General features: G+C 44.7%; 2 protein-coding genes and 1 pseudogene across 4 annotated transcripts; 2 read left to right on the forward strand and 1 right to left on the reverse strand.

Moving 5' to 3' along the window:
- Nucleotides 1-10984: 10984 nt before the first annotated feature.
- Nucleotides 10985-38098, reverse strand: NTMT2 (N-terminal Xaa-Pro-Lys N-methyltransferase 2). Of its 2 annotated transcripts, none has more exons than XM_048497553.1 (4): nucleotides 37994-38098; nucleotides 19856-20031; nucleotides 13550-13799; nucleotides 10985-11607 (listed from the first exon to the last, which is right to left on the reverse strand). In XM_048497553.1, exons 1-4 carry the CDS (start codon nucleotides 38082-38084, stop codon nucleotides 11246-11248), a joined length of 879 nt encoding a protein of 292 aa, XP_048353510.1. In that variant the 5' UTR covers nucleotides 38085-38098; the 3' UTR covers nucleotides 10985-11245. The 2 variants fall into 2 exon arrangements, with proteins under 2 accessions (XP_048353510.1, XP_048353509.1); XM_048497552.1 differs by lacking the exon at nucleotides 37994-38098 and adding an exon at nucleotides 34602-34764.
- A 3337-nt stretch (nucleotides 38099-41435) lies between these two features.
- KIFAP3 (kinesin associated protein 3) lies at nucleotides 41436-120782 on the forward strand. 2 transcript variants are annotated; one of them, XM_048497544.1, is made up of 20 exons: nucleotides 41436-41557; nucleotides 47341-47472; nucleotides 49581-49735; nucleotides 50561-50616; nucleotides 51746-51887; nucleotides 52688-52787; nucleotides 53701-53825; nucleotides 54072-54170; nucleotides 56006-56184; nucleotides 57654-57816; nucleotides 68719-68819; nucleotides 73596-73704; nucleotides 76894-77006; nucleotides 77743-77908; nucleotides 80792-80917; nucleotides 81724-81822; nucleotides 82003-82088; nucleotides 89816-90005; nucleotides 92619-92718; nucleotides 120189-120782. In XM_048497544.1, exons 1-20 carry the CDS (start codon nucleotides 41448-41450, stop codon nucleotides 120295-120297), a joined length of 2460 nt encoding a protein of 819 aa, XP_048353501.1. In that variant the 5' UTR covers nucleotides 41436-41447; the 3' UTR covers nucleotides 120298-120782. The 2 variants fall into 2 exon arrangements, with proteins under 2 accessions (XP_048353501.1, XP_048353502.1); XM_048497545.1 differs by lacking the exon at nucleotides 41436-41557 and adding an exon at nucleotides 42922-43106.
- On the forward strand, nucleotides 69495-69573 carry LOC125434053 (annotated as a pseudogene).
- Nucleotides 120783-121896: the final 1114 nt, after the last annotated feature.

Here is a 121896-nt window from a genome sequence, read left to right on the forward strand (position 1 = left end):
AAGTGATTTAACTGAACAATGTGGTTTCTGATTGGTATTTGAATTGGTTCCAGAACATTCTTAACAGCAATCATAAAGATCCCAATTATCTGATTTCTTTCCCCCTCAGCATAGTCACAGAGTTGTTTCTCCCAAGGGTCATTTTTCCCCCTTTCCCAGTTTTGCACGTGATCCCTTCACATGCACAAATCTATCCAAATGAGGAGGTCTACTCATAGGCCCAGATTATAGTCATGGCATCTGGTTTCTTTGTGGTCTGTATCCTGAAATAGTGAATAAGGCTACCCGTGATGAGACAGGTTGCTATTCGAAGAGCTGTTCTGGATTTCTGTTTGTTATTATTATTATTATTATTCATAAGAACATAAGAACTAGCCTGCTGGATCAGACCAGAGTCCATCTAGTCCAGCACTCTGCTACTCGCAGTGGCCCACCAGGTGCCTTTGGGAGCTCACATGCAGGAGGTGAAAGCAATGGCCTTCTGCTGCTGCTGCTGCTCCTGAGCACCTGGTCTGCTAAGACCTTTGCAATCTGAGATCAAGGAGGATCAAGATTGGTAGCCATAGATTGACTTCTCCTCCATAAATCTGTCCAAGCCCTTTTTAAAGCTATCCAGGTTAGTGGGCATCACCACCTCCTGTGGCAGCATAATAAAGCAAGACTTGGCATTCAATAAAGCAAGACTTGGCATTCCTAACATAATTATTTGCTAAAACAACCTTGTAACACTCAGTGGTGTAGGACAAGTCTGAATACTGTACCCGATTTGACCCACTGTGTGTTCTGGCACATCGGAAAGCCAGTGAGTACTGTGGTTAGAGTGACAGCCTATGATCTTGAGGACCCCGGTTCAAATCCCTGCTCGGCCATGAAAGCCAGTTAGGGATGCCAGTTATACATTCTCATCCTAACTGACCTTGCAGGATCGTTGTGAGAATAAAACAGAGGAGAGAAACGATGTAAAAAGCTTTGGGAAGAAAAGGCGGTATAAATGAAGGAAATATTTTTCCAGTGATGGTTTCAACCCAAACGTTGCCTGATTTCTTTTATGTATAAAATCCAGAATTCAGAGTTGGCTGTCAAAATTTTTAATGTAAAGCTGAACTATTTTGGTTTACTTTGAGATTTTTTAATGTAAAGCTGAGCTCTTACCCTCTCTTTGCCTGGAACTAGAGCAGTGGTGGCGAACCTATGGCACTCCAGATGTTCATGGACTACAATTCCCATCAGCCAATTGGCCATGCTGGCAGGGGCTGATGGGAATTGTAGTCCATGAACATCTGGAGTGCCATAGGTTCGCCACCACTGAACTAGAGCCTAACAGCAGGTTCTGCCCTAGAGCAGGGTGGCGTAGTAATTAAGAGCAGGCAGACTCTAATCTGGAGAAGCAGGTTTGATTCCCCACTCCTCCACATGAGTGGTGAACTCTTATCTGGTGAGCTGGATTTGTATCCACACTCCTACATTCCTGCTGGGTGACCTTGGACTAGTCACAGTTTATTCAGAACTCTCTCAGCCCCATCTACTTCACAAGGTGTCTGTTGTAGGGAGAGGAAGGGAAAGGAGTTTGTAAGCCACCTTGAGTCTCCTTGCAGGAGAGAAAGGCAAGGTGTAAATCCACTCTCTTCCTCTTCTTCCTCTACTTTTATCCCTGCTGGAGAAGAAAATAAAAGTACTTACAGGCGTACTTCCAACCAGGGGTCAAAATAGCCCAGGAGTGGCTGTTTTAGGCGAGAAAATAAGCACTATGTTTGTAATTTGCTATTATTGCAATAAAGGTATATTAACTTTAGGCATAGATGAATTGCAGTTTGTTGTTTATCTGTGCCAGTACACAGAGTGCATGCTGTTTTTGCTGTGGTGGTTGTAATTTATACTGTGTATCCTTTTGTACAGTGTCCTCAGCGAGAAAATAGCAGGGGGGGAAGGGTTAAAATTGACTCTCCCACCCACCCACCTACCCTGTCCTTCTCCCCATCTTCCCATGCTGCTCTCCTTAATAAAGCAATGCTGAAGCTGAATTTCCAAAAGAAGAAAAAAGGATTTTCAAATCAATGCAGAAGAAACAATAGCATTGTTGTAGAAGAAACAATAAGCCTAATCCTTAGCATGCTTGCATAAATACCGTGACTCATGCATACATACTAAGCTGCTAAGTTTCCAGCTGCTGAGTTCATTCACGGTAAGTTACTCGTATGCTGCATGCTGTGCAGTGCGCAAGAGTCGCTTCCAGCTCCAGGATCCAGAGGGCTTGAGGGATGAAGATGACAGAGCAGTTAAGGAAAATTAGCCTCACTTTGCCTGGAACGAGAGCCCAAGGGCAGGTTCAGTCTGATTGATTTGGCACCCACAGTCACAAGCAGAGTTATGAGCTCTGCTTCCATTGGATTCTAAAAACAAGAAGAAGAAGAAGAAGAAGAAGAAGAAGAAGAAGAAGAAGAAGAAGAAGGAGGAGGAGGAGGAGGAGGAGGAGGAGGAGGAGGAGGAGGAGGAGGAGGAGAAGAAGAAGAAGGAAAAGGAGAAGGAGAAGGAGAAGGAGAAGGAGGGGAGGAGGGGGAGAAGGAAGAGAAGAAGAAGAGGAGGAGGAGGAGGAGAAGAGGAGGAGGAGGAGGAGGAGGAGGAGGAGAGGAGAAGGAGAAGGAGAAGGAGAAGGAGAAGGAGGGGAGGAGGGGGAGAAGGAAGAGAAGAAGAAAAAGAAGAGAAGAAGAAGAAGAGGAGGAGGAGGAGAGGAGGAGGAGGAGGAGAAGAAGGAGAAGGAGAAGGAGGGGAGGAGGGGGAGAAGGAAGAGAAGAAGAAGAGGAGGAGGAGGAGGAGGAGAGGAGAAGGAGAAGGCGAAGGAGGGGAGGAGGGGGAGAAGGAAGAGAAGAAGAAAAAGAAGAAAAAGAAGAGAAGAAGAAGAGGAGGAGGAGGAGGAGAGGAGGAGGAGAAGAAGAAGGAGAAGGAGAAGGAGGGGAGAAGGAAGAGAAGAAGAAAAAGAAGAGGAGGAGGAGGAGGAGAAGAAGGAGGAGGAGGAGGAGGAGGAGGAGGAGGAGGAGGAGGAGGAGGAGGAGAGTTTGGGATTTTTACCCCAACTGTCCCTCCTGTAAGGAGACTCAAGGTGGCTTCCAAGCTCCTTTCCCTTCCTCTTTCCACAAAAGACACCTTGTGAGGTAGGTGGGGCTAAGAGAGCTCCAAAGAACTGTGACTAGCCCAAGGTCACCCAGCAGGAATGTAGGAGTGCGGAAACACATCTGATTCACCAGATAAGCCTCTGCCACTCAGGTGGAGGAGTGGCGAATCTAACCCGAGTCTCCAGATTAGAATCCACCTGCTCTTAACCACTACATCACCCCTGTCACTTTCTGTTCCAGGCCCTGCCTTTGGCCCCATGACTAGAGCTGCCAACTCCAAATATCAGGAGATCGGGGGGGGGGGGGGGGGAACAATGGCTTTTTGTGCACAAGTCCCCTAAAACATTTGCAAAACATTTGCGATTTCCCCTTTATCACAATGTTTGTCTGCATTCACCCACTCAAAACGATTCATGGCTGCTGTAAGGTGTTTTTTGCCTTCTGGTGGGGGACGGGTGTCATTTGTGTAATCGATGCTTCAATGCTTCCTAGCTGCAATTCTCCATAACTATGTGTGTTTGACCCTTTTGAAAATTTAACCTAAAAAGAGAAAAAAACCAGAATTGACAAAAATGAAGAGGCAAGGGAGAACGGAGTGAGCTCAGGGATGCGATAAAATAGCATTGAGGAGGAAGTTTGGAGACAGCACAAGGGTGTGGAAAACAGCAGCAGGGAAGATAAAACGTTTTAAATATGCCCACACAGCAAGGGAAGACGTCTTGAAAACGTTTCAAACCACAACATCGTTTTAAAAGGGGATCAGATAGAACATTTCCTGGCTGGAAATTTAAAAAAATCGCAACCAAAAAGGGGGGGGGGGGACAATACGGAACTCCATGGCGAAAATATTTTATTTCCTGATTGAAAATGTTTTGAAAGGTTTGTGCGGGAAGGGCCATCGTTTCAGAGGGGAGGGAACTCAGCAAGGACGCGATCCTTCAGAATCCATCTCTGAAGCAGCCATTTTCTCTAGGGGAATTGATCTCTGTGGTTTGGAGATGGAGTTGCCAGACTTCAAATGGTGTTGGATATCTCCCAGAATTACAGTTGGTCTTTGGGTTACAGAGATTAGGTCTCCTAGAGAAAATGGATGCTTTGGTAGGTGGACTGTACGGCATTGTACCCCACTAAGGTGCCCCAAACCTTGCCCACCTCAGGCTCCACCCCAAAAGTCTCCAAGAATTTCCTAACCAACTCTCTCTGGAGATCAGTCATGATTCCCAGAGAACTCCAGGTAGTCCTCACCTGGAGGATGGCAAGCTGAAGCCTCACACAGATACCAGGCGTTTGGAAATGAAAGGTTATCTGCCTCCAATATTCAATGTTAAGACGTATCGTTCCCACCCTTGAGTCTGATTCCAAGCCCAAGAACCTCTATAATTTAAAGTTGGTACAATTGCTGGACTGTGGTCATCACGACGACATTGAAAGAATTGCAGTCTTTTTATTGAGAGTGCTTAAGATGCGTGACTCCTCACCTCAGTGAGGTGACAATCTCTGTCTTGGCACAATCTCTATCTCATGTTTGTTCTGTATCTGACTTAAAACTCCTTTTGTACTTCTCTTTTATATTTACTGTAAAGTTTCCCCTTCAGTCGTGTTCGACCCTGGGGTACCACTGCAAGCAGTGATTTCGTAGGCAAGCTGTTTTGGTGGGGTAGTTTGCCATTGCTTTCCCCAGCTATTCTTTACCCCCTAGCTAGGTGCTAGGTATTCATTTACCGACCAAGGAATGGATGGATGGCTGAGTTGACCATGAGCCAGCTGCCAGGATTTCTGACCAGTGGTGGGATCCAAATTTTTTAGTAACAGGTTCCCTCACCAGCCCCCTCTCAGCAAAGGGGGCAGAGGCGTACCTAGGCAAACCTGAGCCCTGGGCAAAACCTGAGTTGGATGCCCCCCCCCCATGGGCAGCCACCCCACCACGACCCCAAAAATTTTTTTGCACCAGGTCATTTCTAAATCATCATCACATTATAGAAAATGCCCCAACTCACAAATCTGAACACAGCAATGATGAAACACACAGGTTCTTTGATAGAGACTGGTGAGATAAAAGGTACGAAAGGCTGAGAATCAATGAATTGCAGTACCTGAAAGGGATTAACCCAGTTCAGGGAGTTACATTATTGGTCACAATTGCTATATGGAACCTTCACGTTCAAAGGCAGTATGCCTCTTGGGGAGGCGAGGGCGTGGAGATGGAAAAGCGGACCCAATTAGTAACCCCCTCTCAGCACACACAAATAATTAGTAACCCACTCTTGGGAACTGGTGAGAACCTGCTGGATCCCACCTCTGTATCTGACCCACAGGGGGCTCGAACTCCTGACCGTGTGAGTGGCAGTGCAAGCACTTAACCACTACGCCACGCGGCTCCTATATTTACTCTACTTAACGCCCAATAAAGGTTTTCTTGTTGTTTGTTTGAAATCAAAGGTTGCCAAGTCTTTTGTGTGTGTCATATGTAGGGTGGCCAGTTCCAGGTTGGGAAATACCTGGAGAACCCATCTCTCCCCAAACCCCACCTTCCCCGTGCTCCGCACCCAAAATCGTCAGGATTTTTCCAACCTGGAGCTGGCATCCCTAGACCATGTGATACAAGGCTGAACTAGATGGCCTGGGCAATGGTGGGATCCAAAATTTTTAGTAACAGGTTCCCATGGTGGTGGGATTCAAACTGTGGCGTAGCGCCAATGGGGCTGGGCGGGGCACACCGGGGGCATGGCCGAGCATTCCAGGGGCGTGGCATTCCTGGGCGGGGCTGTGGCAAGGATGCAGCCACTGCGCCGGTCCTTGGGCGGGAAACGAATGCACGCAGGCGCAGGCTGCCACGCACGCCGGTGCACCTCCTGCTAGACTGCTTCAAATTCTGCGCGCTACTGCTGAGAGGAGGGGCATAACTAAGGCAAAAATCACGTGGCAAAATCACCAATTAGTAACCCCCTTTCGGCACACACAAATAATTAGTAACCTACTCTCGGGAACCTGTGAGAACCTGCTGGATCCCACCTCTGGGCCTGGGGCAACTTTTGCATGTGAGCATTTATCCTAGGCATCCCTCCCTGAAGCGAAGTTCACCCGCTGTGGTGACGTTCAAAACAATTTTTTTTTAAAAGCTTGCGCATGAAGAGGGGCGATCTGCAAAGAAACTCAGACCTCAGCATTGCCTTTGGAAGCTTTGTTTGAGCCTTTGCGCATAATTTATGAGGTGTCACAATGTTCTGACCACAATGGACAGGGCAGGGCCTATTTTAATGCTTCAGTTGTGGTTTCGTTCTCTCTTTGGGCCCGTCTGCCTCCTCAGTCAGCAAAGTTTCACGGCTTCCAGAGATTATTTGTTTAGCGATTGCCAGACTCGTCGGTTCACAGAGTCCTGTTTGATTCCTGCCTTTTGCTTCTTGGGTTTTTCATCCATGCTTAGAGGGGGGGAACTCTTTTCTCTTGGAGTTTTGGCCACGAAAACCTTTGCTTGACAAACCGTTCTCTGTGAGTGGATTAAGGGTTCTCTAATTGACTGAGAACATTGGAAACTCAGACAACCACCACCGACACCCGCAACAAGCGATCCCCGCTCAGATCCTTAGACTTCTATGCTGGGAATTTATGAAGAAAAACAACACAAAATCGAGCCCGCCTCAGATGTCTCCTCCAAATCCTCTGTGTGCCTCTGTCTCTGTAAAAGCGTTCTTGGGACCAGCGCCGTGTTTCCCTTGGCTGGCGTGCCCGGCCTCCTGGCTCTCCTTGACATGCAAAGCCGTAGACATTTTGCTGAGTATCTTGTGGGTCTCCTTGCCAGGAAAACCCAATGTCTCCATGGAGAAATCTCAGCGGAGGCACTTCATATCAGTCATCAGACTGAGTAGAAGGAAGTCCCCCCCCTTCCTTTTTTGGAGACCGAGCATAGGTTTGTTTTTGAAAAAAGCTCAAACCATGCCCGTCTGCTGCAGGAACCACCCAGGGCACTGTGTTGAGAGTGTCATAATATTTGGACAGAGATGCAGCTAGCTCCAGGGAGAAGGATCCAACATTTGCTGGCGTCAACAGGATTTTACCATGCAATAATGTGGATATATTGATGGAGTTGGGGCTCATGCGCTCCCTTTTCATGTGGCAACTAGGGCTGCTAACTCAATCCTGGGAAATTCCTAGAGTTTTAGAGATGAAGTCTGGAAAGAGTGGGTTTTGGGGAGGGGAGGGAGCCCAGCATGGTCTAATGCAGGGGTGTCGAACTTGCGGCCCTCCAGATATTCATGATCTACAATTCCCATCAGTCCCTCCCAACATGAGCATTGGCTATACTGCCAAGGGCTGATGGGAATTGTAGTTCATGAACATCTGGAGGGCCATGAGTTCGACACCTGTGATCTAATCCAAGAGGGCCCACCCTACACAGCAGTGTCCTGCAAGGGAAATGGATCTCTATAGTCTGGAGATCAGTTGTAAATCTGGAAGAATTCCCAAGCCCCAACTGCAGGTTGAACTATTCTTCGCACTTAGCAGGAGTACCCTGGAAAGCCATGCTGCGAGATCATGTTTCAAAGGACATTTGCAAAATCATGACTTGGGGCTACCCCGGACTTTCTGTCTTCCCTCACTACTACAGTTTGCTTGAACAACAAGCTGTTTGTGCCTCCTGCTTGCAATCTGTTTCTCTTTGAGGCTGTCGGTGCAATTTATTGGAAGGAGGAATTACATTAAGAGTTTCAGACTGGGATCTAGGAAACTGGTTGAAATCCTCACTGTGCCATAAAAGCCAACTGAGCCCTTCGAGGGTGGGCGGTTTATCAAGTTTAATAAACAATAATAATAATAATAACTGAGTGCCTGTAGGCCAGCCACCCACTCTCTGCCTCACATCTTACTGGGTTGTTGTGAGGATAAAACAGAGGAGCGGTAGGAATGCTGACCTACAGGTGTGCAGCTGTCATCTATGTATTTAGAATGCTTTCACTATTAATATATTACATGAGATTTAAAACTGCATTAAAATATGTGTGTTAGCCAGTGGTGGGATCCAAATATTTTAGTAACAGGTTCCCATGGTGGTGGGACTCAAACTGTGGCGTAGCCCCAATGGGGCTAAGCGGGGCATGACGGGGGCATGGCCGGGCATTCCGGGGGCGGGGCATTCCTGGGCGGGGCTGTGGCAAGGACGCAGCCGCTGCGCCGGTCCTTGGCCGGGAAACGAATGCACGCAGGCGCAGGCTGCCACGCACGCCGGTGCACCTGCTGCTAGACTGCTTCAAGTTCTGCGTGCTACTGCTGAGAGGAGGGGCAAAAATCACGTGGCAAAATCACCAATTAGTAACCCCCTCTCGGCACCCACAAATAATTAGTAACCTACTCTCAGGAACCTGTGAGAACCTGCTGGATCCCACCTCTGGTGTTAGCCACCCTGAGCTTGGCTCTGGCCAGGGAGGGGAGGACATTAAGTTAAGTAAAACACATGCCAGCTGGGAGATCTTGGACTAGTCACAGTTCTTCAGAGCTCTCTCAGCCCCACCTACCTCACAGGGTGTTTGTTGTCGGAGGGGGAATGGAAAGGAGATTGTAAGCCCCTTTGAGTCTCCTTACAGGAGAGAAAGAGGGGATATAAATCCAAATTAATCATCTTCTTCTTCTTCATGACACTGGAAAATCCGACTAAGATCAGGACGATCAGGTACAAATACATAAATAAGCAAATGTTGTGCGGATATGGTCTAGTGAAATATTTGGCCTGACTGTGAAAGGCAATTCTTTTAAATCTTCTTAGATAAACAGAATTGTTTCAGCAGGAATATTTATTTATTCATTCACCAAGGTTACAACGACCTTAAAAAAAGACACAACTTACAATGTAACAGCTTTTTCCTAGCTTGATTACATATGCATCGTCGGAAGAGAAGAAAAAAGGGTGTTTGGGGGGGGGGGGGATCAACACAACCGGTCTTAATCACAACTCACAGTCAAATGCATTTGGCCATTATCTACCGTCTGACCGTGCTAATCTGAAATGTTTACAAAGGAAACCGAAAAGTTACAATGCTGATATTAGTCAAGATTCAGTACATGATAGATGGTTTTATAATGATGGGTGTCCAACCTGAAGAACTAATTAAGCGTATGAAGACCTTAATTACAATCACATGAATGGCCACTGAATTGGCTGTGGTTGCTTGGGTGTGCTAAAACAAATGTTGCCATGCAGTCTGTCAGAGAGGGCCATAGAATGAGGCAAAGTTGAAACAGCAGTGTGACATATAATTCACACATTATGGAATACGCAGGCTTGGTTTGGGAACTCCGGCCTGGGTGACAGCCAGACTGCTCATTTCCTATAAGTTTGATCCCTGGTTCCCTGTACCTCATCTCTGTTTCACAAGGTGAGCACCCCACCCTGAACCTGTGTTTGCTGTCATGTGTGAATTGATTTTGAGTGCATGAACTTGTGGAACAATTCCTTTGGAAAGTTTCAGAGAATCCTTTAGGATATTTTTAGGAAATCCCTTTGGGAATTCTCTTGCTTGAGATACACTGTCCAAGATATCCATCTAAGTGAAACTTTAGGGATGGATCTTCCCAATGGACTATACCTCTACTGATGATTGGTATGATTATTTTTTTCCCTGAGATACCCAATATTTATTGAGTGGCTTTGAAAGTTGTAAGCAAGCAAGCATTATTTCATTAATTAGAAAACTTAATTGATATTTATTAATTAGAACAGGCGCACGCTCCCATTCACAAGTTTCCTTCTCCCTCCCGTTCTGCCATTTTACATGCCGTTCTCCCAGATGTGAACCAGACGTGTTTCTGCACATCTGCATTCCTGCTGGGTGACCTTGGGCTAGTCACTACAATGGGTCACTTGCTGCTCTTGGGAATAAATGTAGGTCCTAAGTCAGGAAAGTATGAAGACCCCTGGTATATAAACAGCTGAAGCTTCATGAACAGCTACCGAAGATCTTACAGAGCAGACTGTGGCCATAGACTATCAAGCATCTCACTGAAGATGTCTACAAATGTGATTTTACAAAAAGGGGCAGTGTTGAATTCAATGCCCAGTACCAACTGCTTCATTTCCCCTGCCCAGTCATGTTGACGTTCTCCTGTTTTAGATGTCTCAGTTTAGCAACAGCTCAAAGAAGCATGCTCTTCACAAACCAGAAATATCCCACATCCTAGAAGTTCAAACCTTTTAAAGGCAGTTGGCAAAGGGTAGAAATATTTGAAATTATTTATGCTCCACAGAGACCGATGCGTTTACTTTATGTAATGCATTCGGAGGTGGGCTGGAGAAATGCATGACCCATCTCTGCTTGCGTCTCCCACATAATATTCAGGGGAGCTGCACAACTACAACAAGAACGTTCTCTCCATCAACATATCCAGAGACTCTGAGGTCCTTCGTCTGTCAAAAAAACCTTAAGTATGCAATGCTAAGCACGGGCACGGCCACGTCACAGGATCTGTGATTGGCGCCGAAACACAGATCACAATTCATCATGGGCAGGTCTGCAAATGGATGGTGGAATGTTGCAACAGTCCGATGATTGCTTCTTTGCGTGGACAGTAAGAATGGACCCACATTTCAATCATGTGAATTTATATTTAGCAAGCTTTTGTGAAATGAATTGGACTTATTTCCAAACACGCATTTTTTGAAACTGTTTTGTTCATTCAGGTTGACCATGGCCGTTTCCCCACTCACCTTTTGTTGCGCGCCAGCTTACTTCCAAGTAACGGGTTCCAGAAATGCACTCCCAGCACTACTGGGAAAGCCGCGCATGCCAATGCGAGCCAATTCCGGACTTTCTGCGCCAGCCTCGGTGGACCCCCCCCTCAGCTGCTGGGCCATTTCTGTTCCTAGTCTCGAATTAACAGCCTCGTTGGGAAACTCCACGCGTCTACCTGCAGTGGGGAGCATGACTGCGCTCAAAAACACACGAAGCTTACAAAACCGTTTTGCCTCTGCTTTTTTTTTAAAGTGAGGAAACGGCCCATGGAAAAGCTGTTCACGTAGTAAGATCATCCAGATTAAACTGTTTGTAAGGACAGGTAAGGCAGACTGACTTGAAAAACCAACCAAACCAGCGCTCTTCTGAACATTCTGAAACAGTTTCTCGTCGTGACGTGAACAGGGGTGGGGGTTAGCGGGGTTTACCATGGGCCCCTTCATTCCCTCTCTCTCTCGATTCAAAATCCTCGACTTCAAGACCCGTTTCAATCACCCCGTTTCTGGCATGTGTGGGATTCTTCTGCATGGCGATCATCCAGACAGGGACACACGTCTCAGGAAAGCCCTCTTGTCTTTGCTGTTTCAGGATGGTGAGTCCGCTCTTTTCAATAAGGTTACTGAGTATGTTGATATCTCGGATCACACTGCTGTCCATTTGATCCAGGACGCAGCCCTGACGGGCCACATTGTCCTTGAGGATGATGACCCCGTTCTCCTTCAAGCTGTTCTGGCAGCGGACAAGAAACCCTAGCAAATCCTTATCTGTCAGATTTCCTGTGGGGCAAAAAGTAGGTCAGGATTATTTATTTACCTACTGAGAAAATGTATCTGCCACCTTTCTGCCCTCAGCAGGGCCACTGAAGTGGGAAACAGTTTGCAGCATACAGGATAAAATCACATTTTAAAACCATTAATATTAACCTCCCACACGTCATTAAAATACACGCGAAGACATCAAAACAGAAATTAAAAAATTGGTCGGGAAGGAGAGATCACTGAGGGAATTCCAAAAGAAACACAAAAGGCTTCACCCACTGGTGGAAGATGGCAACAGAAGGGAACAGACAAATTTCTCTAGGGGGGAAATTCCAGAGCTTTGTTACCATGTCTGACAAGGCTGTATCCTGGGTTGCCATCCACCTAACCTCAGAAGGTGGGGGCACCTGAAGCATGGAAATGAGCCACCAAGAAGAACTCCCCCTGCCAGGGGACCCCTTCTCTGCATGGCACCAGTACAATGGTCACGTGGCTGTGCACCCGCGTGACTTACAGGGAACGTTGCTCACAGTGAACAAGAACCCTGCACATGCTAAGATGTACTTGATCCATAGGTATTTATGGCTCCTTAGAATTCCTGTACTGTCCTCTGTTGGGTTTGGTCTTGTCTTCTATTCAGAGCATCACTCAAGGGGCAACAGGTCCATGTCACTCCGAACCACTTCATGCATTCTAGTTTTCAAAAACATATACTCAAAATGATATCAATGGAAACTTTAAAAAACGTGAATGGTGCTAACACAGGTATATTTCAGGGAATTGAAATAGGCTTGTGGATCCTCGTAGGGCGTATAAGTGGCAAACCACTTTCACCATCATATAATGCCTGATGTCGTTTGTCCTCCTGATTCTCTTATATCTCCGATGTGGTCCCAGCCTCCTCTGAGCTGGATATTTTAGGTGTAGCTGCTTTTGCAGCTGGATTTACTGGATTCTCTCTTACCAGTCCTTGCATCACCCAGATGACCTGCCTTTTGGATTAATATAACACTGGAAGAGGGTGTCCAAGGCATAAAGGAAAATGGGAAGAGGTAACAGATGACATTTCAGTCTGTATGTCCTTTGGTGATAGGAAGTGCCATCAAGCTGCGACCGATGGTGGCCCTGTGAAGTGTCAAGGCCAGAAATGTTTAGAGGTGGTTTGCCATTGCCTGCCTCAGCATAGCAAGCCTAGACTTCCTTGATAGTCTCCTGTCCAAAACTAAGCAGGGCTGACACTGCTTAGCTTCTGATATATGACAAGATCAGGCTGGCCTGGGTCATCCAGGTAAGGATATATTCCTCACTGGAGGAACCCGGTTTGATTCCCAGCTCTGCCGCCTGAGCTGTGGAGGCTTGTCTGGGGAATTCAGATTAGCCTGTGCACTCCCACACACGCCAGCTGGGTGACCTTGGGCTAGTCACAGCTTCTCGGAGCTCTCTCAGCCCCACCTACCTCACAGGGTGTTTGTTGTGAGGGGGAAGGGCAAGGAGATTGTAAGCTAAGGTGACCAGATGGTCACCTTTGTGAACCGGGACGGGCGGGTAGGCGAGCGGCCGCACGCGCACAGCTGCAGGAGTGCACTGCCTTCTGGGCCGCTCACGGGAGCGCCCCAGAAGGCCATGTGCTCCTGCGGCCGCGAGCGGGGGAGGCTACCGCACTGCCTTGCGCCCCAGAAGGCACTGCGGCAGCCTTCCAAAAATCGGGACACTTGAAAAAACCCACGGGACGTGGGACAAATTGTTTTAAGGCGGGACTGTCCCGCCAAAAGCGGGACATCTGGTCAGCCTACTGTAAGCCCCTTTGAGTCTCCTGCAGGAGAAAAAGGGGGGATATAAATCCAAACTTCTTCACTCGCTACATTTTTTCATTTACCAGCATTAATCACTAAGCAACCTATCGTTTCAGTTTTTCTGACATTTTAACCTGTTGTCAGAAGTACAGAAGTACAGGACTGACCTGAAACCCACTGAATCCAGATGACATCATACTTTCTGGGTGCTGGCGTGAAATCCTGGAGGCCACAGCAATGATACGTGTCAACTTTATTTCTGTAGCTACACAAATAGTTCTGGGCTTCTGCCAGAAAGTTCTCCATCATGTCCACCAACTCGACATGCTTGAAAAAAGGAAGGAGGACATGTTTGCTGACCCGACCAATTCCTGAGCCACAGTCGAGGGCAAAGTCGGTGCTGGCTTTGCCAGGGCCCTGTTGAGAGCATAAAAACAACAATGAGAAAGGTGGAGAGTTCAAAACTCTTTACATCGTCTCAGTATGCTCCAGAACTACCAGGCTAATATTATGCTCCTTATCTTGCAAACTGTAAAAGTCTAAAGATGGTGAACTGCCAACAGGTGAATTTATGGTGCTAAGTTATGCCACCAGTGGAGCACATTATTTTTTTTTTTTTGAACGTCTCATGCCCAGCTTTGGAAGGAAAGACCATTTTCACAAGGACCACTTTACAAAGACTATATTATGGGTAAGTCCTAACAGAAATGCCACCAAAACAAACATTCCCTGCTTTGGAATATCACCTTCAGTGGCTCATAATTCTCAATTCTCCAGCTCAGTTTGTCTGCCCATATTGAAGAAGTTATTGGACTTCGCCCCCCCCCCCCCTTTCCCTCCAATCCAATTGAACTGTTTCAATATAGGAAGGCAGCAGTGGCAGGACCTGGCCAACTAGCCAATAGACAAAACAAGGCAAGGTTGATTCCGCACTTGCGTTATTGACCAAAGTTCGAGCTGCGTTCAACCTAAGTGCTCCACACAACCACTGGGATTGACGTGGTTTTGTACCAGCTTCGCCCCGTGTAACGGTCAAATTTCCAACTCCAATTCGGAACTACTACTTTTTCAGGGAACCACGCTCAAACTCAGCTCAATTCCAGTAAAGTGCGGAATCTCTGGTGCCAGGAGTCCCCCATTCAGCCAATCACAGCTGAGTGTTTCGGGCATGCGTATAATGGCCAATCAAAAAAGCCACCTTCGTCCCTCCACTCATGTGGCAGTTTTTTTTATAACGGTTGTGGGGATAGACGGAACATGGCCGTAGAACAGTAGCCAATTGGAACGGAGCGGCGAAGAGGCACAGGATGATTCCGCCCTCCGAGCTGGGATCAAGCTGGTTGCAGTGGGGAACAACAATGGCTTTGACCTAGGTCAGTACTCTTCTCAGGGAACTTGGTCGAACCTATTTTACTCGTGTGCGGAATCGCCCCAAGAGTGTCACCACCTCTTTTCTCATTTATCCCCCTCAGGCACTTTCTCAACAGCATGTGAGGTGCCAGTAGTGTGCTGGGTGACATAGTTTTCAGAATACCTGAATTCTTACTACAGACTTGACTTGAAAATCTGTCCTGTCAAATCTTTCAGGATCAGGAACCAGAATCATGTCAGTTAACACTGCCAGCTACCTCACTGAATTTAAAAGTGTAGGAACAGCGCAGCTAAATACTTCCTTCTATCCATTTCAGAACTGTATGCCACTCTGAACCAGAAGAGAAAGGTGGGGTATATATATTAATAAATAACAAATATAAATACATTGTAATGCTACTTTTAGTAGAGTTATACCAGTGATGGCGAACCTTTTTGAGACCAAGTGCCCAAATTGCAACCCAAACCCCACTTATTTATCACAAAGTGCCAACCCGGCAATTTAACCTGAATGCTGAGGTTTTAGTTTGGGAAAGGGAAACGGGTGCTGGCTCCTCTTCCTCCTCACCCCACTCCACTTCGAAAAGGGGTCAGCCTGCTCCTAGCTCCTCCTCAAGCAAGTCCCCGCAGACGCACCGGCCCTGTGCCTCTCTCTCTAACATCTCTGCCTCTCCCTCATGTTTCCTTACCCCCCTCAACACCCCCAGGCAGCAGCCACCCGGAGCATAGGCACCAGTCCCACTAGCCGAGTCCTCCCTGCTCACTGCGGTGCACGCACGTCATGCTCAGTGGCCCAGGTCAGCCTAGATGTGTGTGCATGCGGGGGTGTGTGTGTGATTTTCCGCCCCCCACATAATGAACTCTGTGTGTGCGTGCCCACAGAGAGGGCTCCAAGTGCCACCTCTGGCACCTGTGCCATAGGTTCGCCATCACTGAGTTATACCCTTCTAAATCCATTGATTTCAGTGGATTCAGAAAGTAGTAATTCTGGTTAGGATGGCACTGCTAATCTCTTCTAGTGCAGAAGTGTTGTATTCATCTGGAGTTTCAAGAAAGAAAGCCCAAGAAGGTTAGAACATGTTTCAGACGCTATCTTCTTGGAATAGGCAGTTGATAGAGATATGTACAGGGATGGAGGAAAGTGTTTGGATCAGCCTGGGATGCCTCCTTCTGTCTCAAGACTTGGCAAGGAACTCATAGATGTCTTCCTGGGCTGCTAATTTTTCTGAGGTCACCTCCTAAACTGTTGAGAAAAGGGATCAGAGGCTACTTAAATTCAGTAAGAAAACACAGTTTAAAATTGAAACCAGATTTGGAGTTTGGTGATTCTAAAGCACCGTGTATTGCTAAAAACAAAAGGTTGTGTATATGGTAATCAGAAATGCAGGTACTTGTTCCAGGTATCATTCTATATTTAATTAAAAATAACTTTTATTTAAATAACTACATTTAAAAATAACTGTTAAAAATCAATTAAAACACGTAAATTAAAGGATTATAAAGACAGAACCGATCAGACTGTGGTTTTGTTTCCTCTTCATCCATGTAAACTCAGTTTTAAACGATGTCAAAAATCATCGCTTCAAAGGCATCAAGTAATTTTTCTGAATATTTATGTGTTCTGTGCATCCCATAATAATTTCATATCCTAGTAAGCTTGATTCTAATCATGACCACGGTTATGTGTGTGTGTGTGTGTTTCAACTTTTGAGAAGGCATGGGGTGGCAACGAGAAACACTGGGTCTGTTTTGCTCTCCTATGGAGAAACTACAAGACTGCCCACCTGCTGGGAAGGCGGCAAGCAGTGAAACCGAACTCAGCTCAAATGGAAATTCATTCTCTTCTGCTCCCTCCTATCATAGGTGTGATGAAATTAAAGCGACAGTCTAAATCCAGCCGCCACATGGCCCAGCCCTGGCTGTCACAGGAATTACTCCAGATCAGAATTTGGCTCTAAATAGCCTCCTTCTAACATGACCAATAGTAAATCACATGAGACGCCTGAACATCATCTGCTCCTTGGGTCCTGCTTCCATGATTGATTCAGCAGATCGTTGAGGTCAAACCAGGGGCAATCTGGCAGTGTGCATGCTAAAAATATCCCAGGGTGCATCTGATGGCTCGTAGTGGCGATACAAGACACTCTACAGACATGCCCACCTTCGGCACTATGCCTTCTTTATCGTCCCAGCCTCTGTTTAAACACTCCACACAGTTTATTTTATCAAGAGAAGCCTCAATTCTCGTACACAGACTGTTAAGGTGGATATCACATCCAGGGCTGGGGATGTGATACATAACCATAATAGTTTCTCCCTTCATGATCAAAGCAGTAGCCATTTCGAATAGTAACAAGTTCTCAATGCATGATCTCTAAGTGATTCCTAGATGGGTGTGATGTCACTTCCAGGTTTTCCCAGCAGTGAGAGCAGGCTGTTGCTGATGGACATGTACTGAGTCCCCATGTCTCTCACTGGTTATAAGGACATACTTGGCAACTCTACCTTAGACAGAGATAGCTTCCGACCCCTCCTCCCACTACCCAAATCAAGCATCATCATCATAAAATGACAACTTGTTTAGTTCTATGGACTTCCCAACTTCCAAGGGCCCCGGGGTTCCCAATACTGCTTCATCAAATGCTAGAAAATGTTGGGAGTAGTCTCTTGGGAGGGCGGAGTTTGGGAAGGATGTAATGTCACTTCCAGGTGATGGTCTAGTCTGCCTTCCCTTATTTCTATGACCTTTACCAAAAAGACTAAGTGAAATCTCAGAGTGTCCCTGTGGAAATGTTTTTTTCCCCTTCTGGTCCTCAGTTCCTCAAGAGGAGGATATTGGGGCTGGGGGGCTGGTAATTCTCAACCCAGGTAGCTAAATGGGAACCCTAATGGGCCTCAAAGGTCACAAGAACCTCATGAATTTTGTTGTCAATTCGCCATTCATCCACTATGGTGAGAGAACACACATCAGTAGCAGCAAGCAGCAGCAGTTTTCACTCAAAAGGAAGGGGATAATTGACAGCGTCAGCCCCTTTTCACCACCTGGAGATTGCGCCCTTTGTGGGACTAGGTCCATTTAGGGTTGCCAGGCCTATGCCCTCAACCCCCAGGAGCTTTGGAGGTGGGGCACACACAGGAAGGAAATGTTAGTCAATGTTGCAACATCACCAGGAAGTGACATAACAAAACCCTGGAAAACACAAAGGAAATCGATGGAAAACCATTGAGCTTCAGGGCCTTTCTAGAACATTATGACCTCAATCGACCTTACTCCAGCCCCACCCCACCCATTTTCTTTCTACTGCTCATTCAGGCAGTGCCAAGGGCTAGGAGGTGGGGGGAGGGGACACATCCCACTCCAGACCTAGCAATGGTGATAATCCCTCCAATGCCTGTCCCTTAACTGTTGGTGCTTGCCCACACTCCTGCCCAGGTAGGGGGAAAGAAAGAGAACGGATGCTGGAAGCAGCTGGCACTGCTTGAAAGAAAGAAGAAGGGGGAAGTGACTGAGTGTGTAAAGGATAGTGACTAAACATAGAAAAAAGAGGACCACTTGCTGCCACTGCTTGCTCCTCCATCTAGCAGAAGGGCTGGGGGCAGATTATGGGCCATTGCCAATGTCACTATGGGGCTTTCCCCACTGACAGAGTTGGACTGGTTTCTACCTGAGTACAATGACAGTGGTTAGCACAAGTAAATCATAACGTTTCTGGTGATTCCTAGAACTACCCACTGTCACACTTGGGTTGTACAGAGGATGCTGGCAGGCTTTTGAAATACTTTTCTTAGAGCAGCAGCGGGCACTGGGGGCAATCGGCTGGAGACCTCCCACCATAGCAGGGGACCTGGCAAGTCTATTCATGAATGCCTAATCTCCTTTTGGAGCCATCTACACTCGAAGCTATCGCAACATCCACCAGGAGGGAATTCCATATTTTAATCACATGTTGTGTGAAGAAATACTTTTGTCTGTACTGAATCTATAGCCCATCAACTTAATGGGTGTTGCACAAGTTCTTGTTTTATGGGAGAAAGAAAATGTTCTCCCAATCCATATGCACTTTTTAATGAGCTGTCAGTGTCTTATGTGAACTCTGATTCCTATTTTGCATACCTGTTTGGGTCTGAGGTAAGTTTTTGGTCTGTTTTGGTCTGCACACATGTCTGAGGTAGGTTTTTGGTCTGTTTTTGTCTGCACACATGTCTGAGGTAAGTTTTTGGTCTGTTATGGTCTGCACACATGTCTGAGGTAAGTTTTTGGTCTGTTTTGGTCTGCACACATGTCTGAGGTAAGTTTTTGGTCTGTTTTGGTCTGCACACATGTCTGAGGTAAGTTTTTGGTCTGTTTTGGTCTGCACACATGTCTGAGGTAAGTTTTTGGTCTGTTTTGGTCTGCACACATGTCTGAGGTACGTTTTCGGTCTGTTTTGGTCTGCACACATGTCTGAGGTACGTTTTCGGTCTGTTTTGGTCTGCACACATGTCTGAGGTAAGTTTTTGGTCTGTTTTGGTCTGCACACATGTCTGAGGTAAGTTTTTGGTCTGTTTTGGTCTGCACACATGTCTGAGGTAAGTTTTTGGTCTGTTTTGGTCTGCACACATGTCTGAGGTAAGTTTTTGGTCTGTTTTGGTCTGCACACATGTCTGAGGTAAGTTTTGGTCTGTTATGGTCTGCACATGTCTGAGGTAAGTTTTTGGTCTGTTTTGGTCTGCACACATGTCTGAGGTAAGTTTTTGGTCTGTTTTGGTCTGCACACATGTCTGAGGTAAGTTTTTGGTCTGTTTTGGTCTGCACACATGTCTGAGGTACGTTTTCGGTCTGTTTTGGTCTGCACACATGTCTGAGGTAAGTTTTTGGTCTGTTTTGGTCTGCACACATGTCTGAGGTAAGTTTTCGGTCTGTTTTGGTCAGCACACATGTCTAAGTTTTTCTATCACTTCATTCAAGTCCTCCAATCATGGGACAGCAACATTTTTGTGGTGGGAGCAAATTTCCAGTCCAACACAAGGCTACATTCTCTGTGTTTCCCTCATCCAAAATGGAAGCACAATCAAAAATGTAGGCAATACACTGAAACAAGGTGGACAGCTCATCAACTCACCCCTACAAAATCCCTAAGGAATTCCCTGGAAGACTTGAGATCTGTACTGGACAACTCAACGAAATCTCCCATCATGCCTTCTTCCGATGCTGGCACCTCACTGTAGAAATGCTTGGCTCTGGCGTAGAATTGCATTTCGCCGTTGATGACTTCGCTGGTCAGAGCATAAAGTTTGACTGCAAAGAGACAAGAGTCACGATCACCGATCACCAGCCTTGATAGCTACATGAACTCTTTGAGTTATTGAACTGACTCTCAGATCAAGGACCAAATAAGGAAGTAGGATTTTCAACTTCCTGCTGAGGCCTGAAAATCTCCCAGAATTTCAACTGATCTCTAGGCCAAGTAGTCCCCAGGAGACTACTTTGGAGGGTGGACTCTATGGTATCACATCCCTTCTGAGCACCCTCCTATCCCCAAACCCCTTCATCCCCAGGTTCTGAGAGCCAGCGTGGTGTAGTGGTTAAGAGCAGGTACACCCTAATCTGAAGAACTGGGTTTGATTCCCCGCTCTGCCACTTGAGCTGTGAAAGCTTATCTGGTGAACTAGATGAGCTTGTGCACTCCCAACACATGCCAGTTGGGTGACCTTGGGCTAGTCACAGTTCTTTGGTGCTCTCACAGCCCCACCTACCTCACAAGGTGTTTGTCATGGGGGGGAAGTTTGCAAGCCTTTTTGAGTCTCCTTACAGGGAAGAAGTTTGCAAGCTCCTTACAAGCCCCTTACAGGGAAGAAGTTTGCAAGCCCCTTTGAGTCTCCTTACAGGAGAGAAGCGGGGAGGCAGGGGGGAGATACAAATCCAACTCTTCTTCCCAATTGCCTGGAATTTCCCAGGAATTGACCGCCCTATAAAAGAATCATGCTGATCTGACATATGAAAGTTTGAAACTTCTAATGCTTTATTACTAAGTGCTCCATTACTGGCTACCACTGCTTATGGAGAAGTAGTGGGAAGGGATCCTCCCTAAGCTACGCCTGAATTTCAGCTCTCTTGCTTCCCAACAGGAACAAGGACTTTGTGACATAGCTGTTGTTGTTGTGAAGTTGAGTGGTGCATTGATTCTTCCTGCTCACCTGCTGCATACTTGATGGGTGCCATGGGCTCAGGTTCAGCCAGCCAGGAATCCTTGGACGAGGAGTGCTGGCAGAATGACCCTGCCTCACCTGAGCCCCAGCTGATTGAGACGCAAGAGCGGCCAGAAGCTTCTCAGGAGGGAGACGGAGCTGGCCCAGACCCAAGCCAAGAGCAGAAGGTCTGAGTGATTGCTTAAGAACCTCCAGCCATTGAAGCCAGAATTGACAGCCCACCCAGCTCACCTGAACCAGTGAGACAACTTAGGATCCATGGCCGGCAGCCACTGCACTCTAAAAGAGACATCTCAGAGGTCCTGTCATCTCAGGACCAAGACTAAGCAACAGAGCAGACTTATAAGACAACTCTGCAAAGCTGAGTTGCAGGAGCAACTTTGTCAGTGTTCTGCCACATCTGCTGTCAGACTGATATCTCTGAACTCTTGAGACCTGGACCGGACTGACTGACCTGACCCATGTTTGACCTTTGGCTGGTTTTCCTCAGACCTACACTGGACCTGTTTCTCTGGACTGTCGGCAGCCTCTTTCCCTCACCTTCAGCTGTGCCAGCTAGCAGTTGTTACCTGACTCCCTTTGAACTCAGCAGGCCAGGACAATCACTTAGCTCTGCCTACACAACCATCATGTTAAATTGCTCCCACTGTACTCTGCCTCAGCAAATTTCTTTGCAGGGAACCCACTCGCTAGGATCAGTTGCTGTTCTTCCATCTGGCCGCCACATCTCAAAAAGGATATCGAAGAGATAGAAAAAGTGCAAGGAAGGGCAACGAGGATGATTGAAGGATTGGAGCACCTTCCTTATGAGGAGAGGCTGCAGCGTTTGGGACTCTTTAGTTTGGAGAGGAGACGTCTGAGGGGGGATATGATTGAAGCCTATAAAATTATGCATGGGGTAGAAAATGTTGACAGAGAGAAATTTTTCTCTCTTTCTCACAATACTAGAACCAGGGGGCATCCATTGAAAATGCTGGGGGGAAGAATTAGGACTAATAAAAGGAAACACTTCTTCACGCAACGTGTGATCGGTGTTTGGAATATGCTGCCACAGGAGGTGGTGATGGCCACTAACCTGGATAGCTTGAAAGGGGGCTTGGACAGATTTATGGAGGAGAAGTCGATCTATGGCTACCAATCTTGATCCTCCTTGTTCTCAGATTGCAAATGCCTTAGCAGACCAGGTGCTCAGGAGCAGTAGCAGCAGAAGGCCATTGCTTTCACATCCTGCACGTGAGCTCCCAAAGGCACCTGGTGGGCCACTGTGAGTAGCAGAGAGCTGGACTAGATAGACTCTGGTCTGATCCAGCAGGCTAGTTCTTATGTTCTTATCTGAAGAAGAGGACTGCGAGGAAGATGGTCCACGGCATAGCAATTGAGTTGCAGAAGCAGGTGCCTCTTGGCAGGCTACATTCCTGCTGTCGCCGGACCAGCTGCTGCATCCTCCTCTTATTCCACAAGGACTGATAAACGATAAGTGATATTAGCACATGCCAACCACAGAGGAAGATATTGTGATGCCTCACCTACACCGAGCATCTCATGATCGCCTAGGCATCACAACGCCTGCCCCCATATATGAACAATTCTTGCGGCATGGGTAAAATATATGCAACCCAGTTGAGAGCACTTGATTAAATGGAAGGATGTGAATATGTTTGAAGGGGGTCACTGAAATGTGACTCAATTACAGTTTGAATGGCAGGATTGTGGCACAATAGTATTTTGTGATTAAGCTTGTACACGCTCAAGAGAGGTTGCGTTGCAGGAAGTCACTGAAAGAAGTACAGGAAGTTAATGCAACAGAAAAGCAGAAGAAGGTGGAAAAAGACCTCATCATTGGCTGTGTCCTTTCCTACATCATGGCAACAAGATTCAGAAGACAAGGCAATAGCAGCACAACTGTCTATGGATGTAAGAATTGTGCTGCAATCTTGGAGGTTTTTTGCACATTAAAAATGCCCCGCTGTTGGCACGGGGAATGCCCCGGTGCAATGGGGAGTTCCCCACAGCACCCAGCACTGCAGCGTGTCTACCACACTGTTGTCCTGGCACCGCCCTGCAGCAGTGGCTTTGCTATGGGACTTTCCAGAACCGCAAAGGTTGAGGGACCTTTTAGAATGCCCCTCTGTTGCTCCGGTGGCTTCTGCTGCTGTGGAAACTTCTTGGCAGCAGAATCAGGCCATTTTTCCTGCCTCACCAGTCTGGCCCATCCTTCCAATGAACAGCCACCTTCCCCCACCATTTGCAGTGGAGTAAAAATCACGGAGGGAGAAACCTTGCAAAATCATGAGAAACCTTGCAGAAAAGCAGTGTGTGAAGGCGCTGCGAAGTGGAGGTGGCAGTTTCCTTGCACTCGCAAGGAGTTTAGACGGGGGCATGTGTGTTGAAGTACCATGATTCCCTCGCACATGCAGGGATTTCAGATGGGGGGGCAAAGGCACCGATTCCCAGCACCTGTTGTGTGCAGCGTCAACTAAATTGGTGAAAGTGAGTTGGGGGAGTGTGTGTGTGTGTGTGGGGGGGGAGGTTCAGCCAATCAGAACACGGGAAATGGAGGTTGCCCACGCATGCTTAGAAGACATTGCCAATGACCTCAAGGTGCAAATGGAGGAGAGCCGGGGAGCAGTGCGAAGTCAACAGCAGGGTAAAGATTGCCGCAGCAGCTGAGCTCCCGGATATAGCACGGGGCGTTTTGACTGTGCGAAATCAGCTTTGTTTGAAGCTGGGGGGAAATCATTGATAAATTATGACTGAAAGAGGAATGACTACAGGGAAAACATGGAACTGCAAATCTATGGGGACTCACCTACCCCAACTGGCAGCTGTTGTGGGCTGGAGAAGAGTGACTGCCGTGGGCTCAGAATCAGCCAGCCAGGAGACCTCTGAAGAGGAACATTGGCAAGATGACCCCACTGTGCTGGAACCCCAGTCAACTGAACCTCAAGCAGAGCCAGAAACCACACAGGTTGCAGACAGAGCTGGCCCAAGTCAAGAGTTAGAAGCCAGAGTGTTTGCAGAAGCACCTCTCGCCACTGAGGGCCAGCCTAGCAGCCCACCCAGATCACCTGAGCCTGTAAGGCAGCAGAGGATCCACACCCGGCAGGAACTGCACTCTAAAAGGCGCAGTGCACTCTTGCAAGCCCTAAGGCAGCGCAGAGAATGCTGTGTGTCAGCTCAGGATCAAGACTGAGCCACAACTGAAGCTTATTAGAGACTGCTTCAGGAAGTGGAAGTTGCAGGAGCAGCCTTGTTGAAAGCCCGACAGCTTTCTGCCGCACCTGCTTGCAGACTGTTTCTTTGGAAATCTGTCTCAGACCGGATTGCCTGACCTGACCTCTCTTGGACCTTGACTGCCTCTTACCAGACCTGCTTGGCCGCTGGCTCTCTGGACTCAAAGTGAGACTGCTCTCTCCCTCTCTTGCATCTGTGCTTGCTATTAGCTGGAACCTGACTCTCTGGGAGCATGGCAGGCCAGGACAGTGAGAGAGGCTTTGAAGCCTTTATATGTCCCTGGCTGGGTGGTAGTCATGGGGATGGGTGGAGTCATGTGTACAAAGTCTATGAGTGCAGCAGTAAAAATTGTGAGAAAAACCTACATAAACTGGTGCACTCTAGCTGTCACAATTCAATGGAAACACGTTTCAACATTCATGAACATATTTTTAGTCATCCTATATATCTTATTAATCATAATCACAGTGTTATATATGCTGAACTCATATGGATAATTTTCACAATTACATACACATCAAAGAAGAAACTTCTATCAACTTATTATATGGAATTCAATATAGGAAATAAATCTTCAACGTCCAATAGGTAAGTGTCCAATCAGTGAATCCTCAATATCTATACAGGTAAGTATTTAATTCATACTTTTCCATATGTCCAATTACATCAACATCCATGCAGGCAAGTGTCCAACCAATAACTTTTTTCTTAAAGCGAAATCATCAATATCTGCACTGGTAAGTATTCAGTCCATACTAATTCATGAGCCTGATTTAATACATCCATATAGGTAAGTCGAATCAGTAGCCAATAATAAATCCAGAATTATATATAAGGAAAGGAAACGCATTGAGCATAATTCGCGTTTTTCGATAGCTTCCTCAGCCTCACAGTTTGTGGAAATAATTCATACAGGCTTCCTATGGGTACTCTGCAAGGTAAATCCGAAATAAAGTTGTTGTTATCATATGGTCACTTTTTACAATGTAACTAATACAAAAATACAAAGTTCATACTCACACACTCTCCTACGAAGCTGAAATTTCCCATAATGCCATACTACTGTGTCTCAACCAAAGTCTGTAGACTAATTTATATCCCTTCTATGAGTGGATACACATGAGCTCATGAGGGGACTCTTACAAATGACAGGCAAAATCCAACGCCTTATTCAAGCCTAACTCATCAGTATGAAACAAATAAATCAACTTATTCTCGGTCTGTAAAAGCCTTTTCTCTATGTTAATAGATGGGGCTATGTGTGTGAAGTGTTGTAATACACAAAAATGAAGTTCCGCATCTGCATGGTCCACCGCTTTAAAATGTATCTGCATGGTCCATCTCTTTAAAATGTTCAACCAGGACAAGGCACCCCTGGTTGAACATTTTAAAGAGATGGACCGTGCAGATACGGAACTTCGTTTCCCCACGCATGCTTACCAGTGCAGATATTGATGATTTCGCTTTAAGAAAAAAGTTATTGGTTGGACACTTACCTGCATGGATGTTGAAGTAATCGGACATATGGAAAAGTATGAATTAAATACTTACCTGTATAGATATTGAGGATTTTGGATTCACTGATTGGACACTTACCTATTGGATGTTGAAGATTTATTTCCTATACTGAATTCCATATAATAAGTTGATAGAAGTTTCATCTTTGATGTGTATGTAATTGTGAAAATTATCCATACGAGTTCAGCATATGTAACGCTGTGATTATGATTAATAAGATATATATATATGTTCGTGAATGTTGAAACGTGATTCTGTTGTATTGTGACAGCTAGAGTGCACCAGTTTATGTAGTTTTTCTCATGATGGGTGGAGTCATGCCACATCAGGGGAATCTGATGTAATGAGAGAAGAGTGTGTGGGAAGTTAAAAGGTCCAGGGGCTACACAAAGTGTGGATAGCTCTTTATGGTAGGGGGGGGGGGGTGTGAGGTTGTGGAGAAGAAGGGCATTCAGTTTCCTGCTCCTGGCAGCACAAACCTGTAGTCAGGGGAAAGAATAGGGGGTGGAAAGGGCCAGAGACAAACAGCTCTCTCAGCTGGGAAGAAGTGAAAGTGTGATTCCAGGTAACCTGCCCCACCCAGATAATAACTGAGAAAGAGAATGGTGTCAGTAACTAGTGTGAATATACCAAGAGTCTGATGCAGGTAAAAGAATGCTGCTGAGCAGGAAATGAGGGGCAAGAGGAAAAGCAAAAGAGGAAGATGGGAGGGGAAGAAGAAGAGGAAGAAGAGTTTGGATTTATATCACCCCTTTCTCTCCTGCAGGAGACTCAAAGGGGCTTACAATCTCCTTGCCCTTCCCCCTTCGCAACAAACACCCTGAGTAAACCCTCCTAGAGTCGTGATTCACCCATTTGAAGCGTTGTATGGTTGCTTCACCAAGCTTACTCCTGAGTAATGCACACCTTGGAGCCAACCATTTTTTCTAAACTAAAACTTCAGTATTCAGGTTAAATTGCCCTGTTGGTACTTTGCGATAAATAAGTGGGTTTTGAGTTGCAATTTGGGCACTCGGACTCGAAAAGGTTTGCCATCACTGCTCTAGGAAGTGAAAGTGTCATTCTTCCATTTGCCTCCCCCATCATTCTATTACTTATTTTTATAGTTATTTGTAATGTGGAGACCTGAGCAGGCTGAGGAAGAAGCCAGCGTCTTGCTGGGACCTCATTTAGTAGCTACTATGTCACACTTTAGGGGACCTTGGCTGCCGACACTAGACCAAGGGACTAACTTCCCTGCCTTTGAAGAGGCAGTCCAATGGTATTCCCATTGAACCAGAGACAAGGGGCTTCCAGGTGTGAACGATGAAGAACACCAGCCCTAATTGAAACCAAATGATCCCTATTTGGAGGAGCATTACCCTAACACATAGCTCTTTCAGTTCACAGCAGTCAGTAAATGGCGTCTCTGCACAACAGTTGAATGATTACTCTACGTTTGCCAAGATGAGTAGCAGTGGATACTGTTGATCATACAAGCAGGCTCAATTTATTCCTACCTCTGAGCATCCTGGACAGGCAGATGGAGTATGTGGGACACTGCTGGAGCTGATCTCGCCAGCAGCAGTTCAAAGATGGATGACATGTTCCTGGGCTTGTTTTGTCTAGCAGCTGATTCTGATGCAGAATATAAATTTCCTTGAAGATCTAGAAGCTTGAGCAGAGCAGCAATGTGTCTACCAGATAACCTTTCTTATTACATGATGCACACATGCCTCCATAATACATTACAGTCTGGCAATCCATGTTTGTTGCGTGCAAGTGTTCCAGCACAGATGTCTGTTTGTTGTCATTTCCGGAGCCTGGAAACTTTCTGCCATAGCCTGCCTCTGTCCCACTTTTGATGGTGTTTTCAAATGAGATGCAGCTAGTTGAGGCTTGGGAGATCTGCAACTCATCGTCCAATGACCTTATCCAACCAAGAGCTGCTGTAAAGGTACTGATCAACACTTTCATAAGAACATAAGAAAGAGCCTGCTGGATCAGACCAGAGTCCATCTAGTCCAGCACTCTGCTACTCGCAGTGGCCCACCAGATGCCTTTGGGAGTTCACATGCAGGATGTGATAGCAATGGCCTCCTGCTGCTGCTGCTCCCGAGCACCTGGTCTGCTAAGGCATTTGCAATCTCAGATCAAGGAGGATCAAGATTGGTAGCCATACATCGACTTCTCCTCCATAAATCTATCCAATCCTTTCCAGGTTATTGGCTATCACCACTTCCTGTGGCATCATATTGCAAACACCAATCACGCGTTGCATGAAGAAATGTTTCCTTTTATTAGTCCTAATTCTTCCCCCCAGCATTTTCAATGGATGCCCCCTGGTTTTAGTATTGTGAGAAAATTTCCTCCTGCATTCTTTCCTGGATAGGAATGATAGAGCATCATGTTATCTTCCACATTGTCTCCTGCCTTTGCAGCTATCTCCCATGACACAAATATGAGTGAGAGGCTCAAATCCACTTTGAATGTGTGAGAATGCCCTTTGCCAGCAAATGAATTAACTCACATGAGTCAAAGAGGGTATATCAGGGGAGCCTGATCTTATCAGATCTCAGAAGCTAAGCAGGGTTACTACTTGGATGGGAGACCTCCTAGGACATCCAAGGTCGCTATGCAGAGGCAAGCAATGGCAAACCACTTCTGTCTCTTGCCTTGGAAATCCCATGGGTTGCCATGAGTTAGCTGTGGCTTCAGCACACTTTCCCACACCACCATATCAGGGGATCCAAAACTGAATGAGACAATGAGCCGAGTGATAACGGAAGGAAATCCAAATACGAACACACAGCGAGTGCCTGATACCAAGTCAGACCCTTGATTTAGCACAGGGGTCTGCAACCTGCGGCTCTCCAGATGTTCATGGACTACAAATCCCATCAGCCCCTGCCAGCATGGCCAATTGGGAATTGTAGTCCGCCAACATCTGGAGAGCCGCAGGTTGCAGACCCCTGGTTTAGCAAGTTCTCAATTGTTTACTCTGACTGGCAGCAGCTGTCCAAGATCTTAGTCTGAGACCAGTGATGAAGGGAGGGGGAACTGTGCCCAGGGCATGAGCTGCCCGCGCACCCCCTCCTGCTCTGCCCCCAACATGGTCCGCCCCCAACACCCCACCCCGCCTCACCACATGATGGCAATGGTGGTGTCCGGGACAAGCCGCCCCGGATGTCCCCACTGCTGCTACGCATCTGCCTGAGACCTTTTACAGTGCCTACTGCTTGGTCCTTTTAAGTGGAGCTGCCAGGAATTGAACTTGGGACCTTCTCCATGCAAAGCAGATGCTTCGCCACTGAGTCCTTTCCCAGGGCTTGTCTCGATGACGTGGATGGCATCCCTTACAAGCTGCTGGGAAAGGCCGTGGAAATAAGCCTCAGCAAAGCAGACCGAGGGAGTCCGAGTGCTTCGGTTTTGATCTAAACAGTATGGCAGGGTTCTTGCTCCCATCCAACAAAAGCTTCGTTCCCAGCCCTCCTTGTCATCACGTACTTAAGAAAACTGCTGAGCGGATACTATTAAACTTTTAATCTATTACATACTTAGGTTAGGCTGGAGAAATGCATACCGCAAGTGAGCATTGAGCCCTGCAAGGATCAGACCTGAGGGGTTTTACACCCCTTTACTGATTAGCTTTTGCGTACTTGGCGTAAAAAGATCTTGGAGACCAGCAGCAAACGGCAGATGACCGCCAGATTGTGAGGATGCAGCAGTGGTGGGTTTTGTTCATATGTAGCGAAATATCACAACTAGGAAAGGAAGAATATTTCAGATGTTTTTGTTTTGACCCTGGGTATATTCCCAGTAAAATACATTAAGGAGGAGGAGGAGGAGGAGAAGGAGGAGAAAGAGGAGGAGGAGGAGGAGAAAGAGGAGAAGAAGGAGGAGGAGAAGGAGAAGAAGGAGGAGGAGGAGGAGGAGGAGGAGGAGGAGGAGGAGGAGGAGGATTTATATCCCCCCTTTCTCTCCTGTAGGAGACTCAAAGGGGCTTACAATCTCCTTGCCCTTCCCCCCTCACAACAAACACCCTGTGAGGTGGGTGGGGCAGAGAGCTCCGAAGAACTGTGACTAGCCCAAGGTCACCCAGCTGGCGTGTGTGGGAGTGCACAGGCTAATTTGAATTCCCCAGATGAGCCTCCGCAGCTCAGGCGGCAGAGCGGTTAATCAAACCCGGTTCCTCCAGATCAGTGCACCTGCTCTTAGCCACTATGCCACCTGCTCTTAGCCACTACGCCTACCTGCAGTACAAGGCAAAACAAACACAGACGGCTGGAAAAAGATACTATTGGAAGCACGACAGCAGAGGCATCGATACCAGTGATGTACAAGACATTTCTTTTGTCCCACTGTCACTTTAGTCAAACACATTTAGCAGGTTTTTAAACCAAACCCAGCAAAATCCAGTGACTAAAAATGTTACTCAGATGAGTGTTTCATGAGCAGAGGTGTGAAAGCTTACTGGGAAAACCCTCAAAAATTCAGGGGGAAAAAGAAGATTTTAAAGGTTTCTTGTTTAAATGTGAATATTTCTGGCAACAATTAATAATGATAATGAATTTAATTAAAATAAATCACTTAAAAATTCAGTGTTTTTGATGTCACGCAGTTTAACTTGATATCCCAACGTGCTAGCAATCCCACATATCTTGATTATGCACGAGTGTTTCTTTTCAAATAATATATTCTTTTGTTTACTATAGAATTTGTTTCTACCTTCAGTTTTACTTTTTCCTACCTCTCTGATGTCAAAAAGGAAGACGCATGCGTCAACATAGCAAAAGCTGCAGCAGTTTGCTGGGCTGCGTTGGTGTGGTCTGGTAGTTTTTGTTCCTAACGTTTCGCCCACATCTGAGGCTGGAGTCCTTAGAGGAATGTGGCGATAAGATGTGTTTCTCTCCGTGGCACTATGACAGGCCTCTGAAGATGCCAGCCACAGATGCAAGAGAAACGTTATGAACAAAAATTACCAAACTGCCACACAGCTTGGAAAACCCACAACCATAACTTTGAAATATTTTGAATATTTGCAATTTTTCTTATAGAAAACTAAGATTTTTATACTTTTTACATTCCATAAATTTGCCAAATAGTACAATTTTATATGCCAAGTTAATGTAAATGATGCATTAAAACAGTAAAAGAAATAAAGGGCTGGCAGAAAATTTAGTATTGCATATATATCTCTGCACACCCCACCACCCAAATTCTGTTTTTTCTTTCTCCCGTGGTTTCAAGCCTGGCAGAGATGAGCATAACACTAGCAATATCAAGCAACTGAATCTATCAATAATAACATTACACTGGTTCTGGTGGGTTTTCCGGGCTGTGTGGCCATGGTCTGGTGGATCTTGTTCCTAACGTTTCGCCTGCATCTGTGGCTGGCATCTTCAGAGGTGTATCACAGAGAAAAGTCTGTTTCACTGTGTCTAGTGAGAAGGAAAGTTTAGTGTGGTATATTGTCCATGTCCCAGGGTGGAGAACCTATCATTAAGTGTTTGGGTGGAACTTGCTATGCAAAGGTGTGGTTGAGTGCATTGTATTGTGGGTGGGGTTATCAGTCCATTTTTTAAGTATGGGAGCCAATCTTTTCTAATTTTCAGAGTCTCTTCTTCCTTATTGAAGTTGTCTTGGTGTTTGTGAATTTCAATGGCCTCCCGGTGCAGTCTGACATAGCAACCTTCAAAATTGTCCAGAATTTCAGTGTTCTCAAATAAAATGTTATGTTCAGTTTTGTTAACACATGTTCTGCAACTGCAGATTTTTCAGGATGGTTAAGCCGACAGTGTCTTTCATGCTCCTTAATACGAGTCTGAATGCTGCATTTTGTGGTGCCTATGTAGACCTTTCCACAGTTAGGAACAATGTTAGGAACAAGATCCACCATACCACAACATTAGGAACAACGTTAGGAACAACATCCACCAGACCATGGCCACATATCACGGAAAACCCACCAGAACCAGTCGAATCCGGCCGTGAAAGCCTTCGACAATAACATTATAATCAACAAAACTGGACTGTCTTAATGTAATTGAAAGGGGTCATCTAAAAAAAAAGTGTTTTAACAAATTGAAAGGCGGTAAGAGCCAACGCAGGGGTGAAGTTGTGTGGGACAGCTCAACCTAAAAACTGAAAGGGAAAGATTTTCAACTAGCACTGAAAACTAAAGAGGGTCAGCAGAGGATGAGCTGTCTGGAGGGACCACAGCCGGATGAAGGATCTCAGCAGGTCTGCCACACTGGTCCTGTGCTGCACATCATATCTTGTAGCTGATCTTCAGACAGCGTTAATGTTCTTATTTTAATACCTGTCGGAATGTGGGGGCACCTTTATACCTTTTAAAAATGCATCAGACATTTGCAGCGTAACCCCCATGATACTAGATTTTATTCATCTAAGACAGGGGTCTGCAACCTGCGGCTCTCCAGATGTTCATGGATTACAAAACCCATCAGCCCCTGCAGGTTACCTGCAATAGGTTCCATGTGCCTTGTAATTAGTACTGGCCCAGCATGCAGAACTAAGTTGTTGCTTTCAGAAAAAAATGGAGAAAGCCTTGATCATCCAAGCATTTTTAAGAGTAACCTAATCAGCCAGCACCTCCCTTCCTTCCAAATGTTAATGGACATCTTATTTTTCAAGTGGCATATCCACTTTGACCGGAGATAGATGGTACTTTTGTCAGTGTGTAGACCAGGGGTAGGGAACCTGCGGCTCTCCAGATGTTCAGGAACTACAATTCCCATCAGCCTCTGTCAGCATGGCCAATTGGCCATGCTGGTAGGGGCTGATGGGAATTGTAGTTCCTGAACATCTGGAGAGCCGCAGGTTCCCTACCCCTGGTGTAGACAAACTTGACGCTTCAGGAACCACAGAGGTGGCTTGGTAGTGTCGCTACTTCACAAACACACATCCATTTTTTCTGTCTGCATGTGTGTGTTAGGAGTTTTGAGTGAGATGTTTTGAATCGGCACACATCAGCTATTGTGAGCAAACCCACTACGCACCGAAAAGCCCCTGAAGAGCCCCAACATAGGTGTTCTATGCGTAACGGACCATTGACTGATTCATTTGGTACCACCAGAAAAACATCTTGAAGCCTTGCAAACTGAAAGTACTCAGAAATACTGGCCCCTTCCGCACACGCAAAATAATGCATTTTCAAACCACTTTCACAACTGTTTGAAAGTGGATTTTGCCATTCCACACAGCTTCAAAGAGCACTGAAAGCAGTTTGAAAGTGCATTATTCTGCATGTGCGGAATGAGCCACTGTTTCCATTCCAGTGCACCTTTACACAGTTTAGTTACCAAACTTGAGGGAGATTTGCTGATACATCTCAGAGCAACTTGAACTGTCTTTTTTTCCTGCTTCCCTCAAACTAATCTGAGGCCGTTTCTGCACGGCCTTTTTATGGCGCCCTGGGAACGGTAAAAACGCCGTTCCCAGGGAGCCATTCGCACAGGCGGCGCTGCTGCTAAGCAGCAGCGCCGACCTGGCGTCGCTCCCCCTCCCCCAGGGCGGCGTCAAGCTGCTCTGAAAAACAACCCTTTAAAGGGTTGTTTTTCCCTCAACAGCGTGTTCCCGGCGGCGCGGTGCGAACAGCACCGCCAGGAACACGCTGTTTCCCTTCCCCGTTAGACTCACCTTGTCCCTGTCATCGGCCTGCTGGCAGTCGAAGCCCCGCCCACGCTGTCCTCCGACCCCTGGAGGTCGGAGGGCAGCGTATGGGCTTCACGGCAGGCCGCATCGATGGGGACAAGGTGAGTCGAACGGGGAAGGGGGAAGAGGCGGCTCCTGCGGAGCCGCCTGCCGTCTGCCGGCCTCTCCAGAGGCCGTCCGCATGCTTGCATGCGAACAGCCTCCGCCTCCACGCCGGCAGAATTCTTGCCGGCGTGGACGCGCCTGGGGGGCCGTGCAGAAATGGCCTGAGACAGGGCTTATAACAGTCACTCCAGCCTAAGCCCATTGAAATCAACAAGCTTGGACTGGAGTAAATTGGAACAGGATTGCATTTAGGGCACAAGCTTCATTTTATTTCATTTATTAACATGTTTTAGGATTGCATCCTTGGTCCCACAACATTTTTGTAAGCTCCTGTGGTACCCATTTGAAACACTTTTCTTTGAGTACATCTAGAAAGTATATCTTTCACCCCTGCAGTACCAAGCTGTCTTATGACCCTCTACCTACAATAAGGGTGGGTTTTTTGAGGCGTTCAGAACCTCTGTTGCCTTTGGAAGTCAAATATTTTATACACACCCAACAGAACCCATGTGTGTATTTAAATTCTTTCAGCCGTGAAACTCACTGACCAAGAGAATAAGAGGTTAGATTTATACCCTGCTTCTCTCAACCATAAAGAGCCTCGAAGTGGCTTACAAACTATTTCCATTCCTCTCCTCGCAACAGACACATTGTGAGGTAGGTGGAGCTGAGAGAATTCTGAAGAACTGTGACTGGCCCAAGGTCACCCAGAAGGCGTCATGTGGACGAGCGGGGAATCAAACCTGCTTCACCAGATTAGAATCCGATGCTCAGAACTACTGCATCACGCTGGATGACCTTGGGCACACTCTCAGTCTATATTACTGCGCAACATTGTTGTGAGGATTAAATGGAAAAAGGAGAACAATGCATGCTCCCGTTTGGGGAAAGGCAGGATAAAGAGGTGGTAGATCAGCAGTTCTCAACCTGTGGGTCGTGACCCCTTGGGGGGGTCAAATGACCTTTTCACAGGGGTCGCCTAAGACTCTCTGCATCAGTGTTCTCCATCTGTAAAATGGATAAATGTTAGGATTGGGGGTCACCACAACATTAAAGGGTCAGGCATTAGGAAGGTTGAGAACCACTGTACTAGACAGACACACAGACACAGCCTACATGCCCGGCACAGCTTTTCGGCTTACTTACCCAGAGGCAGTTTCTCTAGCAGGTAGAGATAACTCTGGAAAAAATCATTCCGGATGGACTTGTGCAAGATGAAGGACATGCTATGCCGACAGAGCTCCTCATCCGTCTTGTGCCAGCGGGACTTAAAAGCTAAATGGGCACCCAAATACTCCGTGGTCTCCATGGTCTACGGGCGGGAGCTGCCTTCCCGGGACCTGTCTTTCCAAACCAAGGACCGCAGTGGCGTCGCTTAAATCACGACCAACTCTGTCATTCTATACGCGGTGCCTGCCAGCAACCGGCTCCTAACACTTGCTCAGAATAATCTCAGAAGTGTCAGGCTCGTAACCTAGCAGGTGCTGGGAAGTGATAAAAAACCAGATTGCTTAGTCAGGAGAAACTTAAATCTGCTCTCAAAGCAGCCACTGGAATTAGCGTTGAGAATCCCATTCACTTCTTCTGGAAAAGGGCAGCAATTGTGTCCAGGGGTTCGTCTCCTCCCTCGTTCTTTGGCACGGCAGAAAATAATGTGGGTTTTCCAATATGCAGACCACCTCTTCACAGCTGACTCTTGCCCACCTGCCACTGATGGCTTCATCCGCCAGGGCCGTACTGTGATCTTTGTTGTTAGCCAAGAGCACATTCTTGATAAAGCTCTTGTGTATTTTAATCCTTCTCCTCCTTAAGGAGCTAATGATTCTGTTAAAAATTTGGAAACGGTAAGGGATGTAAAATGCAGCAGCTATTGGAGCAGGCAGGAGGAATAAATGGATAGCTCTCATAGTGGAGGGAAACAAAAAGCGGGGTCCTACAGGGACCTGCAGTAAGACCAATTAAATTTAATTTGTTCACAAATGATCTAGAATCGGAGGGGGTGGCCTGTGGAATGGCCAGGATTGGAGGCAACAAATTATTTAGGATGGTGAAATCCAAAGAGAAGACCTTCAAGAGGATCTCTCTGAGTTGAGTGAGTCACAGCTACATGGCTAGTAAGCTCAACTCAAGTAAAAGGAGATGTATATTGAGGCAAGAGAGAGAAATCCCGAACTTTGCTAATAGTGTTTTAACGTTGTTCTGAAGTCTTCCTTATAATAAGGCTCTTCCTTGGCTTGCGCTGTGTCTTGAAGACACTGGCACATGTAAGACATCACTGATTTCCCTTGGATTGAGACAGCTCAACAAAGAAAGTGGGATAAAGACACAAAGGCAGATTCTGCATGGTCCAAAAACAGCCATGTGAAAACGGTGTAAAAGAGTTTAAAACGGTGTAAAAGGGTTTGCACCATTTTCACACTGTTTTCACATGGCTGTTTTTGGCCCATGTGGAATCCACCCAAGATTCTACATCTGGAAGACTCTACCTCTTCCTCTGTTGACCTTGTCATTCTCCTCTTCCTTCCAGCTTTTGTCTTCCTGATCTAGACCACAAACTTTTTTCATCAGACAACTCTTCCTCTGCTGTCCTCTTCTTCACGTTGCCTCAAACAGCAACCACTGAATCCTCTTCTTCATGCTTTGAGTGCCTGCCCCCTGATAGTCTTCTAAGACCACTCCTGACTAGTCTGAGGTTAGTCTTTTATTCTGTCCTTCCAGATCCTTCAACCAATTAGTCCATTGTGTTGCAGGGCCTCATCTTGTTGGTTCTAAGCCAAAGGCCAACAAAAGTGACTACATCATCTGCTAACTGAACAGTCATAACCTTGACCAATCAGGTGTGATATATTTTGAATTCTTCTGTCCAAAAAAGATATGAGACAGGCTTGTTGAAAACTGCAGAGAGGCTTGATGGGGAACAAAGAATATTGACATAGAAGGATCTTTGGTCTAGTCCAGCAAGGGATCTTCTTATAACTGGGTTCATCCCATGCAACAATGAAGAATAAGTCAGGACTGATTTCATGGAAATCATAGAACTTTATGGATTTCATGGAACAGAACTAACATTCATTTCTGGTCTATGGCTGTAATAAATGAATGATGACAAACTCAAATTTCAGGTTCATAAATTTGTATCAGCATCTATATGTTACATTTGATTTCCTTTAAAATGCAAAGTGGAGATTATTGTACTGTGGACCACAAGGAAGCTACAACTTAGGTATAAGCCGTGAACTGGCACAGTTATAAGGACACAAGATGTGAAGTGGCAGTATGTTAACGGCCATGATGCTCTTCATTCAAATCTTATCTCAATCCTTAAATCACTTACCGGTGTCATCTTAAGCAGAGCTGCACCTTTCTAATACCACCAGCATAAATGGACTTAGAAGGGTACAACTCTGTTTGAAATGCACTGTAAATAACTGTAGGCAAGCCACAGATCTCTGAGTTTCAGTTCCCCATCTACAATTTGGAAATAACCATACTGACAAATCCTAAAGGACTCATAACAATTTTGTAGATAACCTACATAAAACGCTCTGGACTCTCCAGCATGCTATAAAGATATCAAATACAATCAGTAGTCATAGAGCACTAAAAATATTACGTTAATAATCAGGGAAGTATTCAAACATTGGATTGTACAAACATTCCTTCTGAAATAAATTGCTTCCATACTATGAGATATAAATACTTCATTTGTACCTAATTAATATGTACATGTTCTGCTCTCTTCCTGTTTGTTAATGCCTACCAAGCAGTAGCAAGCACTGTGGAAACTTAATGGTACATGTTTGAGTGACAGAAAACTAGTTCTCTCAATCTTTCAGACAGTTTTGTAAGGATGTAGAGTTGGGAGGATAGAAAAGTACTCTGGGCTTGTAAGATATATTAAAAATACAGATACATTTCATATGAAAATATAAAAATGTGTTTTCTGGATGGTAAGAATTAGGAACATATGTTTAAAAGATCTCCAAAATGTCTTGAGCAGCATTTTCTGTTCGGATTTATTAATTTCTTGTGGCAAAGTGGTTGAGACTTATACGTAAGGTAACCGAATTCTGGGAGAATATTTTTTAGCCATCATTTTCAAAGGAGAAATAGCAAAAATTATTTTGTGTGGGCATGTTGCCCTCTGTTGGTTGGTTGCTCTTCTAATGAAGGCTGGCTTGATCCTGTAAAGTTCCAGATATGGATGGTACTTTCGAAAAGCTGTTGTGAGATAGGCAAACCATTACCACTGTCACACACGCTCATTTCTTTTGTCATACTGTTTCCTCTAGTCAATTAGGTTTGGCAGGCTTTTGAGAATTAAAACCTAATTCTCCAGAATAAAATCCACCTGCTCTTAACCACCACACCATGCTGTTAACTACTACACGCTATTAAGCACTACACAGTACACCATGCTGGTAGCTTATAAGTTTAAAACATGAAAATAAAACATAAGCCAAACACAATGTAAAGCCTCAGAACAATAAATCAGATATTTAAAAGCAGCAGATCAAACTCCACCCCCCTCCCAATACCTGTTTTCTCTAGTGCTAATGCAACAGACCCCATGAAACAGCATTGGAGGGCATTTTGGGCTGCAGCAGAAGAGAGAAGGTCATTCTGCATGGGTGGATATCCTTCCTGCTGATGTAGGAATGAAGAAATTGTGCCTTTCTTTGCTGGAAACTTTGTTTAGAATAAGGGTTCCCTGGAAAGTACTCTGGTAAACCACCACCACCACTGAGGACCTCCTGAGAACCTCTGGACTGTCCCGCTGAGAAGGCTCTCTTCCAGTACATCACTAGAGAAATAACGAAACCACAAATAACCAACCTGGTAGCACCCATGCAGTCTAGCACATGGAAAAGAGATCAAGAGAAACACCCCAGAGAAATGGACTGTACTAAGTGAAGTCAAAAAACATCTTTAACAAAAGGTTCATTGTAAAAAAGAGAAAACTAAATAGTAAGATGGTGTACTAGGGATCTGGGAGTCTTAGCAGACCGCAAGCTGAACACGAGTCAACAAAAATGCACATAGCTCAGAAATCTTTTTTAAAAGATGCAAACAAACACTTTTGAACTGGCTGCTTGAATTCAACCACAGCAGGGGTCTGCAACCTGCGGCTCCAGAGCCGCATGCGGCTTTTTCAGCCTTATACTGCAGCTCCACGTGGCCTGGAGGTTGGAAGGTAGCGTGGGCATGTCCCTCCAGCCCTCCAGAGCAGCGCTGGAAGGAAAGGTGAGTGGAGGGGCTGAACCAGAGGCGGCTCCATGCGGAGCCGCCTCTCCGGCTCAGTAGATCTTCGGATCCATGGAAAAAGGGTCCAAATGGCTCTTTGGGTGGTAAAGGTTGCTGACCCCTGAACCACAGTTTCAAGTTCACATGAAAAAGTATGCATAGTTACTTTTGTGTATAGATACTTAATTAACAGAGATACAGAAGCAGCATCCAGTAGAAAAGAGAGCTAGAGATACTTTGAGTTGCTTTATATAAAAGTTTACTAACTGAAAGGGTTACACGGAATAAAAACAAATAAATACTGTATCGCTCCATTACGTATTTACAGTACTAACTGTACACTTAAGACTACATCCTGCTCTCTAGTTGCTGTTCTCACATGTTGTCATCTGCCCAAAGAAAACAAGTTAAGTATAACTTCTGATGTATGTGCTCATTAACATGTAAGCAGTGGCTATCTGATTGACCAATAGCTAATCAACAGGTCAACTCCTTACAATATCATCTTGGCATCCTGTTTACAGATGTTAACCCTTTCATGACTGGTTGTGACAGACACTTGCAAATACCGACCAAGAAAGGCATCTGCGACCCTCTTTCCTTGCAAATATACTCTACGAAGCAAGATTACACACATCTTCTGCTTCTTTAGGCCCAAGATAAGAGTTTCACATTCATGCCTACAAGTGCTGAGAGATGGAAAAAAAGATCCCAAACCAAATTGGGGTACCTGGATGAAGCCTAGGGCTTTCCTGCAGGCATTTTACTTTTTTTTGCTGGGGAGGGTTAGCCAGTGCCAAAGCTGTTTACCTTGGATGTTGTCCATGCCTGTATGCACATATTTAAAGATTCATTATTTGTAAATCTGCTTTTTTTCTTTTAAAAGGAAAAGAAAATCAAAGTACATTTTATAGGTACATTGATACCCATGCGGGAAACCAGTGTGCCTATAATGTTCTGCCAAGCAGTGAGTAAAATTTTACGTCACGTCTGCACCCAATCAGAAACCTTAGGAAGTAAAAAAACATGGTTAAATTCTCTTTCATCACTTGATAGAATACTATAACACGTTGCAGATGGCTGCCTTCCCACGTGTCTTTACAGGTAGAGTGTGCTAAGTTATCACTTGGTAAAACTGTCGTTTGTGTTTACTCAGTGAAAATTAGTAATGTCATCCAGGACTAACCACAGGTAAAAATAAAATCTGTGTTTTTTTAAAAAAAGAAAAGGAAACTTTAATTGTATTTTTTTAATGTATTGACTTATACTGTGCTGTCCTGGGAGGAGTGTAGTGTATTAAGAAAACACCATGTTGAGTTGATCATTGAGTCTTGGGGACTAGTGAGATATTGTATTGTCAAAAGCTTTCACAGTTGGAATCGCTGGGGTGTTGTGGGGTCTCTGGTCTGTATGGCTGTGTTCCAGTAGCATTTTCTCCTGACGTTTCACCTGCATCTGTGGCTGGCATCTTCAGAGGATCATCTTCTGAAGGATATATAACCTTCCACTTATCCTTTGTCCCTTCCCTTTCACACAAGAGGGGGGTTATATACTTTTTCTGATCGAGAACGTAGAAGGGACAGTATAACAACATGTGAAATACAGATTCCACACAGTCCAGGTCACATGGGCATTTCCTATCTTTGTGTTTACAAGTATCTCACTCATTTCCAAAGAATAAAAAAGGGAGTTTTTCCAGCACTTTCTAACATTTTTCATTGAAAAAGAAAGTCCTTAGACTTTCATGGTATGCATTCTGATTGCCTGCATCTATGGCTGGCATCTTCAGAGGATCCTCTGAAGATGCCAGCCACAGATGCAGGCAAAACGTCAGGAGAAAATGCTACTGGAACATGGCCATACAACCCAGAAAACCCACAACACCCTAATGATTCCGGCTGTGAAAGTTTTCGACAATAAACTGTATTTAATATTTAACATATTTATTTGCCACCATCTGCCTCACGGCACTCAGCCTTCTGAATTCTGAATACCTATTTACCAGGGTAAGCAGAAATGGGCAAGATCTAAGTAAAGTTTCAAATAGCCATTTCCACTTATCCATGATAATGCCAGATGTGCCACCATGTTAGTCTGTAGCAAAACAATGAAACAGGGATCCAGCAGCAGCAGAGATACAAACTGAATTCATTTCAGCATAAACTTTCGTGAGTCTGAGTTCATATCCTCAGATGCATGAAACGTACTGGCTAGGCTGATTCATTTCCATCAGGTGTTGGTCTGATGGATATATACTTTGTACTTCTGATCTGAGAGCCAGTGTGGTGTAGTGACTAAGAGCAGGTGCGCTCTAATCTGGAGAACCGGGTTTGATTCCCCACTCTGCCACTTGAGCTGTGGTCACTTATCTGGTGAACCAGGTTAGCTTGTGCACTCCGACACATGCCAGCTGGGTGACCTTGGGCTAGTCACAGTTCTTCGGAGCTCTGTCAGCCCCACCCACCCTCCAGGGTGTTTGTTGAGGGGTGGGGGAAGGGAAGGAGATTGTAAACTCCTTTGAGTCTCCTTACAGAAGAGAAAGGGGGGGGGATATAAATCCAAATTCTTATTCTTCTTCATGCACGATTATGCTGGAATAAATTCCATCTCTCAGGTGTCTCCTGTTGCATTTCCCCTTTTGCTGCTAGCCAATGAGTTTAAAGATAGCAGACTGATGTCACAGTTCAGGTCCAGCATCTCAGTAACCAGTACCTCTTTGACCCAACCTGCCTTTAGGATATGGTATGAATGAAGGGAATTGCCAGGGGAGAGAAGCAAAAAACATCTCAGACTGTCACCATGGGAGAAGTACCCGGACAGCAAGAGGCCCTGGACCCACTCTTTAGCATTGTAACCAGGTAACACCACAAAATCCCATATGATGGCCAGGGATGCCCCCTTGGCCGGCTGTAAAAACTCCACTGTATAACTCCATTTTTTTGGTTTGATTTTCAGCATCAGGCATTTTTTAGCCTGACTTCTGTGCTAAGGGAGCAACCTTAACCTGTGAACTGGGCAAACTATGGTTTGTACAAACAACATTTTCCCACAACAAAGCAAAATTAGCCACAGTAGCTTCTAATTCTTGTATGTAGGCAGCATGTGGTTTGTCTGATCAGGTGGTAATGACAGTGGTCTACCTCATACAAAATAAAAAGGAAGTATGGAAATTCTCTGAGGGCATGATGGGTCAGAGAAATGCTTGAGCCCAGGTTTTGCCATTTAATGTCAAATATTTTATGTAAGAACTGAATTGAGCCAAGAGCTGTCCCATCAGACATGATGGGAGTCCAATTCTAAGCTACACAGAATATAAAGCTGTTTACTGAAACAGAAAATATATAAAATTACAGCCCTAAAATCTTTGTGGAATACGAGCAACTCCAGAGGAGACCATAATACAGTGTTTTACATTTAAATTATGTATAGTTTTTTTTATTTATGATGCTATTATATGTTCATTTTTTCATTAATTAACCTTTAATAAGCATAAGTTAAAATTACATAGATATATCCCACAGCCTCAAGCCTGGTTTCACAAAAATAAGGAGATCTGCATAGTTTAACCGTGAGATCCGAGAGCTCCAAATTCACATCAGAGTTAAAAGAAAATTACTAAGAATAAATATATCAATACAATAATCCACCCAAATGATATACTATTGTATTACAATATAAACAAAACGAATTAACAATTTGAAAGTAAAGTGAAACAGAGTAGGTATCCTAACAGGCATAATTAATAGCCAAAAAGATTTTATAGTTTTCGGCTTTAATATGTTATATATGTATATATGTTGTAAGCTGCCCTGAGTCTGGCAGGTGAGGAATGGAAATTGAATTTTATACACACACACACACATGTGCGTATATACACATACACACATATATGTAATATATATCCTTATACACACGCACATATACACATATGTAATATATATACATATATATATATATGTAACAATATATACATATGTAATATATAAAAATATGAATATACATAATGTATAACAGCATGTAATAAATACATAATAAATCACACCCAGGCTAAGCGCAAGTACATCAAAGCTATCTGAAGCCTTCCGGTCACGCCCCAATTCCCTTTCATTCATTCAATCATTCACAGCCGTCTCCGCCCAGGGCGCTCGTGAGCATTCATTCGCGAACTCCGTTTCATTTTTCCCGACAGTCTCCTTGCGCGCTTGCGCGGAGAGCTAGCAACCAAGAGTGCGCCTGCGCATTGCTGCTCCCCCTTCTCCCTTAGTAACAGCGGTGCCTTTTACTCCCTCAAACCTGCCGGCCTTTCATCCTCGGGCGGCTCCTTCTTCAGCCGCCGCGCCTGTCAACCGCCTCTCTTCGTACCTCCGTCGCCGCTATGCAGGGGGAGGATGCCCGTTACCTCAAAAGGTAACGCTCCCCTCGACAAAGGCAGATTCGGGGTGGGCCCAGGGGAGGAGAAGGCGAGGCGGGGCTTCTTTGTGGGGCGCCAAGGAGGAGGGGGGCAGTGGGGCTGCTGAGCCCCTGGAGGAAAGGGGGCGGGATTTGGGGGTTAGGGGCGGGGCTTGTCAAAGTGGGCACCTATCACCACATCTGGCCCGGGCCCTCCTTTTGTTATTATATACAGTTTTATGTCCTGTTTTGCAGTGATCTCTTAAGGTGCAGAGTTGTGACCATCCACACCTTTTTAGTTATTTCCTACAAGGCCCCCCTGTCAGCCTGTGTGAATCCAAGTGGGTTTCTTTTACTCATGTTTCTTGTTTTACACCCAGGATTTGTTGTTTTATCGAAGGCTGTTGTGTGTTTTCTGGGCTGCATGGTGTAGTGCAGTGGTGGCGAACCTATGGCACGGGTGTCAGAGGTGGCACTCAGAGCGCTCTCTGTGGGCACAGAGTTCGTCATGTGGGGGGGATTGCCACACACACACACACACACACACACACACACACACACACACACACACACACACACACATATTTAGGCTGGCCTGGGTCGCTGGGCTCGATTATTAGCATTATACCTAAGACCTAGTTTTGGGGAAGCAGTGTAGGTAACCCTGTCAGGCGCTGTTAAACTCCACTGATTTTCATGCAAAGAACTAAAGTGTCATCCTTTACCTGGGAGTAAGCTCGGTTGCTGGCAATGGGGCTTGCTTCTGAGTAAACCCTCCTAGGGTTGTGATTTACCCATTGGAAGCGTTGCACAGTTGCTTCAAAGCAAAATCACCGACTACCATCAAGCTTACTCCTGAGTAACACATGCATCGGAGCCAACTGCTTTTTCTAAACTAAAACCTAAGTATTCAGGTTAAATTGCCGTGTTGGCACTTTGCGATAAATAAGTGGGTTTTGGGTTGCAGTTTGGGCACTCGGTCTCGAAAAAGTTCGCCATCACTAGTGTAGTGGTTAAGAGCAAGTGGGCTCTGGAGAACTGGGTTTAATTCCCTGCTCCCCTACATGAGTTGCTGACTCTAATGTGGAGAGCTGGGTTTGATTCCCCACTCCTCCACTTGAGTGGCAGATGGGTTGGATTCCCTGATCCTCCATATGAGCTGTGGACTCTAATCTGGAGAACCAGGTTTGTTTCCTCACTCCTAGGCATGAAACCTGCTGGGTGACCTTGGGACAGTCACAGATCTTTGGAACTCTCTCAGCCCCACCTATCTTACAAGGTGTCTGTTGTGGCGAGATGAAGGGAAAGGAGTTTGTAAGCCACTTTGAGGTTCCTCATGGTTGAGAAAAGTGGGGTATAAATCCAAATTTTTCTAACATTTCACTCGCATCTGTGGCTGGCATACCTCCGTAGAGGGAAGCCATAGATGCGGGCAAAATCAAACGAGCATAAACTGTATTTGTTATGAAAAGCGCTGTGTAAAATAACAATTAAAAAAACAATGTGGTGGGATGAGAGCTTCGTCACCATTTCCTTGGCACCAGGACCGAGCACAATTTCTCCTTGCTGTGTTTTGATGAGGAATGGTTTTCAGTCGTCACAGGTTTATCATCCTTATTAAGCCACTGTTTATTAGCAAGAACGGGTGAGCAATGGTTTATTATTGCTGCATGTGAAGTACAGCGAATTATGAACTGGGATTGGAATTTGGAAAAACAAGGAGTCAGAATTCTTTATGTAGAAAGCAGAAAAACTGGAGTCTCCGTCACTAAATATAATGTAATAGTTACTGTTTAATATGCCTGTCATGAAGATGGGCTGAAGCCTCTTTTGTACTATAGTGTACTGAGATTGGGTTTCTGTGGAGAGTTTTCAGTTACAAGTCCCCATGGTGGCTATAAGTTAAATATAACTAGTTCAAGTCCCACAAGAGTGTAATTCTGTTGAGGATTACCTTATGAGAGAGACCCTGGGGTGAATGTTCATTGGATGCCTAGTCAGAAGATCAAATTGACTAACCAGCGTGATATAGTGGTTAAGAGTAGGTGCACTCTAATCTGGAGAACCGGGTTTGATTCCCCGCTCTGCCACTTGAGCTGTGGAGGCTTCTCTGGTGAACTAGATTAGCTTGTGCACTCCAACACACGCCAGCTGGGTGACCTTGGACAGTTTTTTGGAGCTCTCTCAGCCCCACCTACCTCACAAGGTGTTTGTTGTGAGGGGAGAAGGGAAAGGAGTTTGTAAGCTCCTTTGAGTCTCCTTACAGGAGAGAAAGGGAGGATATAAATTCAAAGTCGTCGTCCTCCTCCTCTTCTTCTCCTCTTCCACCTCCTCCTCCTCTTTTTTATTGAGTTCTTCAGCCAGTGTCATTTCCCTCCCTCAATTTAACCCAAAAATAGAGAGTGAAATAACTGATAGCAGAGCTCCATAACTGGAAGGTATGCTCCTTACCTCCCTTCCCGTGACTTCTTCAGTCTTTCATTCTTCCCAGAGCCCTGGGAAACAGCAACACACAGGAAATCTGTAACAATGGCAGATCTCCCCTGTGCACAAGAACAATGCTTCATTTGGCCTAGTCTTTTAAAAAATCTTATCGTTATCAGAATTTAACACAGCAATATGTCAACTAGGGTGTTCTGGGTTTTCCACAACACCCTAGTGCAGGGGTGTCCAACTGTGGCGCTTCAGATGTTCATGGACTACAATTCCCATCAGCTCCTGCTGACGTGGCCAATTAGCCATGCCAGCAGGGGCTGATGGGAATTGTAGTCCATGAACATCAAAAGCGCCGCAGTTGGACACCCCTTCCCTAGTGATTCTGGCCATGAAAGCCTTCGACAATGTCAGAGCACTGTTGTAACTGTCTGATCATCAAAATCTAACTAACTGACAGGTGTCACATGTCACAGCCTCATTCTGGGTTTGATTGGTGAAGAACTGTGATTGGCCAGTAACCAGATATAATGCTGCAGTGTACTGAGGTCTGAGAGACACTTGTCTTCGCACTGCCTGGTGGAGCACTTTGTCTATGTGAGCTATACTTGTGAACAAATAAAAGTAGGACCGCTTCAACACTTTGCGTTTCAAGAACTGAGAGGCCTGAAGCTTTTTAACTTACACATGAAAACCCTCCATTGATTGTTGGTTTTTGATATTGAGACACTCGAAGATAAAATGGTGAACATCTCTGCCTCTCAGGAGCTTGACCTGAGCCAGTAAATGTCCCTTGATGCTGCTGGATGGGCTGAAGGCTCCAGCCCTCTGCCCTACACACAAGCATTCAGCCTAGCCATCAGTTTGCATATGATGGGGGGGGGGGGGGGAGGAAGAGAAAAGGACTGTCGACTAAATCAATGTGTCAGACAGAACAATAAGAATAATTTTTTCTATTGAATTCAACACAATTCCTAATTAAACAAGGGGCTCTAGAATCCCAAGTTATTGATGTTCCACCTAGTTCTGAGGTTACATTTTCACTGTCCAGTGTTACTAGCCTGGAGAGAAAGGTATTTGATTGTTTCAAACACTGAAACATGGAGGAGTTTGTCAGTGCTGGTGTTGTCCCCTCCAAGTGTGAGACGAGGGGTGCTCCTATCTCTGGTTAAAAAAGCACCCACATCCAACTTGTTTCTAAAGCCTACTGTGCAATCCTAAGGAGAGGTACTCCACTCTGATCCTATTTGTTTTAGTGGGCTTAGACTTGAAGAAGACGAAGAATTTGGATTTATAACCCCTCCTTTCTTTCCTACAAGGAGACTCAAAGGGGCTTACAATCTCCTTTCCCTTCCCCAACCCCACAACAAACACCCTGTGAGATGGGTGGAGCTGAGAGAGCTCCGAAAAACTGTGACTAGCCCAAGGTCACCCAGCCGGCATATGTTGGAGTGCGCAAACTAATCTGGTTCACCAGATAAGCCTCCACAGCTCAAGTGGCAGAATGGGGATTCAAACCCAGTTCTCCAGATTAGAGTGCACCAGCTCTTAACCACTACGCCACTGCTGCTCAATATATGTTGGAGTGCACAGGCTAATCTAGTTCCCCAGATAAGCATCCGCAGCTCAAGTGGCAGAGCGGGGAATCAAACCCGGATCCCCAGATTAGAGTGCACCTGCTCTTAACCACTACACCACGTTGGCTCCTGTAACTGCATAGGATTGCACTGTTAATAATAGCTTCATGCTTGTTTTCTCTGACCCTTCACTGTGGATAGTCTTCTTGTGTTTAATTCAGTTCCACTTTTTTACTGTACAGGAAGGTGAAAGGAGGCAACATCGATGTCCATCCATCCGAAAAGGCGCTTGTTGTTCACTATGAGGTCGAAGCGACAATACTCGGGGAGATGGGAGACCCAATGCTGGGAGAGCGCAAGGAGTGTCAAAAAATGTAAGTGTGCTCATTACAAACTTTCCCCCCTCAGAAGTGACCTGGGTTTATTGCTGCATTTGACTGCATCTGACTTCAGTGTTTCCTGTGTCTTGTGAAGTATGTAGAAAAATTTGCTCTTCTTAATCAGTGCCAGTTTCCACCGAGACATATTCTTGTGCGTTGCAGTTTATTCAGGTTATTACAACAGCTTATTTATCATATTGTCGAAGACTTTCATGGCCGGATTCAACTGGTTGTGGTGGGTTTTCCGGGCTGTGCGGCCGTGGTCTGGTAGATCTTGTTCCTAATGTTTTGCCTGCATCTGTGGCTGGCATCTTCAGAGGTGTATCACAGAGAGAAGTCTAACAGAAGTTAGGCTTCCCTGCAGAAGTTCTGAATCAAGTGACCTGGGTATGAAACATTTCCTGTGTCTTGTTATGTACATGGACCTATTGCATTTTATGTGGAAGCATGCCCTGATTCACAAAAGTTGGTATATTGGTAAAGAAGAGTTGGTTTTTATACCCTTCTTTTCTGTACTGTAAGGTGTCTCAAAGTGACTTACAATCACCCTCCCCCACACGCAACAGACACTTTGTGAGGTAGGTGGGCCTGAGAGAGTTCTGAGAGAACTAGCTCAAGATCACCCAGTAGGCTTCATGTGGATGAGTGGGGAATCCAACCTGGGTCTCCAGATTAGAGTCCTCTGCTCATGTAGAGCAGCGGTAAATCAAATCCACTTCTCCAGATTAGAGTCCACCACTCTTAAGCCCGAGACCATTCTGCCACTCAAGTGTCAGACGAGTATCTGGAAGATCCCCGCTCATGGAAGCTTGCTGGGTGACTTTGGACCAGTCAGCCTCACCTACCCGAGGAGATGAGAATTTTGTACGCCACTTTGGGTCCCAGGAGGCAGAAGAAGTCAGCTTTATTTGGGATTGCATTTTAATTGATTTAGCTTTTATTATTGGCAGTCCTAATTGAAGTTTTTAATCTGTGATTTTTTATGTTTTATAACTGATGGTTTTGTTGTGTTTATAGTATCTTATTTATTTTGTAAGCTGTCTTGAGTTCTGCCAGGGAGAAAAGCAGCTGACAAATGTTTTAAGTAAATAAATAAAATAGAAATATTGGCGTATTTACACTCCTAATCCACTTTATTCTGATATCTTGGCCTAGGTCTCAAGTTCACAGTTATTAAAAAAAAACAGTGAGAGAAGCCATTTTAATGACGTAGGGTTATGGTACAATACTGCACTTGTAAGCTTTTAGTGCTGTATGATATTTTTGTCATGCCCTTATATAAAGCAGTGGTGCGACCGCACTTGGAGTACTGTGTCTAGTTCTGGTTGCCGCATCTCAAAAAGGATATTGAGGAGATAGAAAAAGTGCAGAGAAGGGCAACAAGGATGATTGAGGGACTGGAGCACCTTCCCTATGAGGAGAGGCTGCAGCGTTTGGGACTCTTTAGTTTGGAGAGGAGGTGGCTGAGGGGGGATATGATTGAAGCCTATAAAATTATGCATGGGGTAGAAAATGTTGACAGAGAGACATTTTTCTCTCTTTCTCACAATACTAGAACCAGGGGGCATTCATTGAAAATGCTGGGGGGGGGAAGAATTAGGACTAATAAAAGGAAACACTTCTTCACGCAACGTGTGATTGGTGTTTGGAATATGCTGCCACAGGAGGTGGTGATGGCCACTAACCTGGATAGCTTTAAAAGGGGCTTGGACAGATTGATGGAGCAGAAGTCGATCTATGGCTACCAATCTTGATCTTCCTTGATCTCAGATTGCAAATGCCTTAGCAGACCAGATGATCGGGAGCAACAGCCGCAGAAGGCCATTGCTTTCACATCCTGCATGTGAGCTCCCAAAGGCACCTGGTGGGCCACTGCGAGTAGCAGAGAGCTGGACTAGATGGACTCCGGTCTGATCCAGCTGGCTTGTTCTTATGTTCTTATGTTCTCTTGCGTTGTTAACTGCTTGGGGTCCTCATCGGAGAGAGAAGTGAAGCTCGAATGAAGTAAATAAAAGATAGAATAACTCCCTTCATGACTGTTCAAAATCAAGTACTGAATATAGGACAGCTTTGGATGAAATGCCTGGACTGTTATCTTGCAGCATTCGGTTGAAGAGCCTCAACGCCAACACAGACATTTCTTCTCTGGCTCGGAAAGTGGTGGAGGAATGCAAGCTTATTCACCCTTCCAAACTAGCCGAAGTGGAACAGTTGCTCTACTACTTACAGACCCGCCGAGACACCTCCTCAGGAAAAGGTGAGCAGCGCAAGGCTGGACGTTTGCAAAAGGAATTTTGAGGGGAGGGGGCGTGTATGTTGTGTATTACATATGGAAGATCCAGCCTGGAGACACTGATGCTGACCCTGAATTGCATTTGTGTTTTGTTAACCAAGCCACATCAAGAGTGCCGAGAAAGTGCTTGGCCGACGTGCCTGTTGATATCTCACCCTAAGTATCAATATTCGTTGATTCGCTCAACTTGACATTTCGATCCTCAGGGGAGTCCCATTAACTTACGATACCCTTGCTTGTCTTTGTGGGTAGAACTCTTTCTCCCAATACTAGAACCAGGGGGCATTCATTGAAAATGCTGGGGGGAAAGAATTAGGACTAATCAAAGGAAACGCTTCTTCACGCCACGTGTGACTGGTGTTTGGAATATGCTGCCACAGGAGGTGGTGGTGGCCACTAACCTGGATAGCTTTAAAAAAGGGCTTGGACAGATTGATGGAGGAGAAGTCGATCTATGGCTACCAATCTTGATCCTCCTTGATCTCAGATTGCCAATGCCTTAGCAGACCAGGTGCTCGGGAGCAGCAGCAGCAGCAGAAGGCCATTGCTTTCACATCCTGCAGGTGAGCTCCCAAAGGCACCTGGTGGGCCACTGCGAGTAGCAGAGTGCTGGACTAGATGGACTCTGGTCTGATCCAGCCGGCTAGTTCTTATGTTCTTAACTGCTGACTCCACTTGAGTCACATTCCTTTCTCTTTGCTCCTTTTTTTCTCAAAGCACAAGTGCAAAATTAAAGTGAGAGACTGTTCTGCACTAACGGATGACTTCACTGTGTATTTTTTCCCATAGAAAAAAAAGAGAAATCCAATAAACCAAAGGATCCGCCTCCTTTTGAAGGGACAGAGGTAGGTATTGGCCAGTTACAGAGGAGTATGAATGCTGACATTACTGCCAAGCCTGTACAGTAACATTTATGTTGTGAATTCACAGGTTACTTATCTGATAGTCTGTTCAGATATAGCTGCCATTGCTAGAACTGTTTAATGAGAGACAGCTGGGGCAGTCTAGTAGTTAGAAGCCAGGATGTTGCAATGGGATCAGCAATCTGAGCTTGTGAGCACTTTTGGATTTTGAGAACAGGTGGTGGGTGCTACTATAAAATGGAACCATAAAATAGCTGTTTTTAGGGCTAGGGCCAATGACAAAATATTGGGAAGTACTAGACCAGTGGTGGCGAACCTTTGGCATTCCAGATGTTATGGACTACAATTCCCATCAGCCCCTGCCAGCATGTCCAATTGTAGTCCATGGGAATTGTAGTCCATAACATCTGGAGTGCCAAAGGTTCGCCACCACTGTTCTAGACAAAGTATTCATCTGTGATGAAGGTATCTGTTGTCGAATGGCTGCTGCCTGCAGACTTCCTGGACTCTTCTCAATCAACTTCCCCTGTAGTGAAAGAAAGCCAGAATTTGGTCTTTGCTTTGGGGAAGAAAGAAATGGGCCCCAAGAATCAAAATGGTGAGCACCCTGGTGCCCCGTACATACCATATTAGGGACCACTGAGTTAGTGCTGGACTGAGATGGGGGATATCTGCATTCAGATCCTCACTGGGCCATGGAACTCGCTTGTGCCAGTCACTTTCTTTCGGTCTCTTGCTTGTTTTGATGGTGTGATCTAATGTGGAACTTAAATTTCATTAAGTTGTTCCATCTTGTTTGCTAGATCGTACCTCTCACTCAAATTGGTAAGGCTGCAGACTATTCCCTGGGCTTTTAAAAAACACCCTATTCTGTAGCTCTCCGAAACAATAATGGAGGAGGAGCCTGTATCTTTTCCATCACTGGTCATAGGCGTGGTCTAATCAGAGCATTAACCTCTGGTATGTGCCAAGGTTTGATTTTGTGGTGTCCTTCAAACCTATTTACAATAATTCGTAATACGTATCATCCCATGAAAGAACCTCTGAATGTTTCAGGACAACCTGTGAACAATTCTCAGCATCTTCCTTTTTCGGTGCTGGATATTTTCAGATTGATGAAGTAGCCAATATCAACGACATGGATGAATACATTGAGCTGCTGTATGAAGATATTCCTGATAAGGTGCGTGGCTCTGCACTCATTCTGCAACTGGCCAGGAATCCAGATAATCTAGAAGAACTCCTGCTTAATGGTAAGGTTAAGTTTGGTTTCTCGTATGTCTTCTCAGGCTGCCGATTTCCTGGCTGGCCTGAATGAGTGTCATCATTTGTGTGTGTATCTGTTGCGTTCTGACATCACTAATTTATTTGCCTGTTTTATTTAGGACAGGGGTCTGCAACCTGCGGCTCTCCAGATGTTCATGGACTACAATTCCCATCAGCGCTGGCACTTGGCCATGCTGGCAGGGGCTGATGGGAATTGTAGTCCACGAACATCTGGAGAGCCGCAGGTTGCAGACCCCTGATTTAGGAGATTCCTGTTCTTGCTTTCTGCTGAAGCAGCACTCAACATAGCTTTCAAATAAAGCTTCAATAAACCCATACAAATAATGACAGCGCAACCCTCCCCAAACAGGTGTAATCAATCATAAAAACATTAATATACCAGCAGTTGTAGACGATTAAAACTTGTTAACAGTAAAATCAGCAATAGGAAAATAAGCTGGCACCTATTAGGGGATGGAATCAGTTAACGCCAGATGCCGTCCAGTACAAAACCGTTACTATGGATCTCTGGAATGCCAAAAGCAAGGGGCTAAGACAAATCTCTTTGGGCAGTCAATTTAACCTGCAGATGATGCAGTCCTAAACAACATGCCACCCCTTCTCACCTTTTTGGGTTCATAAAGCAGAGCATTGGCAGGCAATCTCAGTTTTTGATTTCTGCTGATGTCCAAGCATCAGGTGTGCTTCTTTCGCTTTAGACATAAAGAAATCACCTGGATTCACTGCAGTCTGCGACCAAGGTTGATCTCCATCTTGTTTTCTTTAGAAATTGCGCTGGGTGCTTTGGCCAGAGTGCTGAGAGAGGACTGGAAACAAAGCGTGGAGCTTGCTACTAACATAATTTATATTTTTTTCTGCTTCTCTAGGTAAGTCTCCTAATTCACAACCCATGTGCATGTGCCTTGAAAAGTAGCATTATAAAAAGCGAGGCATCGTAATACGGAGTGGATTGTTTCCCTGGTTACAAAAGAATTGACTTTGTATGTTAGTAGAGGTTTTTGTTTGAAGCTAGTCACTCTAGCTTTGGGTTTTTACATAGTTAATTTCCCTCCCTGCATGAAGAGACGTGGATGTTAGACACTTTTAATATTCCAAATTTTTATCCAGTAGTACTGAAAGCTTCTCCAAGCATAAAAGGAGGGGGATCCCTAGGTGGTTTGGACTTATTTGTTTCTACTAATTTAAAGTTGCATATGAAGAGATTACCTTGTTTTTGCATTTGGGCTGTCGTATTGCTTTATAGCAATTTGCTTCATCTAGTACACATTAATGTACAGTGGAACCTTGGTTTTCGTTGGTAATCTGTCTGGGAAACCTCGGCAAAAACTGAAACCAACGAAACCACTGGCAACCAATGGAGATGCATGGGTCGCTGGTTTTTGTCACAAAATTAGCGCGCCAACAAAAAACAACAAAAACCAAAGCAAGCGACGAAAACAGAGTCAAATTTTTCATGGAAAGAATCGACGAAAACCGACGACAATGAGAACCGAGGTTCCACTGTATATGCACCCCCTTATCGATCCAATACCCAGGTAGAACTGTTCTGGAAGGACCTAAATGAACTGATTTCCCAAATATCCGAATTCTATCCAGCAGCCTATTGGGTTATTGGTGGTGACTTTAAATGCAAGACTGGGCCAGAATGATGAGACGCTGCTAGACAAATATGGGCTTAGTCACAACGATACTGACATAAGTCACACTGCCTTGCAGAGATGCTTGTTAGATCTCACAGCTAACTATGCAGGTTTATGTTTATACCCTCCCTCCGTGTAGCTTTTCTCAGTTTCATGGACTCATCACACACTACAAAATTGGAGCTCTCTGCATGAACATCATTGACCACGAGCTGAAGCGACACGAGCTTTGGCAGGAAGAACTCACCAAGAAGAAAAAAGCTGATATCCTTTCATTTTGCGACTTGTGGGCTTTCACTTGTTTTATGATTTATAATATATGAGGAAGCTTATTTTCCTTTCTTCGGACAAAGCAGATGAATAATCCTGCCATAAGCATGGTTGTGGGAGGGAGTTGATGGATACTATCTTCTGGTACCTTCAGTCCTGATCAAAGGATATTTTATCAGTTTGTGGCTTCTGCTTCTTCCCTCCCTGACACTGGGATTTTCCTTAACTGTTGCCCTTTACTCGATGAAGATCCTGATAACCAAACCGTGAAAAAAGAATATGAAAAAACCTTCAAAAAGTATCAAGGGTTGGTTGTCAAGCAAGAGCAGCTCCTTCGAGGTATGGAATCCTGATTGCACTAAGGCAGGAATGTCCAACTCTGGCGCTTCAGATGTTCATGGGCTACAATTCCTATCAGCCAACTGGCCATGCCAGCAGGGGCTGATGGGAATTGTAGTCCATGAACATCTGAAGCGCCAGAGTTGGACACTTCTGCGCTCAGGTGAAGATTTATGGAGTTGGTCTCTTCTCAGATTCATTTGAAAGTGACTGCTGATGGAAAATGCAGGAAGATTGTCCATGTTTTGCCTCCATGGCTACGTTCAGGCATCATGATAAAAACCATTGTTTATAAACTGTGATTTGCTTAAGCTCTGGTTTAGTGTAATGTCTGAGTGCAGACTTCCTGAGTGACCTGTGACTAGGGATAGTGACAACTTTGCCAGAGAGAGAGAGATTGACATTCAGTTTTGCCTTGTACAGAATGGCTGTTTTTGGTGGAGCTAATCCTTTTTTTAAATCACCTCAGGAGTTTTTCCTTACAGTGAGTCCTGGGAGTGATTTTGCATCTGTGCAGAATTCAGCCTAGCAGCTGGTTAGTTTCTGGTCACCTGTGCTCGATTACTGTGTCCTCCTTCTGTTAAATTCAGCTAAGTTAGGTTGCATATTCTGCTTTTGCATGTATTCAGTTGCCAGCCTTCTTTCTCTTTTCTGTTTTTGCTTGTTACAACCAAGAGAACCCTCTGTCTCCCTCACACATGCACTTTCTCTTTTTCCCTCCCTCTCTTTTGGCCGTTGATGTATCTTGAACGTTGTGCAGCTCCCTGGCAAAGAAAGCTATGGGTACATTCATTTCAGTTTTCTAGGCATGGATCTGTGTTTCTCCAAATTAGTACACTAGTTGGGAGCATGGTCAGCTTGCTTGTGATCCCTCTTCTTTGACACTGCAGCTTTGCTTGTGCTTTGTCACCTACCTCTTTTTGTCCAGTGAACAGGAAACCATAGCAAACACTTGTTCTGCTAATTGACATAAAAATGGCTTCTTAAGGGAGAAGAGGCCAACCTGCTATGCTTGGGTTCTCCTTTCCCTGACCCCTGACAGCAGGAAACAAGTTGCTCTTTCCATCTCCAGGAATGAGAAGAGACTCACCCTTTCAGACTGGAGTGTCCTTCTCATCCTTGTGAAGGAACTTTCATGGTAAGGTCAGTGTTCTGTTCTCACCTGAGGATGGACCTGAAGAGGGTAGGGTTTGGAGAGAGAGAAGGAAACTCAGTGGGGTATTATGCCATAGTGTCCCTCTTCCGAAGTGGCCATTTGCTCTGGGTCAGTGGTGGTGAACCTATGGCACTCCAGATGTTCATGGACTACAATTCCCATCAGCCCCAATTGCCCATGCTGGCAGGGGCTGATGGGAATTGTAGTCCATGAACATCTGGAGTGCCATAGTTTCGCCACCATGGCTCTAGGTGAGTTTTAATAGCAGGAGGACTCTGGATGCCACCTGGACGTTGGCAGCCCTAGATGGAGCTCTGCCTAGGATGGTATTGGTCGTTACCAGTCAACAGTTTCTAGTGCAAGGAAATGATTGCAGATGATCTGTTATGAAATCTTCAGAAAAAGGAGGCTTCTTAACATCTATGGGGAACCTCTGAAACCAAGTCGCAAATGTGGTGCCGCAATGATAGCAGTAGGAGAGAGTTCTAAAGCGTTGATAGACATCATAGGGCCTAAGAAATCTGTTTACCCTACTCCAGTTTATTCCAGTGAGGTTTGTACAGGAGGTGTCTGCACCGCTCAGGATTTTTGGAAACATTATGTATAGCTTGCAAGCAGTTTACGTTTTTAATCTGACGGTGCTGTGATATTTTTTTCTCCCCCTAAAAAAATGTGCCAGTTGCCCTTTATTTGCTGTTGAATCTTGCTGAAGACACACGCACTGAGCTGAAGATGCGGAACAAGAATATTGTGCACATGCTGGTGAAAGCTCTGGATCGAGAGAACTTTGAGCTGCTGATTCTGGTGGTGTCATTTCTGAAGAAGCTCAGCATCTTCATGGAGAATAAAAATGACATGGTAAATGTTCTGATGCTCTGCTTGAAGCGCTCTTGTTAATTAGAATCATAGAGTTGGAAGAGACCCCCAAGGGCCATCAAGCCCAACCCTCAGCAATGCAGGAACACATAATCAAAGCACTGCTGACAGATGGCCAACCAGCCTCTGTTTAAGAACCTCCAAAGAAGGAGACTCCACCACACTCCAAGGTAGTGTCAAACAGCCCTTACTGTCAGGAAGTTTTTCCTGATGTTTAGGTGGAATCTCTTTTCCTTCACCTTGAAGGAAAAATTGTTTGGTAAGAGATGTCAACAAGTGGAATTTGAATTTCCTCCTTTCATTTGTGACTAAGGCTTTTTCCACATAAGTTGTTTACAACATATCTTGACTTCAAATGCTATGTTTTTTCCCCTTTTAATTCCACACTGTCCTCCCTCCATTTGGTTCTTGAAACGGCTACACTTCATTTTTTCAGTTGTTTTCCTGAGCACTTTTATTGCAATTTTTTTCAGTCCGTTTTTGAGCCAGCTTCTCTTTTGCATGGGGTCATGTTAAAATGCACTTTATTTCTCCATGCCCCTGTGTAGTCGCCCAACCTCCCCTTGAACCATTTTCTCCTCCCACTTTGTCCTTTGTTTTTAAAAGGAATTTTAAAAAAGCTTCTTCATATTGTATTAGTGATGTAACGTTAGGACACAGACACAAGCCAGGATGATTGAATTGACTTTGTCAGGTTCGCATAGAGCTTGTTACCTTAATGTTCTGGCAGAGATACAAACTAGCATGGTCAATTGGCTCAGTTTTGTCAATTTCACATAGAACTTGCCATCTTAACTTGAGGCAGAGATACAAGCTAGCATGTCCAATTGAATCAGCGTTGTCAATTTCACATGGCACTTATTCACATAACATTAGGGCAGAGTGCGATTTTGAAGCTGGGAGCAATACAGCGCACTGGAGTGCATTGTTAATCAGCTGATTGACGTATAGTCTGTGTTACACTGAGCAGAGGGATCAATGAGATCAAGATTCATGAGACATCAAAGAAGAGGAGTGCTGAGAAGCTGTGTGTTATTATCAGATCACCCTTTTTGTCTGCGCAGGAAATGTGCTCCATGGTGTTGATACAGGATTGCTCAAACATCTTTGGAATTTAGGTTTTAAAATGACATTAGTTAAAATGAAGCATCATAGCAGTTAACAGGATATGCAGTTCAGTATCACCTTTCATATGTCTTCTAAAATAGAGGGCAACACTTTTCCTGGCTAGAACTGATGTAATGTTGTAGAATGAGAGATGGTTTTCTTTTCATCTGTGGTGCTTACCCTGATGTTGCTGTCTTCATGGTTACTATCCACTGAATTAAGCTCTGATTTTTTAAAAAAAGTAGGTTCTCTTGCCATGTCCGAAGACAATCAGTGTTGTTGTGAAAATAGTTACTTTCAAAATATGGGTTTAGTAATTCTAATTTTTCATGCTGCGGATGTAGGTTGAACTAGATATTATTGAAAGACTGGTGAAAATGGTGCCATGTGAACATGAAGACCTGCTGAATATTACACTTCGACTTCTGCTGAATCTGTCTTTTGACACAGGCTTGAGGAACAAAATGGTCCAAGTTGGCCTTCTTCCCAAACTCACTGCATTGTTGGGTAGGTTTCGTACTCCTCTCACTAATAACATCCACTTAATGATACAAACGTCGGTTGCTGCTGCCTTTTAATTCCTTCTCTGAGGCCCCTTCCGCACACGCAAAATAATGCGTTTTCAAACCACTTTCACAACTGTTTGCAAGTGAATTTTGCTATTCCGCACAGCTTCAAAGAGCACTGAAAGCAGTTTGAAAGTGCATTATTTTGCATGTGCGGAATGAGCCTGACATTAGTTTTAATTAAAACTGACTTGAAATCTTGTAGCAAAATGAATCGGAGCTGTATTTAGAAGTGGCAGAATACAGGTAGTACTTAAGGTAGTTTGTGCATTCATCCATTTGAATTTTGGTGGTATCTTCAATATATGTTGGCTAAAATTATAGGGAACAAATGTTTTTCATGGCCACCTGTATATGTAGCAGGGGATATCTCAAGCACCAGTGTGGTATAGCGGGCAGAGTATTTTGCTGTGGTACTAAGCTTACATGAATAAATTGGGTCAATCAGCATCCCTTAATCTAGCCCAACATTGCAGGATTGTTTTTAGCATAAAAGGGGGGTGGGGCATGGACACTGCTTAAAGCCTCTTAGAATACGTGCAGGATAAAGATATGATAGATAAATGATGAATATGAACAAAATATGAGTTTTACAATGTAAAGACAAATGCGGATCTATCCTTCAGCTGCATTCAGACATCAAAGCAAGGTATTATTAAACTGAGTTTTGTTGTAATAGGCATGAACATCGTTTGTTTATTGTGCCTCTAGACTTCCCTTGTTTCTCTCCCCTCCCTCTTCCCCTTTTATTCAGAGTACACTTGTGACAATTGTATTCAGAGTACAATTGATACTTGTGACTGAAAAGGCCTGAAAACACAGGCTCCTGGATGAACTGGAATTTAACCTGGGATTCTAAAGGCTGGTTCAATCCCAACTGAGAATCTTTGTTTGTAAAAACCATCTGCGAGTAGTTGAAAGTGCTAGATGGGTTGGTGGTCCATTCTCCTTCCTGCCCTACAGTATCGTGATCCTTGACTGGTCTTCTCAATAAGATTACGTGATCAGAGCATTCAGTGAGCTATTAGCTTCTTCATCATGGTGTGGTTTACTGCCCTTTGAATTGTAAAATGTTTGGACTGCTGTTGCAAGCGAGTAAGGGTATCAGGCTTCTAGTTTATTGCTGTATCTCATGTATTTATGTTACTGTACAGACATGAGCATGTATCCTGTGTTTTTGGAATAAAGGAGAAGATGAATTTTAGTTTAAAAGATAGCCTATTGAGTAGAACAGTCTTACTGTTATTCAGGTGGTAAATTGTTTACCTGCTTCACCCTGTAGTCACTTGTGGACAGTAGGTTCAAGTGGCCATTGCAGGACTACCGTGTTTTCCCAAAAATAAGACAGTGTCTTGTATTAATTTTTGCTCCCAAAGATGCACTATGTCTTATTTTCAGGGGATGTCTTATTTTTCCGCTCTACAGCTGCATCCTCTGGTGTTCTGTTCGATGGACATGCTTCCAAACAAAAACTTTGCTACGTCTTACTTTCAGGGGATGCTTTATATTTAGCACTTCAGCAAAGCCTCTACTACATCTTATTTTCAGGGGATGACTTATTTTAGGGGAAACAGGGTAAGCCGGTTCTGTCTGCTCCTGGCTGCCAGCTGGGAGCCACCGGGGACTTTCTGTGTAAGTCAAATGGCCAGTCTGCCTTATCACCTTTCAGCCCATGGTTAATTTAGTGGTAGTTGGTTGGTTGACCATGAATGTAAAAACACTGCTGGATCAGACTGAGACTGTAAGAACCACACAGCTGTATCACCTCAAAGGACCATCAAGGTTATTCTCCTGTTTCCCAAAGAAACCACCTGTTGGTCTCTAGGAGGCTTACACAGACTGAAGGCAACCCTTCCCTGCTGAGCCTCACAGATGACATTCAGTGGCATCGGTACTAAGTGTGAAAGTTCTGTCTAGGCCACCTGGAGAAGACAATACTAGAAGGTTGAGACCTATGTTGCGAGTAAAGTTTAGAGTGGAATCTCAGCCAAAGTTGGGTCCCTGCTGTGTCATGGCCATCTGTGCGTTTCCCTCCTGCCATGCAGTTTAATGTTATCTGTCGTCACCTTTTGGCTTCTTCCTCTTTGGCATAATAATGCACTTTCAATCCACTTTCACAACTTGTTCACAAGAGGATTTTGCTGTTCCACACAGTAAAATCCAGCTGCAAAGTGCATTGAAAGTGCATTATTCAAAGTGGATTGAAAGTGCATTATTCTGCAGTATTCAAAGTAGATTGAAAGCGCATTATTCTGCATTATTCAAAGTGGATTGAAAGTTCATTATTCAAAGTGGATTGAAAGTGCATTATTCTGCATTATTCAAAGTGGATTGAAAGTGCATTATTCTGCATGAGTGGAAGGGGCCTTTGGACAAAAGAGTTGCATTCTTACCCCAGTGGCGAGGGAAACCTCAGAACTGTAGTTTCCCTTCCGACCTGAGGAACTTAAATACTTTCTTGAGCTGCGGAAGGTTTAGAATCAGGCTTAGGTGGCAGGGAGCTTGAGGTTTTGTGGTTACATCTGCCTTCATGTGAGAGAGCCTGTTAGAACCGAAAGCACGGTCAGAGGCAATAAGATAACTTTTTTCTCCTCCTGGCCTTTCTTGGCAAGGAATGAGCTCTTCTGAGGGTTGTTCAGCTCCAGAATCACAAGATGGTAAGATGGAGAATATAATGGTGGAGCCATTCCAAGGAGTCAACAGTCAGAAGCAAGTGAATGATATAATCCCTCCTTTTTCTAGCAGTTCTTTTAATGTATCCCAAGAAGCACTGGAGGCTGGACGATTGTTCTCCTCCTACCTTTGAAAGGCATCTGTTGGATGTGGACTTGCCTTGGCTGTTGTGGGTTTTCTGGGCTGTTGTGGCCGTGGTCTAGTAGTTTTTGCTCCTGACACTGTGCCCGTATCCATGACTGGCATCTTCAGATGTATGTCATGGCAAGACTTGCCACAACGTACCTCTGAAGATGCCAGCCATAGATGTGTGCAAAATGTTAGGAGCAAAAACTATCACACCATGGCCACACAGCCTGGAAAACCCACACCGGCCAGTTGATTTCGGCCATAAAACCCTTCGACAATACGTTGGACTTGCCTTCTTTTGCACCTCTGCTCCATTTCTTTCCCCTCCACCCAAGCATTGATGAACAGTGAGGTCACTTAAGATTCCTAGAAGTTCTGGAGTCAATCAGGCGCTGCTGTTTGATTGTCAAAGAGCCGGGAGCCTTTATGAAATCCAGGCAATCCTTTTCTTGTAAAGTTCACACTCCCCAAACTGCGATCTCCTTTGAAAAAAAATGTGTTTGTTTCAAAGCACCAAGCAACTGATTATATACTTCTTAGATCTTTTTCACTGCCATGCCAACCTTTTTCTAGAACGAAATGGGTTTGAGAGGAAATAAAGCACTGTAAATGCTTTACAATGAATGAGTTCTAGTGTTGCGCTGTCATTTTTCATCTTTTTTTTTTAAAGGTTGGTTACTGGTTGGCTTTGCATATTGGGAACTCTCCCCTGAGCCTCAGTCTCACATATCCTGGATAAGGGACCCCCACCTGAATGCCACAGGAACCTGCACCCCCAGACTTCGAGAAATATGGTTCTAGGAAGTTGTCAAAGGGTCACTTGTTTTTTGATCCTGCGAATTAATCACAGTGGCAACTACCGATCCCGGTCGTCAGAATTATTTTTGCTGCTTTCGATTTCTCGGAAGCTTTCCTATTTACACGGCTTCTGTAAGGAGTTCAAGCAAGATAATGTGTACCAAACTCTGCTAACTAAGCAATATACTGCTATCCTTACTTTTTCGGACAAGTCATTTTTTTGTGTGGACTTTGTTGTCCTGCTTTTAAAGGGTTACTCTGTCCTGTTTGCAACTCTCTGCTGGCTCACAGAAACATGCAGAGATATTGCAGTATTGTGTCTTTGAAATAGGGTAGTCCCAGATCCCACTGTGGTTCTGTAGGCTTCACTACAAAGTGGTTCTATAGCCGTGGTGGCGAACCTTTGGCACTCCAGATGTTATGGACGACAATTCCTTTGGCACTCCAGATGTTATGGACTACAATTCCAATTGGCCATGCTGGAAGGGGCTGATGGGAATTGTAGTCCATAACATCTGGAGTGCCAAAGGTTCGCCACCATTGTTCTATAGGCTTCACTACTTCTTTAGTTAAATGTTCAGTGAAGGGCTTTAAATGTATGGCATTTGCCAGTGTAGCCTTCCGTCTGAGGTATAATTCACGGCAAAGCCAGCAACTAATGAACCTGTTTTTAATGCCTTGGGCAAGCAGTTCATGGTATAATATGTTGCTATACTGAGTCATATATCTATTGCCTTTTTAAAAACCAACTAGCCTGTTCTGTGTCCACCAGAGCTACGGGCTCTCTCCTTTTTAATAAACGTTCTGTTGTTTTTACTAACGCTTCTTTCCAAGAACCTTTTAAACCAGATCTTTCTTTATGGCCCGGCTTGGCCTTTTCAATAATGAACTTAATATAGAGCTTCGCACGTCTTTTTGAGACGGGAACCTCTTATTGGCTGCTGCCGTGTTTTTCTAATTTTAATAAGCCTAATTTATCCTATAAAGGAACATACGTTTTCCTACCCGATTAAGTGAGCAAACAATGGGGGGGGGGGGGTCAGGCATGGCAGTTCGTAACAGAAAGCACATGTCCCACCTTGAGAAAGCAGCGCAGTCTTATCAGGGTTGCTTGAAGTTATTAATGGCAGTAAAATGTTATGCTTCCTCCTGTTTTCCCAATTAAACGGGGAAGCCTTGATTCCTACGGCAGGCCTGCCACAGCTGGTTCCAATATTTTGTGTGTGAGTATCGCCCGGGGTGTCGCTTTCTTTAGAGCAATAACTAGCTGAATCATATTAAGAAGAAAGGGATTGGTCTGCTGGAAAGCAGTAATTATTTTTGAAGGTGGATTTAACTCTCTTTGGAGTACGCGGGTCTCAGAAAACAATGAGTGACCTCTAAATCCACGACAGGGCCCCAAGTGGATTGTGTCCAAAGGGTTTTCTAGGTGTCGGGCGCTTTAGCGTGGGGCCAGGAGTCGATTTGTGCTTGAACTTCAGCATATGTGGATGGAGTTGTCTCCTAGAACTTGCCCCCCCTGGTATGGGCTTCCCCATGGGTGGTTGCATCTTACTCGATTGCTGTTGTAAAAGGCGAAAGATTTATACGATCTGAAGAGAAACCAGAGTACACTCTATTGCTGATGTAGATTGAGCTCTTCTCACTTTGTAGTGAAGCCTACAGAAGCACAATGGGACCTGGGACTACCCTATTTCAAAGACACAATACTGCAATATCTCTGCATGTTTCTGTGAGCCAGCAGAGAGTTACGAACAGGACAGAGTAACCCTTTAAAAGAAGGACAACAAAGTCCACACACAAAAAAATGACTTGTCCGAAAAAGTAAGGATAGCAGTATGTTGCTTAGTTAGCAGAGTTTGGTACACATTATCTTGTTTGAACTCCTTACAGAAGCCGTGTAAATGGGAAAGCATCAGTAACCACCACACCCCCAATATTGCAGTTATGTGGCTGAGGATAGCTAAGATCACCTGTGAATACATTCTGAGAGATTTCCTAGTCCACGGTTCATTTTCTTAGAATGCTAAACCTGCTCTTAGCAATTTTCAGGTCAGCCCTGTCTTACCGTCTTGCTTATTTCCATAAAGCATGGGTGCCTTTCTGATCCAGTGGAGCAAGAAAATACCACTGTGGTGCCAACAGTGCAGTTCTGTGCAGAATTACCCCAGTCCAAGCCTATCGATTTCCTTTGGCCTAGAGCAGGGGTTGGCAACCTTTACTACCCAAAGAGCCATTTGGACCCATTTTCCATGGCCTTGAAGATCTACTGAACCAGAGAGGCGGCTCCATGCCATTCCACCCACCTTTCCTTCTAGCGCTGGGAGGCGGAGGTGCCGGTCAGGGAAACCCCCTCTGCCTGATGGAGCAGGCAGCTGCCTGCTCCTTGAGGCAGAGGGGGGATGGCGTCTGTGGCCTGCCTGGTGCCGCCACGTCTCTCACTTTGGGAGGCAGCAGTGCTGGGCAGGAAAAACCCCTCTGCCCGCCGGAGCAGGCATCCGTCTGTTCTGTGGGGCAGAGGGGGGGGGATGGCAGCTGTGGGGATGGCAGAGGGGGATAGTGGCTGCTCTGGAGGGACATGCCCACACTACCCTCTGACCTCCAGGGGTTGGAGGGCAGCATGGGCATGTCCCTTTAGCCCTACAGAGCAGCGCTGGAAGGAGAGGTGAGTGGAGGGAATGCGAAAAGCGGCGCCCTCATACACAGAGCCATCTCCAGTTCGGCCCCTCCATTCACCTTTCCTTCTAGCGCTGCTCTGGAGGGCTGGAGGGACACGCCCACACTACCCTCCGACCTCCAGGCCACGTGGAGCCACAGTATAAGACTGAAAGAGCCACATGCAGCTCCGGAGCCGTGGGTTGCAGACCCCTGGCCCAGAGTAGCATAACTCTGCATAGGATTGCATTGAACATGACCCAGTGGTGTCAATATGGATTTTGGATGACTTAAGCCCCTTCCGCACATGCAGAATAATGCACTTTGAATCCACTTTCAATGCACTTTGCAGCTGGATTTTACTGTGCGGAATAGCAAAATCCACTTACAAACAATTGTGAAAATGGATTGAAAGTGCATTATTCTGCAGGTGCGAAAGAGGCCATGGTGTTATAACATGCCATATCTTAAAAAGAAAAGAAAAAGCCCTACAATTTGAATTTTGCTCCAGCAGATTGGAGGCAACAAATCCTAAGCCACTCACAATGCGTAGGGATTGGGTGCCGAACAGAATGGAACGCTTATTGGTCCATAACTGCAGCTATGTGACTTGCTCAGTGTTCAAAAACGTACAATAATTTTGACCTCTGGACCCACTGCGTGTGTAGTTGGGACTTTTAATTTGTTGAAAACTTGTTGTGGAAACAGCCCAGGGGACCTAATATTTTTCTACCCCAGCTGCTCCAGATGAGCTGCAGCTGCAAATTTAAACAGTATTATTTCTATAAACCACTGAGTATATTTTATAATGGCAATGATTTCCAGCGAAAAATCAGTTACTGCTGCTAATGACTGGTTTGTTAAGGATTAACTACCCTCAGCTGGGAATGACCACATATTCTGGAACGGCGGTATAAATGCAAAGGACAATTGAGTAGCACTTCACAATAATGATTTGATTAATTAATAGTAAATTCCTGAGAGCAGACAAGCGAAGTATTTCCGACCACCCTATTTATTACTCAGTGATCTCATCGTTACTCAGATTTCTTGCTGCAGTACATAACCGTCTGGCTGTTAGTTTCTGGAGCTGTTGGCCAAAAGTGATCTGGCCAAGCGATCAATAAACGCAACGAATTCGGAAAGTGTTAGCAGGGCTTCCCCTCTATCTGTGTCCTGTAGTCTAAATTGGCAAGAAACCCCCTCCCACAATACCTATCCTGCAACAGAGACTGGGATTTTTGACCCCAGCTTCTTTGAACAAACAAATCTGTAGGTAATTGAACATGTACTGGGATAGATGCAACTTTCCTTCAACTTAAGTGGTTCTTAAGGAGCAGCAGTGGTGTAGTGGCTAAGAGCAGTGGCCAAGAGCAGGTGCACTCTGATCTGGAGGAACCGGGTTTGATTCCCAGCTCTGCCGCTTGAGTTGTGGAGGCTTATCTGGGGAATTCAGATTAGCCTGTGCACTCCCACACACACCAGCTGGGTGACCTTGGGCTAGTCACAGCTTTTCGGAGTTCTCTCAGCCCCACCCACCTCACAGAGTGTTTGTTGTGAGGGGGGAAGGGCAAGGAGATTGTAAGCCCCTTTGAGTCTCCTTCAGGAGAGAAAGGGGGGGATATAAATCCAAACTCTTCTTCTTCTTCTTCTTCTATGTCTATAGGAAGAAAAACCAATTAAATGGAAGAAGGATCATTGGAAAATTCCTCTGTTTGAGGAAAAGTCAATTAAGTCAGAGGAAGTTTTCTTACACTGAAAGAAAGCTTCAAATTTAGCTCATTGTAGTGGTTGGTTAAGGGGTAAGATCTATCCTAGTATCTCATGGGCAAATTATAGAAAGTTGTATTTGAATACTTTTCCTTTCTGGGGTTGTGTCTTCCTTGTCCTTTGACTTGATCTCATCGCACTCTGTTCTTCAGCAGCCTGTAGCTTTTGTAACTGCTCTGCTTTCTATAGATGCCATTGATCTATCTGCTTTGATGTCGCAGTAGACCTTGGCCAACAGAAGAGTGTACCCAAGTCAGATAGGTCGTCTAGAAAGCGATAGGTCAGCACAAGACTGTTCATTTAATGGGGACTTGGAAACATTGCCGTTGGAACGCCAAGGTCTCTTAAGCAGATATCATACCATGGTGAATATTTAATTTGAGAAGCAGAAATGTTTCAACATGTTGTTTGCTCATGCCTTTCCTGTGTCCTCTGGAATTTAAACAAAGAGGAAATTAAGGTGTTGAAATGGAGATGCCACCTATCCTACAGACTCTTTCTTGTGCCCAAGGTATTTGGGTTAGGCATCAAAGTTTAACCAGTTTAATCTTGACTCTTGGCAATTATTTCATGTATCACACACTAGCTTCTTTGTTTAGTTGTAGCGTGAGAGAGTATCTATTACGCAGAAGTGCATTTCTAGAGGAGAAGCAGTAAGACAGGGCTGACCTGAAAATCGCTAAGAGCAGGTTTAGCTCATTGGCTAAGAGAATGAGCCATGAATTGGGAAATCCCTCAGTTTGGATTCATAGGTGACCTTAGCGTCTGCCACACATCTGCGTCATGGGTGGGTATTGATGCTTTCTTACTTACACGGCCACTTTAAGGAGTACAGCAAGATAATTCATGCCAAACTCTGCTAAGTATTATACTTTCAGTATACTTACTACTCCAGACAAGTCATTTTTTTAAATAAAAAAGTGGACTTTGTTGTCATTCTTTTAAAGAGTTACTGTTCCAGGACAGGCGGGCCCTCGTCGTCCAAGATGATAGAGGGAGCCCACCGCCACCTCCTTGGCATTGGGTGGTGGAGAGGGGGCAGGGCTGCAGGGGAATTCGAGGGGGTGGGTGAAGCACTGACCAGACAGATAGCCCAGGGGGGCCACTGGAGCCAAGGAAGGGCGGGCTCATAAAACATATAAATATATTGCAGTATTGTGTTTTGAAGAACCCCTTCCGCTACTTAACATCTATATTATCAATAAGTCATCTAACATATTCACAACAGTGCAATATCAAGTGCAACAATCTTGAAGTGCTCTATAGCATATGTTCCTTCACGACGTCCTAAAGTATTGCAGAATTGCCAAAGCATAAGAAACGTCCTGCAAAATAGTGCTGTACATATAGTTCAATGTCTGTAGCTCCTGTAATTTGTGCGATCTTCCTCGCTACTGAGTTCTTCAAAAAGACGAAAAATAAATATGATGAATGGGATACGCGATTTTTCACCGTTTTTGAACTTCGTCTTCATCAGATATTGAAGCTCCTATTACTACAAACGCCTCTATACGGGGTATTTCTTCAAAGTGAATCAATCATATATTTAATTTTCCCCTTCTAGGCTCATTCTGCTTTGATAGTATGGTGTTTTGGAAAGCTGGTAGTCCCAGACTCTAGTCATTATAGATGTAGGAGAGAGTTCGAAATACGCATCCATCCTAAAATGTTTGGGGAAAACAGGTGGAGAAAAATATTTTGTGAAGAAAATATTTTGCTCACGTGCGTCTTCAGGAGATCCATTATGATTCCCGAGTTCAAAGCTAGTCTGTCAGAATAGGTCTATGATAGAACCTTAGTGCAGCCTTCTCTGCTGCTGAAAAATTCTGTAATGATGAAAATTGTCCTTTGGCGTCTTTGCACAGAACTGCTGGTCCTCTAAACGCAAAGAAACTGTGCAAACAAAATTTTTCTTCCATTAATTAGTGTGGATGAAGACAAGCACATTTAGAAGAAGAAGAAGAGAAGAGTTTGGATTTATATCCCCCCTTTCTGTCTTGCAGGAGACTCAAAGGGGCTTACAATCTCCTTGCTCTTCCCCCCTCACAACAAACACCCTGTGAGGTAGGTGGGGCTGAGAGAGCTCCGAGAAGCTGTGACTAGCCCAAGGTCACCCAGCTGGTGTGTGTGGGAGTGTACAGGCTAATCTGAATTCCCCAGATAAGCCTCCACAGCTCAGGTGGCAGAGCTGGGAATCAAACCCGGTTCCTCCAGATTAGATACACGAGCTCTTAACCTCCTACGCCACTACTGCTCCTTTATGACGCTCTCCCTTTGCAGTCGATGGACTTAAGGCTCTCAGTGCTGGCTGGATTGTGCCTCCAATTCTTGTGGGGGTGGGGAAGGTGTCCCCAGGATGAAACATTTTGTCTGCTCCCTTCCCCTTTCTCTCAGAGCTTCAGAATCCAGTTCTCTTTGAATTTCATGATGAATGGCAGCTGCTGGATACTTAGCTTGATGGCGGGGCGGGGGTGGGGGCGAGTGGTGTAAGCAACTGGAAGCCTACGGCCTCAGCCCCCTGCGGCTTTAAGATCTGGCTGGTTTGAAAGGGAACATAATAACGAGTATGAAGAATAAATCAGGAGATGAAATTACTGCCGTCAGCGTATATTCACAAGTTTTCCTGAAGTCGGTCCTATTTTTAAATCTGCCTGCTTCGCAGCGCCTTTCCTTGGGAATATTTTAGTTTTTTAAAAAACCAGAACGGTGGAAGAATGCGTCAAGAGCCTCTGCACACCTGGTTAAATGTGAATCAATTCAAACAGCCTGACTAACCCATCCAGACAGTCATTTTAATGTGGTTTTCTTTCTTGCCTAGGAAATGAAAATTACAAACAGGTGGCCATGTGTATTCTTTATCACATAAGCATGGATGATCGCTTTAAATCTATGTTTGCATACACTGACTGTATACCACAGGTATGTGTTTTTCGTTTTCCAGGCCGTTTTGCCTATACCAGTTCTGTCTCCGGTTTTCTTGTAGCAGAGTTCATAAGGACATTTCAGACTTTAGTAACTGAGACAGCTATTCTGTCTTTGCTAACTGCCTTGTCATATTTGCAATTACCTGCTTTCCTTAGGGCTTGGCTATAGATTCTGCCTATAAGCTTGGCAAGTAAATGATGTATCGTTGTTAGTTACAGTGCCATTTTAGTTAACACTTGGGATCCATTAAGAATTATCCCAGAGAGAAAGTAGGTTTTGGAGTGTTACATTTTCACACTGCTGTAAAAATACTGTGGTCTGTCCATTTTTGCATTGTGAGTTAAGCTAACTTCTGCCTTTTTTGTACTTCTGCATTTTTTTTAATGTCGCCTTTTCTTTGTTCTATTAAAGCCTGTTCTTTTGTTAATACTTCTTTGACTAGAAGAATGACCATTTCATAATTTTTCACATTCCGCTCCCTGTTTATATTTATGAGTCTGAATTACATAAAATTTACAGTTTAATCTTATAGCACTTTTGCCACTTAATTAGGTTGATGAAAAATGAAATGTAGTCAAATAGTTTGGGTTTTTTTTGCATTTCCTTTTTGGTCACATAATATATTTTTCATGAATACTGTGAAAATGGTAAGCATTGGTATTTGTTGTCATCGCTTCTCGGCCTTTTGGCTAAGATCAAGTGTAGTATCTTCGGTATCTGTTGTTTATGATGATACATCTCACTTTTTGCTTGGATCTTGCATAGTGCAGAACTGCACTTGATAAAGGGGAACTTTCCTGCTTTGTAAATTAAATAAAAGACATCCTTGACCAAGCAAACCAAACCAAACCCTAATGAAGTCTACATTCCAAGAGGCAGGGAATGTTGAGGACTGTTGAGCATTCACTGATGAAAAAAAAAGGTTACAGGGGAAATTAATACATTCAGTTCTCTGAGAGCTTATAGAATTAAGAATGTTGATGGGGGAAGGAATTTCTTATTCATTTCCTCCCACAGTTTTTCACAGGTTCATAATTTACGCTTCCCTTCTCATCATCTGTCTGTGTCTAACTTTTAGCGTAGAATCTGATGGACAGATATTTTGTTCAGTATTGAGGGCCAAACACCTGCTATTCTGAGAATCCATGCCATCAAATCCTTCTCAGGTAAAACCAGGGGAGGTCCAGAGGTGGGATCCAGCAGGTTCTCACCAGTTCCCGAGAGTGGGTTACTAATTATTTGTGTGTGCCGAGAGGGGGTTACTAATTGGAATTACTGCTTTTTTCCGTCATAGGAAATCTCCATTAGGTCCAAAGAAATCATAAAGTCCTGTTGTTTCCTATGTGGCTGGTTAGCGAAGGTAGAAAACGGGATAATTCTCCCTGTTGGGCTGTTTTAAAAACATGTTTTAGAAATATGGTAAAGTTCCTTGTTCAAGGAAAGTATCCTTCTTTTGATTTCTAGATACAAAATTAAATATTTGAAAGTATTAAGTATTTGACAGGCAGTCAATTAGAGGAGAAGTAGTTGTTTCTGTTGGCAGTAGACAATAGGACTTGCTAGAATGAGTTTAAATAATGGACAGAAAGATACCAGCTGGAAATTAGGAACTTTTTTTTTTACAGTAAGAGTTTTTTACAGTAACAGAGAAATTATTAATGCCCCGCCCCCAGAATGCCCGCCCCCGCCCCGTCGTGCCCCGCCCAGCCCCATTGGCGCTATGCCACTGTTTGAATCCCACCACCATGGGAACCTGTTACTAAAATTTTTGGATCCCATCACCAGGGAGGTCTTTGTCTGTTGTAGATGGGCTGTGACTTAGTGGCGGAGCACATTCTTTGCATTCAGGAAGTCTCGGGTTCAGTTCCTTCCATATTTTTTCATTTTTTTTCATTTCAATTATATTTGTACCCCGCCCTATCCCCGAAGGGCTCAGAGCGGCTAACAACTTGATGAACAATACATTTCAACAATATAGCAATAATAAACAGTAACAAAATACATAAGACTAAATAGAACCAATTTCAGATGGCGACTAAGCTTTCAGGCTATACAAATTATAAGAACAAAAACAGTAGTGTTAACAGACAATTCAGGTATCAACTAAATCCATACAATATCTAATACACCAATATAAATCAATACATTAGCAACATCAGAGTAGCAGTACACAACAATCCAATTCAAATAATCTTAAATAGCCAGTGCTAACAGAGATCTTTACTCTGCCTGAGATCCTAGAGAGATCTTAAGGAGCTTCTGCCAGATTGATTGGCTTGTCCAGTTTTTTGGGGGGTGGGGAGTACCTTTTTAGCGGCTAAGCAGGATGCCTTACCACTAGAGAACTCTCTCAAGCCTCACCTGAATTAATAGGTGCTGCTGCTGGAAGAGTTAAAAGTGAGCATTAACAGTCCATTCTTGTTTAGACCCCAGCAGCGTGTGCTTTATTTAAACAGGTGCAAATGTCGTCCAGATGTTTATAAAAAGCATTTATAGGTAATAGCCTGGCCAATCAAAGGGCATGGTTGCGCAGTGATGTCATGACGATATTCAATATCGTTCCGCAGAGCCGTATGCAAAGTTCCCCACAGCTCCGCTCGCCCACATGTTTTCTGGCCCAGGGTTGTCTGTTTTGGTCCCTCTTTGATCTGCAGGCTGCTTTTTTCGGCGTAATGCTGGTAAATGTCCTCCCTTGACAGCCCCCTTTGCTCTTGTCCACCATTATCTGCTGAAGTTCAGAAACCAGAGCATTACTTCAAACATCAGTTAGGGAGTAGCCCGGTCAGGAGAGATTCCTGAGACGTGCAGCTCTGGCATAATCATTCAAAGATGTTTGAGCTGGGGGGGGGACAGGGAAGGGGGCTGGGCTGAGGTGTAGGAGCAGAAAGCTGTGGGGGTTGGCCTCTGGTCACTGGTAAATAAGTGAAGTCAGGTGCCAGAGAGTCTAGACACGGTGATTTCAGTCCTGGGCTTGTGGTATCTGATACTCGACATGGGACTTGTCTGATTGAAAACTACTGCCTCTTCGTTGCGTTCGCCGTAGCCCCCCCTTTTTTTACTGCTTTCCTGCTAAATCAGGAAAAGATGACAATGGACATAGTAAAAGCAGAACAAATTTAATTTTAATATTTCCTATTTGGCAGCAATTATGCTCCCCTTTGAAGTGGCACGAGTAGCAATCAAATTAAATGAAGACATAATGGGAAACATGGAGCTCATACCGGAGGATTATTTTTAAAAATCTGAACTGGTTTAGGTGAAATTGCAGGACCCTTTTCTCTCCCCCCCCCCCCCCCCTCTTATGTAGACATGTGGTTCCATACGGGCAGTGTAATTTTAAAAGTTTATCTGGAATTTAATATTACTTTTAATGAAGAATGATTCTAAAGAGGAAGAATAGAATTTAATGTTACTTTTAATTAAGGATGTAGATGTTTGTAGAACATCCGAGGACAACTTTGCTTTCTAATTGAAACCTTAAACAGATAACACCTTTTGGGCACTGTTTCCCGTCCTTGCTTTTATGGCAAGCAAGAATGTTTGTTTATTTGGCATGATTAGTTATGAAACTTTCCCTCAAATAACGTCCAATGTAGATTTGTAGCAAAAAACACAATGCCGTCAGAAGCAATAACAAGAAATTGCTAAGACAGAGAATATTCAACTGAAGATGAATATTCTAAATAAAGTGTCTGCTGGAATTAATATATTTTATCGGCAGCAGAAGTCCTGCAGCGAGGCCCCTTCCGCACATGCAGAATAATGCACTTTCAATCCACTTTGCAGCTGGATTTTACTCTGCAGAATAGCAAAATCCACTTGCAAACAATTGTGAAAGTGGATTTAAAGAGCATTATTCTTCATGCGCGGAAGGGGCCTGAGAGGGATAAATGTAATGCCTGGTAAAAAGCAGTTTCAGGACCTTGGTGTGACTGGCAAGGAGACCTTATCCCTTCAGGGCAGGAGCTATAGCTCAGGGGTTGGCCAATCAAAGGGCTCGGAATGCAGAAGATCCCGGGTTCAATTTTCAGCAAAACCTTTTTTTAAAAAAAGGATTGAGTTGGTAGGGGATGTTAGAAACCCTTACCAAAGATTCCAGAGAGTTGCTTGCCAGTCAGAGTAAACAGTAGCGAATGTGGTGTCGAAGGCTTTCACAGCCGGAATCAACTGGCTGTTGTGAGTTTTCAGGCTGCTGTGGCCATGGCCTGTTAGTTTTTGCTCCTAACATTTTGCCTTCATCTGGTGTGCCTCTCTCCACGGCACAGACACATCTCACCTGAAGCGATGTTTCACTGAGATGTTTCACTGAGACCCAGTAGAGCACAGGTGTCAAACTCACGGCCCTCCAGATGTTATGAACTACAGTTCCCATCATCCCCTGCCAGCAATGTGCCGGCAGGGGTAATGGGAACTGTAGTCCATAACATCTGGAGGGCTGCGAGTTTGACGCCTATGCAGTAGAGGGATTAATCCAGGGGTCTGCAACCTGCGGCTCTCCAGATGTTCATGGACTACAATTCCCATCAGCCCCTGCCAGCATGGCTAATTGGCCATGCTGGCAGGGGCCATGAAATCCTGTAGTCCATGGACATCTGGAGAGCCGCAGGTTGCAGACCCCTGGATTAAGCTGTGCTTGAGGCCGACCCGTTGAGAGGCCATGGCTTTAAATGCATGGATTCCGTTGGAGAGCTGGTTCTATTTCAGTGCCACTGCTAAGACTGTTGCTTTTAGTTTGTCAAGTCTAATGGCCTGCAATTCGTGTGTTGATAGCTGATGAAGATGGTGTTCGAGTGTCCTGAAGGGCGCATTGATTTGGAGCTCATCTCCTTTTGCATTAACCTGGCTGCTAATAAGAGGAACGTGCAGCTCATTTGTGAAGGTGAGTGTTGCAGGGCATGCGTCTCCAGCACGATGTCCATGGGCACCGTGGCACCTGCTGACAGCTTTTGTGCCACTTGCCAAGTGTTTTTAGGTGGGTCTTTTGCCTGACAAGCCTTTGAATCGGCAGTTTGAGATTTGACTGACTGCGCAGGTTTTTTTAAAAGGCCACTTTGGCAGTGGATGTCACCACAACACAAAGATGTGTGACTAAAGGTGAGCGAGGGCAGCCATTTTGTCTCTGGCTCTGCCTCACTTGGCAGCCATTTTGTGGCTGTACCCATTGCGCTGTGTCCAGAATCCCAGGGTCAAAATGTTCGGCGATCCCTGTTGTAGGGGATGCTGTTTGGCCCTCACAGGATACCAGACTTCTCGCTTTGCAAAAGCAGGATGCAGAAACGTAGCAGGTGCTCTTCAGTCAATCTACTTGTATTTCTAAGCGTGTTTTATAATACATTTTGGAATTTTAATTCCTTGATGGCACCTAGCAGTATGGTGGATTGGCATATCTTTTAATCTTGCATTCAATATGACTGAAAAGACCTTAGGTGCTTGATCTTTCCCAGTTCAAAACTGATGTTGGTGCCTATAAAATAGCAACATTAAAATGTTGTTAAAATGAATGAAATAGATTTCCTTGGGCCATGTCCCTTTACCACCTCATCCTTATTTGACTTAACCTGTGGAAACAAAAGAAAGCTTTGGCCAAACCGTGAAGTGCGGTCAACGGCCTGCTAAGTGCTTGAGAGAAAAGAGGAAAAGCTTGATGATTCCTACAAGTCTGGGGTCTTCCACCCCAGAATTAAACATCTTCCCCAGAGTTACATTTTCACATTAAGCAGTGTCATAAATGTGTTGTTCCCTGGTGCTTGATGGTCATGGCTTAGCAGCATTTGGAATGCAGCTACCGTATATACTCGTGTATAAGCCGAGGCAGCTAATTTTATTGCCCAAACCTGGGAAAACTTATTGACTTGGGTATAAGCCGAGGGTGGGAAGCTGGGAGGCAGAGGGAGCTCCTTATTTGGGCAGTGACATCAGGGGGGAGTCACTGCCCAAATAAGGAGCTCCCTCTGCCTGCCAGCTGGGACTGACAAAGTCTAGCCAGGTGGCGAAGCAGGCAGAGGGAGCTCCTTACTTGGGCAGTGACTCCCCTGATGTCACTGCCCAAATAAGGAGCAACTCTGCCCGTCGAGTTTGACGGTAAGCCCAGCCAGGCACCTATTCAGGGTTCCTCGGGGTTCCCCCTTCATATTCCCAGGAGGGCAGCAACAAGTGGCTTCCCGGCGGCAGGGAGGTTGTCCCGCCTCCGACCCCAGCCTCCTTGTGATTGATAGAAAATGGTGACTCGTGTATAAGCAGAGGGGGCTTTTCTCAGCCTTTAAACAGGGCTGAAAAACTCAGCTTAAACGCAAGTATATACAGTATATTTTGTAATATGCTAGGCTTTTAAAGGTGTTTAAAAAATAGTGTTCATTTTACATTAGTGTTTTTTAGGATTTGGGGGACCCCTGAATAGCGTTTTGTCCCTCACTGTCTCGTGAGTTGTGCCTTTTGTATTCTAGGCTTGGTAGCAGGAAGGGGAAAAGGCAAACTTCCGACAAATAAAAGAGGAGAAAAAGTAGGACTTCAGCATGACAGACATCTACTTAGCCAGATGGAAGAGGCTCCTGTACTACTTTGTACATTTTTTTATTAGGGTGAAAGCTTTATGGAAATAAGAACATAAGAAAGAGCCTGATGGATCAGGCCAGAGTCCATCTAGTCCAGTGATGGTGAACCTTTTCAAGACTGAGTGCCCAAATTGCAACCCCAAGCCCACTTAATTATCGCAAAGTGCCAACATGGCAATTTAACCTGAATACTGAGGTTTTAGTTTAGAAAAAGCGGTTTGCTCCAAGGCACGTGTCACTCGGGAGTAAGCTTGGTGAAGCAACTGTGCAACACTTTGAATGGGTGAATCACGACCCTAGGAGGGTTTTTTCAGAAGCAAGGCCAGCCTAGATATGTGTGTGTGTGTGTGATTTTCCGCTTCCCCTACAAGATGAACTATGTGTGCACTCTGAGAGGGCTCTGAGTGCCACTCCTGGCACGCGTGCCATAGGTTCGCCACCACTGATCTAGTCCAGCACTCCGCTACTCGCAGTGGCCCACCAGTTCCCCCTGGGAGCTCACATGCAGGATGTGAAAGCAGTGGCTTGCTGCTGCTGCTGCTGCTGCTGCTGCTGCTGCTGCTGCTGCTGCTGAGCACCTGGTCTGCTAAGGCATTTGCAATTTGCAATTGAGGATCAAGATTGGTAGCCATAGTTTGACTTCTCCATAAATCTTCCCAAGCCCCTTTTAAAGCTATTAGTGGCCATTACCACCTCCCTGTGGCAGCATATTCCAAACACCAATCACGCATTGCGTGAAGAAATGTTTCCTTTTATTAGTCCTAATCCCCATATTCAATGTATGTCCCTTGGTTTTAGTATTCTGAGAAAGAGAGAAAAATTTCTCTCTGTCAACATTTTCTACCCCATGCATAATTTTATAACTTCAATCATATCCCCCCTCAGATGTCTCCTCTCCAAACAAAAGAGTCCCAAACTCTGCAGCCTCTCCTCATAAGGAAGGTTCTCCATTCCCTCAATCATCCTCGTTGCCCTTCTTCACTTTTTCTATCTCTTCGATATCCTTTTTCAGATGTGGCGACCAGAACTGAACACAGTACTCCAAGTGCAGTCGCACGACTGCTTTACATGACCATCTTTGCAGTTTTATTATCAATTCCTTTCACAATTATCCCCAGCATAGAGTTTGCCTTTTTCACAGCTGCCATGCATTGAGTTGACATTCCCATGGAACTATCAACTAAGACGCCCAAATACAACCTGAATATGGAAATACAACCCTAATTGGGTCTAAAGTAGTGCCGATTGCATGTTCTCTTTGCCTGGTGGTCAGTAGTGTATGCAATAAAAAATGCAAGGCACAACCCTTTGTTATCGTATCTATTGCAAATGCCAGCCAGCTTTCTTAGTCCTGGATAAGCCTATGCCCATAGGAAGTATGTACAGTGTAAGTGGATTGTGTGCTCTCCTTCCGTCTCTCTGTCTGTCTCTCTCCCTCCCCCCCCCAATGTAAAAAACATAAATACCTCAATTTGTATAATTTTTCTTTACATTTGGCTTTTGGGGTTTCTTCTCAGGGAATGGTCTGAAGATGCTGATGAAGAGAGCTCTGAAGTTCAAGGACCCATTACTGATGAAAATGATTAGAAATATTTCTCAGCACGACGGACCAACCAAAACGCTATTTATTGTAAGCACGTGTGCCTGATGAGTGACTTCTGCTGTTGCTGCTCAAGAGGGCTGGTTCTCAGCATGGTTTAGTCATTAAGTCGACCCTAATCTCAGCATGGTTCTCAGCATGGTTTAGTCATTTAGTCATTTAGTCGACCCTAATCTGGAGAACAGGGTTCAGTTTCCCACTCCTCCACATGACTGACGCTGGGGACTACCTTTATCTGTACAGTGGAACCTCGGTTTTCGTTGGTAATCCGTCCGAAAAGAATCGATGAAAACTGAAACCGAGGCAAACTTTTCCATAGGAATCAATGTAAATTCAATTAATCCGTTCTAGGCACTCCAAAAAACATACCAAAAACACATTTTTTTGTGAATAAACATAGTTTTAATGCTGAAAACAGTAACAAACAATAATACTAGGACCAGCTTCAGAGCCAGTGGACCAATGTCGCACCAGAAAGCTGTCCCAAGAGGTCTGTTTCTGACGCCTCTTTAAGATTTGTCTGAAATGGGGCAAGACATTGTCATTGAACAAGTTGCAGACACATCCTGCAACAGCTTTGTCCGGGTGATTTTTCTCCACAAACCCCTGCACCTTACTGCAAATCGATGAAAACCGAGGCAAATCGATGAAAACCGAAACCGATGAAAACCGAGGTTCCACTGTATTAATAAGATCGCACCGTTGTGCCAATGTCTCTTTTTATGCGCTTGTGATAGGTTTGCTGAACGCTTGTCTGTTCGTTTAGGATTACGTTGGCGATCTGGCTGCCCAGGTTTCTAATGATGAGGAAGAGGAATTTGTGATAGAATGCCTGGGAACATTAGCCAATTTGACTTTGCCTGATCTGGACTGGGAACTTGTGCTGAAGGAGTACAAACTGGTGCAGTACCTCAAGGATAAATTAAAGCCAGGTTTGTATCAAGAGTGAATAGCTTCTCAAGGTTATTTTAAATGTAATTGTGCAGCCTGGTAGCAGATTCATTCATTAGCATGGCTTTATTTGTTGGCGTTTTAACTGGGCTGTTGACAATAATCTCAAATAGGTGTAGAAAACGGATGTTATCTCAAAATGGCAATCCAGCTACTGCTTGATTCTTAGCAAAGTAAATGCATCAAGTACTGCTCAGGTTTGTAGGAACAAATTGATTAGAAAAGCAGAACTTCAAGCTACTTCGCTGGAGAGGCAACATTTCTAAGGTTGTGAGCTAATTAACGAATCGTTGTTGGTTAGTTATTTGTCTGTACTGCTGATTAAACTTAAATGAATGCGCCTATTGCCAAAACTGCATGATAATTGATGGCTTACTTTGATAAAGTTTTATCTGAAAAAGCTTCAAAATGGGTAGTAATGAGGTAAATACTCCAGTACTGAAACTTCTGGTCAAGATCCAGACGAGTGTGCGTATGCCAGTTTTTCCCTTGTGACGGCAGCCCTTTGTTACTCCAGAGCACAGGTGTCAAATTCGCGGCCCTCCAGATGTTATGGACTACAGTTCCCATCATCCCCTGCCAGCATGATGCTGGCAGGGGATGATGGGAACTGTAGTCCATAACATCTGGAGGGCTGCGAATTTGACACCTGTGCTCCAGAGGGTTTTCCGATTTTGAGCAAGGCTGCTGCGGCAGGGGGTGTGTATGCAGCCCCTTAGATCCTGGGGGTGTTTTTTTTGGGGGGGGGGGTTAAAGTAAACCAAGATGTCCCTTTCACTTGAATCAGATGACTGTCTGAAACTGCATGGGTGGATAACAAAACTTTATACCTCCTCCCCTGAAATAAGTAGCCGTAGACTGAGTGAGTCAAGTAATAGCCATGGGCTGCTTTGTGATGAAAAAACACACATAATAGACTGCATACGGTGCATGGCTCTTAACAGTGCACATTCTGGCTTAATCATCCCCAGTGTAGTGATTGGAAGCTGCCCTGAGCCCGCAAGGAGAAGGGCAGCCTAGAAAGCAGTCTAAAAAAACACAAGAGAACTAGCTACTCAGAAGTAAGCCTCACTTTGTTAAATGGGGCTTACTCCTGAGAAGATTGCAGCCATAGATAGGCAGACGCTAGGTCAGGTTGTGTGACTCCACCATTCCCGTGATTTGTTCTTTGCTGACTGTACAGTCTTTTGCTGTTTGTTGACCATACAGTAAGAGGTAATTGTGAAGCCTGGCTAGGATGGATGTCTTTCTGGATCTTGGTTTCACTTCCCTGCTCCCCTCCTCCATACACAGTGCCCTTTTGGATTGTTACCTGATCCAAGAAGAGGTCTGATGAACAGTCTTGAGAGAGGTCTGCACTTTTATGGACTCTCTCCTTACCATTTTTTTTTAACCACAGAGACTGCAAGTGTACTCTTCGGAGGAGGGTTGTTTAAAGTTCTGTAGATTTGTATTTCTGTTACCCTGACTCATTCATGTGCTTCTATAGAAACAAACAAACAAAAAAACCAGCACTAACTTCAAAACTAGTTTTTTGTTTACTTGAAAACATATATATTTTATTTATTTATTTATTTATTTATAATTAATTAATTTTATATACCGCCCCTCCCCCGAAGGGCTCTGGGCGGTGAACAACACAATAAAACAACAATTACATTAAAACCCCATTAAAACAATAAATTAACAAAATTACATTGGCTGGCCCAGCATAAAACTTCTCATAAACCTACCCCTGGAAGAAAACAAGATAAGAGAGCCGGAGGGCCCCTAATAAATATTAAGACCCAGAGTGTAAAAGGTGAAGAAAAGGGGGGGGAGGGGGAAAGGAGTGCTCATCAGCTGCACTTCCAAGGCCTGGTGGAACAATTCGGTCTTACAGGCTCCCTCGCGAAACTCCAAGATCCCCCCGCGAGGGTTCCCGGATAGATGGTGGTGGTGCAGTGTTCCACCAGGCCGGGCCAGAAAGTTGTAAGGCCCTGGCCCGGGTAGAGGCCAGCTGCATCATCGAGGGGCCAGGGACCACCAGCAAATTGGCCTCTGATGAACGTAGAGGCCGTGCAGGGACATATGGGGTAAGACGGTCCCAAAGGTATTTAAAGGTTTTTAAAAAACTTTTCCTCCAAAGCTCTAGTTGTAAAGGAGCTCCTTCTCTATTCTGCGTTGCAGAGCAGCGAAGACTTCAGGAGTTTCTGTTGCCTCCTGGGAAAACAGGGAGTGATGGTCTCTCCTTTAGTTCTAGCCTGTGAAGTTCTGCTGAAGTTCATCGGAAGACCCTCAGAACAAACCTTTGGGAGTAAAAGTCAAATGTCTCACAGCTAGAATGGAGTAGGGGGAGTCCACTCATTCCTGGTTGATCCAGAATGTCTCATCAATGTAGCAGCCATTTTTGATACAATTCACGATCAACACGGGCTGGACGTTTCAAACAAAAATAGTAGAGGTGTCCTTGGGCATACTGAAAGAAGTTCAGGATGTACATTACATTCTTCGAGAGCCAGCGTGGTGTAGTGGTTAAGAGCAGGTGGAGTCTAATCTGGAGATCCGGGTTTGATTCCCCACTCCTCCACCTGAGTGGCAGAGGCTTATCTGGTGAACCGGATTTGTTTCCCCACTCCTACATTCCTGCAGGGTGACCTTGAGCTAATCACAGTTCTTCAGAGCTCTTTCAACCCCACTTACCTTACAAGGTGTCTGTTGTGAGGAGAGGAAGGGAAAGGAGTTTGTAAGCCACCGTGACTCTTACAGGAGAGAAAGGCAGGGTATAAATCTAAACTACTACTACTCCTCCTGTATAGTACAATAAATGGGGAGACCTGTATCTAAGAAGATTCTTCAGTAGAGTTTCTGTGTCTATTTGTTAGGTTCTGCAGAAGACGACCTTGTTTTGGAAGTGGTGATCATGATTGGAACTGTCTCCATGGATGACTCCTGTGCAGCCCTGCTTGCTAAATCTGGGATTATTCCAGCCCTCATTGAACTGCTGAATGGTATTGATGACTTCCTTAGCCCGCTTCCCACTTCTTCAAGTGTTTATGGGTTCAACAAAGTGGAGTCCTCCTTGCAAAACATGTATTTATAATTTACATTTGTTTTCAGCATAGGTGACCAAGGCAGCTTATAGGCGAGACAGTCAGAAAACACTAATCGTGCACTAACCACAATAGTTAACAAATACATAGAGTCATAGAATCATAGAGTTGGAAGAGACCCCGAGGGCCATCAAGTCCAACCCCTTGCAATGCAGGAACACACAATCAAAGCACTCCTGACAGATGGCCATCAAACTTCTCTTTGAAAACCTCCAAAGAAGGAGACTCCACCACACTCCTAGGTAGTGCATTCCACTGTCGAACAGCCTTTGCTGCCAGGAAGTTTTTCCTGATGTTTAGATGGAATCTCTTTTCCTTCACCTTGAACTGATTACTCCTGGTCCTAGTCTCTGGAGCAGCAGAAAACAAGCTTGCTCCCTCAAAGTCAGCAGAAACTGTAGATGAACAGATATTTCTGTAGCTGGTGCCATAGCACACATCACTGGCAAACTAAGTTAAAGCCAGAAGTTAAAGAATGAAATGTTCAGGAATTAGTGGCGCAGGAGGCGATAGTGATCATATGAATGCTGTGAACGCAGTGGAGATTTACCTCGATGAAGGGAGAGGAGAGGAGACCTTTGGAAGCCTGTCATTTACATGTCCCATTCATTATACTCATCTGGTAAATTCTTTTCAAGTTTTACAGTTGTAATTGGAGCGTTAAAGTTTAATGGGAGTATATTTTTTTTGGTTCTTTTGCAAAGCTCAACAGGAAGATGACGAATTCGTTTGCCAAATCATCTATGTGTTTTACCAGATGGTCTTCCACCAAGCCACCAGAGATGTAATCATCAAGGATACCCGTATCCTTTATTTATCGATTGATTCCCCCCCCCCCTTGTAGTGCCTTCCCTTGTTCTACGGAAGATGTATTATTTTGTCTCCTTCCACAGTTTTCCCATTGTGTGATTTTTCTACAGAACTAGATCGAACACCCTTTAGAAATCCAAAACGGCTTATTGTCCTTAACTCTGCCTTTCCAGAGGCTCCTGCATATCTTATAGATCTAATGCACGATAAAAATGCTGAGATCCGTAAAGTCTGTGACAACACACTGGATATAATAGCAGTAGGTGACTTTTTTGTAACATGAACATGAAGGAAATGGCGGGCCTTTATTGTGAACACTAGTAGCATGTGTAATCTGGTATATGCCAAATGAGACTATATTTATAATGTATATAATACTTATGTTCTTTGACATATAATGTGATTTTAATTATTCAGCAGGTTAGACCCATCAAAGGGACCCTCTGCTGTGTAGAGTTCTGGTCTGCTTGCCCTCCCCCACCCCCAGATCCAACCTTGGGAAAAGCTATCCCTGGGTTGAAGGTCCTGATCAAACAGACCAGATGGAACAGCTGATGCAGTAAAAAGAAAAGAATTATTTTTGTTCCCATCCCCCCTCACCATTGCAGCCTCCCAGTCCTCGTTTCTATTAGTCCACACCAGTCCAGGGTTGGAAATGGTTACTGCTAGGGAAAAATTTGCAGTCCCTGTGTGCATAGACCACTGGGTCCAACCAGTGGTGGGATTCAAACATTTTAACAACAGGTTCCGATGGTGGTGGGATTCAAATAATGACTGTTAGAAAGTATTAAAAATATATATTTTAATATCACTTTTTAATTTTAAGTATTAAAAATATTAATATTTAATAAAAATATTTTAACTATTAAAAAAGTGATATTTTAAATTTTAACAACAGGTTCTACAGAACCTTCTTCGGAACCCCCTGAATCCCACCTCTGGATCCAACCCAGTGTATTATAGTTCGTAAACAATGTTGGTGTACCTGCAGATTATAAGAAAATGTCCCTGGTCTTTGAGATGGATAACATTTGCTTCTGCATAATAATTTGCAAACTGGTATGGGCCACATTGGATTATAATATTGGGGAAAAAAATAGCAAGCAACAGGGTCAGTGATTGCAAAGGGAGCCTAACTTTCAGTCTAGGTTTGTGCCAAATCTGAAGGAATGGTGATAACCTGGACTATCCTGCGAATATATTGGCAAGTGGAAGAAAAGGTTTCAGTGTCACAAGAGCTGTGCTGGGGTTGCTGGATTTCAGGGTTTTGCAGTTCAATTCTCAAGCAGCGATGCACCCTTCTAGGACTATTGATTTCAGTGGAAGGAAGCAGTGACTTTGCAGTCTGAGGGCTCAGGACCAAGGGCAGCGTGCTCTTTTCTGTTTGGCTTGAAGTGAGTCTTTTTTTAGTATCTGTATCCCCATCTGTCCATCAGGCTCAGTCTTTGAAGCCCCAGTGGCTGAACGCTGTCCTGTTTTCCAACCAGGCCCATTGATCTTTGTCACTATCTCAGTAGGCACCAACCCTTGGAGACCTGGGATCCCTAACAGGACTTTCCTTCACACCAAAGAAGATTCAATTATTTTTTTCTGTGTTCTCCACCGTCCCCCTCTACACTTGATTTGTGTGCTGTTAGATCCCCATTAAGATGAAAGCGCTCCCTGATGCCGAGGTGTCGAAGGTGGAACACTGGGGATTTTTAAGAGCAACAGAGCTGAGAAGCAGATGTGCAGAACAAACCGGAGTGAAGATGACAAGTCTGTCTAATCCCCTAATCATCTTTCGGTTGTAACAGGACCGGTCATATTTTAGTTTTAAGAAAGCTCTTGAGAGGCCAGCAGAGTTGGCTGCAGCTACTGTCCCTGGCACAAGCAAAGGACTCTGAAAGTTTTTCCTTCTCTGAGAAAAGAGTGGCTTCGGCAAAACCTTCTTCCTTAGTGTCGTTTTCAGCTGCTCATTCTGGCCCCTTCCGCACATGCAGAGTAATGCACTTTCAATCCACTTTCAGTGCACTTTGCAGCTGGGTTTTACTGTGCAAAATAGCAAAAGCCACTTGCAAACAATTGTGAAAGTGGATTGAAAGTGCACTATTCTGCATGTGCGGAAGGGGCCTCTGAGATGTATGCAGAGGGCTCCTGGAAATCTGTTGGTGTGCAATGAGGGTTGTAAATCTCTTGATCGGTGCTGGCAGCTGGGCTACAAGTTCTTTTGTTCGTTTCTACGTCAGACATTTAAAATATCTGTTGCCCCTCAGAGATCTGGTTCAAGGTATTTTGTCACTGAAGAAAAGTGCAGTGACCCCCATTGGTTCCTAAATTCCTCCTTGCAAGAAAGGCACACTATAAATGAAGTAATAAATAGCACAACAGGGAACTTTCCCTTTCCTGGGATATGGTTTGTTTATTTTAGATAGCTTTAACATTAAATATATACTATTATTTCAAAGACCAGCATAAGATAGCTTAAATTAAAATGATAAGATAACTTAAATTAAAATGATAAGATAACTTGGCTACCAGTGTTGAAAAACACTCGAGTCAAGACAGTGACTGATCAGCTCCACACAAACACAGAATGATCAGATCAGTTCAACCTGTTTGGATACAGATCTTCAGATCATGCCTTCCGCCAGCATGGCCAATTGGCCATGCTGGCAGGGGCTGATGGGAGTTGTAGTCCATGAACATCTGGAGAGCTGCAGGTTGCAGACCCCTGCTATAGACAGTAAACAATCAAAGGGAACAAAGGCCAAGCTACTTCTATTCAGATGCCCTCACCTATTGACCTTGCTATCTTCATTGTTACTCACATACTAGTGGATGGATCCCACTCAACACATGTAAATCTAGCTTGCTAATTGCACCCTTTACTTGTTAACAGACAATGATTCTTTCCCCCACCCTGGACACTCCAACAGGTATATATACTCCACTTGCTTTCCCACTATCAGATCCTCTGAAGATGCCAGCCACAGATGCAGGCGAAACGTCAGGAGAGAATGCAGCTAGAACACGGCCATACAGCCTGGAAACCACATAGCACCCCAAAATGATAAGACATATTAAAACAGCAAATGTTTATCTAAAATGAAAAAAAAAGACTGATTACCGTAATAGTATAATTTCTTTGCGAGGGGCCATAACTCTAGGCAGAATGAGTATTACAATTGCTGTCTTCCTTTTTAAACAAAGAGGCAGGTATATTGCTATGCAGATAAATAGTGGAAGAATAAGTTGCTGAATTAGAATTTAGATAGATGTAACAATTAGTGTCTGCTTGACATTGTTGTGACTGTGGTGAATGGTCCTTGTCAAGTACAAGTACAAAAACCTTTATTAGGCATATTTGTGCTACATAAAATTACAACAAGAAAAGGTATAATGTTTGCAATTAATTCCCTCTAGCGACATGACCTGCAACAAGTAGTGAGCTGTTTTCTCTAAAATCAGAGGATTGTTACTATTAAATAGTTTTACCAGGCAAACTTTGGGAGACGCTTTATTTGATGATAATAGAGCTTCCCTCTGTGAATTATATTTTAGACAGTAACGTACAATATGCTCCAGTGTTTCCACTGCAGTAGGGCAATGTCCTTGTGCTTATCTGGCATTTCTGAATTTGGGGGGTAGAAATGTCACATAATGTGTCCTTTGTATTCAACCTTACTGTTCCCAATTTGCCTCCTCTATATCTATGCGTATATATCTGCTGACATAGGATTTACTTCATGCATGTGACAAATTAGGTTCTAGCTACAGTAAATATCTTTGGCCCCTTCCGCACATGCAGAATAAAGCACTTATAGTCCATCACTATTCAGTTAGCCTGGCTGTACGGCTTCAGCAGTTTCGATACTGCATCTGTGGCTGGCATCTCCAGAGGATCAGCCACAGATGCAGGCGAAACGTCAGGAGAGAATGCTGCTAGAACATGGCCATACAGCCCGGAAACCACACAGCACCCAAATACTGATATTGCTTATATCACTATATCAATACAGTGATTCCGGGCGTGAAAGCCTTCGTCAATACACTTTCACAATTGTTTGCAAGTGGATTTTGCTATTTTGCACAGTAAAATCCAGCTGCAAAGTGCACTGAAAGTGGATTGAAAGTGCATTATTCTGCACATGCAGAAGGGACCTTTGTCTTTATGGTGGCACATGACTTTTTGTGGCTTTTGTGGCTTTGCTGTATCAGACTAACTTGGGGTCCTCCTCTGGAATTTGTGCCTGAACAAAGACTACTTAGGCATGATTTTCAGATAAGGGGAAGGTCACCCAAACTTTCCTGTGAGAAAATAAAATGCTTTCCCCTTTTTTCCAGCTCTCAGCCATGTAAAGCCATGTATTTTTAAACACATTTCAAAACAAGGAAACAACTGATTTTTATACTAATGTTTATGCTTTCTAAAGTCTTCTGGGCTGGAGTTGGAAGTAGCCAATAGTAAATGCATTTAACATTGAAAGGTTTGGGAGGAAAGTTTGAATGGGGGGGTGGGGGTGGGATCAGCAAATTCCTTATCAAGGATTTGTTATGACAGTTTTTTGTATACCTTGTTAACTGTTTGATTAATAGTTATAAGGTGAATGGGAGCGAGGGAAAACAGTTTTCAAGTTGCTTATCTCAAGCTATGGAATCCCCAGTTTTCAAGTTGCTTATCTCAGGCCATGGAACTGGATGGGGGAGGTATAATCTGGACAGTTTATGAGGAAGATTGACTCCATTAAATCTTATCTGCCTAGCTCGGGGTCCTGGATCAGAGACCCGCTTGATTGCCAGATTGTCTCTGCTGGCAGATTGTAGTTGCAGATTACCTTTGAAGGATTTCATTAGTTGGAAGTGTCACTGGTTATATCTACAGTGTAAATGATTTCTGGCTTTGCTTTTTCCCAGTCAAATATTCAAGGCAGCTGACAAAGTGATTTTTTAAAAACAATTCTAAAATTGCGAGCTCATAATTCAAGTATAAAATCCAGTACCAGACAAAATCAAATGGCATCAGGGAAGAGAGAAGACAAATAAGAGAGGAGGCCAGTCTCTCTCGAGAAAAGCCTGAGAGAATGAGGATAAGTGTTTCTTTAGTGCATCGAAGCAACAATGATTGAATATACTCAAGGCACTTGGATGCCATGCCCATCCAGATTGGAGCTCCATAAAGGGCTTGTGGAAGTAGTTTGTGTTTGAAAACTTTGATAGCAGAGGGAACATATTGTCCTCCCTTTGAGAAGAAGTAACGATTTAGTGCTGTTATATTACTCTTGGCCATATTTATCGTACGCTTCACCTGATAGGACCAACTCAGGTTTTGTTGGAAATAAATTCCCAATAGCAGAACTGAATCCAGCACATTATCATAGCTTCTTTTCAGCATCAGAGAGCTTGTTTTCTGATTGTTCTGCTCCAATATCTGGCTTAAGGAATAAGAACTAGACTGACTGTGCGTATTCCTCTACATGTGGATGTTTAGTAAGCTTCCAACACACGGCAGAGCTGCTTTAATTTAGCTGAACAATCATTTCTAACGAACCGTGTTACTGACCAAATTACGGGCCTGTCACAATAAAGATGAATGTAAAATCTGTTTTCGATCAGCTGTGGTAAAACACAAAAGCAAATTAACTAGTTCTTGTCTTTATTAGCATGTATTAATCAAGTTCACAGTGTGAAAGGGTGGCTGATGGGTAACAGCTCTGTTCCACCGATGGGTTTCTTAATACTTCTCCATGTTTCCGTGATTTACAGTGCAATCCTGTGCATATTTGTTCCAGCCTAAACGCACTGATTTCAAAGGACGTCGACTGGAGGAACTGTGCGTAGGGTCGAGCTGTTAGTAATTCAAAGAAGCTGGATTTTGAACTTCAAGGGAAAAAATAGTGCATTGCATACAGAAACAAATTACGTCTTTCTTGAATTCTTATGATTTAAGATGCCATTAAATGTCAAATATTGTGTATTAATTTATTGTTGAAGGCTTTCATGGCTGAATTCAACTGGTTCTGGTGGGTTTTCCGGGCTGTGTGGCCGTGGTCTGGTGGTTCTTGTTCCTAACAGTGTGTAACAGACTTCCCTCTGTGATACACCTCTGAAGATGCCAGCCACAGATGCAGGCGAAACGTTAGGAAAAAGATCCACCAGACCACAGCCACACAGCCCGGAAAACCCTCCAGAACCAAATGTGTATTAATATAGCTGACAGCATGCGGAGGAATAAGATTCTCGTTGCTGTACATGCTGCTACAATGACTTTGCTTCTCCGGTTGTTATGTGTTATTTTGAGCATTTGGTGGAAACTGCCGATATGTTTCCAAGATATTCTGCATATATGGAGACCTTGAAGGGACTGTGGAGCAGAGGACAACCTATGATGATTGTGGGGGGATGATACTTCTTCTTATTCAGTTGGCAGGGGTGCAGGTGAGAAGGCATAATAATTATAATAATAAGCCTTTATTTGGCATAACAATAATCATAACACAATAAAAAACCTGAGATAAAAGGTATACAAATACAAAGGTTTAAGATAAAAGGTATACAAATACAAAGGTTTAAGATAAAATATAAATTATTGATTGTGCATCACCTCCAGTAAAAATTGTGCAACCAATTCACAAGTTTCATTGTCAGAATTGTCCAGAAGAAAAGGAAGTCTACTTGATTCTTCCATTTCACTAGGTATCCTAGAAAGAATGTTGGAATATTTTGATCTGATATTAGCAGATTTAGGGCAGCAAAGCAGTTGATGTGCCAATGTTTCAATTTGTTGTTCACCACAAGAGCATACCCTTTCGCTCATAATGCTTCCTCCAACAGACGGTGGGCCCAGCAAACCTTGATTTCCCACCTGAAAGAGAGACTTCATCTCTGTTTTCTGTTTCTGTCTTTAAATGGGGCCTCTTTGCTGCCCCCAAACTCTAATCAGAATTTCCCCCCTTAAACTACCAGTCTCAAGCCAGATGGTTTTGGAGAAGAATCAAAGAGGCATCCCCTTTTTGTGTTTGCAGGGAACACTCATTCAGAAATAGCCGTCTCCATTGGAGAAGGGTGTCTGCTGTAGCACCTTACTGGCTCCTCCCATTCCTGCAGTCACAGTTTTGGGGGAGATGAAAGAAGGTAGTTAGTTGAGAGCTTTCATCATGACATGAGGTGCATCTGGGTTGCAAGAACTTTCTGAATGGCAGTCAGTCTGGCCATTGGCGTGTCACAGAACTGAAATGGCGCTTAGGACTTCAATAGAACTCTGATGTTGATCTCAACAACTGTATCATTCTAAGTCATTTGAGATAAGTCTGCAGCCTTCTGTACTTTTGCTCTTGACAGGACCGGAGTTTGTGGGTTTCGGAACCATCTAAAGGGCGCAAGATGCATTGAATTTTTAGCACAAATAAAAATTCCCGTGTAATAAACGGTATATTTTACAGTATACCTGTCATCCAGTTTAAGAAATCTTTTGTTTTGATTGGTACTATGAATTTTGGTTAGTTGATGAAACCTGTGTTTCAATAAAATATTTCTGAAGAATCATAAGAGTTGGAGAGGACTATACAGGCTGTCTAGTCCAACACCCTGCTCAGTGAAGGCTCAGCCTAGAGCATCCCTGGCAAGTGTTCATCCAGCCTCTGTTTGAATTCATCCAGTGAGGAGGATACCTGTTTGTTGATGTCTATGTGTGTATCAGCAAGCACCATCTTAGAAGAGGCATTCTCTCTCTGGTTTGAGATCGGAGGAATGCCTCTTCTAAAACAGTACTTGTCACCTGTGATTTTTTTTGGAAGTACCCGTATTAAAACTAAGTCACAAATTTAGATTGCTCTGCTGTTTGACTAAAAAGACCCGTCATTTTAATGTGTGCAAAGATTATAACCAGTTAATCCAACCACTTAATTGACTGTGCGTCAAAGCCCTGCTTCTCCATTCAACTCATTGCCTTCAAAACGGAACTCTTGCTTTGAAAGACCTAGCATTAAAGTCTTCATTTCCTAATAGGAGTACGACGAGGAGTGGGCTAAGAAGATCCAGAGTGAGAAGTTTCGATGGCACAACTCACAGTGGCTGGAAATGGTGGAGAGTCGGCAGATGGACGAGAACGAGCAGTATTTGTATGGGGATGACTGCATTGAGCCTTATATCCACGAAGGGGACATTTTGGAGAGACCCGATCTTTACTACAATGCAGGTAAACTTGATTCAGGTCACGACATACTTTCCCTCACTGGCTGGATTCTTTGTATTCATCTCATGGAGGAGATGCACAGAGTACCCAATCTCAAAAATAGGTTCAGTATAAATTGCTCCAGTTGCCTTCCAGGGAAGATAAGCCCAAATGGACTTCTGTGTCTACGCTCACAAGGTGCTATAAGCTTGATACTTTTCCAAGAGAGCCAGCGTTGTGTAGTGGTTAAGAGCAGGTGCACTCTAATCTGGAGAACCGGGTTTGATTCCCCACTCTGCCACTTGAGCTGTGGAGGTTTATCTGGTGAGCTATATTAACTTGTGCACTCCAACACATGCCAGCTAGGTGACCTTGGGCTAGTCACAGTTCTTTGGAGCTCTCTTAGCCACACCCACCTCACAGGGTGTTTGTTGTGGGGGAGAAGGGAAAGGAGTTTGTAAGCCCCTTTGAGTCTCCTTGCAGGAGAGAAAGGAGGACTATAAATCCAACTCTTTTTCTTTTTCTTCTTCAAAATTATATCCCCTCCTATTCTTGAACTACAATACTATCTTCAGTTGCTTTCTCTTGGCATTTTAACTTGTAAGTGAATATCTGAAGCACGTCATCAAATAACTCTTGATACCTGAAATACTTTTGCTCTGTCACTTTTTTCTTGTCATATGTCATTCTTCCATCTTCAGAGTCCATCCTCCAAATCGGTAAGGCAGAGAGTGATGTAACTGGCATTCTTTGCTGGTTGGATTATCCCTCTGGGTGCCTTAAGTGTTCTTGGGTTGCTCTGTAAATGAAATGCCATTCGTTTCGTCCTGGTAATTGCAATTGCCTCTGCTTTTGTTTAAATTCACAAGCTGTAGCCAGGCTCCAATTCCAATCCATGAGTAGAACCAGACATTACTGGAGATATGCAACAGCCACTGCTAAAAGCAGTGGTCTATATATCTCCTCTGTTGCCTACAAAACATGCAGTAGAAAAGAAGCATGTGATGCAAGATCATATTGGCTTCCTCGTTTTCCCACCCATGGTCTTTCATTGGCTACAGCTTACAGATAATAGGGGAACGCACAGTGTGGGGATGTCACATCACATATGTTTCTTGCATTGCACATGGCCAAGTTAGAGAAGACGTGCAGCTTCTGCTTTAAGCACAAGCCTTGTGGCTCCACTGATCTGTTGCCAGCCTAAGAGGAGTGGTTATTGAGACATCTCCTAATCTTGTGTGGAAAAGCTGTAATATTGTAATGAAGCTGCATATGCCAATAAAGGCTTATCGAATTGATTGGTAATGAAGCTGCATTTTGTCTGTGAGGCATGGAGGGGGAGGGGGAGGGGAGGGGGAGGAGGAAGGGGAGGAGGAGGAGGAGAAGGAGGAGGAGAAGGAGGAGAAGAAGAGTTGGATTTATATCCCCCCTTTCTCTCCTATAGGAGACTCAAAGAGGCTTACAATCTCCTTGCCCTTCCCCCCTCACAACAAACACCCTGTGAGGTAGGTGGGGCTGAGAGAGCTCCGAGAAGCTGTGACTAGCCCACAGCTGGCGTGTGTGGGAATGCACAGGCTAATCTAGTTCCTCAGATAAGCCTCCACAGCTCAGGCGGCAGAGTGGGGAATCAAACCCGGTTGCTCCGTTCTCTTCCACAACAAACACCCTGTGAGGTGGGTGGGGCTAAGAGAGCTCCGAAAAGCTGTGACTAGCCTAAGGTCACCCAGTTGGCATGTGTGGATGTTCACAGGCTAATCTACTTCCCCAGATAAGCCTCCACAGCTCAAGCAGCAGAGTGGGGAATCAAACCCGGTTGCTCCCTTCTCCCCCACAACAAACACCCTGTGAGGTGGGTGGGGCTGAGAGAGCTCCGAAAAGCTGTGACTCACCCAAGGTCACCCAGCTGGCGTGTGTGGGAGTGCACAGGCTAATCTAGTTCCCCAGATAAGCCTCCACAACTCAGGCGGCAGAGTGGGAAATCAAACCTGGTTGCTCCCTTCTCCCCCACAACAAACACCCTGTGAGGTAGGTGGGGCTGGGAGGCTATTCCTTTTCCCCTTAAAGACTTCCTCTTCTCCCTTGAGTTCTTCAAGTGATTGTTAATAGTTCTATGAATGGTAATTTCACACGTGATGTAGAAGAAGAAGAAGAGTTGGATTTATATTTCCCCTTTCTCTCCTATATGAGACTGAAAGGGGCTTATACACTCCTTTCCCTTCCCACCTCACAATAAACACCCTGTGAGGTGGGTGGGGCTGAAGGAGCTCCGAAGAACTGTGACTAGCCCAAGGTCACCCAGCTGGCGTGTGTGGGAGTGCACAGGCTAATCTGAATTCCCCAGATAAGCCTCCAGAGCTCAAGCGGCAGAGCGGGGAATCAAACCCGGTTCCTCCAGATTAGAGTGCACCTGCTCTTAACCACCACGCCACTGCTCAGAGGAGAAAACACTGAGCTCAAACCATTTAGTTGTTCGTACCAGCATTACTTTGTGTCAAAAGGGTAGACCAAACGTTGCCCTGATTCGAAGCCACTTGACCTCTTTCCTTCAGCAGAGCCAGCCCAGCTGGTCACTCATTCCACTGGGCTTGTGTCTGGCTACAGAGCATCACATTCACCCCTTTTCCCTTTCTTTAATAGATGGGCTGATGTCACATGATGGATCCGCCAGTCCCGATTTCTTTGGGGATTACCACCTTCAGAATGGAGACCTTGTCGGCCAGCATCCTTTCCCTGGCAGGTACGTCATTTTGGGGGGAAAGCCTTCCCTACATCAGAAGATTTCCAGATGATCCCTTTCATAGGCATTTGTCATATAAATCTCTTGCCCACATCTCTTGAGGTTTTGATTGATTAGCAGTGTTGGTTCCAGTATCTTTTTTTAAAAAAATCATTTAAAAGTGAGTCTCTCACAATGTTATCCTTTGGGGTGTTGCTCCACCAGTCTATGTTCAGTGAAATCACTGGATTTAGACTCGATCAACGTGCATGGAGTTGTGTTATAAATTGTTTAATCTTCCCAGCTAGCAGACCTGGCTAGCTTGATCTTGTCAGATCTCATAAGCTAAGCAGGGGTGACTCTGGCAAGTATTTGAATGGCAGACCTCCAAGGAATATCAGGAGGCATGCAAACTACCTCTGAATGGCAAACTACCTCTGAATGTCCTCTCATTAAAAAAAAACTGTAGTGCCTTCCGTAGCAGAGATATGCCTTTCCCTTTATAGCTGCTAGAGAGAAGGTACTAAAGACCTTTTTTTTAAAAAATGAAAGCTGGGGAGTCAGAGAATCTGGTTAAACTATCATTACAACAATATACCAACATTTTAGGTACACTGAAACAAATTGAAACCACTTCTGAGCAAAGAGGGAGGAAAGGAAGTGGTTTGATAATAGTGATAGTCCAATAATTGAAAAGTGGCGGGACAAAGTGGGTAGAACAAGGAAAATTCATGGAAACATTATGCATGAAGAAAAAGCTGACTCAAAATCAACTTCCGGAAAGAGACTGTGGTACAAGTGGTTTCTAAAGAACCAGAAAAAAACCCCAGAGGAATAATCCCCCTCCACCCAAAAAACGCAAAAACTAAAGGAACAAAAATGTGAGCAAAAATTGGGGGATAAACCCAATTCAGTGGCGAAGCTACAAGGGGAAGGGGGTGCAGCGCACGCCAGGGGACGGAAAATCGCCCTCAACCCCTCCTCCTTTCCCTTTGCACTTGCAAGAGTAACTTCTCTCTATTTCTTCCCATTACCTTGTTTAGTTCCTTTCCTTTTCCTAGAACTTTTTCAGGCTGAAAAAAGGCCTGTTCACAGTACAGGCTGAAAAACGGCCTGAGGAACTATAGTTCCCAGGAGACCTTGGGGCTCACAAGGTCTTCTGGGAAGTATAGTTGCCATCAGGCTGTTTTTCAGCCTGAAAAAGTTCTAGGAAAAGGAAAGGAACTAAGGTAAGTGTGGGAAAGGGGAAGGGGGGGCGGAAAATTCAGGCTGTGCACCGGGCACAGTTTGGACCAGCTACTCCTCTAACCCAATGTGACCATAACAGATGGAAAAAAAACCCGTGCGAAGAACCTGATGTTCCCATTATTCAGGCAACTGGTGGAGCTCATTCACTTTACCCAGTTTGATTATAGTTATCACGCTGAAGCGGAATGTGGAAGAAAGAAAGCACCTTGGTATGCGCATCTTAATTTGCACGTTCCCGTCCACATTCTGTCCCAACCAGGCATCCTTAAGAATGTGCAACTAGAGCTAGATCAGGTCAAAAGTCTTTGCCACACAGCCTGAGCAGCAGTGAAACTGTTACCTGAAGTGGATCCTGAGAGGGGGAGGAAATTAGCAAATTACAAGATCTCCAGCCAGATAAACAGAAGATCTTTTGTCGATGTAAATGGAGGTTTTATTCCTGGTTTGTATTCCTCAGATATAAAGCAACAGAAATCAACTGATTCAAACTGAATGGAATATTTATTAACTAGGACTCAGACACCTGACTAGAGGTCGACCAAAACTGCCTCTGATCTTTAAAACTGCCCATGCAAAACCCAGAAAAAAAACTCTCTCTCCTAGTAAAACACTCAGACATGATATCCAGCTGTATCTGTTGATGGGAAGCTGACTGGAGGCTACCCAGAATATATTGGCCAGTTGTCTGGAGGCTGTGCTGAAATGGAATAAAACTGGGTGCTCAAAGGGTTAGAAGAAGAAGAATAATTTGGATTTATATCCCCCCCTTCTCTCCTGTAGACGACTCAAAGGGGCTTACAATCTCCTTCCCCTTCCCCCCTCACAACAAACACCCTGTGAGGTAGGTGGGGCTGAGAGAGCTCTGAAAAGCTGTGACTAGCCCAAGGTCACCCAGCTGGTGTGTGTGGGAGTGCACAGGCTAATCTGAATTCCCCAGATAAGTCTCCACATCTCAAGGGGCAGAGCGGGGAATCAAACCCAGTTGCGTCTACCTGGTGGTGCGGTTCGCTGTTTTTCGAAAACCTCACTCATTGAGTGAGGTTTTCAAGGGCGGCTTCACGGGGAAGGCCAGGACGGGGCTGCTGCACAGCAGCAACACATCCTGTGCAAATGGTCTCCCAGGGACGGCGTTTTTGCCATCCTTGGGACGCTGTATTTGGCCCGTGCTGAAAGGGCCTAAGATTCTATTATTGTACCTTGAAAAACAGCCTTCCCTGAGCCCCAGAATGTTCCTTTAACCTTTAATGGAGCTGAACATTTTCAGATTTCAAAAAAGAACCATTTATCAATATGGATATTTGGCTTTTTTCAACTTTTCTGAAAATTTTTGGGTTCAGTAAGCACAAATCTGAAAAATGCTATTAAAATGGTACACACCCCATGCACAGCACACATTGCACAGTCCTAGGCTAGTCCTTTTTGTGGTGAGAAATGCCTTTAGCTTGACATGAAACAGGAGTTTCTCAGGATTGGTCCAAGTAGTAAAGTTTGAATTTGCCTGGGCAGTTGGAATGGAATTGCCCTCAAAAATTCAGGGGAAGGGTGGAAATGAAACTTGACATTCCAAGGTGAGATCATTGATGGGTATCATTAGCATGTTGACAAAGAACTGGATGTTGAAATGAAAGTAATACTGAATACTGAATAGCAATTAACAATAAACAAAAAACAACCCCACTCCTGCTGCTTAAGAACACAAACACACAAACTTTGATACCTAGTACTAATTGACTAAGTGAATTGAAAAATGAAAATAAGGGCACTACTGTCTAAAACAGCTGTGAACATACTGAAATACAAAAAGGTACAGAAAAATAAAAACCACTAACAATCTATACATATATATAAAAAGCTAATCATGTGTTTGTGGGTTACAGGTCAGCTCCCAAATGGCTGAACCGATTGCTTTTAAATTTTCACACAACGTTGCATTCGCATGCGGCCAGATTTTCATACTGTTTCCACACCTTCTGTTGTGTACATGTCACAACTGTGCCAGTTATTGTGTACATGCCACACCTGTGACAGTTGGAACCACAGTTCTGTTCCGCAATAGCGCCATCTGCTGGCCGTCAAAGCAACACCCTCTGATACAAGGGAAACAACCATGCCTTCTTTGAAAACCACTGCCATCTGGAGTGAAAGGGACGGGGTCCGCCATCTGGACATGGCCCACCCACCCTAGTGGAGGAAGGGGAAGGTGAGGGAGGGCTCGGGGGTTTGCTGGACCAAACACTGAAATTTGAACACAACGTAGCTCATGCCTCCCAACGTATTTTAAGCTACTTACCTAGCTCATGTACCACACCTGCCCAGGTAAACCATGATAACAAGCTACGTTCTACCCAGTTCTCTCCCCCCCCCCCCACATGGGAACCGCAAGTCAAGTAGAAACAGATAACCTTTCATACACACATCTCTTACGGGTGCGTTTCAGCCGAACTGTGAGAGGTATTGTGTACCTGCCACACCTGTGACAGTTGGAACCATGGTATGGTTCCGCAACATGGCCATCTGATGGACATCAACAGCAACACACTTCACCTGCAAGGGAAGGGAGTGAAAGGGACGGGGTCTGCCATCTGGACATGGGCCACCCACCCTAGCAGAGGAAGGGGAATGTTAGGGAGGGAGGGGGCGGGGTGCAATGCAAGGGAATGGGAGAGAGGGAGGGGAGCGAGGGGCCCCTTCCCCTCCCTTGCAAGCATTGTGCAATGACACATGTTCGAACCGTTCGCTTTCCCTTTTCTTTCTTTTCCACTTCACCAGACTGAGCCACAGCAACACGTGGCCGGGTACGCTAGTATACATATACAGAAAATACAATTGTATACATAGGAACAATCATGAGCTGGGAATTCTTTTTGTTTTTATTGTGAAATGAAACACAGATTGAATTTAAAGTTACAATCCTTTACTGTCAGCATACATGTAGGTCTTAGTGGTTACAATAGCTGTACACCTTCTTTAGGAGTGCAAAAATATACAGAATAAGGCATTCTAAAACGCCATTTGCAATAATGAGACGTTTTTGTGAGCTCTTCCTCAGTAGAATGCTGTGACCATTAAGTACAGTAGTAGTTCTCTGCGCTGCGACAATGAAAAGCAAAACTGCATTGTGCAGTATTCCAAATTCAACATAAAATATTGCTATAATTCCCTGCACATGAACTGGTAGTAAGTATCAAAGTTTGTGTTCTTAACCAGCAGGATTGGCAGGTTTTTTTAAACATGGGAAATATCCCTATCTGTGGATTGCTGACATCAACGCATAACATGTGGAACAGAAGAAGTAACCAGTGGAATACCTTCCTGGAATACTACCCCTGTTCCTGTTTTGATATATTATAGAACTTCAGAGGATTTTGTAAAAAATGTGGAAGAACTAAATTCCTACAATAGAATATTTGCTTGAGGAACTTGGGTATGCAAAGCAGCTTAAGAACATAAGAACAAGCCTGCTGGATCAGACCAGAGTCCATCTAGTCCAGCTCTCTGCTACTCACAGTGGCCCACCAGGTGCCTTTGGGAGCTCACATGCAGGATGTGAAAGCAATGGCCTTCTGCGGCTGTTGCTCCCGATCACCTGGTCTGCTAAGGCATTTGCAACCTCAGATCAAGGAGGATCAAGATTGGTAGCCATAGATCGACTTCTCCTCCATAAATCTGTCCAAGCTTCTAGAATCAGAATGTATAGCTCACCTGGCATATTTCAGTTAAGCACATGGCCCATCCAGGTGATAGGTCTCAGTATGCAGTAATACTTCTTGATCAACTGGGTCTCCCTTGGCTGCTTATTTTTAATGAAAGGTTAAAACGATTGTGATCCAGGTCTCTTTTTTGTTTTTTTACCCTTGTCTCTTTGCCAGTGGAATCCCTTCTCTTTTCAAGCTGCAGAAGAACAGCATGCCCTCAGACTAAAGTTACTTTTGCTTTGCAGGACTCTGAATTGCAAACTTCAGTTTAAAAGAAAACAGGCATCTGGAAAAGTAATTTTTTTTCAGTTCCCGCTGGCAAGAAGGCAAAAGTTAAATCTGAACAAAATCGTATTTTTATTCCAATCAAAAGTGTTTCTGTTAATCCTTAGTCAAAATGTTGGGGAAAATATCCCTTCCCACATTTGCATAATTTTTGAGGGCACGTGAGAATGGCATGGGATGGTTCCCCCCCCCCCCTTTCCATTTGCTACAGCCGTTTTCAAGGTGCCTTAACAGGGCAATGAAATCCTTCCCCCTTTCTCAATACGTGAGAGATCAAACTGTGTAATGTTAGGCACAAAAATGATTTTATTCCGCCTCCCCCCCTTGCAATGAAATTTTTTCTTTCATCGGGGGCATCTCCCATCCTTTCGCAAATGATAGGTTTCACACTGAACGTTGGACTCCATCAAAAAATGTGAACCAGCATTCATTCACTTAGCTAACCCTTTGCCATAGATGTCTTTTCCTTTGGGAATTGTGAGTGAAAATTGTTTCAAATGTGTACACGTTAAGAGTTATGATTACTTTTGAAGGTATCTTAAATGCTTCTGCACTAAGCGGATTGAGCAGCTAATATGACTTCTGCTTTCTTTGTCCCATGGCCGCTAGTCTAGGACTCATTCTGCACAGCATATTTATAATGAGTTGCAATCGTTATAAATGAACTCGCTTTCAAAATGGAAAACGAATTCACTTATAACAATTGCAACTCGTTATAAATATGCTTTGCAGAATGAGCCGAGGACAGTGGTGGCAAACCTATGGCACGGGTGCCAGAGGTGGCACTCAGAGCCCTCTATGTGGACACGCGTGCACAGAGTTCGTCATGTGGGAGGGCAATAGGTAACCCTGCTAAGTGCTGTTAAACCCCACTGATTATCATGGGAAGAACTAAAGCACAATCCTTTACCTGGGAGTAAGCTCGGTTGCTGGTAACAGGGCTTGCTTCTAAACCAGGGGTAGGGAACCTTTAACACTCAAAGAGCCATTTGGACCCATTTTCCATGGGAAAAGAAAACACTTGGAGCCGCAAATAATTTTTGACATTTAAAATAAAGATAACACTGTATATATTGGGTTTTTTTACCTTTTACTCCACTCATTCTGAGAAGCGCATGGATGCGTCCGCCCTGCTGCCTGCAGGGCGGGCAAGGATGGGGCCAGCGGCTCGGCCTTGCCGGCCGCCAGGAAAGCGCCCACCCCACTTCAACGGGGCAGGCGAGAGGGGAAGCCCGTGGTGCGGCCCAGCCGGCCGCGGGCAGTTGGTGCGCCCGCCCTGCTGCCTGCAGGGCGGGCAAGGATGGGGCCAGCGGCTCGGCTCGTGGAGCCGCAGTGCAAGGGCAGAAGAGCCACATGTGGCTCTCGAGCCGCAGGTTCCCTACCGCTGTTCTAAACCCTCCTAGGGTCGTGATTCACCCATTCGAAGCATTGCACGGTTGCTTCAAAGCAAAGCCACTGACTACCACCAAGCTTACTCCCGAGTAATGCACGCCTTGGGGCCAGCTGTTTTTTCTAAACTGAAACCTCAGTATTCAGGTTAAATTGCCGTGTTGGCACTTTGCGATAAATAAGTGGGTTTTGGGTTGCAGTTTGGGCACTCGGTCTCGAAAAGGTTCACCATCACTGGCCTAGGACTAATAGAAGAGGCCCTTGACCTTTCTAAGCCTGTGAGCATCTTTGGAACTCTGGTGGATGCAGCCACAAAATGGCTGCCATAAAATGGCTGCCATACGAGGTATTTGCTGAAGATCCTTGTGCTGAAGCCTAGATGGGCAAAAGCCCCCCCCTGGCTCCACCCACTTTCTGAAAGCACTAGCTGGATGCCAGGGAAGGTATTTGCGGGCACCATGCCAGGAAGCCCTGACTTATTGTGGTTTTCCAGTCATCTGCACTGCAGACAAAGCAAGTTTGCAGGTCCAATGAATTGGGAGCCATCTGTCCACTGGAACGATGCTGTCAGCGCAGAAGCCCTAGGCCACATAATTCCTCCTTGGGGCTGCTGCGCCTTTTGTGCACACTGCAAGCTTCCTATTCTTGTTTACTCCAGAGACGTTGATACAGATTGTCAGTACTTAAAACAGCTTTTAAGCATACGATGTGTAATTCTTCACGTAGAGGAGAGACTTGGGCACCTAGTGACCATTTCTGCGTCTTTCAAAATCTTTAACTATTTATGGGAATGGTCCCCAGATGTCCAAATGGGCCCACTCTAAAGGAAGGTGCACTGTTACAGGGCATAAGCTTAAAACTAATAGGGCTGGCACACATGTGTTTAGAGTAGGACATACCCACAGTTGCATACCCGCAGGTGTAACATTACACTCGCATTGCTGGACTGTTGTTGATGTGTAACATAGTAATTCTGTTGCAGCCAAATACATTCATAAATTGCATAGGAATGGGGTATTGAAATGAGGCTCTTCCACACATCCCAGGTATGATTTATCTGCCTCTCTCTTTCTGGGAATACTTTTTTGACACAATCATCCATGGAGCTATCCATAAGGCAAGCCTGCCTAATTGGAAACATACATTGCTGCAGATATCCTTCTCCAGGTACCGGGAAGGGAACAGATTGCTTGACAGAGCCGTGAATCCCCGTTTTCAGACATGTGGCATTGAAGTTTTGAACTCCTTGGCGCCAGGAGCCGGGGTTTCCTGATGCTCGAGAGTTAATGTAAAATATATTAGTGCTCCAAGGTATGGGAAACAGAATTGCTAGTCCCCTGAGCTCTCAAGTTCAACTCTCTCCCACCTCCCTGGATCTGTCGGAAGGTAAAATCATACTTGATAGGAAAGCTAATTAAAAATAATCACAGATAGTCAGGGTTATTTTATGTATTACACAGCATACATGTAATCCATTCCATAACATAATTCTAGGGCATTTTTATGTTTAGCTTTAAAATCTAATAAGAACCGTATGTCGCTCCACTCGGGCTGCAGGATTTGTATTTCAGAAACTACTTTCATTGTTTTCTTTTTTTACAGAACAGTTATTTCTATAACTTAATCAGTAGAACTCTCTCTCCTCACCTCCCCATTTCTTTGTTGGTCTCTGGATAATAATCCATTCTAATATCTGTCATTGCCTTTTTTTTTGTTTGAGTTAGTGGCAGAGTTATGCAAATGGGTGGGAGTTAACGTTAGAGTCATGAAACACACTTCTTGTTTGGGTAGTTAATGGTAAGGCCCAAGTCTTTCCTCTCCAGAGTAATATCCCCATCCCCAATTGCCTCTCTTCAAAATTCCAGCCTCCAATCGACTTTTTCCTTCCCTCTTACCCCCAAAGCAATCTTCTTCCTTCCTTTCAATCATGCCTTGGGCATAGTTCATAGTTTATGGAGCAGCAGTGGCGTAGGAGGTTAAGAGCTCGTGTATCTAATCTGGAGGAACCGGGTTTGATTCCCAGCTCTGCCGCCTGAGCTGTGGAGGCTTATCTGGGGAATTCAGGTTAGCCTGTGCACTCCCACACACGCCAACTGGGTGACCTTGGGCTAGTCACAGCTTCTCAGAGCTTTCTCAGCCCCACCTACCTCACAAGGTGTTTGTTGTGAGGGGGGAAGGGCAAGGAGATTGTAAGCCCCTTTGAGTCTCCTGCAGGAGAGAAAGGGGGGATATAAATCCAAACTCCTCCTCCTCCTCCTCCTCCTCCTCCTCCCTCCTCCTCCTTCTTCTTCTTCTTCTTCTATTTTCCCTCAAGGCAATGCTTCTGTGTCCTGACCTGGATAGCCCATCCAATCTCAGAAGCTAAGAAGGGTGTTTATAGCCCGGTCATGATATGGAGGCAGGCAATGGCAAACCACCTCCGAACATCTCTTTTCTTGAAAATCTTACGTGTTTGCCATAAGTCAACTGTGACTTGTTGGCAAAACAATGCTTTGATATTTTTCCAAAATTTCATAGTATCTTACTTCTGGAAAAAAAATTATTTACTCCTCCCATGCTATCGCCTGTCATCGTGAGCACTTGTAGACTGATCGTACTAGATTCATGGGCAGCTATTGGCTTACGCCTATGACATCACAAGCGACACGTGAAATGGTTCTTTTCCCTTCGTCTGCTTTGTGGCATTTTTGAAGTTTTCCTCTTTTGTTTCTTTTTTTTTAATATAGGAGATATTTTGGGGGAAGAGAATGTCTTCCCACTGAGAAAAAAAACCCCTTCAGCTCCATCCAAAAATGCAGCAGTAAGAGTTTTGAACAGGAGCTCACTGCAAGGACCGTGCAGCACCTGCTTGACCCAATGACATTGGGTGTCCCTTTGCTTCTGGACCCAATTTGAAGTGCTGGTTAAAACCTGAATAATTTAACTCCAGGCTACTCTCCACCCTCATTTGCCTGCTTGCCTTGTGAGGTTAGCTGCTTCTTCTCCCCATGGCTGCATTACATGAAATTGGGTTGGCAGAACAGGCCTTTCAGTCACCCCCAGATTTTGGGATTCCCTGCTTCGAGAGGCGCATCTGGCTGCCGCGCTGGTAGCCAGGTGTTTAAAACATTTCTCCTTTAGAAGCCTTTAACGTTTTTTCCCCAATGGTTTAGTCATCTTTTTTTATTGTTGATATTGTTGTCTTGGCGCATGAATGACTACTTTCTAGGACTTAAACTGTACTGCTTTTATCCTTTTAACTGATGTGCAGTATTTCTTTTAGTTTTACTTATTTATTTACAATATTTCAATGCCACCTTTCCACCCATTTATTTACAGCATAAGCATATAAATGAATGTACACACCACCCTTTCCCTTCTGGGCTCAGGATGGCTTATAACAGTGGTTCTCAACCTGGGGGTCGGGACCCCTTTGGGGGTCGAACGACCCTTTCACAGGGGTCGCCCAAGACTCTCTGCATCAGTGTTCTCCATCTGTAAAATGAATAAATGTTAGGGTTGGGGGTTACCACAACATGAGGAACTGTATTAAAGGGTCGCAGCATTAGGAAGGTTGAGAACCACTGCCTAAGACTCTCTGCATCAGTGTTCTCCATCTGTAAAATGGATAAATGTTAGGGTTGGGGGTCACCACAACACGAGGAACTGTATTAAAGGGTTGCGGCATTAGGAAGGTTGAGAACCACTGCCTAAGACTCTCTGCATCAGTGTTCTCCATCTGTAAAATGGATAAATGTTAGGGTTGGGGGTCACCACAACACGAGGAGCTGCATTAAAGGGTCGCGGCATTAGGAAGGTTGAGAACCACTGGCTTATAACAAAGTATCAACACAATAAAACAATTTATTAATACAGTAAAATAATTAAAGCAGTTAAAAACATAATGTAAACCAGATGGCGACTGGGTCGTGCTAACTAAAATAGAAGAGAGAAATCACGATGGGTGGGAAAGCGGGCGGCCAGAAGATGGAAAACTTTGATGGCCTCAACCGTATGCCTGTGGGAACAACTCAGTCTTGCAGGCCTTGCGAGATAGGCACATTAACAGGAAGGAGGGCTGTGAAACATCAAACCAAGCAAAAAAGAAATCTTCTCCCGTTGGTGGAAGGCAACGGCAGAGGGAGGTCCCAGAATTCCGGGGCCATGATTGAGAAGGCCCTTTCTCAGGTTGCCACCTATCTGTCTCCAGATTGGCATCCATCCATCTGTTCAAATCAGTTTCGATTATGTTGTTACAGTTTGTGGGTCAGATCTGTAAAGATATTACTGATTTAATGTTCCTTGCTTGTACGAATTGTTTATGGAAAAGAGATTCCACCAAAGCATTAGGAAGAACTTCCTGATGGTAAGAGCTATTCGACAGTGAAATGCACTGCCACGGAGTCTGGTGGAGTCTCTTTCATTGGAAGTTTTTAAACAGAGGCTGGATGGCCATCTGTTGGGAGTGTTTTGATTGTGTATTTTTGTATGGCAAGGGGTTGGACTTGATGCCCCTTGTGGTTTCTTCCAACTCTGTGATCTTGGGTGTTATGTGTAATGGTAAGATGGGATGTTTTTAAAATCTCTTCCTCTTCTTCCTCTTCTTCTTCTTCCTCTTCTTCCTCTTCTTCTTCTTCTTCTAAATAAACATAGTTATTAATGCATTTTTTCCAGTTCTGCTTTAAATAAAAGGGGCAGTTTCAAACTACGCTGCCTCCTTATTTTGATGCCCAGCCAGTGGTGGGATTCAGCAGGTTCGCACCACTTCGGCAGAACTAGTTGTTAAATTATTTGAATCCCACCACTGGAACCGGTTGTTAAATTATTTGAATCCCACCACTGCGCCCAGCATTAAGGACGCAACAGTTTAGACAAGAATGGAATATTTCAGGCCCCTTCTGTGAATCTGTAGCATTCATTTTAACAATGAGGAGAGTGTGTGGTAATTGTCAAATAATACTGCATTCAACCCCACTTCTTAAAAATCTGCTTTGGCCTTGCCACATTCTGCCCAGCGCGTGCGTTAACCGACAAGCATGAAGTATACGTTGTTTTACATACAGTAATAAAACAAAATTTAGTTTTAATTTCTCTAAAATTGTTTTAAACAATTTGGCTACCTAGTTCTTCTGCACTGATCCCTCGCTGACTTCTGACCCGGCCACTGAACTGTATTAAAGGAATGGGAATCGGAGCGCATTGGGGGGGAATCTTCCACAAGTCTTTGCGCACCTTCCATCCAAATGAATAGTGGGCTGCTTGGGGAAGTTTCACTTAGAATCATAAAATCATAGAGTTGAAAGAGACTACGGTAGTTTCCCCACTTACCTGGGTGAGTGGTTGCTGCATGCTACTCCCAAGTGCGCGCCATTTCTGACACGCGCCCGGGCTTCCCCACGCGGGTTCATCAAAAGGCTCCGTTTCAAAAGGCGCCAGGAATGTCGCGCGCTGAGGGGGCGCGACAGCAGCAGTATCGGGGCAGCTGTGTTGTCGCTGCCCCTGTAATGGGGAGTGCCGGGGGACCCCGTGCTACTTGGCGAGAGTAGCACGCAGCAGCAGGTAAGTGGGGAAACGCTCTACAAGGGCCTTCAAGTCCAACCCCTGGCCATGCAGGAACACACAGTCAACGCAAACTTATTGCCGCATAGTTGCTTCAGTAATCAATCCCAGGTTATTTCACTCTGCAAGTCTTGTGGACTTCACTCCACGGCCGTACTTTTGAACAGGATATATTATAATCTGATACCGATTTCTGTATTTTGCTGCTAATTTGCCCCTGGAATTGGGCTGCGTCGATTTTCAGCGGCCAGCCCTTCTCTTTCCACCTGCATTCTGGCCAGCATTAATAACTTTTAAAATGCCTATTAAAACCATATTAATCTTGCAGCAATTTCAGGTCTCTCGGAATGTCCTGGGAACCTCAAAAAAATTTGTCCCGTTTTTGAAATTTGCCATTAATTAATTCCCACATTCTCGCTGCCGCTTGTACTTCCTCCAGATGTGTTGCTAGGAATAGACCAGCCCCTGGGTTACAAGCCATCTGGGCCGTGTAAACTGATTTGTGCCTGTATTAAACAATAATTGAACAGAATGCGGAAGAGTTATTAAAGGAAAATGTACATTGCCTGTAAATTCAAAAATAAAAAAAAATATTAAAAACGTAGTAAATGGGAATGGAATGTGCAAATGAAGTCCTGCTTGTTTTAATGAGTTTAGCCGCGACCTTCTCAATTTCAGCTCAAAGGAAAGAATTCTGGCTTTCCTTTCTTTCTTTCTTTTTTTTATAATGAAGCTCTCTGCCCCCGCCCCCCCCCCCTAAAAGTGCTTACAGAAGTTTGTGAGGCAGAAACAAGGACATATAATGTTCCGAACTTGACTGGTCTCAACCACTTGAGCTGCTGTGACAGCTCGTAAAACGGAGCCCAGTTTTTTAAGCGGACTCTGTTTTAGTTTGCCAGAGTGAATTTTCTTGCAGGAAGTAGCCTGAAGGTTTATTTTAGTTTCCAGACTGTGGCTTTGATCTCCCCGTTCTGTCACTTCTCGGGTTACATAGCCCCTTTTTCGCTGCAGTAAATCTGCAACAGTTAAACGGAATAAATTTTTTTTCTTCCTCTGCCCTGATCGAGGGCTGTTAAATGCCGAGCCACGGCCAGCGAGAACGTTTGCAGAGCTCCGTTGCGTGGCACAAAAAAAGCGACCCCCGTTAGTTTTAATCTTCTTGTCTTTTGCAGTTTGTTTTATTGTGCTTTCTGTTGTTGAGTGACCCTATTTATTTCTTGACTCGGGTTCGCAAGGCCAGATTCAGAAAGGGAAGTGGGGGGCGGGGGAAAGAGAGATTTAAAATAGTAATAACTCTCTGAATAGGCCAGCTCACATAATTCTATATTAAAGAGACCAAGAGTGGTCCAACCAGACACAGAAGTTAATGGGCTGTTTCTTAAAGGTTGTATTTCCAGCTCATTTAACAAGTCAGATAATTAGATTTTGGTTTTTTTGCCAGGCAGAATTTTATTGGCTTGCAAAGTACTTTGCTTTCAAACATAGTAACTTAACACATCTTTATAGCAGGGCTTCAAACCGCTCCCCCTGTGTTTTAAACTTACTGTCATAGCTCTTGCAAAATTGCACGCTGATTTTTTTTTTCTGGTTGCCACAGGAGATAATTGTGCAGCAGTTTTACCTTTTGGATAGCCTTGGAAGCGTCTTGTTGGGTTCAAAGCGACTGTGTTGCCATCGCTTGTGAACTGAAGCTTAATTCACACAATTGAGAGTTGGATGGCCTGTCATTCCTCCACTTTCTGCATTCACTTTATCATGAAGGTGCAGGAACTGGGACACAGCTGGATATTTAATAAGTAGCAGCATTATTCACGATGAGCCCTGAGGACCTGCTGAGCTTGCAGAAGGTAACAGGTTCCCCCACCATATAGAACTTCAGATAGAACTTCTTGATAGAACTTCAGATAGGTGAGCTGGGAAAAGCCCCTTTGCCTGAGACGTGGAAGCTCCTGAACAAATGAGATGCCAATAGTAGGTGAGGAAGTCCCACGAGCTGACTCAATATGGCCGCTTCATATCCAGAAGGTTAGCCCAAGAGTTAGGCCCCTTCCGCACATGCAGAATAAGGCACTTTCCATCCACTTTCAATGCACTTTGCAGCTGGATTTTACTGTGCGGAATAGCAAAATCCACTTTTAGACAGTTGTGAAAGTGGATGGGAAGTGCATTATTCTGCATGTGCGGAAGGGGCCTTAGATGTCTGGATTGCCACAGGATGATCATGGTTGCTGAGAATAATCTGAATGGACGGAGGCAGTCAGCTGAAAACATGAGACTGTAGAGATCTGCTACAGGGGTCCAGATGTTCATGGACTACAATTCCCATCAGCCCTGCCAGCATGGCCAATTGGGATTTATAGTCCGTGAACATCTGGAGAGCCGCAGGTTGCAGACCCCTGCAGCTACGGATTCCTGATCATAGCCATTGAACACAGACCATTTTTCCCCTGTTGCCCTTCCGGATGCAGTGTTCCAATTTTCCCCTGATCGATTAGAAGACAAAAATTACACAAAGTTGATTTACTATATATATTTTAATGCAGTCATAAAACAGGGTTACACTTACCTGTAACTTGTTCACTGAGTTGTCTTCTGTGCCCAGTGGCAGGCCCAGTGTGGAACCGCACAGAAGAATGAAGATGAATGAAGCTTTCGAAGTCAGACCCGAAGGCAGCAACGTGCCTTTAATCTGTCTAATCCACAGATGTCAAACTTGTGGCCCTCCAGATGTTATGGACTACAGTTCCCATCATGATGCTGTCAGGGTATGATGGGAACTGTAGTCCACAATGAATCCAAATGAAGACAAACAGTGACCAAAAACTAGTACACAAGTCTTCAAACTGCCTGGTCGCTTCCTTGTCCTAAACTGGCAGGCACTGAGCATAGTTTACGACTGAACACTGTGGTATGAAAATCATTCTGGCTATTTGAAGAATCGGTTTGCATGAATCAGTAGCTTTCTGTTCTATTGAGGAAATAGCTGACTGCGTCCACCCATTCGGATTATTCTCAGCAACAATGAGCACCGAGGAATCTTTGAAACGAGGACAGTTGGGTAGTGATCTAAATTGCAACATAATCCCTACTTCAGCCAGGAAAAAAAAGCGCTGATTTTTGTTTTGCTCTACAATAAGGATTTCGTTTTCTGACCCTCTAACAAGGAGACATGAGCGTTTTTAAAAACCATTGATAATTCAGACTCAAAATTAAGGCCCAGAAAAGCTGTTTGGATCACAGCGAGTAGCTGAAAATGTGAGAGTTCACACGAGGCTGTTGAAAATGGATAGAATAACAGCGGCAACTGTTGAGTTTGGTTTCTGGCTTGCAGCGGATGGCTCTCCAGAATAAAGAGGGTGCGTGCTAAGAAATTCTTGCTGTGGTTCAGTTTTTGAAGTTCTCAGTCCGGATTCCAGAATCTTTCATCAGCACTTAAGACATGGAGTAGTTCTGTGTGTAGCAAAACAGACCTGAAAGGTTAATGCATTCCAGTCTCTCCAGTGCTCCGTGATTAGAAGCGATACACTGCTCCCAAATAGTTGGTATAGTCATTCCGATGCCATGCTTGGGTCGAGGCAGGATTGTGATTGAAGCTTTGATTTCATTACTCGAATGCCCCTGGAGGAAAATATAGCTTTCTTCTCCCTCCCCCTCCCCCTTTGCCTATAATTCATTCATCCTGTTGTATTATACGCTGCAACCTGGTTCAACATTATAAATGACCAAGTTTTACGGCACATGATTCCCAAATTGTAATTGCCAGAACGGTTAGCGTTACCGTGCGTTGTTAACAGAACTGTCAAAGTGTAATAGATTCGATCAGAAGTTAAACGATGGGATTATAAGAATATATTTATCCTCGGTAAAGAACTCCGAAGGTCAGGTTTCTAAACTTCCAGAAGGAAGACAAAGGAATTTCAAAGCGGAAACCTGTACATGGGTGACAGTTCGACGGTTTCCAAAGGGCAGTGATTTGGCATAAGCAGGGTGCTTCTCTTTAAACCCTTGGCCTAGTTCTGATCCTGAACTGAAGTCAAGGAAATGCAAAAGGGCAGGGGGAGATTTGGAATGCTTTCAAAAATCCAGTTCTATGCAACTGGCTGCCACTTGATAGTACTGGGTAGAAGAAGAAGAGGAAGAGGGAGGAGGAGGAGGAGGAGGAGTTTGGATTTATACCCCCCTTTTTCTCCTGCAGGAGACTCAAAGGGGCTTACAATCTCCTTGCCCTTCCCCCCTCACAACAAACACCCTGTGGGGTAGGTGGGGCTGAGAGAGCTCCAAGAAGCTGTGACTAGCCCAAGGTCACCCAGCTGGTGTGTGTGGGAGTGTACAGGCTAATCTGAATTCCCCAGATAAGCCTCCACAGCTCAGGCGGTAGAGCTGGGAATCAAACCCGGTTCCTCCAGATTAGATACACGAGCTCTTAACCTCCTACGCCACTGATGCTCTGGGGAAAGTATCTGCGATAAGCACTCCGTGCTTAAGAACCAACTAATTATCATAATTAGTGAACTGGATTCTTATGTTACCTTCTTTGCTAAGTATCATTTTAAATGCTTGGATCAGCACCTCTTTATAGCAGTGATCCCCAATATGATGGCCATGGATCCTATGGAGTGTGCCTGTGTGTTTCTTGGTGCCTACTTGCTTCTTCCTCAACGTAACAGCACAGTCTTTGCTTTCTCCTATTTAACTGGAGTAGGAGGTGCTTCAGAGGTATCCAGGAGGCAGGAAGCACAAGTTGTGAAATGGTTCCCTCCATCACAGGGGAGCATCTGGCATGGAATCTCACAATATTTTGTGAGTGGAACAGCCTTCCTGGCAGCCATTTTTGGCAACATACTCCCCTCTCCCTTATGGAAAAATTTTTTTTTCTTCATGGTGTAGTGGTTAAGAGGCGGTGGATTCTAATCTGGAGAACTGGGTTTGATTCCCCACTCCTCCACCTGAGTGACAGAGGCTTATCTGGTGAACCAGGTGTGTTTCCGCACTCCTACATTCCTGCTGGGTGACCTTGGGCTAGTGACGGTTCTTCGGAACTCTCTCAACCCCACCTACCTCATCAGGTGTCTGTTGTGGGGAGCGGAGGGGAAAGGAGCTTGTAATCCACCTTGAGTCTCCTTACGGGAGAGAAAGGTGGAATATAAATCCATATTCTCCTCCTCCTTCTTGATTTCAGAAGTGCCTGCGTGTTGGGGATCCCTGAACCATAAATTGTTATTGGCATGTTTAATGAACGAATGAGTTCTAGGAATAAGTAATCAGCATGATATTAATTTAATTACCATGTCTTTGAAATCAAAATATTATTAGAAACCCAGCATACCTTTCTGTTATATTTCCCCTGTATGGAGATACAAGATTCTCAAAGGAAATGAGGTTTTTTTTAAAAAAAAAACAGAGACAAAAACAAAGTGGGGATCAAGAACTAGTAGCATCACTTGTATTTTGATTTTAGCAGGCAATTCTGTCTCTAAAAGAACTCAAATAATTTGAAGATAGGGATACAGAAGATGTCAAAGAGCTGGAATGCTTAAAGAAAAAATAGACAAGGATGGGAAGTGCATTTGCAAGGGAGAAATTAACAAAAGAAAGCCATGACTCACAAAGTTATGGCGCATAGAGCAGTGTTTGGTTAAGCAGCAATTAAAATGTATCACAAATGTTGATTCAAGAATTTTTTCCTGAAGAAGGCGGATTTCCTGAGCACATCTCAAGCATGTTTACGTGTACGGTGTGTGTCTAGTATGAAAAAAAAAGCTGTAGAAAAGTTTGTTGAAGAAAGCTTCCCTGATTAGAACCGTCCCAACCTTCCGGTTGAGTTCCGAATCGTCTTCAAGGTGTGGGTGTTGACCTTTAAGGCCTTACGCGGCCTAGGACCCTCGTATCTTCGGGACCGCATTACCCCATACGTCCCTACTCGGCCTCTGCTGGTGGTCCCCGGCCCCTCAATGATGCAGCTGGCCTCCATGCGGGCCAGAGCCTTTATGGCCCTCGCCCCGGCCTGGTGGAACACTCTTCCTCCAGCTTTCCGGGCCCTGCGGGATCTTGGCGAGTTCCACAGGACCTGTAAGACTGAATTATTCCACTGGGCCTTTGGAGAGACCAGCCGCTGAGTAGAGTGCCCCCTTTTGCTTGCTCCACCATATTAGGGGTCCCTTACCACCTATGGGACCCACCGTTTCCTCTCTCTTGGGGAAGGTTTTAAAAATGGGTCTTGCGGGACGCCTCTGATTGAATTAACCACTGTTTTTAAGGGATTTTAAAGGGATTTAATGATCCCATTTTATAATTGTTGGCGCCTATATGGTGTGTACATTATTGGTATCTAGTTTTTGCTCCGCTTGTTTGTTTATAATTATGATGGAATTTTATGTTGTACACCGCCCAGAGCCCCTTGGGGATAGAGCAGTATAAAAAAACTAAATAATAAATAAATAAATAAACCTTGCCACCGTGCGGAACTGAATTAGAGGAGCGATATCTGAAGACACATCCGCTCTTCAAAGAAGCTCGAGCTGCGAGTTTTGCCAGAGGAAAACGGACTTGAAAATGAAGCTCAAATTCTGTCTTTTGCTGGGAAGTCTGGCCTCAGTTGGGGTCTGGAGATTACCAACTCTGACACTTTCAAGGTCAGCAAATTGGCAACGGCTCAATCGTCTTGCAAGTCATAGTAGGGAAGTGTCACAGGGAGGAGAAGGTGGGATCTAACAGTAGGTGCAAAAAATTCACTGGTGAATCAATCAAAGGTCCAGTGATGGTGAACCTTTTCGAGACCGAGTACCCAAATTGCAACCCAAAACCCACATTTATTGCAAAGTGCCAACACAGTAAGTTAACCTGAATACTGAGGTTTTCGTTTAGAAAAAATGGTTGGCTCCAAGGCGTGCGTTACTCAGGAGTAAGCTTGGTGGTAGTCGATGGCTTTGCTTTGAAGCAACCGTGCAACGCTTCGAATGGGTGAATCACAACCCTAAGAAGGTTTACTCAGAAGCAAGCCCCATTGCCAGCAACCGAGCTTACTCCCAGGTAAAGGATCACGCTTTAGTTTAACAGTGCTTAACAGGGTTACCTACACTACTTCCCCAAAACTAGGTCTTAGGTTTAATGCTAATAATCGAGCCCAGCAGCCCAGGCCAGCCTAGAGGGGGGGGGGGCACTCTGTTTGCACGTGCCCACAGAGAGGGCTCTGAGTGCCACCTCTGGCACCTGTGCCATAGGTTCGCCGTCACTGTCTTAGTCTGTGGTTGGAGCAGTGTACCAGCGAAAAGAGGAGGCAGGGAGGGAGTTTACAAAGCCAAGCAACCTATGCAACTTTCTGACAACCAAGATAGAAATTTACTTACCGCCCCTACAGTTTAAACCTCAGTAGCTCTAAGTTATCAAATTGGGCCATATCTTATCTTCCTACGGACTTGGGAATTCCCATTAGAAAATGAACTTGTAAACATGGTACAGCAAACAACAGGATTATATCATCTGCAGAAACAGGTCAGGGATATTAGAAGAAGAGAAGAAGAGTTTGGATTCATACCCCACCTTTCCCTCCTGTCAGGAGACTCAAGGTGGCTTACAAGCTCCTTTCCCTTCCTCTCCCCACAACAGACACCTTGTGAGGTAGGTGGGGCTGAGTGAGTTCCAAAGAACTGTGACTAGCCCAAGGCCACCCAGCAGGAATGTAGGAGTGCAGAAACACATCTGGTTCACCAGATAAGCCTCTGCCACTCAGGTGGAGGAGTGGGGAATCAAACCCGGTTCTGCAGATTAGAATCCACTTGCTCTTAACCATGACACCACGCTGGCTCTCGTTCATTAAAGTTCATATGGTGGGGCAGTGGATTCTCACCCCAACCTCCACATATTTTCCATTATCTTAAAAGGTATATACTTGTGTAGGTTACTATTGCTATACAAGTGCTGTCGTTGCCCTCAGAATTGAGGGTTTAAGTTTGCTTGCACGAAGCTTATGCACACATAATTCTGCATGCATATGTGCTACTGAGATACAGTCATGATTCAGTGATAGACCACCTGTGTTGTAGAAGGACCAGGTAGCAGCTAACGTGAAGGAGTCACTGCCCGGTCAGAACAGATGGTGAGGATCTTGGTAGACCAATGGTCTGACTCCATCTAAAGCAGCTTTATATAAGGAACCTAAGGAACCACGTGGAACCTAAGGTGAGCCAGGAAGTCCTGAGGACAGAGACTGGTGGTAGATGTTTGCTGTCCAAGTGATCTTTGGCTTGACTTTAGCATGCGAAACTTGTACAGTGGCCTTTTTGTCAAATCTTAATCTCCATGTTACTGTTGATTGATTTGGGCCTTTGCTACTTAAGAAAATGTTGGCCTTTCATAGAGACACTGAAGGATGCCAGTTCTCCTAAAAGCTCTCTAGGACCGGGGTTGTGAAAGACGTCCACCTTCTTTGAGAGAGATGAAGTTTGTCATCTCTTCGTCAGCATGGCTGTTCTCGGTATGGGCTCATTACATTTCGATGTGCCTCGGACCCTTTTAGGATCCTGAATACATGTGGCATTTTATTTGTTTTGAATCATAACTTTGAAAGATATATATATATATATATGTATATACCAGGCCTTTGTGCATTTCCGGAACATTTTTCCTCTTTTTGACATGTTCGCGCAAGCAAATTAGAGAGCTCAGCTGTCAGTCTGCAGAAGTCCTAGATCCTGCTAGCTGCCTGGTAATCCAAGAGGTTTTAAGTATCAGCCTTCAGTTTACAGTGAAATTTGCTCTGACAAGGCTGGCAAACCAATAGGAAAAAGAAATATTTGTGCTCAAGAGAAGTGCATGTGTAAGAGACCACAACCATAACCGATGGCTGGAAATGATTTCAGACTAAAAAAACAAATCATTAAGAGTGCAGGGGTGGTAAAATACACAGTTCCTATTTTAAAGGATCTCAAAATGATCCAGCAACTGAGGTTAGCATTTCACAGTAATTAGCTAAGCTAAGCTGTTCTCCGTTTAACTCTGTGTCTCCCGGTCACTGCGGTGCACCATCCAGGAGGAGGCGGTACCTCGAGACCTTACCAGTACGTACACAGTCTTCTAAGGCAGTTTTTTTGCCCACACGATTTGAGGGCCAAACCAGATATTATTCGGAAGATCCACAATGAGGTTCTTCCGTGGTTTCCTTCATGTCTAATTTGATCGCCCCATGTGGTAGCTTCCAAAATGGGAGTGAGCTCTCTTGAAATGGAAAGGAGGGGGAGGATCCCCCCTTTCTCTCCTGTAAGGAGACTCAAAGGGGCTTACAATCGCCTTTCCCTCCCCCCATCACAACAAACACCCTGTGAGGTAGGTAGGGCTGAGAGAGTTCCGAAGAACTGTGACTAGCCCAAGGTCACCCGGCTGGTATGTGTTGGAGTGCACAAGCTAATCTGGTTCACCAGATAAGCCTCCAGAGCTCAAGTGGCAGAGCGGGGAATCAAACCCGGTTCTCCAGATTAGAGTGCATCTGCTCTTAACCGCACCACCACGCTGGCTTGTAAATACCTTGAGTAAATATTTTTTTAAAAACGTCTCCGTTTTTGCCTTTCCCGCAACTGTAATAAACTTCTTGGGGCTGGGGGTATGCGCATTCCAATCTTCTCCCCACCCCACTCCTGGAGCTAATTGCAGCTTTGGGGGGAGGTGGTGATTTACATCAGAGAAATTGCACGTGAGGAAAGGGTTAAGCACCACTTCTACCCTGAGTGCCATTCCCCTGCCTTTCTATGGGTGCCTTACTGGAAAAGGAGAATTGTGGCAGACGCTGATCATGGGTCTGTCCTACTCAAGCCCTAACAGATGCTGGTAAATGACTAGTTTTATCTTAGACCTTTATGGAGGGAAAAAATTCACAGAGCTGCAATGGCTGTACAAAACAGCAGGAATTTCTCTCATAGCCGGGATCTGCTAAATACCAGAGGCCACTGAAGTGGCTATATATAAAAATGACCGTGTTTGAAAGCTGGCGATTGGTAGATATTAAGTCTGAATTAGATGGCTAGCTTGTTAACACAATATGGAGGAGGAAGGAGCTTTAGTCAACCTGTGGGCTCTGAGATACAGTCCCATCAGTAAGATTGCCCGTTCTGTGAGCAAAATCCTCTTCTATCTCATGCCTGTTATTGCAACTGTCTATCCCTTGCTGGGCAGGCCTGCGGATGATTCTGCTGACTGCTTTGATCGTATTTGGATGCCCAGACTTTTAAAAACATGGAACCCAACAAAACACTGCAATGAGGAACGGGGTGGCGTGGATGACGTGTATACACACGAGTAGTCCTATGATGGCTTGGTGCAGAAAAGGCTACAGCCCCTGCATATGTATTTCCTGTGTTCTTATAAACGGAAACGTTTTGGTGGGAAGCAGGAGAAGTAATATGGCAAGAAAGTGCCTCTGGACAGCAGCTAGTTTCTACCAGTCAATGTGACACAGGCAAAACTCTGTAGGATGCACCGATTCTCAGGACACGGGCACCACGTGGAGTTGGGGGAGAACATTGCGCATTGATTCCACTGCACATCTTTGCCTGGAGTGTCCTGCCTTCTACTCTGAGGACCGAGAATCTTCGCTAACAGGCATGTAAAGAATGTTGGGGATCTGCACAGCCATTGAAAAGCCTCACTGATATTTCAAAGGGTGCCGTTTGTTCGTAGATGACTCCACCACCCACATGGAAAACACGCATTTCAAGCTGCCTGTTACAGTTCTGGGCAGCCCTTCCTTAAAAATACATCTCTGAGCTTCAACAATAAAAAAGAAGAAGCTGTGAGCAGCCTTGAACCACATATATCTTTGGGAGACCCTGGACTAGACCAGACAAGTTGTGAAAGATCTGTGTATCAAATTGTTCGTTCCGTTTTGTGAACGCCGGTTAGCAGCCTTTGATCGCTGTATGGGAATGTGTCTAACCCTTGTACCGTTGCCATGCTTTAAAATCACTCCTCCAAAACTGTAGCTCGCTCTCCAGGGGCTGGGGGACAGGGTCGGGCATTTCCCCCATACAGAGTGAACTGCAAGTTAGAGGAGTTGACAATTTAAATGGTGGCAAAGGTGTGAGAGGAAAGGGTTAAAACTCTCGCCCATAAAATCTTCCCTAATCTTCAAAGCGGCTGCCAGGAACTGCAAATACTTTAAAAGAAAACCACAGAAGGTCCTGCCTTTTGCATCTTTTCTGCTTTGCGATGATGATGATGATGAAGAAGAAGAAGAAGAAGAAGAAGAAGAGTTGGATTTATATCCCCCCCTTTCTCTCCTGTAAGGAGACTCAAAGAGGCTTACAAACTCCTTTCCCTTTCTCACAACAAACACCCTGTGGGGTAGGTGGGGCTGAGAGAGCTCCGAAGAACTGTGACTAGCCCAAGGTCACCCAGCTGGCATACATTGGAGTGCACAGGCTAATCTGAATTCCCCAGATAAGCCTCCAGAGCTCAAGCGGCAGAGCGGGGAATCAAACCCGGTTCCTCCAGATTAGAGTACACCTGCTCTTAACCATTACGCCACTGCTGCTCCTTCTGGTGACCTGTAGCCCCAGATGTGGGTTATTCCAAGTATCCCTATTTCCTGGGAGGAACGGCAGGAGGCCACAAGGTCACATCTGAGGTTCCACTCCAGTACTATACCTCTATCCACTGGAATGCCCGTGCTTTGTCAACCTTCAGATGCAACTATTATGTCTGGGAGCCGACCAATGGAGCGATAGCAGCCGTGCTGCAAAAGTTAACATGTACATTAGGCCAGATTTATAACCTGCTGAGTGGTTGGAAAGCTTCAACCAGTTTGGTCCTTTGTATTGCCTAATATCCGAAATTGTCGCGGGCTGAGACGTGGTCATTACAGCTGGTTTTGGCACCGACCCATGCCGAGGCCTCTTGGAGACAGCCAGGACGTCTCAAGCTTCGACTTCGAAGGCTCTGCTCCTAATTACTTGCATGTTTATCAAACTCGGAAGAATTGATCTGATCAGGGCGTAATTGAAACCATGGTTTCCCCCTTGCCTTCTTCATTTTAAAATGTGTTCAGGAGTGGTTTGGAGTAAGCTGAAGTCAATTGGAAACGACTGGAAGGAGCTGGCGAGGATTCAGAAGTGAGGGGAGTGCACCATCTAGGGGCTTTGAAAGAGAAGACTCTTCCTTGCTTCCTCAGCCCCCTTGTGGGGCCATAGAAGCACAAGAGATTGGGCGCAAAAAATTCATCTCCACAAAAGCTCCAGCTGTGTAACAGGGCAGCAGTTCCATGCTAGTTCAGGAATTTTGAGCTAAGGACTGATCCAGAAGTCCCCTGGCTGAGAGGAGAACATACAAATATTTGGGAGTGATTAAAGTCGCCGTAACTTATACAAGCAGTTGCAGAATAAAACAGAGATCAAGTGGTTCTTTTAAGACTAGCCATGTTTATTCCAGCATGAGTTTTTCTCCGGAGGGGAATCCACACATCTTCCTTCTACCAGGATGTTAAAAGCTCTCAGGTCCATTTCAGTATTTCCCTCTGTTCCTCCACCTTAACAGACTCAACAGCCTTCTACATTGTTGGGGAACTGAACTTGCTCAGTCCTCATCTGGCTGTTCCTTTTTCAAAGGAGGAGGTCTTTTTTCTTTTAACTGACCAACAGGGTCAAATTATGGTCCACCCAGGAGCGTTTTTCAGTGACTGCCCCATGTCTATGGGGCTCCTATGCTTTGGAGTTTCCATTAAGGCCGTAAGTTATTCTCGAGAGCTTTGGAGAAAAGGGAAATACCCTCCTAGTGGGGCATAAAAATGTTTCTAGATTGGTTTTAATGTAGCATATGTCTGTTTTATTTGTTTATGTCACTTATGTCACTTATAGTCCTCCTATCCAGTTGTTTTTACATTGTTGTTAACTTTGGATTCTGAGGTGCCCAGGACAAAGATGGGTATGCCAATATTTTAAATACGTGTTTCCCTGCATTCAGAAGTTTGACAAATCTTAGAGTCTGCATCAAATCGTGGCTGAACCATCCTCACCACGCTAGACTCGTTCCATTGATAATATAATTACACATTATTTATTTATTGATGGATTTTATACGCCACTTCTCTAGACATCCAGTTGAGGTGATTCACAAATAAAATAATGCCATAAAAGCATAAAAACATGAATTATCTATTGTTCAAAACAAGCCATGGCCCATAAAAACTGTCTGAAACAGCTACTGAACAGTCTTTTTTAAAAAACACCTATATACAGTTATCTGGCTAAAGCAGACCATAAAACTACTTTTAAAAGATTCAGTCCCTTAGTAAAAAGTCTAATGTTTTGACCTGGCACCTGACAAGGAAGGAAGTAAAGTAGATGCTACACTCCAGATGCCTCAAGGGTCAAAGCCCTTAAGGTTAACACCACTGCTTTGAATTGTCGCCAGACATGGATGAGCAGCTGATGCAGACCTTTCTGCATGGGGCGAGGGGATGTGGTCCTTGTATTCCACCCCTTGATAATAGTCTGACCGCTGCATTTTGCACCACATGATGTTTCTGGACAGTTTTCAAAGGCAGCTCAATGTAGAAGCCGTTACTGGATGTGATCAGAGCATTGGATCATTGTGGCCAAATCACCATTTTCGAAAAATGTGCCATGGAGCTCCAGTCATAGATCAAGATCCTCCAGTCATAGGTCAAGATCCAGCAACATCTCCAAGAAATGGGGGGGGGGGGTTGCAAGTGCCTGCAGGAGAGGCTGACTGCATTTCTCAAGCAGCTTCTCTGTTGACCAGCAACATCTCAATCTTGTGTGGACTGAACTTCTGTTTGGCCCTTGTCCGTCCCATCACCTTCTCCAGGCACATGCTCAGAACTTCCAAAGACCCAACTCATCAACGGTTAAGAAGAAATGTCGTCTGCATGTTGATGAAACCTCACTCCAGATCTTTGGAGGACCTTGATAAACAGCATGGAGGACTAGGTGGATCTCTGTAGGATCCAACAGCATAAAGGCCACAAGGCCAAGAAGGGCAGTCCACCAACTTAATCTCCTGGAACTGGCCAGCCAAGTAAGGGTGATAATCTGGCTGTCTACCGGCAAGAGATGAAGAGAGATTATCAGAATTTGGATTCATGGACCACTCTAATAAAGAATGCCTCATATATCATCCCATAGTTTTCTGAGAATGAAATGGGCCGTGGGGTTATGCTTACATTTGAAGTAGATAGCTATGATGTCATATTCTTTAAAAATGATGTCATAGCTGATGGAATCCTGCTAGTTTATGCAGCTAAGATTCTTTCCAAGGGTATGTTTAATAACTGTCCCAAGTTTAAAACACCTTTCACACAAAGATGTGATCTGCTGCAAATTTGTGAGTAGATTCAGTTGTCCTCAGTCCCTTCAGTTGCCAGATACATATGCACCTTTCACCTGCAATTTGTAGCCAGAAATATTTTCTCCTTGCCGTGTGCTGCCTGTCTCTCATTCACGCACCTTCTTTACTAGACCCCATCACCTCATTATAAAAGGTTAAGTTTCCCCTTCAGTCATGTCCAACCCTGGGGTACCACCGCGAGCAGTGATTTCATAGGCAAGCTGTTTTTGTGGGGTAGTTTGCCAATGCTTTCCACAGCTATTCTTTATCCCCTAGCTATGAGCTAGGTACTCATTTACCGACCCATGAATGGCTGAGTTGACCATGAGCCAGCTGCCAGGATATCTGACCCACAGGGGGTTCGAACTCCTGACCGTGGCAGTGCAAGCACTTAACCACTACGCCACGTGGCTCCTCCATCTCATTATACTTTTTAGCAATCAAAACAACCACTTCCCATATGAAACGTTTGAACCACAGAATAAAACAAGATCGTGATTCCCCTTCTCTAAACTAGAAACATGGAAACTTGTAAGGTTTTTTTTTGTTTACCGACAAGAGGGGCAAGCATGAGTTGCTTCTCCCTTGTTTTTATTGCCCCTCCGGATAGACTGCACGCACGAGAAGCCAATTGAGGAAGCGCTCCTGGATTTAAACCAGCAGTTCTCAACCTGTGGGTCGCGACCCCTTTGGGGGGTGGAACGACCCTTTCACAGGGGTCGCCTAAGACTCTCCGCATCAGTGTTCTCCATCTGTAAAATGGATAAATGTTAGGGTTGGGGGTCACCACAACATGAGGAACTGTATTAAAGGGTCGCGGCATTAGGAAGGTTGAGAACCACTGATTTAAACCGTCTTTCAGATTGGACAGGGACTTCCATAATCCAACCGATGGTTGTCATTCATTGGAAGTCTTCCAAGTTATTATTTTGTTTTGTGAAAAAACGGAGCTTGTCATTTTTCTACTGCAAATGTCAACTCAATGGTCTTTTCTTTTCTATGCAGCGTTGCAATGGATGGGTTCGGCCAGCCCGTGGGTATCCCAAGCCGCCCCACCACCGCTTATGGATATCGGCCAGATGACCCGTACTACTACAGCTTCGGAGCCCGATAAAGCAGTCCGCTGTATTAGATGATTCCCTTCCTGTATTCTTGAACAAGAAGAGTTGCTGAGCAAAGACTTTTTTTTTTCTTCGTAATGCATGATGGCAGTCTTTACAGGTCCGCGTGGTACATTTCCGTTGGTCCGTGTTGCTCTGGGGAACCGTTAGCTGTTCAGTTAACACTTTATCTTTTCTTTTGTACAGTGTTTGCCAAATATTAACTAGAAAGTTAACATTTGTTATGTATATTAAGCAGCTATCTTAAGTCCGATTTAAAAAAAAAATGTTTTACAATCCTGCCATGCTGAATGGTCAGGCTAAGCGAGTTTTGAACTGAGTTTACTTCTTTGTTTACAAGCAATAATTTAACTGGGTAGTAAATGTAACTGAATTTCCTCTCTCCCTTCCACAACATACCCACTGGAAATGACAATAGGTCGCGTTGATGTCGTTGCATTGTTGTAAAGCAGAGGCACAAATACATCTGTGACTTTAACCATGGCTGATAGCCTGTCTTTAAAATGTTCAATGCCACATTGCAGCAAATAACAATGGTATGCACAGGGACAGCAAAAAGCCCATAGCACTGTGCTACTCATTAAAAAAAAAGTGAAAACGAGGAAGCAAAAAAGGGAAAATATGTTTTGACACAATTTATTCTGAATAAGCACAAATTGTTCCAGTTGGTATCCTTTCCCCAGTTATTTTAGAACAGAGGTGTCCAACTCTGGCACTTCAGATGTTCATGGACTGCAATTCCCTTCAGCCCCTTGGACACCCCTCTTTTAGAACAATTATATTTTATTTATTCATTCATTTGGGTGCTGTGTGGTTTCCGGGCTGTATGGCCGTGTTCTAGCAGCATTCTCTCCTGACGTTTCGCCTGCATCTGTGGCTGGCATCTTCAGAGGATGCCAGCCACAGATGCAGGCGAAACGTCAGGAGAGAATGCTGCTAGAACACGGCCATACAGCCCGGAAACCACACAGCACCCAAGTGAATCCGGCCGTGAAAGCCTTCGACAATACATATTCATTCATTCAATTGTATAGGCTGCCTCATCCCCGAAGGGCTCTAGGCGGCTCACAACAACCCCAAACAACCACATAACAATTCAGTTAATCCAATGGAATACATAGGCCATCTAAAAACAATAATAAATTAAATTCAAATTCAAATGCAGCGAATAACTCCATCACATCAATACAATTCATGATTGGAGGCACCCGATCTAAAAGGTCGGGAGGGGCTGGCAGTGCCGAAAGATGGAACCAGCAGGCGCTGTCGAAGATGGTAAATGTGGCAGGCGTTACGAGGGAGCAGCCGGTCCGCAGCCAGCCTCATCAAAGGCCCGGTGGAACAGCTCAGTCTTACAGCTGGAGGAAGAGAATTCCACCAGGTAGGGACCAGGGCCATAAATGCCCTGGCCCAGGTAGAGGCCAGCTGCAACACAGAAGGGCTGGGGACCTCCAGCAGCTCCGCCGTCACAGAACACAATGGCCTGTTCTGGACATATGGGGTGATACGGTCCCGCAGGTATGATGGCCCCAAGCCATGAAGCTAATATGGTAATAATTCCACGGCAGCAGTTCAAACTCATAATGCCTTGT

This window comes from Sphaerodactylus townsendi, linkage group LG05 (genome assembly GCF_021028975.2).
Source record: "Sphaerodactylus townsendi isolate TG3544 linkage group LG05, MPM_Stown_v2.3, whole genome shotgun sequence".
NCBI lineage: Eukaryota > Metazoa > Chordata > Lepidosauria > Squamata > Sphaerodactylidae > Sphaerodactylus > Sphaerodactylus townsendi.

What these genes read in the sequence shown, in the direction of transcription:
- NTMT2 (XM_048497552.1), bottom strand. Translation starts at nt 34,764, where the DNA reads ATGGAGACCACGGAGTATTTGGGTGCCCATTTAGCTTTTAAGTCCCGC. An exon ending in GCTAGAGAAACTGCCTCTGG is followed by an intron (nt 20,032 to 34,601) that starts GTAAGTAAGCCG and finishes GTCTCTTTGCAG; the next exon opens with TCAAACTTTATGCTCTGACC. An exon ending in CTGGATTCAGTGGGTTTCAG is followed by an intron (nt 11,608 to 13,549) that starts GTCAGTCCTGTA and finishes TTTGCCCCACAG; the next exon opens with GAAATCTGACAGATAAGGAT.
- KIFAP3 (XM_048497544.1), top strand. Translation starts at nt 41,448, where the DNA reads ATGAAGGGAATTGCCAGGGGAGAGAAGCAAAAAACATCTCAGACTGTC. An exon ending in CGCAAGGAGTGTCAAAAAAT is followed by an intron (nt 47,473 to 49,580) that starts GTAAGTGTGCTC and finishes GTTATCTTGCAG; the next exon opens with CATTCGGTTGAAGAGCCTCA. An exon ending in CAACCAAAACGCTATTTATT is followed by an intron (nt 77,007 to 77,742) that starts GTAAGCACGTGT and finishes CTGTTCGTTTAG; the next exon opens with GATTACGTTGGCGATCTGGC.